This window comes from Neovison vison, chromosome 8 (assembly GCF_020171115.1).
Source record: "Neovison vison isolate M4711 chromosome 8, ASM_NN_V1, whole genome shotgun sequence".
Classification (NCBI taxonomy): Eukaryota; Metazoa; Chordata; class Mammalia; order Carnivora; family Mustelidae; genus Neogale; species Neogale vison.
In genome coordinates this window covers 47,580,159-47,724,337 of record NC_058098.1, presented here as the reverse complement: position 1 = coordinate 47,724,337, position 144,179 = coordinate 47,580,159, and positions in this window count along the sequence as shown.

Below are 144,179 nucleotides of genomic sequence, written 5' to 3'. Positions count from 1 at the left end.
GATAGGTGGGGCTGAATAAAGGTGGTCCAAAAGGAAAGGGCAGACATGTTTATTTCTACTCAATACTATTGTCTTAGTATAAAAGAAATTTACCACTCTTCTTTATTCTTGGTTTTTCTATAATCAGGTCTGTAGCTTTTCTTCTAAAATGAAAATTCCAACTCAAATTCAGGAATACTCATAAGACTTGTCCATGAGACAGTAGCTGGACTCAATCATGGGAACACCTGTTTGTGCAATAGAGTGAAGTTGCCTTTAAGACATGAAATCTTAGAAAACCATTCCTCTCAGAGAATTAGGAATAAAATCCCATGGCTTCTTGTCTAACAAAGTGAGATTTTATCACAGGAGGGGAATTGGGGCACAAATTCAATCTAGCCTCACCCAAGTTGCTTCAGCTGGGGTCTGATAGATGGGGTGTGCACTGCTAAGTCTTACAGATACAGGTGTCTCTCCTGCAAGAGATTTTTGGAAAAGAAGCTACTTTGAAAAGGCTTGTATTAAAAGTGCCAAATACATTAGGTCTCCAAGTCACTGTCTCTTGCTTGACTTCTCATTGGAACTTCATGTTCATATTCTGTGTGGTAAATATTGGCATCTCCTTATGGATCCCTCTCAACATCTCAAGGGACACCTTTTTACTGCCCCTTGTCCCACAAGAGTCCTCTTGGCACTTGCCTTCCCATTCATAGACCCAAAGCACCAGACCTTCCTCTGGGGAAGGGAGCACCTTCCTTTCTGCCTCAAGGCTTTCTCAGCCTCTGGCAACACACAGAAGTAAGGAATCAAGGTTTCTCTGAGAATTGGTGAATAAATACACCAGCTCCTTCTTCTCAAGGTGGATTCTGATGCATGTCCTTTGTTTCTCCCCAAGGGCCCAGTAGGACAAGTGCCCCACAGACACAGCTGGAACCGCCACAACTTTGTATTGGTGCTATTCCTTTCCTGGCTTGCTTCCCCAACTGTCGCACAATTTTTCACAACGTTACCTTCCAAATATGCTGCCTACAAATGACTCCTTCTTTCAGGTCAGAGGCTGGGGGAACCCAAACTAAGACATACTTTGAGCCTGGCATGCTTGAAACATGTTTCTCTTCCTTGTGTTTTCCCCATCCCAGTTAATAATAACACCTCAAGAGCTCATTTGTATTCTCAGTCTTCCATATTGGAAAGCCCACCTTTTAATTGGGTCACTGATATCTGTGAATTAAACCTCCAAAAATCTCCCCAGTCAGTCCCTCCTGTACTTCTAATTCTTTCCAGCTAAAACCTTTCACAAAACCTTGGGCAATTTTAATAGTTTCTTAACTGTTCTGTGTATCTTCATAGACTTACATGACCCATTCTTAGAAAACACAAATTTGACTATATACTATGCTATGTTGAAAATTATGATCTCTCATCCCTGCCTGTGATAGGTCCAAGCTCCCAAGCTCTGCAGACCCTGTTGTAGCTTTCTCTCCTCTAGTTGGTCCACTTCCCATGGCTAACCCACCATCAACATTGTACTTGCAAGTCCCCAAGTAAACCACCTTCTCTGTCAACATTGGGCTTTGCATGTGCTATTTCCTGACCTTAGAATGCCTGTTGATATCTTTTCTTGGTTTGATGAATTTTTTATACAACCTCAGATAACCAAGTTGAAACCTCACTTGCCTGCCCCGACAGCCACATTAAGATGGTCATCTCTCTTTCCTTTCACAGGTATACCAACACTTTAGACAAGTTTGTCTTGCTACTCTGCCTTGGGTTCCTTTGGTGCAAGGAACATTTGGATTCTCGTATTCCTTGCATTAATTGCTACCTGGCACAAAAAGTGGATATTCAGTAGTTGTGCCCTTTCAGGTGCTTAGGGCGAATCTGGGATTCATCCTTGATTCTTCTCTCCTTTTGTATACCCCACAGATTCAATCCATCAAGACATCCTGTTAGTCCCACCTCAAAAGAGCAGGACTATATATTGAGAAACCTGCCACTTCCTACCACTTGCAATGTTACCAATGTGACCATCCACAACCCTGCCCCTGGGTTATTGCCGGAACTTCCTCAGTGATACAGTGTAGTGCCCATCTACATTCTATTTTCAACAAAGCAAGAAGAATCATCCTCTAAAAATGGAAGGTGATTTAAACTACATGCCACCTCAACAGTTGCCAGTGACATGCTCTTCTCCCTGAGATTAAAGTAAAAGTTCTGACATGCTCAGCCCACTACCTCAATGAGACATCTACTACTCTCCCCATTGGTCACCTGCTCCTGTTCCAAAGGCCTCCAGTCCATCTGGAATGTTCTTCCCGAATGGTTGACAGCCTCAACCCCCTTCATGTCTCTGCTCCAATAGGACTTGCTTACTGAAAACACCACATTTACAATCATAATCCATTTGCCTACACCTTCCTCCTTCTTTCCCTCACTCTTTTTTTTCCCCCTGTAGTACTCATTAGCTTTGAGCAAGTTCTAAAATTCACTTACTTCTTACTTTTATTACTTACTCACTGTCTTTGCTCATGAGAAGATAAAACTCAAAGTGGCAGAGAACTGAGGGCCAGAAGCAGTGTCTGGCATGCAGAAGGAGGTCAGTAGCTTTTACCAAATGAATAAATCAATAAATGGGTACAATCTCTTTGAAATAACTTGAATGTCACCCCAGATTTCTAAGAAGTGATTGTAAATGACATGTTTCAGAAACAGGGTACCTTGTTAAATTCCTGGTTAAAATGGTCTTTCCATTGAACAAATAAATGTAAATATTTGATACTTATTTGATAATTATAAAGAGATTTATACAACCAGTTAAATTCTAAAAATATAATTAATCTTTAGAAAATTTTAAAAAACAGGTAAAATTCACTTTAATAATATTTTATTTGACCTAATATAACCAAGCATTATGTCAGCGGTTAATCAATATAAACATATTAATGAGATATTTTACATTATTTTTTGCATACTAAATCACCAAAATCTAGTGTGTATTTTACACTCAGAGCGCATCTCAATTTGGACCAGAATGTTTCAAGTGCTCAATAGCCACATGTGGGCCACAGCTACCGTACTGAACACTGTAGGCCCAAACATTTCCCAATTAGGTAAAGGTCTTGTCTGAAAGATTGACTTTGTTTGCTTGCCTTTGTACTGAATGAATGACTGGAAATATACCCTAAATTCTAGTGCCATAAATGAGTTGGTTTTTAGAGCAGCCCATTAACTCTTGTTAATGACTCATACATCATTTCAAAGTTGAGAAGCAATGTAAGAGGAGAAGGGTTTTTCTCCACGACTCTTTCGTCCTACCCATTTGTAAGTGTGGATAGTTCATTGATTAAGGACTGCTGGTATTAACCTGGAAGATTTCCTGATAGCCTTGGACAAATAATTGTACCACTTTTCCATATTTACTCTTCATTGTCAAATTGTGAGCCACATACCTGAACTATGAGAGGTCATGTGTTATCATGGCTTTAAGAACTTGATATATTAATTATCTGAGGTTTTTTTTTGTTTGTTTTTTGTTTGTTTGTTTGTTTTTCAGGGAAATGTTACTAAACTGACCATGGTGCTAGGCGTTTAATCCTTAATCCTTTCAACAAGTCAATGGGTTAAAGGAGTATGAGGCCCGGACAGTTGTGACCCTTTTTCCTTACTTAATGAGGACTTACTGTATGCATTATTTTATTGACTCTTTCAAGCCCAAAGAAGGAGATTCCCTTATTGTCCCTATTTTGCTGATGAGATTTGGGAAGGTTAAAGAACTTAGCAAGATCTCTCTGATTCTCACTTCAACTCTCAGAATTTGTTGAAAATCATAGTGAAAGGAAATACAGCAAAATGATAACAATAATATTGTTAATATTTAATGATTAATAATTAATTATTCTTGATTCTTGCCAACACTTTTATGTGTCTTTTTAAGCATCATTTTCTGACATTCTGGCCAGATGAGAAGTAATGAAATGGAGATCGATCTTAAACATGGTGAACCACAGATGGAATGCTGAAGGTTGTTGGTTCTCTCAGTGAATCAGGGAAGCAGCAACTTAGTGGGCAGTGGCCAGGGATCAAAGAAAAGTTGGCTGGGGTTTCTCTATTATCTGGTTTTCTTTCCCCACACTTCCCTGGGGAGGATAACTGCTTACTCCATCATCTTGGCGAGGAACAAGTCCCACCAGCCTGTTAGCCCAGCACCAGCTGGGGTGCAGAAGGCATAACAGAAGGCAGCACATCATTGGTCCCTGAGCACACTCTCCACTCCAGCTCCCTCCTGGGCCATGTGGGTGATAATTTCAAAGGAGGTAGCTGTGGAAAAAGCATCTGGTCTCAGGAGCTCTCTTAGGAGCTCTCTAGAGCTCTCTAGAGCATCTCAGTTCCCTGGTGGGTCAATCTGGGTGTGCTCTAGCTGACTATAAGCATCAAAGTCGTCCATTTTGACACCATTTCTGACTTGTGTTCTCACCAGAAAGCAGGGAAAGTCCTGGCCTGGGCCTTATTCCATCTTTAAGGGACATCTGACCCACAAAGGAAGCTGGTGCTCCCAAGTGTAGGTAGGCTCACAAGAAAATAAAAAGATTTACTGGGAGCATTGTTAAAAACTAAGTGACTTCCTCTGGATAACACAACACTGGTAGGTCAGAAGCTTAATAAATATCCTCAAAGAGATCAGGAAGCACAAAACAGGAACACACAGACATAAACTTCAATTGTTGAAATAAAGAGCTCAGTGGAGGGACTGAATAGCAGGGTGGATACAGGGGCAGTACAAATTAAGGAGCAGAAGATCAGATTAAGAGCTTCTACAGAGGGGCGCCTGGGTGGCTCAGTGGGTTAAACCTCTGCCTTCAGCTCAAGTCATGATCTCAGGGTCCTGGGATTGAGCCCCGCATCAGGCTCTCTGCTCACCAGGGAGCCTGCTTCCCCTCCAACCTTGCCTGCCTCTCTGCCTACTTGTGATTTCTGTCTGTCAAATAAAATAAATTAAAAAAAAAAACTTCTGCAGAGCTCAGGGAGTTAAAGAGATGACAAATACAAAAGAAAAGGTAAGAACATAGAGAATGGAAGTGTCACTATCCATAAAACAAGAGCACCTAAAAGAGACAAAATAAACAGGGGTGGAAATACATATAACTTCAGATACCAAGGTCTCATAGATAGTTTGGCAGGAGTTGCCAATATATCTTTCAAATAAAAACTATCTGGGGGTACCTGGGTAGCTCAGTTTTTACACATCTGCCTTTGGCTCAGGTCATGATCTCAGGATCCTGGGATGGAGCCCCACATCAGGCTCCCTGCTCAGCAGGGAGACTGTTTCTCCCTTTCCCTCTTTCTGCTCTTGCTTTCTCTCCCTCTTTCAAATAAAAAATAAAATCTTTAAAAAAATAATAAAAACTATCTGATCAAGAGACAAAAAATAGCAAAGATTTGAAATGTGTGAAAAGCAGTTATAAGGATAATTTAATGCACGTTGTCCAATATGATAGCAGAGAACAACAGATAGCTCTTCAGTATTTGAAAAGTGGGTAATGGGTAATGTGAGTGAGTCAGTGAATTTTAATTCTATTTAATTTTAGCTATTTCTTAAAACTTTTTAATTGAAGCATAATTGACATACAATGTTATATTAGTTTCAGATGTACAACACATAGATTCAACCGTTCTATACATTATTTAGGGCTCACCATTGTAAGTGTAGTCACCATCTGTCACCATACACCATTATTACGATATTATTGACAATGTTCTTTATGCTGTACTTTCCATCTCTGTCCCTTATTTATTTTATAACTGGAAGTTTGTACCTCTTAATCCCCTTTACCTATTTCTCCCAACTGCCCATCCCCCCACTGGCAACCACCAGTTTGTTCTCTATATTTGAGTCTGGTTTTTGTTTGTTTGTTCTTTTGTTTTCTTTTCAGATTCCACATATAAGTGAAATCATATGGTATTTGTCTTTCTCTGTTTGACTTACTTCACTTAGCATAATACCCTCTAGGTCCATCCATGTCTCAAATGGCAAAATTTCATTCTTTTTTATGACTGAAATCATTCCATTCTCTATATATACCATATCTTTTTTATCCATATGTCTGCCAATGGATGCTTAGGTTGCTTCCACATCTTGGTTACTGTAAATAATGCTGCAATAAACATAGGGATCCATATATCTTTTTGAATAAGTGTTTCATTTTCTTTGAGTAAATATCCAGTAATGGAATTATTGGACCATATGGCATTTCCATCTTTAATTTTTTGAGGAACCTCAATACTGTTTTCCTCAGTGGCTGCACCACAGTACCCACCAATTGTGCTGCACACAAAGGTTCCTTTTTCTCTACATCCTCACCAGTACCTGTTGTTTCTTTTCTTTTTGATACTAGCCATTCTGACAGGTATCAGGTTGTGGTTTTGATGTGCATTTCCCTGATGATGAGTGATGTTGAGCGCCTTTTTGTGTGTCCATTGACCATCTGTATGTCTTCTTTGGAAAAAAAACATCTATTCAGTTTCTCTACCCATCTTTAAATCAGATTGTTTATTTTGGTTTTGAATTGTAAGAGTTATTGAGGTATTTTTTTTTCAATTTATTTATTTTCAGAAAAACAGTATTCATTATTTTTTCACCATACCCAGTGCTCCATGCAATCCGTGCCCTCTATAATACCCACCACCTGATACCCCAACCTCCCACCCCCTTGCCACTTCAAACCCCTCAGATTGTTTTTCAGAGTCCATAGTCTCTCATGGTTTACCTCCCCTTCCAGTTTACCCAAAAGCACATACCCTCCCCAAAGTCCATAACCCTACCCCCCTTCTCCCAAGAGTTATTGATGTATTTTTGATATTAACCTTTTATCAGGTATATCATTTACAAATATCTTCTCCCATTCACTCCCTTTGCCTTTTTATTTTGTTGATGGTTTTCTTCACCATACAAAAGGTGCTTTATTTTGGTATAGTCCTGATAGTTTATTTTTGCTTTTGTTTCCCTTGTCTTAGGAGATATGTCCATAAATGTGTTGTAAAGGTCAGTGTTCAAGAGATTACTGCCTATGTTTTCTCTTAGGAGCTTTGTGATTTCAGGTCTCACATAATTTTAAGTAATTTCAATTTAAATTAAAAAAAATATTTGATTCAAGTATTACAAAACTTTAAAGTATGTTTGGAAAAACTTGGGTATGTGAGCCCACTCTTCCAATTATAAACTGAAATCTAAATATAAATCAAGTGTATCTGGTGTGAATTTAGTATTCATATTGAGATATACCTTAAGCGTAAAATTCACTCTAGATTTCTAACACTTAATACAGAAAAAAGAATGTAAAATATTTCATTAATACTTTTATATTGATTATATGCTTAAATTATCCTATTTTGGATCTATTGGGTTAAATAAAATATATAATTAAAATTAATTTTACCTATATACATTTACTTTGTTAATATGGCTGCTAGAAAATAAATACAATTATATATGTGGCTTGCATTTTATTTCTTTTTTTAATTTTTTAAATTAAAAAAAATTATTTTTTTAATTTCTTTTCAGTGTTCCAGAATTCATTGTTTATGTACCACACCCAGTGCTCCATGCAATACATGCCCTCCATAATACCCACAACCAGGCTCACCCAACCTCCCAACCCCTACCCCTCCAAAACCCTCAGATTGTTTTTCAGAGTCCATAGTCTCTCATGGTTCGTCTCCCCCTCCAATTTCCCCCAGCTGCCTTCTCCTCTCCATCTCCCCATGTCCTCTGTGTCATTTCTTATTGCATTTATTTCTATTGGGAAGCACCAATCTAATAGATAAACATCAAACATATATCCATAGAGTATTCATTTTAAGTTCTCACAGAAAAAAGGAAGCTTCAATAAGTATCACGTAATCAGTATATACAGGTTACGCTGCCTGATTATAATGATGTAAATAAGAAATTAGTAACAACAAAAAAACTTCAAACATTTCCTTGGACTATAAAACAACTATACTAGGGTGTCTGGGTGGTTCAGTGGGTTAAGCCTCTGCCTTTGGCTCAGGTCATGATCTCAGGGTACTGGCATTGAGCCCCCCACATTAGGTTCTCTTCTCAGCAGGGAGCCTGATTCCCCCTCTCTCTGCCTTTCTGCCTACTTGTGATCTCTCTCTTTGTCAAATAAATAAATTAAATCTTAAAAAAAAAAAAACAACTACACTACACAGTGATTGGTTAAGAGGAAATTTTAAAAGGTGTTACAACATATCTAGAAAGGAACAATAATGACAGTGTCAAATGTCAAATGCTGTGGCCCACAGCTAAAGTAGCACTTAGTTTTGTATAATTTTGAATACATTAACAGTAAACAAGATATATTAAAAACCAAAGACCTAAGGACATCACTGAACATATTAGAAAAATCGAGAAAATAATAAATACAATAAAGCCAAAGCGATAGGAAGAACATAAGAAAGATAAGAAATCAACAAGACAGCCCCAAATCCCTATTACAATCTGATTTTTTAAAAAAAGATTTAATTTGTTTATTTGAGAGAGAAAGAACACGAGCAGGAGGGAGGAACAGACGGAGAGTGAGAAGCAGGGAGTCTGATATAGGGCCCCATTGTAGGACCCTGAGATCATTACCAGAGCCCTTAACCCAATGAGTCACCCAGGTGCCCCTAAAATCTGATTCTTTCAAAAGTGAGATGACAGGGCCACCTGGATGGCTCAGTAAATTGATCGTCTGACTCTTGATTTCAGCTAAGGTCATGATCTCTGGGTTGTGGGATCAGCCCTACCTTGGGCTCTGCACTTAGCAGAGTCTGCTTCTCTCCATCTCCTTCTGTCCCTCCCTGTGCTCTCTCTTGCTCTTCTCTCTCTCTCTGAAACAAACAAAAACAAACTAGTAAATGTAGCTTTTTAAAAAATGAGATGACAAAAAGATGGGTATGACTCTCTATCCACCAATGCATACTGAAACCAGGTTGAATGGACATAGCATGGGGAAAAATAGCAATCCTTTATTGGGATCCTAGCAGAAAAGTTGACCATCAGCAGTTGTCCTTCCACTCTCAAACAAGCAGAGTTGAAATCAGCAGAAGTCCTTCCACTCTCAAACAAGCATTGTCAGGACAAACAGCCCCATACAACCTTCATGGGTCTGCCCAGATCCCAACCTATGGATGAAATACATTTGGGTGGTGCCTTTGTGACCAAGCGGTTTGAGTCCCAGAATACAGAGGGAGGGTCAAGGGGAAATAACAAAGTAAAAGAAATCAACAGAGGGGCCTTGTGTGAACATGATGTGCCATGACTTAAGTTTATTATTATTTCAATTCTTTGCACTTGAGTACAAAGTACATTTAAATGTTGTAAAGAATTTTGGGGTGCCCTTCTCAGCCCATGTTTTTCTCCTCTTTTGAATTCCAAAAATATGGTAACACAAAATTTAGCACATTGTTTCCCAGTGGAATCTCCTGTCCTGCAGTGGGTACCTGATCACCCTGATCATAAAAGCAGTAGTGCTTTGCTGCTGGTGGTTGACTCTTCACGACTACACCTGATACTAAGTGCAGACACTGAGGCCTAGCTGAGTGTACGTGTGTGTGTGTGTGTGAGAAGATAGAGAGGGAGGATATATATATACACATACATATATATGTATGTATATGTATACAGACATACTTGTGTGTATGTATGTACATACACACACATGTATATATGTATATACACACATGTATATACATGTGTATATATGCATACAGACATGTATATACATGTATGTATATGTGTATATATGTATATACACATGTTTGTGTGTATGTGTGTGTATATATATATATATATATATATATTTTTTTTTTTTTGCTTTTTCTTTGATTCTGTAGATGTAGTAAAAAAGGATAATTTTAGGGTCTATCCCCTGGGCACAGTATCTCAATTTTATAACTGGAATTGATCTAATTTAGTCTGAGGAGGTTGCCTAAAGTAAATACAGCACTTGTTCAGTAAGGTTGGGTTCCTACACACCACCTATAAAAGAAGATAAAGTCATCTGAGCTGTCAGAAATACCCCATTGATCAAGGCATCACTTTTTCCTAACATGCCCAGATAATGACTGTAACCCCTTGGGTATGGGGCTGTAGGCACAGCCACTCGGCCAGCCCCTTTGCATTACATCCTCTCTCTCTGTCTGCAAACAACACAGAGGAGCAGCAGGTTGGAGGCCCAGCCTCGCCAGCTGACCAGGCCAGGTGCGTTTCCATTGGCTGTAGGGGCCAGAGTGAGCTCTATTTTCTTCTGTACATAAAGATAAGAAGCCAAGGGCTCCCTTCCGAAAGCAAACACGTTTAATTTGAACCACCGCCTCCCTATGATTCACCGGATGGAATTTACGATGGTGTTTACCCTTTTCCACAAAAGTAGCAAATGAATCAGTCCTAAATAAATCCAGTCCTAATAAATCCATTGCAGATGCATTTTGAAGCAGACGGGGGAGATTTCGCTGAAGAGATTTCACCATGATTCCAGAGTTACCCCCCCTCCTCCAGCACCACAGAAGTATAAAGACTGAGCTGGGTCTTTGGAGGGAAAGCAACTCCAATGACGAGCAGAACAAGTCTTTGCATGTGCCAAGTTTTACTTGGCCCCTCTTAGCAGCCGGAATCCAGACAAAACTTCAGGAATTCTTTGCTGGGCAGCTGTGGTGCATTCAAAGGGGAGAAACAGCCTTAATCTTTGCAAAACCAACAAAGATAAGCAATAGCTTTCTCGGGGTTGAAATTAGCCAATGCGCTGCTACACAATGTCCTTGTGACCATTATCCAGGCTCTGACCGCCGAATGGCACTGCTCAAGTATGCTGGCAATGTTTAACCAACCATCTGTCTTATACCTGTTCCCACCGAACAGGAGCCTTTGTCTGAACCCTGGTCCCATCCAGCATGTCTGCTATCTGCTTCCCGACAAGTGACATTGCACCTTCCTTCTCATTGCATTCTATCAATTTCTGAACGCTCTTGATGATGGTCTGTCCTTCTACAGAGTGGCTGCTACCAGAGAACAGTTTTGAAATGAATATGGATTTTTTTGTCTGTCCATCCCTTACTTTCCATATATTATATATTTGCCTGTTGATATTTCCCTGTTTTTTTCTTCTTTTAGGAGGCATTCCTGTATTCATTCAATGTAATTGTTGCTGATTTAATTTTCTCTCTTGGATAATTGTTCTTAAATTAGATCCTCCCCAATATACTCAATATACATTTTTTTTAAAAGATTATTTATTTATTTATTTGACAGAGAGAGAGAGAGAATGAGAGAGGGAACAGAAGCAGAGGGAGTGGGAGAGGGAGAAGCAGGCTTCCCACTGAGCAGGGAGCCAGATGCAGGGCTCCATCCCAGGATCCTGGGATCATGACCAAGCCGAGGACAGACGTTCAACGACTGAGCCACCCAGGCATCCCCCCAATATACTTTTATACCCAGTAAAGGATTTTCTGATGAAATGTCACACTTTACTGATTATGTTACCTAAGGGTTAGGTTGAACTATTTGAACTTTATGCTTCCGTAGGTCTGAAGTGGTCAGGTACTAGCACTGCATATGGTTCAAAATATTTAGATTTCCTTGTCAACTTGCCCATTACGCTTTAGAATAGATTAAAGCAGTTCATGGATTTTATTTTGAAAACAAAATGTTTTAATCAAACAAACTTATCTTTTCAGAATTGATTTCTCCTGCTTTGCCTTGCCCTGCTTAGAAGTAATGAGTCCCCATGTTCGTTTTCCACGTGTCACATGGTAGATACACAGTTGACCCCTGGACAGCATGATTTGAACTGTACAGATAACCTTATATGCAGATTTAAAAAATACAAACAGTATAGGACTGTAAATGTATTTCTCTTCCTTACGATTTCCTTAATAACATATTTTTGTCTCTAGTTTATTTTAAGAAGACAATGCGAAATACCCATAATGTGCGCAGTATGTGTTAATCAATAGTTTATGTTATCGGTAAGGCTTGCAGTCACAGGAGGCTATAAGTAGTTTAGTTTCGGGGGAGTCAAGAGTTATCATGGGAAACTGGCATCCTTAACCCCCATGTAGTTCAAGGGTCAACTCTTAGCTACAACTATCTAAGGAGTGTTTTCACATCTTCACAATGGCAACCACAGAAGTCAGCTTCAGGGTGATGGCGTCCTTGAAATCCACCCTTCAAGCCCTCACACCAGCCAGTGTGACCTCAGACTTGGATGCCAGTCACCACCTAGCTGCCTTATCTCCAGCCCTCACTTGGATTCTCAGGACGCATGCTTCTTTCCTATCAAGGGGACTGGGTATGAGTAGAGTATGAAGTTGAAAATAGCTCTGTGTTTGGAGATCTTCAAACCTACATGTCTGCATTCATGTTCTAGCACCAGAGCTCCCCACCTGTCATTGTGTTCATGGGCACATCTAAACACAGTTTTGTCTTTCAAGCAGACGGATCGAATTGAAAGAATCCAAATACCCATGCTGTCTATCCAGAGGGAATTTGGAAAACAAAACAATTACCTTAAAAACAGCAACGCAACAAATCTTGTCCTTAAATCTAAATCGTCAGTGAAGCCAGAAAAGAAAGCAAATATAGAGGGTGGGAAATCTCTTCAGATTTTAACTTTTGGAATATGGTGGCAAAGGGAAACAATTGTGGGAGTAGTCTAGCACATTGGTGGTTCCACTGGGGGCTCGAAGAAAGAGAAATTCCTTTATATTTTTAACTTCATCCTTCAGTTTCAATTTTGGTGTGTGTTCTGTATTTTGTAAGGAAATCTAACAGTAAATACATGTTGAATCAATATACTTTATTATAATATAGATTATTCACTAAACAATTATATTTTTCAATATATAATAATTTACATATGTATAATTTTATTCATATATAATATATATCTAATATGTATATCTTATATATATAATTTCATCTAAAAATATATATGTAGTTTCATTCATGAATGTATCCATTTGTCTGACATGTGACATCTTTTGGTTGTGAGGAATAATGCTACTATGGACATGATGATGTACATATATTTGAGCAGCTGTTTTCAGTTTTGTGGGGTATATGCCTTGGAGTGAAATTGCTGAGTCTTAGGGGAATTCTATGCTAAAATTTTTTGAGGAGCCACAAAAAAAGCAGGAGCTGCTTCCAGAGCAGCTATACTGTTTTATTTTCTCATCAGCCGTGTATAAGAACTGAAATTTCTCCACCTCCTTGACAAAATTTATATTTTTTTCTAAAAATGATTCATTGTGGTTTTGATTTGCACATTCCTGGAGTCATCTTTTTCCACGTGACCTTTTGAAGGACTTCAAGGACAAGGTTATGCACCCTCTGGTATTTGTCATCTGGAATGATCTTTGGAGCCCTCCACAGGTCCACCTGGCATCTCCCAAAACCACCAAAAGGCTGCATGTGCACATACCTCAACAAGGATCTCCTTCCCAAAGGACATCAGTGCCACCATGGCGGGGGCGGGGTGGCATGTACCTGACAACGAGGGGGATAGAAAAGAGATTTTCACTCCAAGCTGAGAAGAAGTGGGGTCCTGGTGTCCACAGAGAGGAGTCCTGGTGTGCATAGAATGGAGGTGAGCAGGCTTTTTAAAGTCAGAAGACAGAGCATATTGTAAGGCAGATGACTTCATGTTGGGTCAGAATCCTGGAGACTTAGCTGAACCAGAGAGCGCGGAAGCATGTGTGTTCTGAGTCCCCAGGCAAAGGGGGTGGAGGGACACATCCTGATGCAAGAGCAGGCAGGAAAACATGGAGCACAGTAAGATTTTAGGTACAGAGGGGCAGGTGAGTGATATGGGATCAGGACAGGAAGATTCAGGATCTTGGGGTCCAAAATGCATGGCAGGTTCACAGAGAAATCTAAGAGCAACCCCTGCTTATGAGCTTGCAGGTTTCTTCCCCCTCTCTGGGTTTTGCGTGGCGGTTCTCAATTTGGCTGCACATTAGAATCACCTAGAGGTACTTTGAAAACTCCCAATGCCCAAGCCAAGAAATCAGACTCACTGTGTGGGGGACCCACCACCTGGATTTCAATGTTCCTCAGGTGATTCAAATGGGTAGCCAGGATGAGAAAAGTAGAATTTTAGGTTTAAAATAGTAGTAGGTTTAAAAAGTAGACTTTATTAGATTGCTGTTTTTACTACAAAAGAAATATGGGCATATTATAGAAGTTTGGATGGAGCAAAGATGTTGGGGGAGGATACCACCCATTGCCCCATGGCCTTGAGGCTGCTATAGATGGTGCAGCCTGTGCCTTATTTGGGTCTCCGTTCCCAGAATGGTGAACGACAGTTCACAGCCAGGGCAGGGCTATGCTGCTGAGGAACACACAGGATGTGATGTATTTTCTGTGTCCGTGGCCCTGTGTGGGCACAGTGAGGGCTGCACTCAATAAATGTTTGTAGGATGAGTGAATGGAAGCAGGAAGGCATAAACTCATGAAAAGCAGCCTAAGACATGGTCCCTGCCCTCTAGGAACTTACAAAGGGGCAACTGAATAGGCATTATAATGACAATAATCAGATAGCGATAATAGTCCCTGCATCAGTGGCTCTGTGTGTCTGTGCATGCAGCCCTGCAGCCAGGGAAACCAGAGGAAGGTTTTTGAAAACTCTGTTTGGTAGCTAGGGCCTCTCTTATCTTTATTAATTCCCTGCAAGGCACTGACACACTGTCCCTTTCTTGATAAAACAGGTAAACAGGAGCAGACCAAAAGCCAGTGAGGCAGGTTGCCAGTGGTACCCTGAGCCCACCTGAGTGGTCACAGCAAGGTCAGTGGAAGTGGAGAAAAGTCTGCCTCTCACATGTGGAGTTAGTTATTCTGTTGATTGTTTGCTTTTTGCTTGTTTGATAAAATTTCCCAAAGCACTCTGGCCTACCGATAAATTAAGTAAGTTGATAAGCCTCAAGCTCCTTGTCAGTTAAAGCTTCCTCCTCAGAAATGGTGGTTGTGGTGGAAAGAACACTAATAGGACACAGGAAAGCTGGGGGCTTCCCTTGTTTTATTGTCAACCATTCAGAGGGCCTTAGCAAAGTTCCACACCTCTGACTTACAAAGCGCAACAGTTTCTTTTCTGTTTTCCTTACCTGGCAACTGTACCCATTCAGCAAGATGGAATTACTGCACTAAAGGCACTTTTTAATCCTTAGGTGTCCTCAGCCTCCTGTTACTTACTGGGCTGGGGGTCCACAGGTCCCTCTATCCCTGAGCCAGCCCACCGGCTGGGTGTTACTGACTTTGTCAGGGCTGTGGTCACAGCCCCCACCCCCCAGCCACCTTTCAGACACAATGGGGAATAGGCAGTGCCAGGAACCAGTAGGTACTAAATTTCCACAATGATGCTAAAAAACCACTTACACACATAGCTTTATTAGTCCCTGCTGGTATTTTAATTTCTCCTCCTATTTCCCTCCGTTACTCCCAGGCACCCCCTCTCCTATTCAGAGACAAAATGACCTTTCCCCTCATGGCCTATTCTGCTTTTTGTTGCTGTTGTTAATAAATCTAGATCAAAATATGTTTGGGTGGCCTTAGGTGACTGGTGAGGGTCAGGAAGGGTCAGGTGACAGGTGAGTTGCTGAGGAAACTGGGGACACTGACCGCAGCCTGCCAGCCTAGATTTTTTCTATCAGAGGGCACTGACAAATGTGTACTCTGAGCCTGCCGGGTGGCTGTCCCCAAGGCAGTTTACCTGCACTGGTCATCTAGTGTCAGGCTGGTAGGAGTCCAAGCACAGCCAGCTTGCCTACCTGCTGTTTGAAGAGCTGAAATCTCAGTTAGCTTTCAGTTTCTTAAAAAAAAATGATTTTAATATAGTTAAGATTTTATTTGCTGGTGGCTAGCCATACCACAGAGCTACTCTGTGTACCTTCACTTCAGAAATGAATTGGGAATTCCAACTTATTCCTGAGCTTATTGAGGGGAGAAAATCAGTAGAGTAAAATAAAAAACTTAGTGGACCTAGAAGAAAAGATACGACACTTTTCTCCTCTGCTGATGAACTGGTCTATGACTTACTAATTACCCTTTCTGGGTCTCATTTTTCTCTTCTGTACAATGGGGAGTTTGGACTATTCTTATGCTTCTCAGGCTTTCTTCAGGAAAATAACTGGCCTTTTTTCCAAATAAATTTGTATGCCATGGACCTCAATCCATAAAATTCAAAAAGGAGTAATTTTATTAGTTTAACAACTAGCTGGCATACTAATTCTTAGTTTAAATTGGTAACATTTACTTATCCTAAAGTCAATGATTTTATAGTTAACATATAACTTTTATCAAATAAAAAGTTAAATCATATCAAGTGAAGCATGCTATTTTTAAGAACAATTTTATTGGTTTCATGGCCTGCATAAATTTTAAGTAACAGCACCGAGTAATTCTAAGTGCTTCCTTCCTTTCCTTTCCTTCTCTTCTCTTCTCTTTTTTTTTCTTTTCTTCTTTTCCTTTCTTCTCCTTTCTTTTCTTTTTTCTTTTTAGTTTTTTAAAAACATTTTCTTTCTTTCTTTCTTTCTTTTTTTTTTAGACAGAGAGATAGTGAGAGAGAGTACAAGCTGGGGGCAGGGAGGAGAAGCAGGCTTGATCTCATGACTTGAGCTGAATGCAGACACTTAACCAACCGAGCCATCCAGGTGCCCCTAAGTGCTACCTTTCCAGGCACAATCTATCTGCAATCTCCATGTCTTTCCCTGTGACAGGAAAGGGCAGGTGAACCTATATTCTAAGGCTGGTGCAATATGTCTTCAGTAGGTGAGGACTCCAGTGATCTCCAACTCAGTAGAGTGTGTGTGGCATTCATAAATCCAATTTCAAAACCACTTCCAAAATATAAAGCAATAAAAAAACAAAAAACAAAACAACAACAAAAAAAACACAAGCAAATGTTTCCTGGCCCCTAAAACACATGTTAGGCAAGTGTGATAAACAGAAAATTTTTAAGCCCCCTAAGCTGCCCTCAATAGCTGGTCCAGACCGCAACCATCTGGGTGGAAATATGAAAATAATTTGACATTGGTACTTTCTCTTTACATTACATAGGAAGCATTAAGACAGTAATTTTTTTTTAAATTCCACATTTTTTAGGATCATATAATATAGCCCTGTTGACCCACTTCTGATAAAAGACCCCAGAGCCTGTAACAAATCAGTACAGAAATGATTTTCTTTTCTGTCATCTTGCTCTTGGAAGTTCAGTCTCCTCCCTCACATTATCAGGAAAAGAAAGCTCTAGTGAAATAGCTTGGTTGGGTACTCACAGCCATGAATGTTCAGAAGCATGTGCCTGGCCCCCAGAACACTCAGCTGTTGCCACTTTTCTTGCTCCCTGTCACACCTACTTGCTAACACTTCTATTTGGTGTTATTTGAAATCAGGGGCATCATCTTGTTTTGAGGCCATGAGGGGCACTATCTGTTTTGTCACAGAGAGAACCTCTCTCCACCTGGCAAGGGGTGGGACTTAAGTCAGAAAGGAATTAGCTGGCAGAGCTACCTCTGCATTGCAAATGTTGCCTATGTGGACAACCAAGCCATCCAGACTATGGAAATCTGGCCCAGTGGCCTGGCAAGAGTTTGGTCTGGGAGGCAGCGGTGTGCAGTGTGGGGGTGATTATGTTTATACATAGATAGTTGCCATGGCAACACGCTGGTGTCACATCATAGGTGCACTTAATGCCCATGGGTCCTGCTCTGTACGTTGAGAGAGAGCCAGCTGGTTTTCCCTGCACTTAGCTGCCATCCCACTGGTTGAGAAGGACTGCCTATGAACTCTGCTGTTCCTTGGTTTGGATCCCATCTGTTTCTCCTAGCATGAGCAACTGGTAAGATTCTTGTGTTCTCACAAATGAATACTGGAACTCCAACCAACACTTCACCAGTTGTTTGTGTAAGGAAATAGCCAATTTTTTTCTGTTGCTGGAGGAGAAACTGATGCTGGAAGTTTGCCCATACCAACATGCAGTACAGCATCATCTTTCTGGGTAATTTCAGAGATTTTTCAGGGTTTACTTTCAACTATACTTGTGTCCTACATAGTTACATTAGAATTTGTAAGCTTTGACTCTCCTGTGCTCAGACCAGATGCAAGGCAATGCCCAAGAGGCACTAGGAGGCACTAGGAGAGTCACCAGCATATTCAACACCTTGTGCTGCCTGCAGGTGCTTTCTTTCTCCTCATGGAGATTGTGAGAACTTTTTTAGCTGGTTTAATAGAGATAGTTTAGTTTTGCCTGGGATGCAGCATGAAATAGAGCCCCACTTTATTGCATGTATGCACAAACACAAGTGTGCACATGCCCATGTAAGACACCTATAAGCCATCAACACACATACATGAACCAGGTAAGAGAAAGGGATGAAACTAGCTAATTACGAGAATTTTTCTAGAATTCTCTATCCCTAAATTTCTACTTAGTGAAAAATAATAGGCAATGTGGAATGTGGGAGGGTGATTCCAAACACTTGTGTGTTTAGTATCACTTATGATAATGTAAAATGTCAGTGTTCAGAGCAGGTCAATAGAATGGTCTGTGATGATGGGAATGTTCTATGTTTGCCCTGTCCAGTATGATAGCCTCTAGTCATGTGTGGCCACTGAGCATCTGACACATAGCTTGTGTCACAGAATTGACTCATGGGCCTGAACTCCAGTGTATTCTGCAGTGGGGTTTTATAATCACCTTTATCTGAAATTTCCTACCTCTTCACCAACGCGGAGTTCTCAGGCAATCTCTAACTCACACTAGGACTCTGACTTACGCCAGCATTCCCATGTTTCTTTGAATCTGGAAGCTCACCTTCCAGTGTTGGCCCAGTGCTCCCAGCATCTGCTCTGCAGGACCCTGCAGGGAGAACCATCCCCTACCTTTGTGAGGATGGAACCCTGAACCTCTGCTCTCAAGTAAATTCTAAAGAGGAAAGACAACTTTTGAGTTTCAAGATGTTCAGGTACAATTTAGTGTTTTTTTGTTCTGTTTTGTTTTAGATTTCATTTATTTGAGAGAGAGCGAGGGTGAGAGAGATCACAGAGGGAGAGGGAGGAGCAGACACCCTGCTGAGCACAGAACCCAAAGTGGGGCTCCATCCCAAGACCCTGAGATCATGACCTAAGCTGAAGGCAGATGCATAACTGAGCCACATAGGTGCCCCTAATTTAGTGCTTTTTAAAACTTGGGGATGAGATAATTATGGACAGAGCGCAGTGCCCTGAGGACCAAGTCTGGCTTCCTTAACAAGACCTGTAAGTCCTTTACCATGTGGCCCTGCCTTCTAGATTCATGTCATCTCTGATCACTTTTCTGTGTGCACTGGGCAAGCCAAACTGTTGTTTCTCCAAACATGCTCACCTCTCCTGTGTCATTCCCCAGCTGGGCAGGGCTCCCTTCCCTGCCTTGGTGCCTCCTCTGGCTTTAGAGCCTTGTTCCATCCCCACTCAGCATCTGCTGTCAGTCTCCCCGCTACAGACAGGTGACTGGTGGCTCCATCCTATACCCACAGACGCCTCCTTTTGGGTTCTTCTGTCTCCCTGCTGGCACACCAAGCAGGTACTGGATGTTGGTTGTGAAATAAAAAATGGGAATTTCAAAGGCTGCCTTAGTTTCCTGAAAGGCTTTGAGTAGAAGTTTCCTCACTCTGCCCCCACCCCCACTTCCACCCCACTGCATAACAAAGGAAAAGAAGGACTTCTTTGTTCCTCTGGAGCAAACTTTTTTTTTTTTTAATCTTACTCAGCCTGCCCCCTATAAAAGGCTTATCTTCACTGCTGGTAGGAGACATTTTAATTCCTTCCTGTTTGCTGATCCTTGCTCCTCAAGTCCCCTCAGCACAAGTCCCTCCCCAGGCACCAGGTAACATCACCAAGGAGTGTGGAGCCCATCTGTCACCTGACACCCTATCTTTATGGCCATGACAGCTTGGGCGCTGGCCACCCAGACTCTTGGTGTAGCTTCTAGCAACATTTCCAGAGAGCAGCCCCCACTCCTCTTTAAACCCACCTCTTAACCTTGCAGGAAAGGTATCTTCTTGATCATTTGACTTTGCAATTTGCTTCATTTCCCATTGGCCATCTATTTTTCTGACCTTTTATGTTTAGAGTGGATTTATGGTAATTATCATTTTAGAATTTTGCAACATGGCTTGACATTTATGGAGACCCACATGAGTGTCAGAAATCATGTACCCCTTATCAGAGTCACTGATTTAGGTTTTAGCCCTTAGTTCTGTTTTGCATGGTTGATCACCCCTAAGGTTTCAGAAAATAAGGTGCCAAGAAATGTCTCTGCCAGCTTGGGGAAAGGATTCCTCCATTTTGGAAAAAAAAAAAAAAATCAATGACAAATAACTTAAGACAATCTATTTTCCTGTTTCCTCTGTAGCTACCACTATTGTTGTCTAATTCAGTTCTTGGTCTGCAGGGCTGAGGGTCTGGAAAATGATCTAAACACAGAGCAGAGAAGAACCAGGACAAATTGACCCTAACCAGGTACTTCTGCCCCTGTCCATCATTGTATCCAACCCCCTGGCAATCTCTTGAGGGTAATGGCCACTGCCTTGCTTCTACAGCCCCAAACTTGTACTAATTCCTCTGTTGGTCAGCACTAATGCAAAATAATATAGGAAAGGGGACTCTGGAGAAAATTTTTCCCAGGTTAAACAGGTTGACACAGCATAAACCACCACAGGTGTATATTGAACCAACCACTGGTTCAAAACCCCAAACAGCATAGCTGGAGTGGAAAACAGCCACTGCTGAGAGGAGCCACTGGGAAAGGTGAGAATGTGGCACAGAGCACCAGCTGAGATTACAGGGAAGCCAGATGGAAACGGGAGGGAGATTGAGTCTGAGATAGCAGTGCAAAGCCAAGGCCATGAGTATATGTCTTTATGTTTCAGAATGGAACATGCTGAGCTCTCTGATGAAGGTGACAGTTTGAAGACATGTGCCTTGAGCTGACGAGAGGTAGTTTCAATAGTGAGCAAATCCTTGATTTCTTGAGGGTGTGGCTATGGAAAGATACCCTTAGGAATAAGCAGATCCTAATGATGATCCCATTCCTCTGCTCCCCAACTTTGCACCCTCAGTTTCCACATCTGAACCACAAGCACATAACTCCCAAATAAAATGCATAGGTGGTATTGGTGGTGGTTATTATGATTATGTCTATCATTTTTGAGGTGGTTAAAGAGGAAAGGTATGTGACTTTCCCAAGACATTGGCCACTAGCAAAACTGGAACTTAAAGTCACATGTCCTGATTCTAAGTCTAGTGCTCTGTTCATTTCACCACCAAGTAACAAGGAGATAGCAATTGTGTTCTGTCTGTTGTATCCCAAAGCCACAAAATATATTCAAGATATGTTCAACAGTCTATAGACATTCCATATAGAGAGCATGATTTTGGAGTTGGTTTTCCAGTGCTGAGGACGAAATATTTTGATCTCACTCATATTTTTCTCATAATGCCTATTACAGACTGGCCAATGATAGCATACACAAGTAACAGAAGGCTTTTCAGGGATGAGTTGTCTTCAGAAAGCTGTCAGTCTCAACCTCCTGGGTTCCCTGACCCTAAGTGGAAAGCCCAGGGGTCCTTGGGTCAGTGTAAGATAGAGAGTGATGAAAAGAAGCAACAAGAGGGAATAGAGGGGAAGGCTTGTTCCAAGCACAAGAGGAAAATGGCGGCCATTTCAAAGGATAAGTAAGAGGAGTTATTGTTTTGGGCTCCTCACCTACACACATTTTCACTCTCTTTACATTCCTCCTCTTCCAAAATATGTCTCATCTGGTTCTCCTGTGTCCCCTTATTTTGCAGACCTCTCTGATCACAGAGGAAAGACCTTCCACATCAAAACCATAGAGGCAGCAGGGTTTACATGGTAATATAAACAACTGTAAATATAGGGCAAAAATGTTAAATTGAAGTAATTGAAGTTTTCTGGAAGTTCATTAATTTCCTTCCATGGCAAGGATGACCCTTGAAGGCACCAGGACCAGGACCATAATGTGAAGGGGAAGGAAGAGGTTCCCCATGCTGGGTGAGCTGGGCTTCCCGAAGGTTACTGCCGAGCTGTAGGAGGCTGCAGAACTTGGTCACTGTCAAAAACACATTTTCAGCTTTATTTTCTCTCTTGTTCTGAGAGAAACTTTTGGCAAGCAAAAAAATGGATGGATCACCAAGGGAGGGTTATCAGGTCTGAAGGCTGTTCCAGATTCAAGCTGTTGTTTGAAGAAGAAATGTGTTCTTAGAAGCAAGCAGCCCATTGGACAGCTGTTTCAAGTCCTTGATCAAAAAAAAAAAAAAAAAAAAAAAAAAGAGAGAGAGAAGAAAAAGAAAAAGACAAAGAAAGAAAAACACCATGCTTGTGAAAACAGCATTGGTAAAGCATCTGCTGAGCACACGGAGGGCTCCTGGTCCCTGGTAGAGGTGGGGGATGAGGACATCTATAAACAAGATCTGAAGCAGGTGTGTCCCCAGCAGCCCATGTTGTCTCTTGTCCCTACTCATACCAACCCACGTTCTAGATGAGGACAAGGAGGCCATGTGGGAGAGGCAGCTGCTGCTGTCAAGAGGGTGAGGTGCCCATCAGATTACCCAAGCACAGCACCTGTGGTTATTAAGCATCATGGCTGGGAGCTTCCTGTAGCTGAGGGAACAAATAGGGCAAGTGGATCAGCAGGGCTGGTGGTGGTGGGGGCCGGGGGGAGTGGTCTATTTGCAGGCAGGTGTTTCTCATAGATCCTCTCAGCATTTCATTGCCAGGGCCATCTGCTTGTGGAATCATTACTCATGCCAGCAAGAGATCTCAAGCTTTAACTCCATGGTGTGACTGACAGCCACCTATTACCCGATAGTATAGAGGAACTTCCATGGTGTCCTGCCAGGGATATTCTTGGCTGTTGAAAAACACCTTCTCTTCTCCAGAACAGATGAGAAATATAACTACAATAATTTCTGTTGTTTGTAGAGAGATTTTCATTTTCGAAAACATGTTCAAGTCCATTATTCACTGAATCTTCCCATCACCCCTATTCAGTAGCCCCCATTTGCACTCCAGAATGGACCAAAACTGAGGTTGGCACATGGGTGGCATGGCCAAGAGGGCTGGGGCTCTACTCAGTTCATAGGGCAGCTCTGTGACACTTGGTAGTCCTCACTTCTGGGAGTCTCAGTTTCTTTTTCTCAAATGGAGCTGATCATTGCACCTACGTCATAGAGTTTTTGGTACATTTTCGCAATTGAGAGGGAAGTTTGTGGAGTAGTGCTTGACACCGAGTAAGAGCTCAAGAAATACTGGCAGTCTTTACTCTTAGCATCTCCTTCTCTCTTCTAAGGACACCGTCCCCAACACGCTGCCTCCATCCCTTCTCACATATATCAACTTGTGTCTAAGGCACCTTGGGAAGTTACTGCTATGGTATCTCTAGCTATCAATCCAACCAATATCACCTCCATGTTACTGGATCTAGATCTTTTGTCCTCCCCCTCTCTTTGCTCCTGGGCCCTGCCCTGTCCATGATGGATGCCACCTCAGGGCATGTGTTCACACCACCACCTTACAGAAACAGAGAATGGAGATGTTGAATGACTTATCAATGGGGCTAAATAGAGACTTTAAAGCCACTTAAAGCTGGTGTTTAGAGTGAGTGTGAATCTTGGAAGTTTTTTTCAGAACAATGATGTATTAGTCTACTTGGGCTGTTATAAGAAAATATCAGACATCTGTTTCTCACAGTTCTTAAGGCTATAAAGTCCAAGGTCAAGGTGCTGGCAGATTCTGTGTCTGATGAAGGCAGTGTTCTTGGCTTGGCTCCTGACATGGCAAAGAGAGACAGAGAGAGCAAGTAAGCTCTCTGGTCCCTTCTTGTAAGGATACTAATTCCATCATGAGAGCTCCATCCTCGGAACCTTGCCTAAACCTAATTATCCCAAAGCTCCCACCTGCAAATACCATCCCTTTGAGAATTAGGCTGAATTTGGGAGCAACACAGATATTCAGTCCATAATAAATGAGAACTATTTTATTTTAATAATAGTCCATGAGCTTGCTTCACTAAGCATTCTCATCACTAGAGGCAGAGTGATGCATACTTTGTACATGCCCACAGATTATGAGGAACCTCCCTATTTGCACCTGGGTTCAAAATGATTGAGCTTGAAGAGTAACCCAGTATGTTCTAAATAGATGCAAAACTTGGTTCTGGGGGCACCTGGGTGTCTCAGTAAATTAAGCATCTGCCTTCAGCTCAGGTCATGATCTCAGAGTCTGAGATCAAGCCCTGCAATGGGCTTCCTGCTCAGTGGGGAGTCTGCTTCTCCTCCTCTGCCCCCAAACCCCCTCCTCCGCTTGGTGAGCTCATTCTCTCTCTCTTAAATAAATAAGTAAAGTCTTAAAAAAAAGGAAAAAACAAACTTAGCTCTTGGTATAAATCAAGGTCTTCAAAGAGACTTGCGTACAAGAAAATAATTGTTCAAGTTTATTTATTTATTTTTTAGTAATCTATACACCTAATATGAGACACCAACTCATGATCCCAAGATCAAGAGCCACACATTTCTCTGACTAAGCCAGCCAAGTACCCACAAGAAATTAATTTTTGCCATCATAGTTTAGGGGTTGGGGTCACCAAGTAGAGAGGGTAAATTCAGGAATGGGAAAGGGTAAGTGTGTCTTTAATGGTTTTCCCTCAGAATCACATAATGAAGAATTTCAAACACATAAAAAAATGGATGCACTGTTCACTTAACAACACCCACAGGCACCTGGGTGGCTCAGTTAAGCCTCCGATTCTTGGTTTCGGCTCAGGTTATGATCTCATGGTTCATGAGATCAAGTTCTGCACTGGGCTCTGAGCTCAGTGGAGAGTCACCTTGGAATTCTTTCTCTTTCTGACCTTTCCTACCCCTTCCTCTCTCTTGCTCAAATAAATAAATAAATAAATCTTAAAAACAAACAACCACCTAGATTCTATAACCCTTAACATTTCTAATTACTCATGTTCTCCCGCACCATCCTCCTCATCCCTCATTGTTTCTGGTGCATTTCAAAGTGAGTTGTACACATCCATGTATTTCACCCCTGAACACAACAGCGCGCATCTTATTATTAACTAGGGTTCGATGTTTGTTTGCAATATTTCAAGGTAAAAATTTAAGTATAATAAAATACACTCACATTTTATTTAGCGTTCACTGCATTTTGATAAATGTAGACACCTGTGAAATCCAAGTTCCTGTCAAAATAATACATTTCTATTAACCCAGTAAATTCTTTCCTGTCCCTTCTTAGTTGGTTTTGTTGTGCCTTCCCTTTTTACCATAGTTTAACTTTAATTGTTTTGAAACTTAATGTAAATTTAATCACACAGCACATAGTCTTTTGAGACTGATTTTTTTCACCCAGCGTAACATTTTTGAGATTCACCAACATTACTAGATGTATCAAAAGCTCACCCTTTTTCGTTACTAAGTAGCATTCCATTGTTCAGATATCTCAGTGTTTCCCGTCACCTGCTGTTGGACACTTGGACTGTTTTCAGTTTGGTGTTTGAATGAGTTAAACTTTTTCAGGTTTATCATAAGACTCCTAAATGATTGACAGTCACCCCTCCATTGGATTTGAGTAAACCTTGAATAAACTTGAGGTAAACTTTCAAATCTGGATGTAGCATGAAATTATCTGTAATGTATGTTTTGTGTTTGAAACATTACTCTATGGATGGAGTGGGATAGGGACTGAGAAATTATCCTCTACTTGATTATTGAGGGAAAAAATTAAGTGTCTTAAGAAATAAATCCTTTTGTGGGGAAGGTAATTATAATAACAAAAGGCACAAAAGCATATTTTACTTTGTGCTTTTTATAAAACTAGGGAAAATGGAGTCTTACTTTTTGGCTGATTTTTTTTTTTTTTTTTTTTTTTTTGCTATGAATATAGAAAATCAGATGATTTTCCATTAGCTCATCCAAACTAGTAAGTGGAGGTCAGAATAGTACAGGGTCCATCTTCTGTGAGGGTCAGGCCCAAAGTTGATAGAGAAGGCAAACTCTACTGCAGTAGACATCGAGATATGTCTCAGGACTACCTTTCAGGGCTGAAGTCCTTACTCTCCAGATGGCTGAAGAATACTGAATGGTCCAAGGCCATGCCCTCTTCCATGGGCATCTCCTACCTAGAGCCTGATCAACATTGAGGTCAAGGCCCATCCTCCTTGTCTCAAACAGGAAACACCCTAAAGTCTAGCCCAGCTCCAGAACTCCCCATGGGGACAACCTAGGCATTTTCTTTTTTTTCCTTTTTTTTTTTTTTTTTTTTTGTTGGTGGGGAGACTACTTCTGCCTAATCTGCTCCCTTCCCTTTCCTCTCCCAGCTGGAGATCTCATTCCCTGCTAGTTTCCATTTCAGTGTCTGCTTGCCATGAAACCCACCCGCAACATCTGTTATGTAGATTTTATTCTTAAAAATCCTATCAAAAGGGACCACACTAGAGACTTGCATTACTCCTTTCAGTGGGTGCCAGGAGCCAGCATTCCTTTTGGCCAGGATAGAAAATGGGGCATTCGGTTGAACTGGAATAGCAAAAGAAGCATGGAGTTTGCATTTTGGGGCCACTGTGTAGACAAAGACACCAAGGGGAGGATACCAGTGTCCTAATGCAAGCATCAGACATGCAGGCATCAGGCATGCAGACATGGAAGGGTGAACAGGAAAAGGTAGGGCCATTCCCACCCTCATCTGGAGTGTGGTCAGTGGATTGCAGTCAGTGGGGGAAGGACAGCAGGGTCTGTGCCCTGCAACTCTGTCGTCACCAGCTCCTGCCTTGCTGTGCTGAGCATGTTGCTGAAGACCATCAGATTCCATGCCACTCCATGTGGGGAATGATTTTTCTCAACTATTCTCCCGAGGTCAAGATTGGTCAAGAGAAGGAAGAAAATACCATTCTTCCAGAAACAGACCTAGAGAGGAAGGCAGTTTCTAAAGCCTTAGCTGTTGTTACTTTCAGAGGTGGGCATCCCAAGTGCCTGTGTTTCTGTGCTTCCCATGCATGCATTTCCTATTTGCATGCTTTGTAAAAAATTGAGATGCATCAATGCAATCAAGAGATCTCTCCTTCGGGAAAGGCATTATTAACTTGATATTGTATCTTGAAATGAATTCTATTTAAAACTGAGGAGTAAGGAGGAGCACCTGCGTGGCTCCATTGGTTAAGTGTCCAGCTCTTGATTTCAGCTCAGCTCATGATCTCAGGGGCAGAAGATTGAGCCCCATGAGTGGCTCTGTGCTCAGCAGAGAGTCGTCTGCTTGAAATTCTCTCTCTCCCTCTTCCCCTGTAGCTCTCTCTAAAATAAATAAATCTTAAAAGAAATCCCTGAGGAATAAGGGAAATAAGGTAGCCAACCCACCAAGCTCCCCAGGCTATTGGGAAGATGAACTCCCATGAGGAATTGCATGGCATACATGGGGGTATTTGTAAAGCTTTTGTAGTGGAACCTCCCCAAACTCATGACGGCTTTCTTATGCTTTTACAATAAAACCACTGGACACCTGCAGTCTCTGGCCCTGATGGAGACTGTTTCTCCAGGCTGGAATATGGTCATATTACAAATGAAGGACTCCAGAAAGAACTGTGGTTGTCCAAGAAGCAGCATCTTGCTATCGTATGTTTAGAGGTTTCTATGACTATGGGTGTCATTATGAGCTCTGTAAACAAGCATTAGCCTTCTTGCTCTTCTCTCCATGTCTGCTTCAGTCAAGTCTGTTGTGGTTGATGCTGCTGATGCTACTGATGCCCTTCCCATATCTCCTTGGTCCATCTGAGGTCATCTGCAGATAGTTTCCCTATATACCAAATGCTTCATCTGTGAGAGGGTGTTTTCTGAACAGAGGAATGCATTCCCCAGTGAGTGAAGAGGTCAGAGTACTGCAGAGTTTACAACCCTAGAAGAAACCTTCAATCCATGAAGGACAGGAGCTGCTAGGAAAGTAGCCCAGGTTCCCTTCCCCTAATGGGACAGTCCTGGAGGAGGTTCTGCATGGTTTCCTCATTGGGTGCCTTGCAGGTTAGGCTCCAGTCATACACACTGGTAACCTGATAAATAACCCACCCTTTGGTGGTCTTCCTCCCTTCTTTGTCTCTTCTCTCCCTCACTCTGTTTCCTGGGATCATGTTCCAAATAAGCAATCTGTACTCAAATTCTTGACTTAGTACACTAGGGGTATCCCAAACTAAGACTTCTGTCTTTGCTCCCAGGAAATGAGACTATGCACAGCACAACTCCGTTTCTCTCTTGATTCAGTCTACTTTAGCAATTTCAAAAGAATGTCAATATCAGTATCAATGCATCAATTTGACCTCCATTATCTGCCCCAAATTGTCATTTTAATTGCTGGTTTAATCTTAAGAAGGTGTGATTCAGATAATTTTTCCTCCAAAAATCACAGAATAGTTTTCTCTTCTGTTCCTTGGATGTAGGGAAATATATTTATCTGAATGCATGCTTAGTCAACAGCTTTGCCCCCTTTCAAAGCTGCAGCTTGTATTCTAGACCAGCTAGAATTTGTTTCTCTGTGGCAGAGAAACAAAGATGGATATTTTACAGTTGAGTCAACTTTAACTTTTAACACAAATCTGTGCTGGATGAGCCCGAGATGAAATGAACTATTCAGGGTATAGACTTTGGTCATGCTTCCTGTATGAAAAGCACTTTGAAAAGTAGAGGCTGATTTACCACAAACCGTACTCATTATGTTAAAACTGATAACATTATTTGAACTGGATGCTTTCCACATTCTAACATCTAAGCATTCTGAAATCATCCGCTTTTCCTCCCTCTGGAGAGTTTTTAGATCTGGGACAAAGCTCTACCAGGTTGTAAATACTACAGTGTTTCTTCATGTGACAGTTAAATGTGGAATACATTTCCTTTGGATGCTATATTTATTTGTGGTACTTTTCTTATCTCCTGAGCTACTGCTCGGGGATAGGAACCATATTGTTTCCATCTTTATTCCCTCCTGAGCCGAGTGCTCTCTAGTACATAGTAGATGACCAATAAACTCAGGATGACAAGTATTTTCCTTAAGAATAAAATCAAGCTTGGAGGCACAGGATGCCACCTGCAACAATGAGCAGTCCATCTATCCTAAAACACGGGATCTAATCCTTCTGGGATTCTAATCATCTGTCTATTAACGGTTCCAAGATGATGAAGCAAGTCAGCCAAATTTTACTTCCTCATCTATTAAAAAAAAAAAAGGCAATACAATTTGTCATCATCCAGTATGCTTTTGTGTGGTAAAGATCAACTGGATTAAATCTTTAGTATATGTACTTCCGAAGCAAACTGGATTAAATCTTTAAAGGTATTTTTGACTCTACCCAACGGGAGATCTATGAACATACAACCATGTTTTGAATGTAGTATCTTTACTGACAATGTCTTCCTACACGATCAGCAGCCATCAGCCAAATGTTCATGTGCTCAATGCCTAGGAAAAACCTTTCTCTTTAAATAGCTCAAGAGTTTAGAGCACCCGGGTGGCTCAGTTGATCTCGGGGTCCTGAGATGAAGCCCTGCATCAGGCTCTCTGCTCAGCAAGGAGCCTACTTCCTCCTCTCTCTCGGCCTGCCTCTCTGCCTACTTGTTATCTCTCTCTCTCTCAAATAAACAAATAAAATCTTTAAAAAAATAAAGTAAAAATAAATAAATATCTCAAAAATTTAAAATGTTTGCCTTTTATAAGCCAGGCTTCAAAGATGTACTTTTAATTTGCTTGTTTCCAACCACTCTTAAAGGACAATGGGGTCCTCAGGGTTTGTATCCTGACAGCCAGTTTGTGTATTCAAGCAGACTGACAGTGCCGTGGCAGCACAGATGAAAAGAACATTTTCAGCAAGCTGGAGGCCAAAGCATAAATGCGGAGGTCTTGGTTATCTTGTTCGTGGGAGTGGAGCAGCTTCATAGAGTCAGATAAAAGAATAGGTAGCAAGGGGGTTTTAATTTGGTTTTCATTTACCCTGAATGCACTCTGTTGACACACAAGTGATAGGTGGGTTTTTTCCATCAAAAAAAAAAGTCAGGGAAACCTACATTTTAGTTGCTGATATTTTAGTTGGGTGAAACTCAAAACTAAATTTTGGGAAGAGACTAACCCATTGCTGTTAGAGCAAAATGGTCCATCATTGTTACACATTTAAGAGAACAAAAACCATTTAGTTTAGGTTTTGTTTTGTTTTGTTTTGTTTTGTTTTTGTCTGGTTTGTTTTGTTTTTACTTTATCTTTAATTTTTCTGGTTATGGAAAGATAAAACCTGGGGAAGGTTTACCAGTCTCACTAATGACACGTCTAGCCTTGCTATTCAGGGCTCAGGCAGATGATGTGCAAATTATACAGGACCCAGCTGAGGGGACGCTCAGTACCAAGCCCCAAAAGGGTGGGAGCACACCCAGAGGCCAGGCGGTGTGTTTGGGGCCAGGATTCAGGCGGAGGGCGGTGTCCAGGTCCAGATCTGACTCTGCGGGCACTTGGAGCAAAGCGTGGAGCCAATGGGCTCATTAGTACCTGGCTAGGGCTGCAGCCGCCCCATGGCAAATACGGGCTATCAAAGCCCTGTCAGCACTCCTGAATGGGACAAAGAAAAGGCGCATTAATGATTAACTCTGCTAAAAGCTCCGGCTTTTGTATTCCCATGGTGCCTGGCCTATCTGGCTGCCATGTGACCGGCCCGGGCCATTTTCTCGCAGATTGGGGAAAGCTAGTGAGCAAACACAGGTGGTTCAGAGCCGGCCCCGCTGTCAGGGACAACCACGGACAGCACCAGCTATGCCTGGCCAAATTAGCTGCTCTGTTTGCCTCCAGTTTTGCTTCCTGGTGCTCTCACTTTCTAAGTCGAATGTCATTTTGCACTCATTTTCGACTATTCACAAGAGGTGCGGAAGAGGGGGGTGGAAGCCCCCCAGAAAACGGGAGAGGGAGATACACAGCGTCATGTTCTTTGAACCCCGCAAAAACGTCTGGTGACCAAATGCAAAGGTCGGGTAAACTAATTAAAACCTCTCCGGTCTTTAACCTCTGGCCAGAGCAAATTTATTCTTCTCAGGGGGAGTTATTTTAGTGATCCATGATAATGACGTCATAAGCCCACCAGAGTGCTGACCCTGGGCGGGGTGCCCTAAGGTGGGATCGGGAATGCCCTGACTCTTTGAAATCGGCCCTGGCCACTTGGGGCCACCTACAGTAGCGCAAGGGTAGGGTGACCTTGCCTGGTCCTGGTTGAGAGTCAAGGTCCCTCTAGTGGCATTATTTGTTTAAATGCATTTCTTCCATGGCCTACATCAGACAGACTTTCTTTCCTGTTCAAATATTTATATGTGTGTATTATTGCTCTCTGCTGCTTCAACTGCTCCCAATCACACCAGCAGCCATAAAGCACAGATTATCAGGGTCAGGTGATAAAGGCCCTTTGAGTCAATACCAGAAATGAACAGAAAATGAAATAAAGTTATAAAAAGAGGACAGCATAAATGTCTACAAAGAGTATATCAGTTTGCAGATATTCAAGCAATTAGCCACAACAGGAAAGACATTTTATTCAAACTAACAGTAACGCCGAACTGATTACCAGACCTTGATATTTAAATATAGCGCTCTGCCAGACTCCCTGTTAAAGAAAGGAAACAAGACAAGCCAAACACACCCCTTGCGAGAGGTCTTTCTACTCAGATGCTGTTCCCAGTTGGTTAAAGTTGGGTCGAACACAGCTGAGGTGTGTGGATTCCAGCTGATGCTGACCAAAGAATGGACAAAACCAGCCTCTGGCCCTCGCAGCCATTCAAGGCTACTGTCCTCTATGGGCTTGCGGTGGGGAGTTGTGGAAGTGTTCATTCTGCGCATTTCCCCATCATTCCTGAACTTTGATTTTTTTTTTTTTTTTTTCTGATGAAGACGATATGATTGTAGGTCCCAGCTCCAGGGGACTTGGTCACCAGTCAGTATAGGCACCCAACGTCAGCAAACAACGTTAGCAGATAATTTTTTTTTTTTTTTCCAGCTGACCCATAATTGACTTTCCCTTGCAAAGGCTTGCAGTCAGGTGATATCCCTGTTCCCTAAGTAGAACACAAAATCATAGTTAAATAAGCATCCTCTAGTAGCCAACCCAGAAATAAGTGATTATGAGGAGCATAATTATGAAACTGGCATAGAACATTCTTTTGGAGTTGAACTGAAATACTGATATATCCCCAGACTCATCTTCTCTTTTGTGTTATTTTATATTCTAAACAGATCTCATTGCATTCCTTAAATTCTTTCAAGTTACAGGTACAGAAAAGTTTCCTACTGTACCCTCTGACAAAACGCAATTATGGCTTAAATGATAATTCCTGATTGATTTTTGTCAGAAAACTACTCTTTCACATGTCTATAGATGTTTTCAAGTTATTATTTTTCAAGAAAATTGATACAAAAATATGGAACAAAATTATACAAAGAAACAAAATACATGGTAATAATAATGATGTTGATGATGACACTTAACTTTTATGTGATACTTATCTGTGCTGACAATGTTCTAAGCACACTTCATATATTTATTCCTATGATCCTTGCAATGAACTGTAAGATTTGTGCAATCATTTATCCCCAGAGGTTAAGCAACTTGCCTAGGGACACACAGCCAGTTATGTTGTTGGGATTGAAATCTAGGCAGACTAGTTCCCAAAAAAGGTAAGTTAGTCTTCTTCCCACCTCTGCCTCTCAATTCCCAAGTGTTCCCTAGGACATTTTACTAGTTAATATATGCATGTAAAAATATCCACAGATACATACATATGTGTATTATTTTAAAACAGAAACTCTGGGCAATTAGGGTTCAAATCAGCTGGGGAGTTTCAGAGAGACTAGGACATACCTCAGACTCATCCTACCAAGGGTATTGACCTACTAATTCCCTGCCTTGTTTGATTAGTGGTTGGAATCTCAGAGCTTCCAGCCTGCCTCAAATACATCCCCACACATTCTGGTGGCCAGAGAATTCCTTCAGGCTGAAAGAAGGTGAAAGCCTCCAGTCATGTTTGGATCCTTTGTAATGTGACCCCTAGGGTGAACTAATAAGGTACGAGAGGATGGCTGACAGGGGGGCCAAATTTTCCAGTTTCTCTGATCATCAACAGAAGAAGAGTTTACCCTTCTTAACGGACTGCTCTAAAGAATTCTCTGCTCACTCAAATAGTTGTGTTCTGATTAGTTTTTTTTTTTTAATAGAAGACTCTTATTTTCATTCCTTGTGGTCCAGACAACCTTAAGCATATAGCATATGGATGAAGAGTAATAACATATCAAAGGCCAGATGCCTGTGCTCTTGGGTTTGGTTCCTGACAGGTAGCATATGGGACAGTCTTGGGCAAAGAGTTTCTCAAGGTCAAAATTCAGTTCATTCAGGTTATTTCATGCATCTTCACATACTAGGTTCTGCTTGTAATAGGCCCTTTACAGGTTTGGTTCAGTGAATGAGTTAGTGAATTTATGAATGAATGAATGGACATTTGGATGAACAAATAATTTTGAAAAAGAAAAGAAAGTGAAAGGAAACAGTTGATTGGATCTTAAGACTTAACTATAACTACAGTAATCGATACTGGGATAGACACATGGATCAATGGAACAGAATTGAGAATCTGAGACAAACCCATCATAAATTTGCCCAAAAGGGTTTTGACAAAGTTGCAAAAGTCCCTCAGTGGAGCAAAGATAGTCTTTTCAATAAGGTAATTGGATGTCTATAGGCAAAATATGAACTTTGACCTAAGTCTCAAACCTTAGACAAAAATTAACTCAAAATGGATTATGGACTAAATGCAAATGTAAAACTGTAAAATTTTTGGAAGAAAACATTTATGACAAAATAAAGTTTCTTAGATTTAACATCAAACACATGATGCATAAAAGAAAAATTTTTAGAAATTGGACTTTGTCAAAATTTAAAATTTTGCCTTGTGGAAGACCCTGTTAAGAGGATCAGTCAAGCCACAGGCTGGGAGGAAGTACTTGTAAAACACTTATCCAAAGAAAACTAGTATATAGAATATGTTAAAAATTCTCAAAATTCAAGGGCAAAAGCCATACAATCCTACTTAAAAGCAAGCACGAAGAAACATTTCATGGAAGAGGATATACAGATTGCAAATAATCACATGGAAATTAATTAGGGATTAGGGAAATCATTACCCATTAGAGAAATGAAATTTGAAATCACAATAAGGAATAGTGACAATACCAAAAACTGGATAGGATGCAAAGAAACTGAATCCCTCTTGTATTTCTGGTGGCAAGGTAAAATGCCACAGCCAGTGTGGGAAACAATTCACTAGTGTCTTTCAGAACAAAAGATGTTACTACTGTATGACTCAGCAGTTGCACTCCTGAACATAATCCCGGAGCAGAAAAGACTTACGCTCACACAAAAATCTGTGCACAAATAGTTATAGCAATTGTATTCATAGCAGCCCCAAACTGAAACAACTTTGATGTCCTTCAGTGAGTGAATTGTTAAATATAATGTGGTATATCCAGGTCATGGAATACCACTCAGCAATAAAAAGAAGCAAAATATTGATAACCTGGATGAATGCCAGAGAATAATATCGAAGGGAAAAAAGTTAAATCTCCAAAAATTGCATAATGTGTCATTCTAGTTATAAAACATTCTTGAAATGACAAAATATAGATCATAGAAGCAGAGGACAAATTAGCGGTTGCCAGGAGTGAAGGAAAGGGTAAGATGAGAAAGATAAAATCTTACCTATAAAAGGACAACATGAGGGAGGCTTGTGGTGATGCAGATGTTTTAATCTTATTGCTCTCAATAATAATATCAGTTGTGATATTATCCAATAATTTCACAAGGTGCTACCATTGGCTAAGGAATACACAGAATCTCCTTGTATTAATTCTTATAACACATATGAATCTATAATTATTGCAAAATTAAAGGTAGAAAACAAAATGAAAGAAAACAAAACTTGCACCCAGTTTTTAACGAGGGTGACTTTAAGTTTATAAACCAGAATATATCTGCAGAAAAACATGAAGAAGCAATTGTAGCCAGTGATCCTAATCATTGGCTCTCTAGGGACTCAGGTACAGCTCCAAAGCCTTCCTTCTACATTAGTTCCCTTAAAGGATAGATGGACTACCAAGGTTCTCTCCAGAACCAAAAGAGCAAAATAAGAAACTGTTAAATTTAATGTCACAATAATTTGTCTGGAAAACAGAAGGTCAGGTCAGGTTAGTCACAGTATGTAACTAGTCATGAATTAAACATTTTAGACTATGTTTAAAATATCCTTCTTGGGGCGCTTGGGTGGCTCAGTGGGTTAAAGCCTCTGCCTTCGGCTCAGGTCATGATCTCAGGGTCCTGAGATCGAGCCCCATATCAGGCTCTCCGCTCAGCAAGGAGTCTGCTTCCACCCCCCCGCCCCACCTGCCTCTCTGCCTACTTGTGATCTTTCTCTGTCAATAAATAAATAAATAAAATCTTTAAAAAAATAAATAAAGTATCCTTCTCAGGATGAATAATGATGGTTTTAAAATTGAGATAATTTAATTCACCTCTTATATAGGCTCAAAAACCACATTATTAGTTACAGGAATTGGATATAAACATAAAAACAAAAGATCAGAAAGTTGGTGGCAAATCAATACATATTTGTCCATCTATTTATAATTTATACTGCACAGACTTCTAGGTAGGAACTGAGGCAGCCTCAAATATTAAGACACTCTCACACCGTAGCTACTCATTAATATGTCTTTTGTAAATTGGAAGTCAAGTTGATATTGTTGGTTTCTCTCTAGCCCTGCCTTTCCATCACTGGCAAAAATAGAAAAACAAACAAACAAAAAAATACAAAAACAAAGCAGAACTTCAAAAAATGAAAGGTTTATTTGTAGCCTATTTTCCAGGTCATGAAAAATGCAGACATTTTCAGTACGGATTCTGCACTTGGGAAATGCTATTTCCTGCAGCCTTTATTCATCCTACGATGAATTCCACATATCACTCTTTAGCAACCATTTTGCTCCCTGATTGGCTCCCCCAAGAACATCTCAGATACTCAAACCAGCTCTGGAATATGGTGACTGTCTTCTCCTTGGCAGAGGGGGTCCCACACTTTCTTGTAGCCCACAGTGCTTCCTAGCCACAGGAACAAGTGGGAGCCCCTCAAAGGTCTGTGTTCCCAAGGGGAGCTTGCTCCCTTTGTGAAAGTGTAAGGAGGGAAGTGATATGGTGTTAATCAATACACCCAGTGATAAATGTTTATCTTGAGCAGAAAGCAAATAAAGGCAGGTTAGCCAACCCTTTATTACCTTCGGAGTGGTCAGATCCACCGTCAGCAGCTGGAGCTGCTTTTCCAGGTCATGTGGCTTAAAAGTTATCAACCATTTTTTTTTTTTTTAAACTGGAGAACAAGTAGGGAAAGATTAGCCAAATCTAGTACTTAAGCACTCAAAAATGTTCACAAGTGTTTAGTTGTTTTGATTTTCCAAAGGCACAGGACCAACACTAGAAAACCTGCCTGCGTTAAGTAAGCCTCCAAATGCTGACTGTATGTGGGATAGGTTGGGGGGAGGATTTAAGACCAGTGCAAGATTCTCAAGGAAGGCTTTCCTATCAATGTCCTTTGGGTTCCTCTTGAACAGCGATTCTCAAATTTTACAGGACTCCTGTTGACAGCTGGTTAATAACAGATCGTTGAATTCTGTTTTCAGAGTTTATGATTCAGTATGTTTGTATTGGGGCCCAAGAATTTACATTTCTGACAAGTTTCCTGCTGATGCTGATGCTCCTGGTCCATGAACCTCACTTTGAGAACCACTGCTCTAACCTGCTAGCCTTAGATTTTGCATCAGTGATTTAACTGATGTTCTGAGAATAAGTACATTAAGTTTCTAGTTTTCTTTTCTTTCTTTCTTTCTTTCTTTCTTTTTTTTTTTTTTTCCCTGACCGGAGCAGAATTTCTGGGCCTAGAGGAAAAGGTGGGAAAATGATCCACTACTTGGAAGCAATTGGAGTAAGCCACCCAAGGTCACTACAGTGTTAGTTAGTGTGACTATTAACTGCAGAAAAAAGTTGGCCACTACAAGAAAAACCAGAGCCCTCAGTGTAGTGGGGCTGTTTTGAATATTCCTGAGAATATTTAAGAATTCCCTGAACTTTGCGAAGTTCAGAAAGAAAGCCAAAGCCATGTCCTTGACTATTTATTTGGGAGTAAATTCTACCCTAGCCTGGGGCATACATGAAGTAGGCAGAGGGGCGTTGAAAAGCTGGCAGTTTAACCCATATTAGTTTATTTAATTCAACAACCTTTAAAGCAGAGATGTGTTTTTTTTTTTTTAAATTTCTTTTCAGTGTTCCAGAATTCATCGTTTATGTACCACACCAGTGCTGCATGCAATACATACCCTCCACAATACCCACGGCCAGGCTCACCCAACCCCCTCACCCCCCACCCCTCCAAAACCCTCAGATTGTTTTTCAGAGTCCACAATCTCTCATGGTTCGTCTCCCGCTCCAGTTTCTTCCAATTCCCTTCTCCTCTCCATCTCCCCATGGATGGGACTGGAAGAGAAGATGCTGAGTGAAGCAGGGGTTTTCATTTTGATGTTAGCAAGGGGGAAGTCGACTGGCCAGCATCTCACTGCCTGAATATGGCAGAGCCAAGATGGAGCTCATTCTCCTCCACACAACACATTCTCCTTAAAGTTTATAATCACCAAATGGGCATCAGCCTCTCGTGGATAAGTTGATGCATGTGGGGTTCCTGGAAGAAAAGGCATGGCCTTGGATGAGGAGGCCCTCTGTCTCTGAAGCAAGAAAATGATCCATTACAGAACTGGGTCCTGCCAAAAGGACCTGGTGTTGCCACAGATTGATTTCACATGTTCCGAAAGGACTTCATTCAACATGGCAATTAAGACTTAGTCTTAGATTTGATTCTAACTCTGGAATAAGTGAGCTGAGGGATAAAAGCAATTCCTTCTGACTTAAAGAGGAAACAGAAATAGCCCTTATTGAAATTAGCTATATTCATGTCTTTGAAATTACCGTAAATGCTTAAGGCAGAAACTGTTTTTATTCCCTGAGATCCATTCACCCCTTGTCTACAGTAATATACCCCCAGTTTTTAGCAGGGCCCTTGGCTACTATGTAAAAGACTACATTCCCCAGCCTCCTGTGTGCCATGGGCCAGGCCAGGACAATAAGAAACAAGTAGAAGTGTGGGACCCACTTTTTGGATCCTTCCTTCAAGGACAACTGACCCATCCTCTTGACTGAAAAGGGAGTATGGTTTGACATCTTGGATCATGAAGACCAGGGCCAGAGCTTAGAGGTGGCTGATTAGTGAGCCATAAGGAATTTATGGAGCAGATTTGTATTTTATGTCTGAGAAAAATGAATTTCTTTCTTGTTTCAGTCACCATTGTGAATCCCTATTACCTGTGGTCAAACCTAGTCCTAAGTAATACAAGCACATATATATTTGATGGGTTTGAACTATGATTTTTGTGTTTGTTTACTTTTGGGCATGAAAACATCTTGTTCCAAACACAGTAACAGTGCACGCATTGTGCACACACACACACACACACACACTAGAGGTTGTTGATTTTTGATCATCATCACCATTTGGATGATCCATTCCTTCTTTAAGACTTTTGATGCCTATATTAAATAGTTTTGTTGTTGTTGTTGTTTTTTGCTATGTCTAGCACAAATTTTGGAAAAAACAATCTATCATCATTTATATGTTAATTTCATTTAAATAAATGACACTATGAACAAAGTACATCTCTGCAGTACATGGAAAACATATGGGTGTTAGTCTACAAGGGGGTATTAACTTTACACTTCCCATCTGGAACCCATAAAGGATCTGTTCTCCGAGATAGTAAAGAGCCAAGGTCACACTGTAACATCACATTTGCAGTAAATAAGAAGGCCTTCTGATGTTTGAAATTAGGAGTTACCACTTCGATAATAATTCTGAAAAGACACAATACTGCCTTCCCATTTACACAAAGGCACTGGCGTAATTACAACCTGTGTGTATGAGGAAATTCTAACGTGGGTTCTGACGCCTAAAAGCCATTTGACAAATCACTGAGATCCAGAGACTGGTATTTAATCTTTATAATCTTATCAGTGATATGCTAATTAGTTCTCTGTTATTAGCAAGTCAAGTGTCAGAAGGAAACTGTGGTAAATTACCTACATGCCATGCTGCTCCGACAGTCCACGTTAAATGGCAGCACACTTGGAGTTTTAATATTTATGACAGCAATCCTGGTGAATAGAAGTATTCCTGCAAAAGACAAAAAATCAGAAAAAACACCCATAAATTTTAGGTTTTAAGGAAATTTGTAAGAATGTGAAAGCAGATGGATTGGAAGAGAAGATTAACAACTTTGCTTTGGAACTTCACCTTCTGGCTGAAGAGATGGGGAGGCTGCTGATACTCCATGCAGAACACCTTGGCTACCTTCTCTGTTTGTGTGTCCTCTCTCCCAGCCTTGGTATACTTCCATTTTCAACAGCCCCAAATATGTGACTCTTGTTTGGTGGCCAGTTCCTGAGCAGAAGCCACTTTGCTCATATGGCAGAAAGAGCCGGAAATGCCTGGTAGTTTTACATGCTCCCAGAATGGTCCATAACCAGCCAACTCAAGGTGTGGGAGAATGAACCCCATTTCTTTTTGGAAGAAATTGAGGGGTAACTTACACCTTGGAATTCCCAGGCCAGACCAAGAAAAAGCACACTCTCTGGAGCTAAGTCTTGCTAGGTTCTCATTTCTCCTGGGAGCATTTCCTTCATAAACTGCTTGCTCATGATTCCTTGTGTCAGGGTCTGCTTCTGGGGAACCTGACGTCAGTAAGACAGTAGTTTTGTGATGTTTGGACAAGTTATTTCTCTTGGTTTCTATCACCTGAAAACTGTAGGCAATAAATATCCTCCATTCATGGGGCTTTTGTGAACTTTAAAGATCACATGTGTATCGCTTAGCCTGCCTCCGGAATGTGTTTGGATTCAATCAATGTTATCCAAAGGGGGTACTCACAGAGAAAGGCATGCCACCGTTTTGCTCATCTCTACCTCACCCTTCCTTTTCCCCTTTAAAGTGCATATGGCCACTGAGGAAGTATGCTCAATGGCATTTTGTTCATGTCCTGTGCTGGGTTATACAATCTTCAGGGCAGAGATGGTACCTAGTGTGCCATTATCCCAGTTTGCCCTGGACTATCTCAGTTTTAGCATTGGCGATCCTGTGTCCCTGAAACCTTTGTTTTGGATAAATCAGGATAGTTGTCACCCTAGATCTCATTTGTTTCTAATTGTGTCTTACCACCTAAGCATGCTGATAGGCATAGCGTAAATGCTTGACCAGTGGAGGATCAATCAAGTGTTGATATACGAATGCCCATTACATTTCATGACATGCCTTTTGGTCTGTTTTCTCTAGGAAGATTTCTGCGGGTGTTCAATATAATCACAAGAGTCCTTAAAAATGGAAGAGGAAGGGATGCCTGGGTGGCTCAGCGGGTTAAGCCGCTGCCTTCAGCTCAGGTCATGATCCCAGGGTCCTGGGATCGAGTCCCGCATCGGGCTCCTTGCTCAGCAGGGAGCCTGCCTCTCTCTCCGCCTCTGCCTGCTTGTGTGCTTTCTCTCTCTCTCTCTTTCTGACAAATAAATAAATAAAATCTTTTAAAAAAAAAATGGAAGAGGAAGGTAGAAATAGGGAGTTCCAAAGATGCGACTAGAGAAGACAGGCACAGGGGAAGGACTCAAAACCCCACTCCTGCTTTGCTGGCTTTGAAGATGGGCAAGGAGGCTGCCTCTCAAAGCTTACGGGCAAACAGTTCTGAAAAGACAAGAGTCTGAGGTGAATGCCATGTGCCCCATCTTGAGGTGCCATGCTCCAGCAGCAGAGCGCTGGCAGGGGAAAGGGGCCAACTGTATAAGCTTCGGTTTCTCTCCTGTGATACGGGGGCAGGATATTCTAGTTTAGAATTCCCAAGTTTCAGCTCTGAGGAGAATGCTGTGCCGGACACAGTAGGGCTAATAAAGATGGGACAGGTAGGGTTTCCTCCTGGTCTGGCACTCTGATAGGGACCAGCGCCACAGGGGCTCTGCATTCTGTCCAGAATGGGTAGATTCAGACTAGAGGGGTCTGAGAAGCCTTGACAGGGGTATGGGCTAGTCCAAGCATAGGCCAGAGTTGGAGCAGAGGCCCGGAGTAGAAAGGAAACAAAAATTGAAATCATATCCTGTGATTATATTCAGGAAGTAATGGGACCACTATTAAAAAAAAAAAAAAAAGAATGCGACAAAATAGAAATCTAAATCTCAGTAGATGATATCCCTTCCATTCTTCTGTGTGTGGAATGCTCACTCATCCTATGTGTGGTCCTTCCACGAGACATGGATCTCCTCCCTGTACAGCTTCTGAGCATCCAACTCAGTAGTCTTCTTGCCACGTTTTAACTTTAACTACAGAAACTTTAAAAAAAAATATTTTTATTAACATATAATGTATTGTTTGCCCCAGGGTACAGGTCTGTGAATTGTCAGGCTTACATATTTCACAGCACTCACAATAGCCCATAACCTCTCCAATGTCAGTAACCCAGCCACCCTATCCCTACTCTGCACCCTTCCAGCAACCCTCAGTTTGTTTCCTGAGATTAAGAGTCTCTTATGGTTTGTCTCCCTCCTGATCCCATCTTGTTTCATTCTTTTCTTCCATACCACCCCCCACCTTGACTCTCTGCTCTGCCTCTCAAATCCTTCATACCACAGAGATCAAATGATAATTGTCTTTCTCTAATTGACTTATTGTGCTCAGCATAATACCCTCTAGTTCCATCCATGTTGTTGCAAATGACAAGATTTCATTTCTTTTGATGGCTGCATAGTGTTCCATTATAGATATATACCACATTTTCTTTATCCATTCATCTATTGATGGACATCTAGTTCTTTCCATAGTTGGCTATCGGTGGACATTGCTGCTATAAACATTCAGGTGCATGTGCCCCTTCGTATTGCTACATTAGTATCTTTAGGGTAAATACCTAGTAGTGTGATTGCTGGGTTGTAGCATAGCTCTATTTTCAACCTTTTGAGGAACCTCCATGATGTTTTCCAAGTGGCTGCACCAGTTTGCATTCCCACCAACAGTGTAGGAGGGTTCCCCTTTCTCTGCCTCCTCACCAACATCAAACTAGAGAAACTTTTAACTATTTCTTCTCTGCTTTATCAAACAATCAGCTCTGATTGATTTTAAACATTTAAACATATGAAGAGTCCTGTCATTTTGGTGAAAAGAAGTATCATAGGCTCTAGCGTAAATTTTACAAACAAGGATTTTTTTTTTCAAGATTTATTTATTTATTCGAGAGAGAGAGTGCACAAGTAAGGGGTGGGTTGGGGGGGAGGGCAGAGGGAAAGGGAGAGAGAATCTCAAGCAGACTCTGCACTGAATGTGGGGCTCAATGTGGGGCTCTATCTCATCACCTTGACATCATGACCTGAGCCTGAAGCTACAAGTCAGATGCTTAACTGACTGAACCACCCAGGCGCTCCTCCCCTCGACAAAGATTGTTTTGAATAACACTGGCCTAATTTAAATAGAGAATAGTCCTCTAAAGTCATTGCTTTTCAGAAACTAACAACCCTTTGACTGCAAAAGTTTCCCTGTTTATTTAAAATCAGAACAAATCATTGTACCTGTGAAATACAATAAATAAAATGAGTAAAACTATTCTGAAATTACTTAATAGCCTCACAAAGGCTCCCTCTGTGGTTAGCATTTATGATGAAATGAAAGCAGATCATAAAAAAAAGTCTACTCTAATTTTAAAGTTAAATTTGCATATGTGTATATAAAAGTCTAAAAATGTATGCCAAAATGTGAATAGCAGTCATTCCTGTGTGTTGGTATGATTTTTATTTTGTTATTTTTCCTTACAATTTCTCAGTTTCTTCAGTAAATATTTTTATACACCTGAATTTTTTTTTCTAAAAAATCTCTGTCAGAGATTGGTGTCCTGTGTAGTTTCTTCTTATGTTTTCTTCTGGGAAGATTTTGGATGATCTTTAGTGGTCTTGTGTTACCTGATGTGGTGACATTTTTCCAGGGCTGTCTGGCATGCAGTCCCTTGCATAGTTCCTGGCATGTTGGGCAAATGACAGGCATTCTCATCACCAAAGGAAACTTAGACCCTGTTCTCTAGTACAGAGCCCTGGCCAGGCACACCCTGTGGGATGATGTCACTTGGGGTCCCAGGAGCAGGTCTGGCCTACCTTAGAGTGACAAAACTCAGGGAAGGTATGCAGTGTCCAAGAGTGCAGTTCATGTGCAAGTTATAATGTATTAAACAAGTATTCCCAGGGACAGTGAGCAAGTGGAAAAAGTAGGGCAGGAGGGGAGGAAACCAAACAGGTGTGTGATCTCAAAACTGTGCAGAAGACAGCCTTCGCCTGAGCCCATGGGGAATCTGGTGCATAATGTATGCCTCAGAATTTTCCTACCCCAAGGCATGGTGGCTACTTTAATACTGCCAGTTTCTGGCCTGCCCCTGGTGGGGGGAGGATGTAAACTTCAAGACATTTCTGTGTGCATGAGGGGAGCAGGCAAAGGGTTTCTGGTAGCTGAAGGTGGATCCCCAAAGAGAGCCTTGATGCTGCCATTCCTTCTTGGAAATGAAGACACCAATCCTTCTTAATTCCCTGTACCATCTATTCTAGACATAATCTAGAGCCTGTGCACTTATATCAGCTCTGGGGGATTAAAGTCAATGCAGACTTTTAGCCTCATATCTCCTTAGCTTGATTGTAAACAACAATGCAGAATAATAACACATTAGTGTTGTTTTATGATGTTCAAAAAGACAATGCACTCATCTCATCTTGGCCAATAATTCTCCTTGTTCTAATGGAGTGCCATAGACTTAAAATAGGGACAAACTGAACCCCTTGCAAACAGAAGCATCAGAAGTTCAAGCTTGTTTAAACTTCCTGATAACTTAAAGGAAGTTTAAGTTCAAGCTCAGACTGCTTGATTGGATTGTTTTCTTGCCAAGAATTCTGAGGCCAGATGTGAATTTGGAGGGCAAGAAGGGTGTGATGGATTAGCGATGTCTGCCAGGTGTGAGTTCAGAGAAAATGGGTGTGATCAATTAGTAATGTCTGCCAAGAGCTTGAGAAAAGGAAGAGTGGGCTCTTGCACCCCTTGGATTCCATTCTTGCTTTCATCAGGTCAAACCATCCCAGGGCAAACACACCTTATAGTCTGTACCTTTAGCTTAATATCTTGGTCAAGAAGACATCTCCTTTTCCTTTAAAAAAAAAAAAAATAACTCTCTTTCCCTCTTACTCTCTCCCCTCCCTGTTTTATCTCATTTTGGTGCTTATAGGTTTTTATTCTATAAACACTTTGCAGTCTTTGTGACATGGACTCATTCAGGACATGTTTACAGTACTTAATGACATCTCCCTGAGAAATAATGAGAATGCCTTTAAAGGTTGTCTCCTCCCGTGCGTGCAGAGGGAAGGCTCGCCAGGCCTGCAAGATGAGAGCTGAGGGTCTGGCAGGGGGAAAATTGACTTAATTTCTTTTCACCACATGAAATGGAGTGTCTGGGTGATCTGACCTAAATGCATGGCCTAAAAACCAATTAATTCTGAATTGTGAATTTGTGAGAGCATCAAGCTGTGTGTGGAATTCCCGATGAGGCAGACAACGCATACCTGGCTTATTTGCAAAATGTGAAGATTTTTCCACATAAATATACCTAATGGTTGGTTATTATAGTGAAGCCTCAGTCACATTTTACTTCAACTCCAAGCCCTAAAGCAGATCCCTGCCATCTTCTGATAGAAATCCAAATCCTGGCCTGGCTTGGCCAGCCCTCAGTAGTCCCAGCCTCCTTTCCGTTTGGTTGAACATCCCCTCTGGGTCCTTCACTGGTGTCAACAGAGGGGACCTTGGAGTCACCAGACCCCAGGCACAGAGTTTCCTTTCCTGTTGTCATGCTTCTCAGGTCGGGATGTGCCTCATGGTGGTTATACAGTCGGGAAGGCGATGAGTCCTTGCCATTGGGGACTTAAGTAAATACCCACCTCAGCTTTCTTCCAGAGCCTGTGGAGTCCCCACCACTGTGTATTTACTTGTTCTACATCCTCCACCTGTTAAATTAACTCCAATTTTATCATATTCAGTTTATTTCATCCAATGTTCACTGAGATCACTGTGCCTGTGATGCTGGTTTGTTTTGGGGAACAAAAATTAACCATAGAATCTGCTTCTATGGGCCAAATAAGGTAAAGGTGGGAGGGGATATAAATAACCATAGCATGAATTCAAGTGTGGTGACCAGTAATGCCGCTTTAACCAAAACAGTACAAGAACATACAGGAGGGAGCTGGTGGTGGTGTCTCTGTAAGTGTGCACGTGCATGTGTAGTATGGTGTATACAGGCATAGGTTGTGGTGGTATATGTGATGCGTGTGTGGGTTTGGTGTCTATTGTGTGTGAGGTATGTTGTGTGGGGGAGGGGAGATGTGTAGGTGTGTATAGTGGGTGGTGTGTGTGGGGAGGGTATATGTGGTATGTGTGTGTATGCAGTATGTGTGTGACATGAGTTTTTGTGTGTTTTGGGGAGATGGGAGGTCATCTTAGAAGCCTTCATGGGAGAGGTGGAACCTGAAAAACAGGTAGGATTTCTCAGTGACAGAGGTGGTGGGGAAAGGCTGAACCAGTGAGGGGGACTGTTTGCTGGAGGCCTCAAACTTGGAAGGCACCCACAGGGTGCCAGGGAAAGAGCTGGAGAGTCAGCAAGAAGAGCTAGTTCCACGTGGTGAAGGGTTCCAGCTGACAGGCAGGAGTTGGGGGTCATCCTAGGAGAAGCATGGCACCTGGGAATCTGAGCAGAGGCGGCTGCTCAGACACAGGCAAGGAAAGGAGCTGGAGGGTCTGGAGGGGATTGTGGAGGAATGGGGGAGGCAGTCCACAGCCATCTCCCAGAGGTGTCCAATCTTGAATCAGGGCTATGGGAGTGCAGTAACCACGCAGTAGGGCACTCTGTCCTACTTTTCCTCCTTTTCTGGCTCTGGCTTCCTGGGATCACCTCTCCAGTAACTGTAGGCAACAAGTCCTTGTCTCTGGCTGAGCTTTGGAGAAGTGTCCAGTTGTTCATGAATGCAGAGCCTGGAAGAGGGAGAGGTGACCTTAACACAGGTATGGAGCAGCTCTTGGCCAACAGAGGGGAGGGCCAGTGGGTGAACACCCCCCTTCTGTCCCTATACAGCACACTGAGGGGCCCTGAGGGTCCTCAGGGTCCTGAGGGAACTGAGCCTCATTTGGCCTCAGTGGAGAGTTTGAACCCAAGTTTTCTAACTTCAGAGTTCAAGTTGTTCAATCCAGGTAAATTAGACTTTGGTGTTTTGAACAAGCCTGTGGATGCACACACTCATTTGTTCATTCCTCCACTTACTCAGTTATTCAATCTGCGACAACCCATGTGAATATGGAGTCAGGGATAGCAGTGATGTCTCTACAAGTTCCTCTACAAAGAATGCCAAAGGTTGCCAGCAAACTACCAGAAGCTAAGAGGGAGACATGGAGCAGATCCTTTCCCCATGGCCCTCAGAGGGAACTAACCTTTCCCACACCTTGATTTTAGACTTCTAGCTTCCAAATTATGAGACATTAAATTTATATTCTTTAAACCACACAGTTTGTGTCACTTGTCACAACAGCCCCAACAGATGGATATACCCAATTTCTAAAAGTCCTTTGATTTACATCTTATAGAGTTATCCTTTGTAAATTCTCAGAAAAAAAATACAAATTCCAAGACACCTGGGAGTTGAGATTAAGACCTCTTTCATATATTTCAAGCATTAAAATATCACTTTCTTGTTAAAACAATCAAGCAAAACTGTCATCCAGCTGTCTTTTGTAGACATTATTCTGTGCAAAATCTTTTCATGGAGCTGGAAATGCAGAGGTGGGGACAGAGACTGGGAGCAGGGATAGTAGGAGAGGGAACAGAAGTGAAACCAGAAGCATCAGCCTTTGCTTCTTCTGATATACTCTCCTTGTCTCCCATCCAACTCATGAAGCACTTCTTGCTTGTTCTCAACAGCCCATGAAGGAGAGGAGAGTTGGTTGAATCCCAGCTCATGAGCTGCCCTTGAGGGGGATGCCAGGTTGTGATGTGGCCTTGACCAAGCATTCTAGAATGGGCAAAAAGAGTGAAGAACCAGAGCAAGAGGCCAGAGCACAACTATGAGCCTCAAACTACGGTGTGGGTTTATTTTGTTTGTAGCTGCTGATGAAATCCCAAGCACCTTCCTTTGTAATAGCTAAGCTCAATGGCAGCCCCTTTGCCCCCACCTGATCTACACCCGAGAGTCAAGCTGGCTATAGGTCAGCTAGACTTTCACCTATTCTCTTGTGTCAGGAAAACACTTTTCTTCCTGGAATGAGGTTTGGGGATTGGTTTTCTGGTTTGAGCCTCACTTACTCTTCTCTGCCTCCTCCCTGCTGTTTCTTTTTGGAGGAAAAACCATTTTAGAGCTTTGCTGAATTTACCCATGAAGACTCAACCAATAAATTCCTAACTCAAAAGATTAAAGACATTTATGTACAACATACAAAAAGAAAAGTCTTCCTTACATCAGAGTCCTGGTGTTTGTATAGCTTATCCAAACAGAGAATAATGTTTGAAAGACAAGGACTGACACAGACATTTCTTGTTTTCTAAAACTAGGCTCAATTACTCAAAAAAATGTCACCTGCTTTGTTGTTTTTAAATGCTTTTATCTCTTTCTGATTTATGGTTGTTCTCGCTATAGAAATAGATCTCTCTTTAACCACCTTAGGCAGGTGTATCCCTTGAAGCACAATCCCTAAGAGCTAGGATTCATCCATCAACTGTGTTCACTCAGAGCCAGAAGTGTTCATGTTCTTTTTCCCCCATGAACAAGTCAGTGGGTCTATTTCATCACATTCAATTCAAGGTGATGACCAAGGACAAAAAACGAGGGGGCGGGGGGAGGGATTTGGTGGAAAATGACTGGGATTGGAATTCAGAGAAAAGGAAAAGAAGCTAATATTTTTAAAATATCTATTTGGGGACCAGCAGTGAACCAGAAATCTAATGTTTTCTTGATTTATGAGAAAACTAAGTATGACTTTGGGCAAATTACTGAATATCTTTTTTAAAAAAATCATCTGTGAGAGGTGGATGCACTTTAAAAAAAAGTTCCCCAAAACTAGTTATCTCACATAGCATTTTTTTATTTCTAAAATTTGTTTATTTTTACATTATTTCATATTTATTAGGTGATTATGACTTTTTTTGGGTCATATTTCCCATGATTTGCATTTTGAAATATTTATTTAGCAATCCTAAAATTTGTATGGACCCAGAGGAGACCTTGAATTGCTAAGGAAATGTTGAAAAAGAAAAACAAACTGGGAGCATCACATTGTCTGATTTCAAACTTTACTACAATGCTGTGATCACCAAGACAGCATGGTACTGGCACAAAAACAGACACATAGACCAGTGGAACAGAGTAGAGAGTCCAGATATGGACACGCAACTTTGTGGTCAAATAATCTTTGACAAAGCAGGAAAGAATATACAGTGGAAAAAAGACAGTCTCTTCAATAAATGGTGCTGGGAAAATTGGACAGCAATGTATAGAAGAATGAAACTTGACCATTTTCTTACACCATACACAAAGATAAACTCAAAATGTATAAAAGACCTCAATGTGAGGCAGGAATCTATCAAAATCCTAGAGGAGAACATAGGCAGTAACCTCTTCGACATTGACCACAGCATCTTCTTTCAAGACATATCTCCAAAGGCAAAGGAAACAAAAGTGAACATGAACTTTTGGGACTTCATCAAGATCAAAAGCTTCTGCACAGCAAAGGAAATAGTCAACAAAACAAAGAGGCAACCCATGGAATGGGAGAAGATATTCACAAATGACACTATAGACAAGGGGCTGATATCCAAAATCTATAAAGGACTCCTCAAATTCAACACTCACAAAACAGATAATCACGTCAAAAAAAAAAAAAAAAAGGTCAGAAGACATGAACAGACACTTCTCCAAAAAAGACATACAAATGGCTAGCAGACACATGAAAAAATATTCATTATCATCATTAGCCATCAGGGAGATTCAAATCAAAACCACATTGATATACCAACTTACACCAGTTAAAATGGCCAAAATTAACAAGACAGTAAACAAGTGTTGGAGAGGATGTGGAGAAAGGGGAACCCTCTTACACTGTTGGTGGGAATGCAAGTTGGTGCCACTACTTTGGAAAACAGTTTGGAGATTCCTTTAGAAATTAAAAATAGAGCTACCCTATGGCCCTGCAATTGCATGGCTGGGTATTTACCCCAAAGATACAGATGTAATGAAAAGAAGGGCCACCTACACCCCAGTGTTCACAATAGCAATGGCCACGTTCTCCAAACTGTAGAAAGAGCCAAGATGCCCTTCAGCAGATGAATGGATAAAAAAGATATGGTCCATATATACAATGGAGTTTTATGCCTCCATCAGAAAGGATTAATACCCAACTTTTGTATCAACATGGATGGTACTGGAGAAGACTATGCTGAGTGAAGTAAATCAAGCACAGAGAATCAATTATCATATGGTTTCACTTACTTTTGGAGCATAAGGAATAACATGGAGGACACTGGGAGAAGGAAAGGAGAAGTGAGTTGGGGAAATCAGAGGGGGAGACAAGCCATGAGAGACTGTGGACTCTGAGAAACAAATTGAGGGTTCTGGAGGGGAAAGGGTGGGAGGTTGGGTGAGCCTGGTGGTGTGTATTAAGGAAGGCATGTTTTGCATGGAGCACTGAGTGTGGTGCATAAACAATGAATCTTTGAACACTGAAAAATTAAAATACAATTAAAAAAAAAGAGAAATATTTGTTTGAAATTCTTCAACCACATTACTTAGAATATACTTGGAATTTTGTTGAACAAATAAATAAATACTTGAATTAATTATAAAAATTTAAATTATGATGCATGAGGCATTATGGTAACCCCAAGATATGAAACTGAACACATAGGCTCCTATCTTCTCATGAGGAATAGAAATAGCTTTTTTAAAAAACCTGCTATTTTTTAAATCAACAAATCATGTACATCTTTTTACATATAATTTAAGTGCTTTATAAACCTGCAATAAAAAGACACCACAAGCTGAAAATAAAAGTAACAAAATGCTCTAAACATTTTTTTAATCATCTTATGCCAAAGAGATAACAGGGTATTCTTCAGGAATTATAAGAGAAGATGGGTGTCCTCTTGTACTCTGTGTAACCTGTGTTAACTATTCTTCTGGTAAGTGTTCTGAAGCAAGACTGCCTAAGGGAAGCAGCTTCTTGGCATTTTTAAGTTTGAGAATTTGATTGACAGTTGACCAACAACAATGACCACCATAAACAACATTGTGTTTTCAGATCATGATCATTAACTGCTCTGAAATTTCGAAGTTTGAGGTTCTCTTCCACAATTTGGGACTTCTCAAGAACCTTTGAATCTTAGTCACATTATTCCTAGAAACCGATATATAGGAGCAAACAGGTGGGGTGCTCCTACTTGCAGGGCCCAAGAGCAGGGTATCGGCAGCATCTTGCCAGCCCATCCTTCATCTCCAACTCATCCACCTTAAGGTATCTGAGCAGATGCCATATGTGTCTAAGAGGTATCTCCTGGCATGGTTTTGTTTATTCATAATTTCCTGCAAAGCAGTTCTGGGGACTTTCACTTACTTTGTATCTGTTCTCTTTGGAAGCTCCAAGATGTGTGTGGTGACCAAGAAATACTGTGTGAGGAGACGGACCCCAAATGAAGCATGTCCTTGGGACCTGCCATGTGTCTGCCCCTCCCTGATGCAATCACCTAATCTTAGAAGTCCCTTCCTTGAAAGAGTAAGGAGTTCTTAGGAGAGGAGTTAGTAAGACTAAGTCACTGTCCTGCTATATAGACTTGGTGGAGTCCATGGAAGAGCTTTTGATCAAGTGTTTAAGCTTAGAGCTTGACTGACACATTGGTATTGAATTCCTTACAGAATTCCTGAAAGATTCCTTCAATATCTTGACTTTCTTGTGACTGAAATTGATGAATAGATCTAGGTAGATCAAAGGTTCCACCTTTCACTATAAAACTAAGTTGATGAGAACTTAGGTAGCACTTCACAAACTTTTTGGTCCTGGAGCCTCATCATATTCTTAAACATTACCAAAGACCCCAAAGAGTCTTAATTTATGCGGGCTATTTCTACTGATGTTGATATACACCATATTAGAATAGAAGCAGAAAAATAAAAACATTCATTAGTTTATCTTGAAAGACCATACTGTAAAGCCATTGAATGTTAACATAGCTAATATATTTTTAATAAAAATAATTATATTTTCCTAATCAAAAAGAGAGCAAAAAGTGGGTTTTTTTAAAACATTTTTGTGGATTTCCTTAATGACTGGGTTTATAAAGACAACTGGATTCTCAGATCTGCTTCTGCATTTGATCTATGTTATGTTACTTGGGTTGAAGTATATGAAGAAAAGCTAACTTTATACAAATGGTTGTTGAGAAAGGAAGAGGTATTTTAATAGCCTTTTCAGATAACTGTGGATATTTGTGCTTTTTTGTTGCCACAGCAAAGCCCAGTAAAAGGTAGTTTCTGAGAAGTTAGTTGCAATGTAATTTCCAAAATACTTGTCCTATTTTGACACTTACAAAATGTCCTAATTAAATAAAGGAGGGGAGATTATTCTATTGTGATTTATTTTAAGGGGTGGGAGTTTGTTGGATTGGTACTCTGTAGCATGAAGACCCTGTCTACCACCTCTTGGCTCAGTCTCTCCCTCTTCCTCACCAACCTTGAATTATATTAAGTGCTTCATTGACTAAAACTTAATGTGGAGTCAGATGGGAAAGAACCCAAGCCTTGCCAGCCTTCTCACCTCATTTATACAACAGTTTATAAAATGTCAGGGCAAAGTCTTTCAGAGTCAACCAGGTGACTGCACTGGCTTCCCTAATTCTCAAAGAGGTTATTGATGTTTGGTTGGGACAAAATGAAGAACCAACCCCTTGTTACATCAAATAAAATGTTCACTGGGTAAAAATGGAGCATGTGAATAATGGTCAGAAGACATTAAAGGTACATGTAATTGTACAGTAAACATAGTGGTTTTAATATGAGCTGTCTTTGTGTGGGGGACAGCTGTCCCTTGAGCACCTGCCCAGGACTCTCATTTACAACAGTCTCCAGCTTCTGCCTGGAAACTGCTTCACACAATGGGGACTGGCACTGTATTCCCACTCCCTTCCTTTACATTTCCTCTCCCTCTTATGTTTGGACTATTGTTTCCCAACCTTTGTTACTGTGTGTGTAGATCTACGTACTCACCAGGGCTGTGAGCTCAATTACTGGCCACACTATTGAGATTTGTCTGAAGCAATATCATGAAGCTGAAAAGAAAAGAAATCTGTGAGTGGTCCATCTATCCTTCCTCAGAACACCAGTGTCTCATTTCACATGTCCACATGTCCTAGGAAACAAGCAAACCTCGGCACACTCAGGCTCCCATTGGCTTGATCTCACATTTTCATCTGGGTGAGAAGTCTCATACAGAGCCACTGCTCATTGAAAAGATTTGGCAAATGACTTTTCCAGCTCTTTTTCCACCTACAGTGCCTGAACCCCCTTCAACACTTAGAACTCTTACAGTGCTTTTTCCTGTGGTTTTGACCAATACAGGTGATCAGGACATCTTTCTTTTTCCAAGGACTCCAGAAACTATACTTTTTGATTTTTCGTTGCAGGGTATTTTTTCTTAATTTGGTTTGTTTCTAGGAAATACATGTCTGTTTATATGGTTTTAGTTCCTGGGGAACATGTTTGCACTGCCCAGTAGGTGGACCTCCTGGTAGAGAGGCTTTCTGAAAATGACTAATGAACCCCTGAAGGGCTTATCAGCTCTTTGCTACCACCAAACTAGTGCAGATTTGTAAGAGACACACTTACCTTAAAATGCAATGAACACAAGCCCATTTATTTTGGGTTCGGGCCAAGAAATTAATCAGACTTATTTGCAGGTGAAGTAACTTCAAGTTCAGACAAATGAAGACCTATTTTAAGTACTTTTGTTCTTTGAACTGTAGAGATGTGACTTAGTGCTGCTTTGCTGGGATACTTTAAACTTGAGGAAGCCACTTGGCCAATGGAAGTCCCTGAGGGAAAGGAAATAAATAGCTCCCTGGTGGACAGGGCCAAATGGCAAAACGCAAGGCTTGACTCTTAAAGGTTAAAGTTCACTGTCCATTTTATGCTGGGGTCCACCTGTCCTCTGTTGTTTGAGAAATCATCCCTGTTGGTAATTAGTATCCTCTCCCGAACAGATATTTACAAGAAAAACAGGTAATATTGAGCAATGGAGGCTGGCCTAAATCTGAAAGGTTGTTTTTTGCTGCACTTTTCTGAAAAGAGCAAATGGTCAATAGAACTGTCCCCAGAGAACACTACTCAATATGTCCTTCAAAGAACGGACACTCCTGATCAGAAGGTGAGCCCAGGGCTGATGGGAGCTGTAGAGATGCTTCCACAGGGGTCTCCACGGAAACACAGGGAGTCTAAGATTTCCGTCCTTGCATTTGTTTGTTATCTAGAGATACATCATTTCAGTTTCTTAATGAGCAACCCTGAGCATCTCCTATGTGTTAAGAGAGGGTGGGAAAATACTCCTGTCCCAAACTCTTGTGTTGTGGGGAAGAGACAGGGGCGAGGAGGTCAAGGAAAGATTCAGGAAGAGGTAACTTCCAAGTTGAGTTCTAAAGAATGAATGTTGGCTAGTACTTTCAGAGGTGCCTGGGGTTTGTTTTCCCCAAGGGCAGACTTTGAAACAAGGAAATGAGGACACAGTGTTTTTACTTGGGAGGTGATCCTGGGAAGGACCATGGGTGTGGTAGGGGTGGGAAAATGAGACAGTGAAAGGAAGGGAAAGCAGCCAACAGTGCATCAGGTTTGGATCGCACCATCCTGCTGAAGGCCTTCAGGAGACCTTCGGGAGCATCCCTCAGTGTCCTGAGTAGAGAGGCTCCTCCACCTGGGGAGATGGAGGTGGGTGCCTATCCTCCAGCACCCATCAGCCATCCTTGAGATGATTTTCTAGGCACTAATTTCCAGGGACCCAGACTGGTCCCGTGGGTGGTCCTGAACTCTGAGCACCTGGGCCTCGCAGGTCGGTGCTGTTGGAAGATGTGACATAAGCACATGCAGGAGTGGCCTCTTGCTGTCCCAGGACAGATGCGCATCTCCAGAAGGGAGTCTGGGGACACAGGCCACAGACTGTTCCTTGAAGAAAAAGCTGCTCAGGGATGGTGGGCTTAAGGAACTCAGATGGCTAGTTGAGCTAGCAACAACCACACTGGATGGATCCCCCTTGGAGACCTGAGTGCCACCTGGCAGTCTTCCTGAATGCAGGTTTCCTGCGGCAGCTCGCAGAATCCCGGGAAATCTCTATAACCAGTCCCAGGTAAGAACTTAGCCCAGGATTTCTTCAGCACCTCCCATCAGTGTATTTGTCTCTGCCTTGGAGTTTATATATCTATGTCAGATACCTGGAAAAAGTGATGGGATTTTAGGAGCAACAGGAACTTGGCTTTAAAACCAGCTGTCCTTTCTTCTAGAGCATCTGAAGCCAGATGAAGGGTTGGCATTTCTGACCACTGGACACGCCTGGTCACTAGACTTTCATGGATACAATTCCATAGGCAGGTCAGCCCCCGGCCTCCTACCTCCCTTTTGAATTTGCCAAGTGGTGATCCACCCCAGGTTTGTCCTTTCCTCCAGAACATCCAGCCCCAGATCCTTCAGTGATGGCTCCTGCTTTCTGCCCATTGTAAAGGCCACCACAAAAAAAGGGCCACTTCTTGCCTAATTTTGGTTTTTGTCTTCCTATCGATAATGGCATCCCTTCATTTAATTTCCTTCCTGAGCTTGCAAGGTAAGGATTTCCTTTTCTCTTGCAGCTTTCCTTTCTTTCTCCCCCTGCCTTTGTTCCAGAGCACTCAGGGCTCCCTCCCTCCAGTAAGCTGTCAAGATGAGACACACACACACTGGGCAGTGTTGATTGATGCCAAATGAACAACTCCCAGTGATTTTGTGTGCCTGTGTTTATTTAGCAGGCTGAAGTTTCACCTAATCCCGAGGAAAGGTCCTGGATTCGGACTGGAGATTCACAGACCCGAAAAGGGCCTGGAGGCTTGGTTTGCTTTTGATAAGCACTGAGTTGTTGGATTCTTATTTAAACGGGTTGGGCCCACCCACCTGGCCTGTTCCTTTCTCTTCTAAGAGATGTGGTAAAGCTCACTTACTGTCACTTCACCTCTCACTGGCCTGGCCAGCTCCCCTCTGAAGACTGTCCCCTGCCCACTAGAAAATACATCACCTGGCAGGTCCACTGTGAGCCTCTCCCCTCGCTTCCCATCTGGGGTGTCCTGTCGGGGGCAGCATGGTCCTCTGCCCTAAGGAAGTAGAAAATCAGATGGACCCAACCCCCCAGCCTTTGTTAAGTAACTGAAATGCCCCCATGCCAGGTGACAGTTGAGGCAGGGTACCTGGGTGTGGTGACAGACCTCACAGGAGTTTTCATGAGAAACAGGCATGTCAGCTTCATGGGCAGACTATCTTGATTGCTAAATGTAACAATAAATTCAAATTTTAAAACTCTTCTACAGGCTCACAGACACATCCGCAGGCCTCCAGCCCCTGACCTTGTAAAGCCTGCTGTGTGACCTCTCAGTAGAGTCTTGCTTCTAGTATAACTTACTGTTTCACTTTCTTTTTGATCAAGAAAAGTAATGTTTTCATAGAAAGTTTTCATAGAAGACGCAGACAAAAATAGAATACAACAAATCTCCCGTAGATCTCACACTTAAAGGAAAATGACCTTCAGTCAGTGGTACCAGTCTCACATGGAAACACTACCATGAGTCCCCTTGTTGTGGATTCTTATTTGATTGCTGCAGAAGGTGTCAGAAGGGGGCAGGGATAGTCATCAGTTTTTTACTTTTACAGAACAAATCACCCCAAGCTGTGTCAAGGGTGGATGGCAAAGTGAAGGAGGGTATAGAAGGACCAGCTAGCTTCAGTGGAAAAGAGGAAGGGGCAAATGAGGGGTAAAGGGAAGGGAGGACAGGACACACCTGAGCGGAGATGGGTCCCTGGACTTCATCCCTCTCTACCTGCTCATGGGCATTCTGTGGCCACAGGTTCCATCAAGCTTCCTTTGGCCTGGGAATGTGGGAGTGGGTATTTGGCAACTCAAAGAGCCCTTGTGTGACAGCACAAAGATGTGCAACTCCAATCTCCAGGTCTAGGAAATCATCCAAGGGTACTTTCAAACACTGTCAAATATCAAATTATCTTCTTAAATGTTGGTACTCTACTATCACTGGCACCTAAACACATGCTGAATTTGCATATTAGCTAACTCCGCCTGAGAGTGATGGGTGGGGCATATTTTAGGTCAAGAAGAGCATTCAAGTCAGATTGTATAGTTATCTATGTTATATACTCATGTTACAGGAAAGATGGTCATTTATCCCACAACTACCTACTATAAAATCCATTGGATCATTGGGAAATTATACTGGTTCTGCTCTACCAAACTGGATGGATGGTGGTATGCGGGTTCAGAGCTGGAAACCATTGGATTTCCTTATTCAACAGAATGGAGAGAATGTGGATTTCTGGGACAAGATACAAGGAAGAAAAAATGAACTAAGATGGCAGAAAGTTGGCTGCCATATGGGGGACAAGACCATGAGAATCAGTTATACTATGAGAGGAGCAGTAAAAATATTTTCACCTTCTTACTTTTGGGGCATAATATGGCACCCCCCAGTTTAGTGTCCAAATATTCACAGAAGTGTAAAGCATTATGAAGTGCTTTATGCAGTGGTTTTTAAAAAATGGACATGGACAAAGGGTATGTGTCACAATATCAGGGTGAATTTTGAAAACACACATGAGGAGTCGGAGCTGGAGCCTGGGGACAGAGTTGCCCTTGGGAAGAGAAGTACTTCAGGAATGTACAGAAATATCAGGAAGTCTTTGGATTTCCCTGGGGTCTGAGATAAAGACTTAGGGTGATTTGACTTGTGTTCCAGAGATACTACCTGACATTAACCTGTGCAGTAACTGTAGGTAGCAGGTAATTGATGAAGAGTGAAATGTGCTGCTCCTCGGTATTGAAATCAATATCCATGCCTCAGCCAAACTGGTGTTATTTGTGTAGGGAAAGCAGAGATGGGGAGAAACTCAAATGCACACAGAGTGAAGCGAAAGTCAGCTTTGATTATATCAAGCTAGTGATTTAAGACTAGCTTTGCACTTTGCAAAGCAGCAGCGCTATTTGCCTCTTTTCAAAGTTCAAATCTAAGAACCACTGTGTTTGGGCATAAGTGAATGATGAGAATTTGTGTTTGGAGGAAGTCTTTGGTATGGTGGCTGTCCCAAACATTTTTTGGCCAAATCCCCATAAGTTACAGAAAAGGCATGTACCCTAACACATGCACATGTATTTGTTTACCTGTTGTATATTATTATATCATAAATAGTAGATCTGTTGCTTATTCCTAGGGAGAGGGCATCACTTAGAATATCCCAAGGAACCACAGGATCTGTCATTGGAGCCTGTGTGGGGTTTGAGCATCATTATGATCAATACTGATCTTCCTAGCACTGCCAGATGCCATGCAACATATAAGAACAGTGATAGAAAGCTCATGTTACAGGAAAGATGGTCATTTTTCGAGGAGTCCAGATAGAGAAAACAGCCCATACCTGTGGGCCTGATCTCTTTAGGAACATTCTGTAGATTTTGATTAAGTGCTTTCTTTTGTAATGTGGCCGTAATTACTATGGAGACCCTGAGAATGGGAAATGAGGCCTCTAGGGTCTCCTGGGCACAGGGTACTCTGCACATCTTGGGCTGTCTTATTTCACTCTCTGAACCACACTGAGAGGAGGGTATACTCAGGCTTATTTCACAGAAGAGAAATGGAGGCTCAGAGCAGTTCCATGACATCCCTGAGGACCAGCTCATAAGCAGTGATATGCCAGGAAGGGGTTGTGTTTCTTTGGGTGTCGGTACTTCCAAGATTGAGCTAAATTTAGTATAGCAGTTGGTGTATCGTGATGGTAAGGATGCGGACATCATGAGTGACTGCCTGGAAAATGTTGGGTAAGAGGGGAAAAGCAAAACAAAAGGCAGACCTGACTGGACTAGAAAATATATTCAAATAAAAACAGGATTACTGTGAAGAAGATTTTATTTCAATAGAGTCCCAATATTTTATTTTTATTTTTGTTTCACTTGCCCTAGGAGACATATCTAGAAAGATGTGATTACAGCCAGTGTCAGAAAAATGACTGTCTGTCCTCTCTTCCTGGATTTTTATGGTTTCAGGTCTCACATTTAGGTCAGAATGACTAAAATAAAAAACACAAGTAACAACAGGTGTTGGTGAGGATGTGGAGATAAAGGGATCCTTGTGCAGTACTGGAGGGAATGCAGATTGGGGCAGCCATTGTGAAAGACAGTACGGAGGTTCCTCAAAGAATTAAAACTAGGTCTACCAGATGGTCTAGTAATCACACTCCTGAGACTTTACTCCTAGAATAGGAAAACACCAACTCAAAAGGCTCTAGGTACCTCAAGTTTATGCAGCAGCCTAATTTACAATAGCCAAGTTATGGAAGCAAGTCCAAGTATCTATGGACTAATGAATGGATGAAGAAGATGTGGTGTATACACATACACACACACACAGTGGAATATTACTCAGCTATAAGAAGAATGAAATCTTGGCATTTGCAATGACATGGATAGAGCTAGAGAGTATTATGCTAAGCAAAGTAAGTTAGTCAGAGAAAGACAAATACCATATGATTTCACTCCTATGTGGAATTTAAGAAACAAAACAGTGAACAAAGAAAAAAAGAGAGAGAGATAGAGAAGGAGAAACAAACAGGCAAAAAAAAAAAAAAAAGAAAAGGACTCAACTATAGAGAACAAACACATAGTTACGAGAAGGGAGGAGGATGCGGGGATGAGTGAAACATGTGAAGGGGATTAAGAGTGCACATGACTTGATGAGTGCTGAGTAATATATAGAATAACTGTATTGCACACTTAAAGCTAATATAACACTGTCTATTAACTACACTGGAAATATAAAATAAAATAAAACCATCTTATCACAATCAAAAACACCACAAAACCCTGAATTATAAGGATGATTCCCTGAAATGATAGATACCTATAACCATATCTGTATCAGTGTTTGTATTTCCATACTCTCAAAAGAACAGTGATGGAAGTTAAATGTAAGATATAAGGAATAAAACAGTTAAACACAAGTTAAAATATGCAGAATAAAGATGTCATGGACACTCTTTATCAATAACTAAGCTAAACTTGGAAACAATTTTGACTTCAGCAATCCCTAGATACACACCTCCAATATTAAAAGCGTAAACTTTGGGAAAAAAACAAAGTAGGCTAAAATTCCCTATAGTTCCCTGACTCCTGGCAGCCTGGCAGCCACTGTGAAGGGAGAAACTGTACAATGTATTCCATACTTCTTAAGTGGTGAAAAGGAATCATGACAGTTTTTCAAGAGTTCATCAGTTTTATCTGACCTAGTTCTTTAAAAATGTTTTATTGTGCACATCTCTAAACATAGGACAGTGAAAACATCATAATGAATCAAGTTCACAGCAGAAGTTCTTTTTAGCAGACTCTGGGCATCTTATGGGGGGATGAAGGGGCAGGGGTCATGGGTCAGTGCACCAGGTACTGGGATGCAGGGCTCACCTTCCCCTTCTAGTGAGGGTCCTCTGTCCAGCTAAGATGACTGGGGTTAATTCACAGCTGCATACATGTGGCTCACTTCTGAGCCCTTTGAGGGTGGCCCAGTGGTATGAAGGCCTGACAACTTCCACTCACTGTGCTGTTCTTCAAATAGGCATAGACTTGGCCAGGTCTTGCTATGGTTGGCTGGCCCCCAACTTGCTGCCTCCCATTTCCTTTATTCATGGTTCTCCCCTGATAAACGTTTTGCACCCCCAACTTCCACTGCATGTCTGCTTCCCAGAGAGCCCAACCTGAAAGAGTGACACTAATTCTCAATATCATTTACGAGGAATGGGTGGGAGGTGGTCCCTCTGACCCTAAGTTTTAGGGACTTGCCTATTTATAAACTGTAGTAAGTGCCAGCAGTTCCATCAGGTCGCAGGATGACACTTGTTACTTACAGACTCCCTAACAAGACTCAATAAAACCTTGTGGGAAAATGACTTACACCCTTTTTACCTTGTTCCTTCTCTTGACCGAGCATTTTCCTTTGAACTCTTTCCAGTTGCACATATTTTCATATCCTGTCTTCTTTCCTAAATATCCCATTTTTATGTGTTTTCCCAGTCTTGGCAAGTTATCATTTGCTTTCCCACTCGTGAGTTCACTGAACCCTCGGAAGTTCACAGGAGGAGAGTCTCAGAGCTCAAGAGACTCACCCAAGTTCTTGCTCATTAAATGTTTGAAGATGGAGATCTGGACGTGGTTCTTTCAATGCCAAACCCTGTGCCCCCAAGTCTTTGTCTACATGAGTCCTTTGGATCTTGCATGGAATACTGTAAGGTTGAGCAGAGGCCGGAGACGAGTGAGCCTTCAGCAGCTTCTGGGCAAAATAGAGCTGCTCTACCTCTGGAAAACGTGCTTTAGCCCCTTCATTATTAGGAAGGAAAGGATACCTAGTGATGGCCTTGGGTTTCCTTCTTCCTGGAGGCCGCTGTTGGATGCCACTCAGACTGACTCACACATCTCACACATGTGCTCTAATTGTCCTCACGTCAGGGCATAAGGACCCTTCTCCATTTACCAGTAGGGGCTGCCTCTCTCCAGCCTCCACAGAGCAGTCGTTGCTTTGTCACACACACTTCTGCATGGAGACCGCGTAAATTCAGTACCGTCTTGTTTCAAACGGGACCGCCGTACTCCCACTCTGAGAGATGCACGATCTCACACACAAAACCAAGGCGGACATGCACTGGACCTTGTTCCAGAATAGGAAGAGGTGCGGGAATAGGCTGACTTGCCTGGCCTTTTAACTGAGACAGTAAGGGGCTTGTGGGAGTCTCTGCAGGAGCCCTGAGAGAGAGGACGCTCCTTGAGCTGACGGGCCAGCACGAGGGCATGGCGTTTAATTTGATCTGACAATATAGTCATTACAAAACTTCTCTAACTTGTTGGCCTGCAGGAACAAACGGAAATTCTCCCACCAAGAATGTCAAGGAGGCAGATGGAAAGATCTCCCTGTCCCTGTGCTTTCCCCAACCCTGTCGTAAGCAAAAGAGATAGAGATGTGTGTTCATATTTTTATGCACCAAGACTGGGAATGAGGTGGCTGGGATAAAATGATTTTCCTTTTCCCCTGAGAAGAATATGGCTAATGTGTCACTGCGGTTCAAATGAAAACAAAATGCAGTGTGTTTTTTAGGAGTTTTGTTCAAGTTACAGAAAATATGTGTACACAGGCACATTCATGCAAATGCAGAGAGGTTCTGTTTTTCATACTTATTTTTTTCTTTGCCACAATTTACCAATCCAAAACCCAGAGCCCTGTGTTAATTATATTACTAGAAATGCATTTTTACAAACACCTCTCGTACTCTGTTTTTCTTCAAGTATCTGATTTGGCTTTAAAGAAGAATTGGAAGGGCTGCACAATGTGTGGGAATAATGGCCCCAAAGCTCCAAGTATTTATTACTAGGGCACGCTGCAAGCCACAGCCTCTGATGCGCCCTTGGCGGTCCAGTCCCCATTCTTCTTGACAATGGGAGGACAGAGAGAGAACTGCTGGATTGTTTACTACTTCAAGACATTTTAAAAGGTAATGAATGTACAAACAGCAAGGAAAAAAGAGCCCTCTGTAAGGTGGCTTAGAGTCGGGATAGAAAATTCAAACAATTTTAGCCTCAAAAAGTCAACATTAGACACCCTTCTACTAAGGACCTACAAACAAACAGAGTTACTCTGTACACACATTAACACACACAACTCTGTGCCGCCGTGACTTTCACCTTGCAGAGCCTCGGGTTCATGCAGAAATTTGCAAAGGACTCCTCCACAGGTTTCAGAACCCAGTGCTTCATCTCCTGAGAGCTTTCAGTGTCAGAAATTTCTCGCTGGGGCAGACGAGAGCAAGGCGGGGAGAAACTCCCATCTCGGCTGGGGCCGCATTTGGCCCTGAGACCTAACCGTTTGGGGGTGTGGAGCATTCTTGCCATCTCCTTGCATTTTAGGGGGACAGATGCCTCTTGTGCCCCGATGTCCCACATCCCGCATTATTAAAAGTCAGGGGGTTACCCTTTTAAAAAGTAAATAATTAATAATGGGAAAGGACTCTACCATCTTATCCTTGCACTCACACAGACCTAGAATTGTCCGCTATTTGCTTTCCTTCCAAGTATTGACTATTATGATTGAGAAAATAAATTCTCATAATTTCATTCTCCGTTTTGTGATTTAGTCTGATGCTACTTAAAGATCGCCCTGTGTAATCAGCCAAGTCTTTGTTTATGATAAACAAGGCTGTCTGGTTACTCAGATGTTTAGCTGGAAACAGGATTCTCTGAGTGATTTCAGAGAATATTCTATTTACCACACTGACATTAGGAGTCACCCACATACTAATGTGTCTGGTGCTCACTGTGCCTTCCAATTCTTTCCAAATAGAACCAAACAAGGACCACACACAAGAAAGATGTGCTCAAAAACACTGTGTGCTGCCTACCTTTTCCCATGTGTTCATCCTACTCACCTTATCATTCTGAAACAGCGTTAACTCTGTTTCCCCATTTTTGTAAAATGAAGTCATTTATTGGATCACATATCAAGAGGAGGTAAAACAAGAAATAGGAAGAACATTCTTCAAAAACACATTGACCACAGGGTTCTTTGTAACCCATCGCCTTAAATGTGATTATGCAAGAAGAGAAAATTTAATATTGCAATCAATAGAGTCCCCCCTTTTATAATACAGGGTCTTAGCACCCATTGATTTTTTTTGGCTAGCTGCACAAACTTAGTTATGCATGTAAGAATCTCATGCCACAAAGAAGAGAAAGTGACATCCTTCCTGCAGTGAAAAATAAGAGCATAACTATGAGCTCATGAAATGGAAGGCTCATTCCCCACCTTCAGAAGGCAGTGTACATCGTTGGATTATTTTAGCAGATTCAAAAACAAGACAACTTGTAAAATGTGGAGAGAGAAAACACGGTGCCTTTGTTTTTGCAATAACATCATATGATCAATGTCACTGCAAGGGTGTTTTTCAAAGATGTTTTCTGACACACATTTCTCCAGAAAATTATTTCTGGGGGAAAGAAATGCCTTAAAAAATAAATAAATAAAAGCAAAAAAACAAAAACAAAAACAAAAAACGGAAACAGAAAGCAAGAAAGAAAGAAAAGAAAAAAGAAAGCCTCTTAATTGTGGTTGGCTTAATGCCTCTGCAGAACAAGTCAATAGCACGTTTGCCCAGAGCAGTTGGCCTCGGGCCTCTCCCCTCTGAGGGTCTGATGAAGCCAGCCTCTTCCTGGATCAAGGTATTAAGGTATGGGTTATTTGTATTGATTTTATGTGCCGCTACGCTGTGCTGGTCATGCTCATATCTATGGTTCACAAATTCCCCTTGAAAATGTCACCGCAGCTTCATTTCCTCTGCCATCCATCAATACTGCGGCCAGAGGGGCTGGTCTTTAACCCCAAGGGTGGTCATCTTGTCCAGTGTATCCTGGGCATAGCAGATTCCCAAAGTTTTCAGATACCAGCAACAAAGAGGGCATGGGTGGGGTGTATGGTCAGTAAGCTCTTCACCAAAACCAAAAACAAAATGAAAACAAAACAAAACAAACAAACAAAAACCCCAAAAATTTTCAAAGATTTTTGTCTGATATTTAGAAGGATTTTTCTTCTTGTCTGGAGAAATTTACAAATGGATAGGCCCTCTAGTGGTTTACAAGGGTGCTCAGACGGAAGGGGAGGTCTCTTCAGACATTACTTGACATCATTTGAAAGCACAGCCACTCCCACAAACAGGTGTATGCATAGGAATTTCAGGACCTGATCAAAGCTACTAGAGGCTACACTCATACCTTCAATTCTAATTGACATAAATATTAACAAAACTTTTTCTTAGATACTGATAATTTGGGGACAATACAGATTTTTCCCCCTGGAAATTCTATAGTCTTTCTCAGCAAAATATGTAAACTAAGCTATGGAATAATTGTAAATAGATACTTTCCCTTCTCAGAGTGGAATAAAACTTTCCTTCACTGGGAGCCAAACAGAAATCTACACCCAGCACAGCCACGACTGTATTTATCAGTCTACGGTGATCCTTTAACAAACATGCAATGGGGTAAAAATAAAACACATGTTTTCCCTTATTTCTCTGCAAGCGCTTACTTAAGGTTTTATTATATTTGGCCATGGGACATTCAGTAAACTTACTGATGATATCAAAGAATGATTTTACAAACAGTAAAAGTTACACTATTGACACCTCCAAATTCTGGAGTATTTACATTGTGTTAGGTGCACACTTGCTCAGGGAGATTAACAAACATTACTAGAAAGGCTGTGGCCAAATCCACCCTGGTTGTTTATAAAACCTTTACAACTCATCAGCCTCCACTAACACACTGGCACTGTTCAATTACCATCAGTTTTAGAGAGCCTTAGCAAAACATCCAGTGCCCATGTAAATAGACAAATCTGAAAACTAGCTGCTCTGTTGGCTTACATACTGTAGGTAATGTTTTCTTTTGCTCAAATTTGTTCTGGAAACTAATCATGCTCTGATAAAGCCATCTGCAAATATGAGAAAGATTGACACCCACATGTCAAAGTTTACACAGCCTGACCAAGTGTACATATAGTGCAGATGATGTAAGGGCTCTGCCGTGCAGAGCTTCTCCGGGGCCATGTTGGAATGGAGCTTGCTGGATCAGAATGCAGGCACCACTGTCCATGTTAAAGCAAAACTTGCCTGTTTCCTTGCCAAGCTAAAACTCCTGCAGAAGCAGTGAGCACTTTGCTCCACGTCCATCAGAGAATTTTAACTTCATTTCCTTGATCATATCAGTCTGGGACCATAGGATGATTATCCCTTAGCTAATCCCAAATACAATTGCTTTTCTACAAATCGCTAAAGCTTCACTTTTACCCAGAAAATGAGAGTAACTTAGTGTCCCCCTGCCAGAAAGAAGAGCATTAAAAATTAATAAGAATTATGATATGAAATGACATTGTCCAACAATTCACAGGTGACTAACTCTTCACTGTGCATTATCTATTTTGTAGGAAGGACTTTATATGTAGATTTCTATACCCACACTCAAAGAAAGTCCAGGATGAAAACCTGAATCCAAAGCAGATGGAGTGTCCAGTGAGGAATTCATCTTCATTTTATATCAGCAATGGACCTTTCTGATTTAGAAGTACCTGGCATAATTGTCTTTTTGTCCATGTCCTCCAGAAATAAACCTAAGTAGCTCTATCATGTGGTCCCAATCTCCCACTTTGGCAACACAATGAGAAACAAAATCAACAATCATATGGAAAGATTAGCTTTGTAGTAAACTTACTTTGGTTTCTGATGCTCAGTCTTTATTAAGAGCTCAGAAATCATGTTTAAATTTTCATTTTAGAATTTTTTGGAGGATCAACCACAAATTCTCTTGTTTATCATGCCCAGAATACAGACTAATGAGTCTTTGAAAAATATAGCAACAATTGCTTCTCTCCAGACTTCTAACAATTTTCTTGATTGGTGTTTTTGAATTTTTTTGTTTTGTTTGTTTTGGATTTTTTTTAAAATTTTTATTACCAAGGGTTGCTCTGTGGTTTCATTAACTAGCTCTTTCAGTTCTCATTTTAAAATCTGTCACTTAGCATTTCCTCAATGCCGGAATTTTGATTCTCTCTTTCAGATTTTCATTGTATGATCATTCTTCCTGATGGATTAATAAATCTATACCCAGTAATGGGCTCATCCCTTTCTTGCTCTTCTTGATGTAAATATAGCAAAATAAAGCCTTCTGGAGGTTCTTAGAATTTTTTTGGAAGCATCATTAATATTAATCTTCTGGTTTCCTTATAGCTTTTGATGGTGACACAACTCTGTGTTTGTGTCTGTCCATCTTTTGTGTATTTTAAGGATATGAGATCAACAGAAGTCTTTTCATTTAGTGACATTCAATTGTTTAGATGTCTTTACCTTTGCAAATCTCTATATTCCAGCATTTTCCAAGCTAAAGTCTTATAATCAACAATTTTTATCTCTTACCTAATTACCAAACTTCATGAATAATACTATACTTAATTAACTGCCTTTGTTCTTTCAAATACTTATTCTATTTGCCAAAAATAGATTTAGCTAACTTGCCAAGAACTTTTCAAGGATGCACACCTTCTGTTTATGAAGGCATATCTCTTTCACTCTTACCCAACAATCTGAGCTGTTTTTTTTTTTTTTTACCATATAATGACTTCCAGAATCCCATGACCTCACTTGTGCCTCAATACATGCATTGATATGAAATGTATAACAATTTTATGATGATTCTTGTCCAACAGAAGCCTTTTCTGTGTTAGCTCATAAAACTTAATTCCCAATTTCCTCCTCTCAAAGAATAAATGATCTTTGCCCCCATGTGGATAATGGGATCATGGAGGCTGGCGACAGCTTAACAGTTACCAGGTAATACTGCCTTAGAAGAGGTAGTTAAGGGCAGGCTGATAACTCTTGCTTCTGAGGGGAAGGAGGCAGAGCAGAATGGCAAGAATTTCCATTTCTCAATTGCCTTTGTTGTACCAGACCCCGATCTAGGTGACTCCTACTATAATTTCTTACCTCATTCATTCTTTTCTTGCCCTCTCTCTTATTTCCATGCCGCTTATCCCCTTGCTTAATGCCCTTTAATGGTTTTCCATGGCTCTTTTTACAAACTTCTCATAGCAGCCTTTGAGATCTGGCATGATTTGTCTCATACTAACATTCCCAGCCTCATTTTTTGTCTCTCCGTTTTTGCTGCTCAATTGCCACTGACCTTCCTTCCATTGGCCCACCTATGTATCCCCAAGCCTGGCCCAACTCTGGCACAAAGTAAACTCTCAGTAATGTTTCTTGGTTGAAGGAGCAGACAAGTGAATGCACTTCATCCTTTCAGTAATCCTAAAATGTAGAAATAGAGGGTTAGATGGATACAGTCCCATGCTCAAGCCTTAGTTGGTAGCAAGTAGACGTTAACAATGTCTTACAATGGTATTTAGGTTCCTCTTATATTCTGTATAATAAGTAGAGGAAGATGCACACACCAATGAACTGTGTTGCCCAAATGCAATATAGCGATAAGTGGAAATATGCCCGACAACTGCATCCTGAAGCAATTTTCTTTCTGCTCAGATGGATTTGCCGCCATGGTGTTCCTTTGGAGGTTTTATTTATCTGTGGATTTTCTTTGAAAGAAGGCAGCCAGAGGATGTTTTTTAGAAGCCAAGGTGAGAATTAGTAAGATGCTTTGACATGGCACCTTTTATAACATTGAAAAATGGTCATTAGACTCGCTCTCAAGGATAACGGATTTGCATTTGGCTTGTGTTGTGCAAACAGGGCTTTTGTTGATTTATCAACAGGACTTCGCTTGGGGTTTTGGATTAGATTCCAGAGGTTGGCACCTACACTCTAAAAAATCTAAACAAGAAGGAGAAAATAAATCACCAACTGGCACTTGAAAGGCAAAGATTTATACCAAATTTAATGAACTTCCTGTCTTGCTGAGCATGGGGAAAATGTCATGTTTACCCCAACGCTTTCTGCTCCTGGCATCTGTTGTGCCGAGTTGGAAGGGATGCAGAAGTGGGTTGCATTCACCCAACTGGAACTTGGAAAACTCATTAGCCAGAGAGCAATCAGCAAGATGTTGGCCTTCATGGTACACCCCCACCCCTTGCTACTAACCCTTGCCAAACTAATCTAAGGAGGAATGTGAGTCAAGTCTTACTGTCATGAGTTGTGCACCCTTAGAAGCAGACCAAAATCAAGGATTCAAGTGCAAGTAGTTTATTTAGGGGGTGGTCCCAGGAAACACTGTTTAGGGAGTAATAAAGTGAGACAGGAAGACAGTTAGTAAAGGGTGTGTCATCAACCCAGTTACCACTGTGAGCAACTGGAGCTCAGTCCTCAAGGGGACCTCCAGGAGCCAGTATACAAGACTAGTCTCTGTCATCCCAAGCAAGAAGCTGCGGAACTGGGCCATTTCCTACTAACTCGGTGATTGGTCAAGATCTGATCCCAGGGGTATTAATTTTCCAGAAATTTCAACTAGTGGCACCTTCAGGAAGAACAGACTCCAGCAACCAAGGTCCTCAAGCAAAAAGATGCAGGGATCGGCAGTTGGGAGTGGAGGGACATTCACTGAATTGGTAAGGGTTGGACAACAACATGGACTTAGACCAGACACAAAGCAAGCTCTATTATATCCCTATTTTTTTCTGTGATTTCTCGTTTCAACCTTTATGTGGTTCATACATGTTGACTGGAAGTATAAGCACCTTACCATAATTTCTATCACACACAGTCAAAGAATTTTCTTTGAGTCAATCCTCATATTTATCCAGAAATCATTTTGATCCCACAAATGGCATTGCAAACCATTATAAAACTGTAATTATAGCTCTATGTGACAAAGAGTGTACATTTTCTGTCTTCACATAAATAAATGAGGAATACCTAGATGCAAATCTATGTAAATAATCTACCTGCCATTGGACTTTGGAGTCTAAAATGTCCTTGATTTATTTCCAAATCAGAAATAAATCCTTTTGCCAAAATAAGTGTATAGCCAGGTACTGAAGAAGAAATGAGAAATAGGGTGCATGGCTAAATAGTACAATCATTTGAAAAAATGATTAAATGATCTGTAAGCCTGTGGAATTATGGAGATGCATACCTTCTGTTTATAAAGGCATATCCCTCACTTGTGATGCACACCACTGCCTTATAGCTGCTGCTGGGTTCCGCGCAGGTAGCCTCACTCGCACTTCCATTTACTCTTGGCCAAATCTTAGGAGCCTTATAGTTATTCATTCCCTTCTTCTGCCCTGAATACTGCCTTGGAATTCAGATTCACTGCTTTGCCTTGATACTAAAACCTTTATTTTTGAATGAGGGTCACCTTTACTCAAACTGCAAATGAGGAAGATCCTTGTGTAGGAAGAACAGTGAGCTAGACATTAGGACCCTTGGGTTCTAGTTTCGGGAATGCCACTTGCTAGTTTTGTTTGCTCCTACCCTTGGTTCCTTCATCTTTAAAGTGGGAGTTGGATAGGATTGCTAAAAAATTGCATTATTTTGGATAATTTACTTTTTATTTTCTTTTAAAAAATTGAAGTATAATTAACATGCAATGTTATATTAGTTTCAGGTATGCAATACAGTGAATCAACAATTCTATATATAATTCAGTGCTCATCAAGATAAATATACTCTTAATCCCCTTCACCTATATTACGTATCCTCACATCCACCTCCCTTCTGGTAACCACCTGTTTGTTTTCTGTATTTAAGAGTTTGATTTTTTCTCTGTCTTCTTTGTTTGTTCATTCATTTGGTTTATTTCTTAAATTCCACATATTAGTGAAACCACATGTAATTTGTCTTTCCCTGACTGTCTGATTTCACTAAGCATTATACCAAGTAAATCCATCCATTTTGTTGCAACAGGCAAGCTCTCATTTCTTTTTTATAGCTGAGTAATATTCCATTGCATGTATATACCACATCTTCTTTATGCATTCATCTATCAGTGAACATATGTGCTATTTCCATATCTTGGCTATTATTAATAATGCTGCAATAAACATATGGGTGCATATATCTTTTCAAATTAGTGTTTTGTTTTCTTTGAGTATATACTCAACAGTAGAATTACTGGATCCTCTGGGATTTCTATTTTTATTTTTTGAGAAACCTCCTATTGTTTTCTACAGAGGCCACATCAATTTGCAATCCCATCAACTGTGCATGAGGATTCCCTTTTCTCTACATTCTCACCGACAGTTGTTAAGTCTTGAGTTTTTTTTTTTTTTTTAAATTTTAGCCACTTTTACAAATGTAAGGTGATATCTCATTGTGGTTTTGATTTGCATTTCCCTGATGATTTGTTATGTTGAGCATCTTTTCTTATATCTGTTGAGCATCTGGATGTCTTGTTAGGAAAAAATACCTGTTCATATTCTTTACCCATTTTTAGTCAGATAAAAAAGTTGTATTATTTTGGATAATGTATTTTTAAAATGCTTATTCTTATTAACTGTCCTTCCTAATATATATTTTTAATACTGTGATAGGAAGATAGGTTTGACTCTGCTGGAGCGCTCTGTCTACCAAATTTCCTCTCTTCAGAAAATAGTCTTATTCTATCTTTGCCTTGTCTCAAGAGATATAGACATGAGCATCAGTGAACTTCAGGTACATAATTTTAAGAAATTTGTGTCTGTCTATATCTATTGATGTATCTATTGATTAATTATTCATTCTTACATTTTAGAAAGCAAAATGAGTCAAATTATAATCTTTTAAAAAGTCAGTCATGTTAAATACAGACAGGGCTATTCCTTATCTAGATCTCATTCATGTTGGTAAAAGTGTGCTTCCCAGAATGTGTCAGCTATGAGAGAAAAAAATATGTAGTCGTCACATGAAATTTCAGATTAAAACATGCAACACATTTGGGAAATGCTATAACCTGTAATTTTAAATATCAGAGAAGCAAAGAAACAGCAGGTTTTTTGTTTGTTTGTTAGTTTTTTTTTAAGAATTGGAAAGTCCTGCAGAAAACAAATCAGCAATCCAGGTAATTCTGGCATATCTTATCTTTAATAACATGGAGAAACATGATTGTATAAATCCTTTCATACTCACAAGTATTAGAAAATAGGAATGTACCAGGTGGTGGGTATTATAGAGGGCACGGCTTGCATGGAGCACTGGGTGTGGTGAAAAAATAATGAATACTGTTTTTCTGAAAATAAATAAATTGGAAAAAAAAAAGATTTTCTCTCTCCCTCTCCCTCCCCCATGCTCTCTCTCTAAAATAAAATAAAATAAACATTGTTAAAAAAAAAAAAGAAAATAGGAATGTAAGTTCAACAAATAATACAACTCCTTTAAACCTCTCTAAGGATGAAAGAAAGCCACACTAGTAGTGGTTTGGCATCTGGTCAACTGTCTCTCTGGGACTTTCTGACTCTCTGGGTTATGTGGTATATCACTAAGAATTATAATATACAACTTTTCGTGTAACCAGAGTACAAATTAGAGTGGAAACAGAGTATCATATAACTAATGCTTCTTGAGTACAAAGAAGGAAAAAATATTTATTAGTGGTAGATGTTAAAACACATTTCTCCAGCTGAGATGTAAGAGAAACACGAGGTATTATAGACCCGATTAACTAATGCTCACTATTTCCGTGTCCATCTGTACCATCACACAAATCATAATGTGTAATGGTCACATGGCTGGGATTTTAATCCCTGGTTGGTATTTCCTTATCTTGCTATTGAAACACCCAAAAGTTGAAGAACAAAAGTCAATATTTAGACGCATTATGAAATCGCTTTAGTTCTTCTTGATTGGAAGTTTATTTGAAATTGTTGAATTAATTTTTAAAGTTGGTATTCAACATTGTATAAGCATTACTTTTTGAAATATTTACCAGCCATCTGTAATGAATAATTACTAATGATAAATGACCATTAATCTGAGTTGCATCCAACCAGTTATTAGAGTAAAAGGAAATGAAGTAGTTCCCTAGTTTTGGATAAGAACTTAAGAAACAAAATATATTTGTCTATTAAAAATATTCCTTTAGCAATGGTAAAAAAGAGGGAAAATAAATATAAAATTGGATTCAATTCAGTAATTTGTTGAATACTTTTGTGCTTGAATATGTTCAATTCATGCTCTTTGTAAATGATGTTATTTTAATGTTATTGATAAATAACTAGGCTTAATTGACTGGGACTCACCTATGTGTCTTTGAGACAGTGCTGAGGATGGGCTGTTTGTAAAGGAGAACTCTTTTACCTTCTGATCAAGTGACTTGCCCAGTTCTCTATTCATCATCCTACACAGCCCCAAACAGACCTTTGAAAAGTTATCCTTATTTTCAAAATTATTGTTTATGAATAAAAATAGAACAATTTTCCTACTTATTCTCACATCTTATACTTTACCATCAGTGAATCACATTTCTTTGTCACTGTTTCTCAAGGAACAAGTGCCAGTGTTGTAGTAAGTTAATCAAGTTTGTTATCAGGGAATGATCCAGTGATTTCAATGTTCCTGTGGTGACCATTGTTGTTGTATTAATCTGTCCATTTCAACCCACCACTATTTGGGTCTGGGCCTAATCCTTGAAAACATACAGCTTTATCCAGAGAAAGGCATTTGTTCTCCATTATTTTTAACCTCTTTATTTGTTGGCTGATACCCTATTCACACCTTTACTCAGGCCATAAATCTGGGAGTCCTCATGGAGACTGTATTTATCTTCCTGGCTTCCTCCCCAACCATCCAATAGACTTCTATGTTCTGCCTTATTCATTTCTTTGGAAACTGTCCTCTCTTTTCCATTGCTCCCATGACCTTAGTTTTGAGTCTTACTATTTGAGTTTCTTAAACTGTTACAAGAACCCCTATATTCACTTCTAGGTAAACCCTAGAATCACCCTTCCTTAAATCATTCTTCATAAATGGCCAACCTGATTATTTCCTTCTGCCGCCACTGTTTTCAGTAGCTTCTATTAGGCAGCAGTCATGTTGAAATTACTCCAAGGAACTCTGCTTCCTCTCATCTCTATTTATTTTAGTCAGTGGCACCAACATTCACCCAGGTGCCCAAGACAAACCTGGAGCCATCTTTGGTTCCTCCTTTTCTCTTTTTTTATTTGTTCAATCTGCTGGCAAGACCTGAGACTCTACCCACTTATTCTTTCCTCTTCAGCTCCAAACTGTTCTCCCTGCTTTCATTCTCCTAGTCTCAGTATTTTTTCCACCTACTCCTAGGATAAACTTAAAAACAACAACAAAAAAAATGAGATCTCACCTCTGCTCTGTTTCAAACTTTTCAGGGATTCTCACAGCATTTGAAGTCACATCCAACCTTTCTGAAGTGGTCATTTTGATCCCTTCCTAATATTGTCTCATTATACCTTTGGAGTTTCACCTTGCTCTTGACAAATGGATATATTATGTGAATTCTGACATGATGTGATAGGACACATACAGCACCACTCACATTGCTCCAGATATACAGGCCGGTTATGCCTCCAAAATGGTAGGCTCATTCCAGTCTTTGGATATTTGCCCAGCTCTTCATTCTGGAAAGCTCTCTCCACTCGACCTCTACCCCAACACTATCCCCACCTCCAGATACTCACATGGGCAGAAACATCTCAGTCACCCACCTTTCATCTTGGGAGGCCTTCCCTAGATAGCTCATCCAGTTCCTGACTCCAGTCTACAAAGTGATGTTGTTCATTTATTGGCAAAGACGTAATTATATAAACTTATGTTGTCCCTTATGTGCTTATTTATTGCCTATTGACTGTTCAATAATGTAGGTTTCTCAAGGTTAGGGCCCCTACTTCATTTTCAGCTATGCCTAGCATTAGGCTTGACACTGCTTTGGTATGAAAAAATATGTGTTGAAAAAATGAATGAATGCTTATTTTCAAACTATGAAAATTTACCGATAAGATAAGGTAAAGATAGTATCTTAATATTTTAATTTGATCTCTAGTTATTTCTGCGATGGAGCACTTTTTGTGCTTTTATTCATGGTCACCTTCCTTTTCTAGGAATTCCTTGTTGGCATCCTTTGCTTACTTTCCTACTAGCTGCTTTTCTTTCTTTTTAATTGTTAGTCATCAGCTGTGTTTCTTTCTTTGCGATAATTTATGTTTAGAAAATTATTTTCATTTATATTTTGAAAATACTGTCTCCTTATATGTCATCTGCCTTACTTTTATTCAGGGAGATATGTGTTGCTACAAAATTTCAAATTTTGATGTGGTAAAATTCATCTTTCTTAGAATTTAAGAATTTTCAGTCTTAAAAATACATAAAATCGAAAGCAACAAAAAACCCCCATCCCTCTAAACATAAACTCTCATGTGAATACACTGATCAATATTAAGACGTACGAAAGGGTCAGAGCTCTGCATGCTGTCGTAAGAAACACACAGCACAATGTATGAAATACTCTTGCAAAAAAAAAAAAAAGTAACATACATTTAATGAACTGTTTGCATTCAGTCTTAAGTCTATGAGCTGAATAAGTGAATGAGGGATAGGGGGATAGGGGAATAGGTTGAAGGACATCACGTGGGCAAAGTCAGGTGAACCCAGAACGGGACACTTTATAGGGCCAGTGATTTTTAACAAGACAATAACATGGGAGAAAAGGAGACAATTTCATATGAAAAGAAACTTAAGAGATATAGCAAATACTTAACAATTAATAGACTTTTAAAAATCCTGCTGTGAAATGACATATATGGATAATTAAGGAAACTTGGAAACATTTAGATATTAGATATTATCAGGACTTTTTTTGTTTTGTTCTTTAAAAAATTAATTTTTATTAGATTAAGGATCATATGGTGTGGTGATTATATAAAAAGAATTCTGCCCCCATCTTTTTTTTCAGATTTGAGGTGTCTCTTAAGTAATTAGGAGTGAATGAAATATGTGGGATTTTCTTTAAAACAGTCCCTCTCCCCAAATAAAAGCTTATGTGCATCGGTGTTGGAGGCAGTTGAATCAAGAATGGCAAAATACTGATGACGTTAGTCAAGGTTGCTCAAGAGATGGCAACATCCCTAGGCTTGGAGGGGATAAGAGAGAGCAGTTTTCTGGCCCCAGAGGCAGAGTGCTCTGTGAGAAGGCAAGTTGACAGGAGCTGGGAGAGGGTGTGGGAGAAGAACATTGACCTCACTCTCCTCCCCACCCCCTGGAGTCCCCTGCCAGGTCTCTCCAAGGGCAGATCCATCCAGGAGCCAGAGAGCAAGGAAGCCATGGTCCATGAGGACCCACCTCACAGAGAGGAGAATCCCTGTGGAGGGACAAACAGCTGGAGGTAGGGGTGGACCGAGCAGGTTGGTACATTACTGATTTGTGTTTCATAATTAATAGTTTGATTAAGAAAAAGGGATGCTCATTTTCTACTTTTAGATATGAAAGGTTAATACATAGTTTTTAGATCAAGCATATTAATGGTGTAATTTAAATCTCCTTTATTTTTATTTATTTCTGCATAATTGATATGTTGAATTCTAAGAAAATGTGTTAAAATCTCTTACCTATATTTTTAGAATTATAAATTTCTTTTATTCTTCATAGTTTATGTTTTATACTGTCAGGATCAGTAAAGTTTTGTAAATAATATATCCTCGATGCATTTTTTAAATCGATATGTAATATCATTTGCACTTTAGAGGCTTTTTGCTTCAATTTTGTCTGGCATTAGCTACATGCGCCTTTTTTTTCCTTGTTAGTGTTTGTTTTGCTCATTTTTCTGTTTCTTTATTTTCAGCATTTCTCTTCATTTTGTTTCAAGTGTGTTTGTCATAGAACATAGTTTTTTTGTTTCTTTGGAGCATCTCTTGTCTTTTAACAGGTGAATCTCATTGCTTCATCTTGGTTGTGATTATAGGTTTATTTGGACATGTTCATGCCATCTCACTTTTAAATTTTCTTTTCGAGGGCTTACTGTGTGCATTCACACTTTTATGGGATTTATCAACTTTTCTTTGTTTTATTTTTTTTTTTTGCAATGTTTTGGAAACTATATGTTTTATTTCTATTCTATCATGATTATTTTTATAATCAATTATACTGTGTTTAAGTGTATTACAATTTTATTTTTACCAATATTGAGCATTAGTTTTCTCTGTCAACTCTACTTGGGATTTAAGTTTTATTTGGACTTCATTTTCTACCCGCTCTTTCTCCTGCCTCCTAGCATGGTAAGATCATCTAGGACTGCTACCCAGTACAGTAGCCACCAGCCGCATGTGGCTGACTGAGCTTTGGAAATATGCCTGCTCTGAATGAAGAAGTGCTAAAATCCATGCTGTATTCGAAGACTTAAACAAAAAGAATGTAAAATATCTCATTAACATCTTTGAATATCAATTCCATGCTGAAATGGTAAGACTTTCAATATATTGGTTTAAATAAGTTATATTGTGAAATTTCACTTTACTTTTTCTTTTACTCTTTTTGATATGTGGCTTCACAAGGAAATTTGGAATTCCAGATGTGGCCCACAGTATATTGCCCTTATATTTCTATTGGACAGAACTGTTACAGGATTTTAGTTCTGGGCTACTATTTTTAAACAGTAAAGAGATTTTTCTCTTTATTTCTTCTGTCTTCCCCCACCACTTTCCCTCTTATTCCTTGTTTCACTGTCCAGCTCTTAGATTACAGTGGACAGAATTCTAGACCAGTATGGAATTCTGTACCCAGGTGCAGCTGCTACATTGTTTCTTGCTGCCTCTGTAGGCCCTTCATTTTTCTTTCTAGATCTTAGGAATTACTCTCCCCTCTTGGTGTTCCCCAATGTCACTCAAAGTGTAGGTGTTTCTCTTTATCCATCCTTATGTTTCATGCTCATGAAACTCTTGAAGTGTTATTTATTTATTTATTTATTTATTTATTTTTGGTCTTCTCAACTTCAGGGGAAACTTCTTGTGCTATTTTTTTGCATGTCTTATGCCTTCTGCAATGTCTCTTCTTTTGTTTGCATCTCCCCTTTCGAGGAATTTGCATCTTTTAGATCCATTAACTGCATGTAAACTTTATTTTATTCATTCCACTTGTGCATCTTTTTCCCCCTCATTCTGGCTTCTGACTCATTAATTTGTGGGGTTGCTTGCATCTATCCTCTATTCAGCACATTATCTGTAGGGGAAGAACTGGATTATGATTTCAAACATCTCGATTTACTTTCTTCCCCATAATAGCTCACTCTTGTGTTGCAGGAGTGATCTCCTTACTAGTCCTGGGAGGATTTTAAATTTCCTTCTTGTAAACAAGCCAGATTTTACTTACAGATTCTCTCAGCTAAATTTTGTGTCTCTCTTGTGAGAAATGAGACCAGAACCACAGGACTCTTAAAATGATAAACTGTGCCAGGCCATGTTCCACAACACAGATTCTCAAATTGTTTGACCCCAGCTCATGAGGCACATACGCTCATAGGATCACAGGCCAGTTATTGTTACTTATATGCACAACTGGGATTTGTGTGCTCCAGAAACAAAACTACTTATTCTTTGAAAATCACTTAGTCCACATATTCTGATCAGTCTTGCCTAGACCACAGCAGGGTTAATGTTAATTCTTAAATTCTCATACCCTTCTTTCCTTACCTCCACTCTTTTAGATAATACTGAGTTCTTTCTTTCTTTCCTTCCTTTCTTCCTTCCTTTCTTTTTTTTTTTTTTTTTTTTTTTTTTGTTAAGTTTCAGGAGTAGAGTTTAGTGATTCATCAGTTGCATATAACACCCAGTGCTCATTAAATCATGTGCCCTCTTTAATGCCCATCATCCAGTTACCCCATGCCCTCACCCACCTCCCCTCCAGCAACCCTCAGTTTGTTTCTTACAGTTAAGAGTCTCTTATGGTTTGCCTCCCTCTCTGTTTTCATCTTATTTTATTTTTCCTTCTTTCCCCTATATTCACGTTTTGTTTCGTAAATTCCACATAGGAGTGAAATCATATGGTGTTTATTTTTCTGCAACTGATTTATTTCACTTTGCATGATACCCTCCAGTTCTAGCCATGTCATTGCAAATGGCAAGATTTCATTCTTTTTGATGGCTGAGTAATGGTCCAGTGTGTGTGTGTGTGTGTGTGTGTGTGTGTGTGTGAGAGAGAGAGAGAGAGAGAGAGACATCTTCTTTATCAACTCATCTATCAATGAACATCTGGACTCTTCATATTTTGGCTATTATGGACACATGGCTGCTATAAATAATGGATATGTGTGGCCCTTCAAATCACTATGTTTGCATCCTTCAGATAAATACCTTAAGTAGTACAATTTCTGGGTCATAGGGTAGTTCTATTTTTAACTTTTTGAGGAAACTTCATACTGTTTTCACACTGACTGCACCAGTTTGCATTCCCACCAACAGTGTAAGAGAGTTCCCCTTTCTCCTCATCCTCATTAATATCTATCATCATCTGAGTTGTTAATATAAGCCATTCTGACTGGTGTGAGGTAGTATCTCATTGTGGTTTTGATTTGTATTTCCCTGATGCCAGGAGATTTCAGCATTTTTTCCACGTGTGTGCTGGCCATAACAATACTGAGTTATTTAGGCAGTGTGTAAGTGTTGTAGGGTTAATATATTTCCAAGCAAGTTTTTTTTTTTTTTTTTAATAGGGGCTTCACGTTTACTCTATTATTTCCCTTTACATATTGGTTAATTCTTGATTAGATATTTTTCTCATACTTGATTTCCCTATTAACCTATATTTTAAGGAGTCACCTGCCTGGTGACTTTTCCCATTCTTTTTCAGTGCTGAGTGTGGGGAACATCCTACTGGCCAGACTGGGATGGAGCTATCCTCAGGCAGGAGGACGGGCTCCCACTGTGTATCAGCATGTCCCCACTACTTACCCATATCTTGAACAGGACTCTGTCCTCATTCCTCCCACCTTTGAGGGGCCATTTTGCTAGATATTGTGCATTACAACTGAACCATGAGTGATGGGGCCACTCTTACCCAGTTTTCCTAACTACTATCCTTGGGTGGACTTGGTACTACTTCAATCTTCTCTGTCAGCAGCCTCAGAGCTTGGAATCTTAAAAAGAGCTTCTTTCTGCCTTCACTTGGGGTAGGGCATCCCCCTTTCATCCATCTTTATTGGTCATCCATCTTATGAAGATTCTTCAAAGTTTTAGGTCACTGAGCATTGCATCTTGTTTCCCAGCACCGTTAATGGATTTTCCAAAGCACTGTGTATCCTGTCATTTTTAGATTTGGGGCAGAACTTGGCTACTGGACCATGTTCTTTGTCAGCCATCCTGATATGGTTCCCACATTGCAGCACTCTTTTGTACATGCTGTTCCCTCAGCCTGAAATGCCCTTCCTCACTTTCTTCTCTCTTCTCATCCTCCAAGAGTCATCTCAGGAGAGGCTGTCTAGAAAACCTTTCCTAATTTCTCCAGGCTTATTCAACCTCTTGACTCTCCTACTTTGATATATAACATACGTATTTCTTTATTTTTATGTATGTGTTTATGTTCACTCCATCCTATTCTAATACGTTTATTTGCAATGTTTGATATTTTTGGGGGTACTAGATCATGTATTTCTTGAATAAGAATATAACACCCTAATTATCTTTGTTTTCTTTATACTACCACAGAGGGCATATTCAATATGTATCTATTAAATCTAAATCTGAGGGGGTTGACACTCTCTCCTCCTATCACCCAGGCTAGGGGCAAGCGGGCATTTACTTGATCTCATGAATGGCCCCATGCAGAGACTGTTTAGCAGTCTGACATCATGGGAATTTGCCAGTCTATTTTAAGTATACAGTCCAGCCTTATATCCTTTCCCTCTTATTCCATTCAATTTCCATTATCTAAAATAAAGGACAGGAATGCTTTATTGTCTTTTAAGAAAAGAAACCAAATTGCTCTTCTTATATAACAGCTTCCTTTTAAGGGAAAAAATATCTGCTGAAAATTTAAATAAGATATTCCTCCCACCTTTGTTTCTCTGCTATGCTTCCCTCCCAGCCATGAAAATATTAAGAACAAGAAACGATCTAAAGAGAAAGCATTCTGAGTAGTATCCTGATTTGTCCTTATCTGTAATATATATGCAAGCCAGACCAAGTTGATAAACACAGACAGCCCACCTGACTTCAAAAAACAAACAAATAAATATACAGGCAGACGTTGATTTCCCTGTGGAAATTTTACAGGGGAGTTAAGTTATGGAGTGTACACAGACCTGAAATTGTCATGCAAACTGGGTTGTCAGGGATTTCAGTGTCTATACGTGGGTTGAGTAAACCAGTTCACATAAGGAGACCCTGAGACTTTGGCTAGATATTTGAATGGAAACAGCTGGAAAGTTAGAGGTGAGATGTTCCCTTCACTTTGTATGCAGCCATCATGTTTGGTTGCTTTTGCTTTAAACAAGAGACATTTACAAGCCACTAATGAAAGTGATCATTAAGGGTATCTGAGTCTGAGGAGAAAATATCCTGAGATGAGAATTCCAGGCAAGTAGTTCATTCGGCAGGTAATTCCAGGAAGCAGAGCTGAGTGGGAAAAGGAAGGCAGCCAATTCAGGAAATGTTAGGATACAAATTGCCACAGTGGCCCACCTGGCCTCATTCCATGGGGGACATCTGGGGACAGCATGGAACACATACTTCTGGGCTATTCCACCTGAGGAGTGAGGGAGTAGGGGTATTTATTCACCAAATCCTGTCAGTCATTGGCTCAGGACTGCTCCAAGTTGGTGTCAAATTCCAGGAATTTGGTTGGCTGTGCCATTCTGGAAGCAGGCTGCAGAGCCCAGGGACAGACCTCAGGCAAAGAAACATGGGGGGGTCTCCTGAAGTAAGGCCGGTAAAAAAAACCCCAGGATTATGGGAATGATGTAACAACATATAGGTTTTTTGTTTTGTTTTGTTTTTCCTCCATTCAGACTAATTTTTACCATTATTTGCAAAATGGTAGGAAAAACAAAACAAAACAATCATCCATTGCTTATGGATTTGTTCTCTGAAATGTTGAGGCCCAACCAAGGAAAGGCAGAGTCACATGTTTTAACTGTTCAACTTAAATCATCATTCAATAAATTTTGTAACTGTTTAAAAATTCTGTTTTAAAAGTAAACTTTAGGAACAGAGGAAAATGAGGGTGTTTTATCTGTGGAGAGGTGTGAGAAAGTGGGTAAAGTAGCAGAAACTGTATGGGACGGGAAGTGAGGTGTCCGACGTGGTGCTCCCTGGGTTACTGTGAGAATGGCTCGGCCCGGCCTCTGCCTTCTCACAGTTAAAGCTAATGTACTGCATGGCTTCCACGTTCTCTTAGATGTCTTTCGGCTCTGACCTGTAGTACGGTCTCCACTAAAGAGGGTGGCCCAGGGGAAGAGAGTCATTTAGGCTGAAACAGAGGGGAAAAGGGCTTATTGATACGTATCCAAGAATGGGCTTTGAGTAGCCCTCCTCATTCCAAAAATATTCCCCGCTGTGGTTATTGGAATGATTAACACTGCTGTTGCATGTTTATTGTTCCATTCACATTTATGTTTTGCCCTCCCAATGGTAGTCTTATCCTCTGGGTTCGGCATGCAGTGGTACTTAGTAAATGCTTGTTTTTTTTTTGTTTGTTTGTTTGTTTGTTTTGTTTGTTTTTTGTTTTTTGGGGGGGTTGGTGTTGGCTTTCTTTCATTTTTTTTTTAATCTTTAGGAAAAAAAGGTAAGTATAAATATACATGAAAGTATTTTTATTTCTCTTTAATCTAACTCTACCTTAGGGCCTCTCCATTTTCTTAATAACAACTTGGGTGTATTCCTTAACTTTCTGTCACTTAGAAAAATTTAATTGTGGGTCAATTACAAATAACAACATAAAATTTACCATCTAAATTGTTTTTAAGTGCATAGTCCAGTAGTGTTAAGTACGTTCACCTCATCGTATACCAACTTCCAGAACATCTTTGTCTTGCAAAACTGAAACTGTGCCCATTAGACACAAACTCCTCTTCCACCCAGCCCCCAGCCCCTGGCAGGCATGACTCCACTTTCTGTCCCTGTGACTTTGACTACTCCAAGTACCTCATGTAAGTAGAATCATGTAGTATTTTTTCTTTTGTGTCTGGCTTCTTTCACTCAGCATAATGTCCTCAGGTTTCACTCACATTGCAGCATATGTCAGAATTCCCTTCTTTTTTATGGGTGAATGATATTCCATTATGTGTATGTTCTGTGTTTTGTCTATCCATTCATCCATTGATGGACACATGGATTGCAAATTCGAGGGTTTTTATTTTTATCTTTATTTTTTAAAAGATCTTATTCATTTATTTGAGGGAGAGAGAGAGAGAACACCAGCGGCAGTAGCAGCAGGCAGAGGGAGAAGCAGATTGCCCACTGAGTAGAGACCCTGACATAAGGCTCCATCCCAGGACCCTGGGATCATGACCTGAGCTGAAGGCAGAGGCTTAACCCACTGAGCAACCTAGGGGCCCTGCAAGTGTTTGTAAATGAATGAAAAGATGAATGAAAATCAGATCTTGCCCATTAGTGGATGGCTTTAAACCTACATATTAGGATATGTCAAACAAGTACTGTTCCATATATAAGACACTCTTTTTTTAAACTTTTGCTATTTTCCAACTTTAGAAAAGGGTTTTCCCCTTCCAGATGAAAAGTGAAAAGAAGAGACTAACCCTTACTGAGTGTAGTCTTACAACTGCTGCCACATTTCACAAGTGAGAAAAGAGCACTGTCTTAATCTGATCAGTGACATTGTCAGTGCCCTCAAGGGCTGCCGCATGTGACATCATGTGACACTGGATCCAAAAAAAAAAAATCCATCCATCGGACACCACTTTACTTCAATGACATATTTTCTTTCTTCCTTTTTTTTTTCCCCCTAGTTTTATCATACCGTTGTTAGACTCCCCAGACAGGTGAATGATATATTTGTTGCGAGAATTTTCCAGCAGATGGCAATAAGATGTCATGATCTAATGAAGTTTGACTATCACAACTCTTTGACAATGGAAGTAAAGTAACTCTTCTTTTTCACCTAAGGCATTAGGATAATAACCAAATGATTGTGTTAATCTAACACCTGAAATGATTAATGTTTCTAAGTAAAGATTCTGTAAGTAATGAACTCATTAGTGAGGATCTTTAAATGTAAAACTATTTAAAAACCTTATCATCAGTGGCTTAGTGCCAACATTTCTTATTTGTATGATGTCCAGAGCATCCATTGTTTTTGAAGTTACCAAGACAAGATTGCCGAGTCTCTAGTTTAAATCGACAATTACCCTCATTACAACATGAATCATTGTGTGATAACTAATGCCTGCTTATCATTAATAATCCATAATGTAATTAGGACATGAATGTTTGATCAAAATTCTGTATGCTGTAATGGAAAATTCACACAGTAGAAAAATAACTGATGCTTAAATTTAGTAAAATATAAACTTAGAAATTATTTCAAAATGTCAAAAATTCCAGGGTGAAATGTTTCACTGTTGCAAAATGTATCCCAAGAGATGAAAAAAATCATTTAAAAAATATTGGAGTCAGAAAAATAAAATCAATCTATTAGATATTAGAAGAAAAAGTGAAAGAAAAGTATTCAATAACTGAACCAAGTTTTGAGGAAGATAAAATGGCAGGCAGGCAGGAAGGAAAAAGCATCAGAACTTCAGTTCTGGGCCAAGTCTAGCCCAGGTTTTTCACCTGCAGAACAGGGTGTACATTTCTCTTCAATTTCTATGTCAGCCAGGCCGAAGGAAAAAACCCAAGGACTACATTAAGCCAAATGTACATTTTGCCAAATCAGGTGGTGGCCATGTGACACAGACATCCAACAGAGGGGCATGCCACTCTTGTTGGAAATATCCCACCTCTGAAGGACTTCGCTGCTTCCCCAAAGACAGTACAGGGAAGAGAACGCCATCAGAAATTCATTGCATATGACTTGTTCCAAGAGGCATGCAAAAAATCACCACAACTTGGGTTCTTCATCATGCACAAATGACTTAAATATTCGTCTCTTTTGTAAATAATGGGGAATAGAAGAAATAACTGAAGAATATGAACATGGACAAAGTCTGACAAAAGCCGGATGTCGTCCTGAAACCTGATCATCCTGAGTCTCGGAGATGGTTAGTCATGGGATGTGGGCAGGGCATGGCTTGAGGTCAGGGGCTCTGGGCAGCTGTGGTATCCCTGGAGGGGCCCTCCCAGCAGCCAGAGCTAGATGTCCTACTTTGAAGGGGGACGAGGACAGAGTATCACGGCATCCGCCATTGACTGTCTCCACATTAAAACCTGATCTGATGGACCCTAAAATGGAGCCAGAGCAGAAGCTAAGTGATGACATTTTATGTAAAAAGAGGCTGGATTTTCCTTAGAGGTAAGAGAGAGGAGAGAGGAAAGTTGCTGAACTCTTACAGATCTCCTGAGAAGTTAGATATGGTGAAGGTTAGCTGCCAAGTTATCCTGAGAATGAGTCTCAGAGCAAATTCTCTAGTGTAGGCATTTGCTACCATTTGTTTTTTCCTGATTAGTGAGCAGCCACAAGACAATTCCCGCTGCCTCCCCTGCAGGTGCTCTATGACATCACAGCTCACTGCCCTCATGGATGCCTCTACCTCCATGTTTCATAGGAAGGGGCTCAAGGCCGACATCATAGTGCTCCCAGAGGCTTCCAAGAGCCAGCCCAGCTCCCTGGAAAATCTTCCCCTTGATGACTGGACACCACCCCAGCTAGAGGGCGACCCTGAGAGCAGAGGGATGGGCTTGGCTGGACTTGGTTCCTGCCCATGGTGGGAGGGATGGGGAGGCATCTCCAAACTCATTTTACCCAGCCCATGTATCTTCAGAGGCCCTGTGTATGACTACACTGTCCAAACTGAAATAGAGTCAACTCCTGTCATTTGTGGTAGTTATGTTCTAGGGTTGTAGCAAATACTGAATGAGTGAAAATTGAACCCTTGCTCCTGGAGACACTCAGAGACAGGTTACTGACAGGATTTGGTCATAATTCCAATAACTGATCAACACATAGTTTCATTTTATGAGCGTTTTTGTTTAATTAAGTAAGAAGACACCTTCTTTATATATATTGTTGACTCATTAACATTGCATTCATGGTCAAAAACACTATATATAATTCATACCTGAACAAAGCTTAGCTAACCTACATATTTTCTCCATGAGGCATATCACAGTCTTCTTGTGTGTAGGGACAGTAAGTCAGCACTCTGGCTTTATGCTTGGGGGTCATTTAAAAAGGAAAATCACCAGGGCGCCTGGGTGGCTCAGTGGGTTAAGCCGCTGCCTTCGGCTCAGGTCATGATCTCAGGGTGCTGGGATCGAGTCCCGCATCGGGCTCTCTGCTCATCAGGGAGCCTGCTTCCTCCTCTCTCTCTCTCTCTGCCTGCCTCTCTGCCTACTTGTGATCTCTCTCTGTCAAATAAATAAAAAATAATAATAATAATCTTTTTTTTAAAAAAAATAAATAAATAAAAAGGGAAATCACCAAAAAAAGCACAAAATGCCAACAACAGAACAAACTAAGCAGACTCAGGAAAAGATGCTTGTTTGTAGCTTAGAGCTGGGACAAGAAAGCAAAGCATTGCCTCATTCGACCTTAGCGGAGATGTGCACATGGGGCAACTTAAAATTGTGCCCACTATGCATGTCTTCAAATGGCCCCAAAGCTCTGGGAGTACTGATTTGGAGATAAAAAATAAATTTGGCTTGTAGGTCAATTCACAAACACGGAATCTGTGAATAATGAGAATTGACTTTATTAATGTAATTACAGACTTCAGAGCAGTAGGGAAAAGGGGCTGAGAAACAGCATCAGAATACATAGTAACAGATATAACTACCCACTGAGTAATGAAATATTCTATTTCTTTTTAAGATTTTATTTATTTATTTGACAGACACAGATCACAAGTAGGCAGAGAGGCAGGCAGAGAGAGAGAGGGAGAAGCAGGAGCCCTGCTGAGCAGAGAGCCCGATGCGGGGCTTGATCCCAGGACCCTGGGATCATGACCTGAGCCAAAAGCAGAGGTTTAACCCACTGAGCCACCCAGGCACCCCTGAAATATTCTATTTTTTTTTTTTTTAAGAGAGAAAAAGGACATGTGAGTTGGGGGAGGGGGGAGGGACAGAGGAAGAGAGAGAATCCCAAGCAGGCTCCATGGCCAGTGTGGAGCCAATGTGGGGCTCCATCTCACGACCCTGAGATCATGACCTGAGCCAAAAATCAGGAGTTGGACACTTAACCAACTGAGTCACCCAGATGCCCCTGAAATATTCTAATTTTTAAGAAGAATTAGCTTAGAGGACTTCACAGTGCATATGTTTCAAAATCGGATTGCTGGATGATGGTGGTGGTCACTGAGTATTTTCTGAAAAACACAGTAATGTTTGATCTCTTCATTTCCTGTTAAAATATATGCGCTCATTAAAAAATAAAGATTTAAAGAATGCAGGTCAACATAGTGTAGACAGTGGACATCCTTTCGGATCTCAACCTCAAAGGTAACTAACTCTTCACTGATTGGAGAATTTGATTCCAGATCATTTTTCATGTGTGTTTATATTTTCATAAAACAATTATTTCATAAAATGTGGGTGTTTCTGTTTATGTACTTCTTTATTCACTTATTAAAATATCTAGGATAATTTTCCATTGAAGGTTATACAGCTGCAACTTACTGCTTTAGCAGAGGTGTACTATATAAAATGTAGTTTACCTCAATAGTCTTCACTGGAAGGACATTTCTGGTGTTTGGAACTCAGTTATTTCAGAAAAAGTCACAGTGACCATGCTTGGATGGATCTTTGCAAAACTCTGTTTTTCTATTGAACAAATATACAGAAGCAGAATTACTAAGTAAAAAGGATATGTCCATTTACATTTTAATAAAGTCTGAAAAAGGCTTTAGCAATTTGTATCATGATAGCTAACTGATTGAGGCAGCTTGAAAAGCTGTCACATTAGCAGCCAGAAATGTCCTCACTCTCATGGAATATAGAAAGGTGACTTGTCATTTGCAAGCCTGAATCTTGTCTTTGTTACACATTGCCTCATACTCCAAGAAAGCAAAGGGCCTTCTGGACCTCCCAGCATGACTTGTAATCTGCTGCATTCAAATTCTGCTAGTCATTAAATGATCCCTCTCTTGTTCAAGTCTGAGAGCTAAATGCTGCTCAGAAACTCCACTTATCCCAGGGATGAAGGTGCAGAATGCCTCTGTTAGGAATAAGTCCAGGGGATGCTGTGGGTGGGCAGTTAGAAGACAGATCTGGGTCAGACTACCTGGCGTTGACTTGGCCTGTCTACACTTCCGTTGCCTCATCTGCAAAGTGGGAAGAATGACATCTACCTCCTAAATTAGCAGGAGGATTCGAATGAACTTGGAAGGCAGGAAGTACTCAGCACACAGCCCACTGAAACCATAACAAAGCACCATTACTTCCCTATAGTTTCAAATAATTGATGCAACTGTTTTTCACAGAAAATGAATCTTCCAATTTTTAATGAGGTTTCACCTGCCAGACCGGTAAGAGTTGGCAGGAGAAACCCTGCCTGTGGTCCCAACCTAGGAGGTGTAGCAAAGCCAGTTGTCCCAGGCGCAGGACCCAGTGATAGGAATGTCCTTCTGATTTCCATTCTGCCTTTTCTTTCACTTACTCTCTTGTTTCCTTTTGGAAACCTTCTCTGTCCTATCTGTAGCTCTCCTCTAGACCCTGACCATCTCCTCCTTAAATAACCATTCAAGCCATAATTTATCAGGATGGAAGAGTGTTGGTATGTGGCTGACACCTAGATCCGAAATGTGAAGTGTCATAGGGTCATGTTGGGGTGATAAAGGAACTGCAAGGTGGTCCCAATAGAAGCTCCTCAAGCATCAGAAGCCGCTTGCCTCTGAGCAACTGAACCAAAGGGAGTGCATTTACCAGGGTTTGGACACGGTCTTGGGCCCAGGCAGGCTGTCTTCGGCAGTCTTTCTAGAAATTATATCGGTTTTTGCCATCCTTCGTGATAAATCCTGCTGCTTCATAACAAAGGGAGGAACCTGGCTTCCTGGCCAGGGTTTGGAATATTTATTTTCTAAATACAATTTGCAGGGGTAAATGCTCCTCCTTACCCATCCCTTCCCTTCACTTGTGCAGCCCTTAAGCCAGCTCTGTCTCTTTTGTTTGGTATTCAAGGCACAAGAATAGCGGCCATGAATATCAGCTAAGAAAGAGTGAAGGGATTCTAGGTGGAATATTTTAACCCCAGGAGTGTGGCCTAACGCCAGGGTGGTCATACTGTTTGTTTACTAGGCCAGGCTGGGGATGGGCAGCCAGAGACTGAAACAGTCTGGATTTGAGGGATTGACAATATTGCATGTTCGGTACAAGCCCCGGGACATCAACATTTTCCTCGACTGTCTTCTTGCCTGTTTGGCCAAGTGGGGTTAGGATGTACCGGAAAGATTTTTCTTTTTTTTTTTTCCTGCATAGATTCAGAATTACCTGAAGCCGACTGGCTGTGTGAAACAGTCTGCACCCGAGCTAGAAGCTTCTCCCTGAGCTCTCAGAAATTCCTCTCCTGGTCTTATATTGTTTGCCAAGATAAGTAAATGTAGATAGATAGATAGATAGATGATAGATAGATAGATGATAAATAGATAAAACAGAATAGTTTAGAAGTTATTTCTGTGAAGTCAGAGTGGGCAGAGGGTCTCATTCTTTTGTTTGTTTGTTTTTGTTTTTAGAGATTTTATTTATTTTACAGAAAGAGACACATCCAGAGAGGGAACATAAGCAGAGGAGGAGAAAGAGGGAGAAGCAGGCTTTCGGCTGAGCAAAGAGTCCAATGTGGGCCTCGATCCCAGGACCCTGGGATCATGATCTGAGCAGAAGGCAGACACTTAATAACTGAGCCACCCAGACACCCTAAGGTTCTCATCCTTTATTTATTTATTTATTTATTTATTTTTTAAGTTCTCCAAGATTCACTGTTTATGCCTCATTCTTAAATAGGAAAATAGGGCTAGGAAGCTCCTGCACAATAAAATAATTATTGATAGTGATGCATATGGCTAATTTTTTTTTTAAATGAGCAACTTTGTGGTGCCTGGGTGGCTCAGTGGGTTAAAGCCTCTGCCTTCGGCTCAGGTCATGCCCACATAGGGCTCTCTGCTCAGCAGGGAGCCTGCTTCCTCCTCTCTCTCTGCCTGCTTCTCTGCCTAGTTGTGATCTCTGTCTGTCAAATAAATAAATAAAATCTTTAAAAAAATAAATAAAGTTCTATTTTAAAAATAAATAAATAAATAAATGAGCAACTTTATTCCTACCCAGACAATTTGGGTCCAGGTCTTTTGTTGCAGAGGGTGCATGAACATAGAAAAGAGTTTGGTTACATTACAAAAAAAAAAGTGATAATTCATCTCAATAGATCACCTAGATTTCTTTTGTTTTCATAATCCTGTGTCAGCCCAATATTCACAACAATTTTAGAAAATCAACCATATGATTCATTTTTAAAGTACAGTAAGCTGATGAAAAAATAAGGAAATGTTTTTTGGAGAGGTTAAAATGTTGAGATTTTGACTATCAAAAAGCAATGATCCCCGGCAGATCCAATGGGCTGGAGGAAGGAAGCAGGGAAAGGCCAGCCCCCTGCCCGCTAGCCTCTACCACTGAGAACAGCCAGGGCGGCGTGCACAGCTCTCACACAAAGTGCCAGTCTGGGGTCTGGCCCGGCTAAATCCAACGGACATGGAAACCAGTGACCCTGTAATTGCAGGACTTCCACTGTGTCTAGACCACCAGAGAGACTGGTGGGCAGCGTAAGCTTCCCTATTGCAGTTCACCAGGGGTCAGCTTCTTGCTGTGAGAACAAAGTCCGACTGAGCCAAGGGTCCCAGCTGCACGGTTCTGCTGTGTAAACACAGCGCAGACAACCAGGATGGCCAAATGTTAGGGTCCGCGTGTGATCCATTGTTAGAATATAGACACAGCCATAGACTCGGTCTTCCACTGGTCCCTTTCTCTCTTGTCTTCTGCGTCCCCTCTATCTTACTTGTGAGCATCAAAACGTCCTCTTAAGGAACAAATCTTTGGTTGTTTAACCCATTTTGTTTTCCCGGTGGGGACTGCCACTGCACTCCAACAGAGCCAAATACTTTCAGTGGGCCTGGCTTCAGCAGAGGAGGCCCAACCACAGCCTGCTTGGTCACCGGGCTCATTCACCCCCATAACTACAACTCACCTAAAATCAGGTGAGAAATAAGAGATTGGGGACCTGTCTGTCTCCCTGTCCCTTGTAATTGTCAAACCCGTCTTTGACTCCTGACATTACTTCCTCCCCGGGAGGCCCGGTTTAATAGAAACTCAGAATGCAGGTTCATACCCCTGCTCTTAGGTGTTCAAGGATGCTCTCTGCGAAGCTTGCAGCTCTGTGGCATCAATCACTGTCCGCGGCTACTTGAGAAGCGGCCCTGATGGACTGGCGGCGGTGGGGTGGGGGGAGCCCCCTCGCCGTGCCAGCATGCTGCAATTCAATTAGTCTTGGTCACAGGGAGGCATTATTATTCATACATCAGCAATTGTTCCCAAAGTAAACAGAGCTGGGATGAGGTCTCTGATCCTCCCAGTGCCTTTAGCTGGGACACAAAAGAAAAAAAAAAAAAAACAAAAAAAAACCCCGAGACACCAGGGTGGGACATTTGGTCTGAATTCTGATCCCCCTTTGCAAGCTTCCCATCGGAGCTTGTTGATTTCTTTCTTTCTTTCCTTCTCTCTCTCTCCCTCTCTCTCTCTCTTTTACTCCATGACCCTTACAGATAAGTACGCTGCATGTGCATATGCAAACCCAGCAGGGCGATTATATTCCTTTATTGCCAACAATGCCAGAAAGCCCCTTTAATCTGCATACTTCCCCCCCAACTTTAGTACCTCCCCCAAATTGGAAAGTAGACCCTTTAAATGGTGTGAATGATCCTGTTAGAACATAACAGACCAATAACTTCCCAGTTAGCCATAAATAATCCCCGTAGAAATAAAGGGTGACATTTGTATTCTGTAAAGTACTAACCAAATTAACCGTGGCCTGGCGAGCCCCCATCTGTTTATCAGTTTTGCCCGTGCAAGTGAACCCAAGATAAATGCCAGTTTTCCTTGGATAAATTTTACAGCCGCGCTGAAACTGCCAAAGCACACAGGAGAAGTAAAAGCAGAGCTGTGTTCTCACTGACAGAAAAGTCAATTTTGCAGGATGGATTTAGGCAAGAGGCTGTAACTCCTCCTCCCGCTCCAACTCAAGTTTTGTGTGTTTATAATAGGGCTGTTTTCTCCTGCTGGGGAATGAGCCAATTCAGTGAGCTGAAAGTTCAATTCAGTGGACTCTCCTGCCGTCGGGAATGATAAGGCTGGCGGGAACGTGCCAGTGGTAGAAGGAAGAAGCAGGACCCTCTATCAATTCTCGGTTTTGTGGGAGTGGCACACATCCTGACTCAGACGATTCACTGGTGGACTTGGGGGCATCTGGATATCTGAGGGCTGATTTTCACCTTTGCTGCATGTGACTTCCTGATGCCCACTGCATTCTAAACCAGGGAACATTTAAACCAGGGAACACCTTCAGACTCGTCATCCTGGTACCTCTGTTGGCCTCAGGAAAGCCTCGGCATTGTTGTGGGGTGGGATGGGGGGGCGGTGGAGAGGGGGCAGTGCATGGGGAAACCCAGCTGTGAGTTACAGTGTGGAGATTCCTCAAGAAATTAAAAATAGAGCTTCCCTACGACCCTGCAATTGCACTCCTGGGTATTTACCCCAAAGATACAGATGTCGTGAAAAGAAGGGCCATCTGTACCCCAATGTTTATAGCAGCAATGGCCACAGTCGCCAAACTATGGAAAGAACCAAGATGCCCTTCAACAGATGAATGGATAAGGAATATACACTATGGAGTATTATGTCTCCATCAGAAAGGACGAATATCCAACTTTTGTAGCAACATGGACGGGACTGGAAGAGATTATGCTGAGTGAAATAAGTCAAGCAGAGAGAGTCAATTATCATATGGTTTCACTTATTTGTGGAGCATAACAAATAGCATGGAGGACAAGGGGTGTTAGAGAGGAGTAGGGAATTTGGGTAAATTGGAAGGGGACGTGAACCATGAGAGACTATGGACTCTGAAAAACAGTCTGAGGGGTTTGAAGTGGCGGGGGGGTGGGAGGTTGGGGTACCAGGTGGTGGGTATTATAGAGGGCACAGCTTGCATGGAGCACTGGGTGTGGTTAAAAAATAATGAATACTGTTTTTCTGAAAATAAATAAATTGGGAAAAAAAAAAAAAAGCAGCCTCAGGAATGTTAGAAATGTGGATTCCCAGGCCCCACCCCAGACCTACTGAATCAGAATCTAAAAGGGCCAGGACCCCGTCATTTGTGATTCACAATAAATCAGTATGATAAGCTGCACCCCTTTAAGGAAGGAATCCCAGCTGCTGGAAGTGTCACCGACAGACTGCCTTAGCCGAATGACCCATCGAGAGCCCAACTCATGCCCCTTTCAGGCCAGCATACGCATGTCTGCAAAGACCTTTTCAGGACCACTCTGAACACCCTGTAGATTCCGCTAAGGGCCCCTCCCGCAGGTCCTGGTCCCAAAGCTTCTCTTTAGTAAATATCCTGTACATGAATCTCCATCACAGAGGGAAAACGCTACCTACAATAGTAGTTTGGGGAATGCTGGATGGTCTGGAAACCACCATTCTTCTCCAACACTCAACCCACCAACTCTCCATAACATCGCTACTCTCACAGACAAGTGGGCCTTGGCCTCACATGGCTGTGCCAGAGGCAGATAACCCGTCAGTGTTGGACCCTGCCCCCCCGAGCCACCATGGCACTGGTAGTGTGGATCACTTAATTCTTCTGTTTTCCATAAGAAATCAAAGAATTCTGGGCTCCTACTGCTGGCTGCCCTGTAAAGAAGGACTGGATGATCTAGACTCTGCTGCCTCAGTGTTTCCTCTGTAAAAATGCAGCAGTGGTGGGAGGTATTTCAAAGATTGAATGGGACTACAATGCTCTCCTACCTTTTTTCTTGGTTCTACTTTCTGTGACCCATGGTAAGAAAAGGGAGGATGAGAAGGAAGGAACGTGTCAGAGACTGAGCCAGGGGTCCAATTTTGACTTGTGGGATGGTTGACACCTGTTGCCACATTCTTTGAAACCTCCTGTCAAGAGGTGGCATGAAAATTCCCTCCCCGTGAACAGGACTGGCCTTAGTGACTCACTTCTAATGAAAAGGATGGGGCAGAGAGATGTGTGTGTGCCATCTATGGCTAGTGGAAAAGGTGGAACAGCTTCCACTTGGTGCTCTTTTTTTTAAAGATTTTGTTTATTGTGTGTGTGAGAGAGAGTGAGCATGAACGGGAGCAGAGAGGGAGAAGCAGACTCCCCAGGGAGCAGGGAGTTTGACGTAAGACTCCCACCCAGGATGCTGGGATCTGAGCTAAAGGTCCTTCAGACCTAAGCTGAAGGCAGACGCTTCAGCAACTTAGCCCCCGATGTGCCCCATACCTGGTGCTCTTTCTCAGGATACCCACCTCAGAAGCCCCGAGCCCCCAGGTCAAAATCATAAGGGGAGGCCACATAGGGACAGAGATAGAGGCCGAAGGATCCCCAGATGTTTGAGTCTGATTCCAGCCCTAGCTGCTGCCTGAAGGCACTTCACAAAGATCCCAAGTGAGACCTCTGGGTAGTGCTCAGTCATTTCCAGAACCATGCAAGATCACCACAAACAATTTCTATGGTTTTATACTAACTTTGGGGTGTTTGCTACACGACAATGGATGAATTTGGATGGTTAAATCAGAGACTCATCCTTATTCATGACAGATTTTAACCTGATACATAGAAATCATTTAGAAGAAGACAAAATAATTCTAAAACCAGCCAGACAGAGCAAAGCCCAATAGTATCCATGAGATTTCTCTGACAGCCCCCACTGCAGACAAGCAAGCATCTAGGAAGCCAGGACCAGGCCTCTGACCATGTACGCTGCAGTTCCCTGAAGACTTGTATTATCTGCCAGAGAATATTCAAGAACTGCAACACCAGCTAACCAGTAGCTAAAAAGATGGTCCATCCAGGCGCACCTGGGGGGCACAGTCCATTAAGCATCTGACTCTTGGTTTCACTTCAGTCCACCATCTCAGAGTCATGGGATGCAGCTGCAGGTCAGCCTCTGCACTCAGGGGAGACTCAGCATGAATTTCTCTCTCCCTGTCCCTCTGCCATTCCCAGCCCGTGTGCTCACTCTCTCAATCAAATAAATAAATCTTTACAAAAAAAAAAAAAAGGTGGCTCATCCACAGACTCAGCACATGTACTCAGTTCAGTGAGGATGCTGATGGGCACTTGCTAGAGCCTACTTTTTCTATTTTACACAAAGTTGTCCTAATTCAGGTTGCTGAGGTCCTGGGCCCTGTTGGAAATACCGTATTTCCAAATGTAGGCAGAGGCTGCTGCACGTGACCACTGGAAAATATTTACTAACACTCTCATCTTGGTCTGTTTGGGCTGCTATGACAGAATGCCATTGATTGGCTGGCTTTACTGACAGACATCTGTGACTCATAGTTCTGGAGGGTAAATGTCCAAGATCAATGTACCAGCATGGTCGGGCTCTGAGGACGGCAGCCTTCCCACTGCATCCCTCGTCTGGTGGAGGGAAGAAGCACTAATCCCATCCCATCGTGGGGGCCCCACCCTTATGACCCCACCTCACTGTGGCTTAGGGGCTTCAACATATGGATTTTAAGTGGACAGAAACATTCTGAGCATAACATGCCTCACTATAATTACACATTTTTCATGGAAATGGTCTAAAGGTGCCATTAAAAATCAATCCAGATTTGAAGTACTCTGTTTAAAAAGGCAGAGTGGAGATTAAGCCTTCAGAATGATTTCCACCCAAAATTGTAACTTCCTACAGTCTAAAAGGGGAAATTTCAGTTTCTTGAACTAAAGTGGTCTTGAAATGAGTTCTCCAGGCTGTTACCTCCAGAGACTAGTAAGGAAGAGCCACTGGAGTTCTTGTTACCAAGTGAATTGTTCTCCAATATCTGTCAGGACTTTCTGTTTGGTGATGCATCTCTTGGGCTCAAAATGAGAAGACATCCAAACCCAAGAGCCCAAGAAACATTAGGTTTCCTTTCTGGATGGTACAACTGAGGGAAGAGGTTGGTAGAAGGCCATAGGGTAAAGCTTTCAAAGCAGATGGGGCTTAGGTATTCTTCAGCCATTTAGTCCATCCCATACCAGTAAGGAAACCCAAGATACATAGAAATTCATGGTATGGAACAAAATCACAAAGCTAGCTCCTCTCAGGACAGATCTGGAGCTGTGGGTGCAAGGCTCCCCGTCCAGTGCTCTTTCTTTTTTGTGAGTCTCAGGGCCAGTGACAGAAATAAAATATTTTTTCTGCATACTTATGGCACATTGAGCTAAGAACAGAAGCTAGAAGTTATGGAGATAAAGGGAATGCATGAAATGGCTCTTCCTTTTTTGAAGAGTATGCTTGTTATCTGCCTTATGCTATCTACCCGTTTTTCACCTGAGTAGACTATGCATCCTCAACCTGCTCTTTTATCACTGGTAGTAGACATTCAGAGCAGGCTGCAGGGGCTGTACTCCCAGTCAGTGAGGGAGGGATTTGAAGGCAATTCACAGAAGCTTTGTGAGTATCTCAAGCTCTGTCAGTGATTAACTTACCAATGCACATTTTAGATCAACAGTCAACTTAAATACATTTCCTAAATTCTTCAAATAGCATGATGTTCCCAGATCTCAAAGTTGACTTGGATTTACCTCTAGGGCTCTTAATTTTGTTTTTGGTTTTGCTTTGCTTTGCATTATTTATTTCTTTTAGAAAATGAAGAAATGCATTCTAAAATTTTGTTTTTTCTTCTCATTGTTGCAGGAGGTTGTTGGGTCCCTCACTAGATGTATGGGCAGATTAGTAACCACAGCAAAATTTAGATGTCCTTTGGTATAATAGAGTGAGTTGGTAGAACAGTGAAGTTGCTTTGTGCTTCTGATTTGTTTTAGTTGAAAACAGTGTGATCTGCAGAGAAGCAACTAGTATTTGATCTATGAAAGAAGTTCATTATTAGGTTTATCAGCATTATTAGGTTTATTAGCAAATAGGTTCATTATTAGGTTTATTATCAAATTGGACTTATTGTGGCGATCATTTTTCAATATATAAAAATATTGACTCATTATGTTGTACACTTGAAACTAATATAATGTTATATGTGATTATACCTCAATTTAAAAAAGTGATAACAAAGTAGGACTTTTTTCTGTAAAATGTAATTTAGAGATGAATGTGTGAATATAAGGGGAAGCGTGTGTAGGGAGGTGGGAGTGGGTGCGTGTTCTTGTACATCTACAGATGTAGGTGTTTTTGTTTTTTGTACAAAATATATAAAATTTATATACATATGTATATGAAATATAAAAACGTGAAAGAAATGCATGTTGATTTTTCAGCAAGTTCTGGAGTTTATCTGCAAGGGAATTTCAGGTCTGTTAATTGTTAACACTCACCTTGCCTGATGCTCAAGCATCATCCTGGCATTTCATGTAACAATAAACTGCTGTCAGCTCCTGATAACCCCAATCATGGCGCACATTTATGTTCTCCTGATAGAGTTTGGCCTTAGCCTCTGCCCCAAAGGCCACAATTCTGTTTACCTGATTGTCCTCATTTCCCCTAGCTACTTTTCACCAAATAGTAAACCTGCTGTGGGAGACACAAACCCACTTAGAAACCAACTTGTATCAGTTGCCTGGAGAGTTAGAAAAAGATGTGTACAGGGGGTGGAATGCATTAGAGGGAAGCATCTAGGGGGAGAACGAATGGATTTCTACCTCACCATCTTGGGAAACTCAGTGCAGCCCTGTAATGGCCCTTAGCCAACCATTTTAGATCTCACTGTATTTATAGAACACACCCACATGCTACATAATGTCTATCTTCAAGGTTGTGATGATATTAAATCTGAGGATATATGGGAAATAGTTTAGCATCTAGAGTAAACCGAACACTCCATAAGTGTGTTTATGCAGAGGTTCCTCTAGCTGCTTCTGTAAGCAGGCGTATGCATGCATGGAAGCCCACCTGGGTGTAAGCGTGCATTCATATGTGCACACACATGCATACACAAGTGTGCTTGCATGTGCACACGTTTGTCCATATATGTGTGCACGCAGGTATGCTTGCCTAGATATATGTGCATAGGACGTAGGCAACACTGAAACTGTCAACGATTTGAGTTTTAGGAAAGCCTTAGAGATAGAATAGAATAGAACTTCATCACCTCTTTATTTGTATCTGATCAGAACAAGAAATCCATAACCTAATTCACAGAAATATTAGAAATGTATAAAAGATATTCAATAAGATTACTTGGCACGTTGTCTCAATGTGAATACTAGGGTAATAAATGAGATAGTACTTCTGAAGAAGGGGTGTAGAAATTCATTCCTTTATTCAATCAATCAGTAAATTTGGGGTGACTAAATATTCTGGGCATCAGAAAAACATAGATGAATTAGTTGAATATCTGGCTCCACATCCAGGAGCAGACCTTATCTTGGGGACACAGAGAGGTGTAGACAAACACCACCCCACCTTTAACTGGTGCTATCATAGGATCCAGGTTTGACCCAGTAGCAGGAAGGAGAGGGATTAGTTGGCCTGGCCTGGTCAATGAGGGCCACTGAAGACATGGCATCTAGGCAGACATTTAAGAGATGAGAAGGCCCTATAGAAGTCAGATGGAAGTCAAAGCATAGGGTAGAAAGACATGGAGGTTTGAAAAAGCCATGCAGCATTGAGAAAGGACAGTGACTTGGTGTATAAACAAGGAGCAGGCAGGGGAAATGGGGTTGTTGTTGGTTATAAATCCAGAAGTGACAGGCTTCCTGACATCCTGGGAGATGAAAAGCTTAGACATTCTTACTAGTAGAGATAAAGAAAGGACCTTTCCATTGTTCTAGCAAGGAGTAGCCAATGTCCAGCTCAGCTGTGCATTTCAGTAAGATAAACAACAGTGTGGGGATGAAATGAAGTGGGGAAATAGAATCACTTCATGCTATGCATGAGGGGCTGAATAATGAATGACCTGGAAGGGGGAGGAAAGAAGAACACATTTGAGATGGCTTTGAGACATAATTGTTAGGATTTGTGGATAAGGGAGACAAATCATCAAAACTACTTATGTTTCCAGTGCAGGCAACCTGTCGATGATTGCCCAAAAGCTGAGAAAGGTTATCCTAGGTTGAGATGGGATGAACATCAGAAAAGGGTGAATATTATTATTTTAATTCCAATATTAGCATTTAAGAGGCACATGGTACATTCTGGTGGAAACACTCTTGTTTCCTGACATCATCTCGGTGAACTGAGTAAGCATTAGAACAAGCCAAGAGTCTGTTAGAAACTAGGACTGAGTGTTACTAGCTATAAATCTGTGTAATAAAAACAGATTTTCTGGAAATATTTACTTAAAAATCACATGTGGATGTGTTGAATGTACACACACACACACACACACACACACACGTGCCTATATCAATGTGTATTTGGTGTCTTGTTTCCTGGACTCACATTCAGGGTTCTGTTATTGAATTGTGGGTATTGTGTGTGCCTGCATGTGTGTACAGCTGTGCTGTGTGTGCCAGTGTCTACACTAGTTTGTTGCCCAAGAACCCAGTCCTGTAGCATTGTGCTCTTTTCTTACCTGCCTGTGGTTCAAAATTTCATAATTTGAAGATCAAAAACTATAGGATACAAGCTTGTCCAACTTTCTCTGAAACCGTAGCCATTATTATCTAAGTATGATCATGTTCCTATGGTGGCTGAGGAGAAAGTTCAAAGCTTTCTTAACTTCGCAAAGGAGAAGTTGAACAACAAAGAAACATGAAAAAAATATAAAGAAATACAAAATTTTAGAAACACTGTCCTAAATGAGTTTCTTCAATTCACCCTGCAATGTATGGGAGAAACCAGAGTCCCACTTGGGGTGGAGACACTTGCTCAAAGACAGAAAGCAATTGTATTAACCAGAAAGATCCCATTTAAAAAAAAAAATTTTTTTTTTCAGTATTCCCAGATTCATTGTTTATGCACCACACCCAGTGCTTCATGCAATACGTGCCCTCCATAATACCCACCACCAGGATCACCCATACCCCCACCTTCCTCCTTTCCAAAACCCTCAATTTGTTTCTCAGAGTTCACAGTCTCTCATGATTCATCTCCCTCTCCGATTCCCCCCAACTCACCTCTCTTCTCCAACTCCCAATGTCCTCCATGTTATTCCTTATGCTCCACAAGTAAGTGAAACCATATGATAATTGACTCTCTCTGCTTGGTTAAAAGACTTCAATGTGAGGCAGGAATCTATCAAAATCCTAGAGGAGAACATAGGCAGTAACCTCTTTGACATAGGCCACAGCAACTTCTTTCAACAAATGTCTCCAAAGGCAAAGGAAACAAAAGTGAACATGAACTTTCGGGACTTCATCAAGATCAAAAGCTTCTGCACAGCAAAGGAAAGAGTCAGCAAAGCAAAAAGGCAATCCATGGAATGGAAGAAGATATTTGCAAATGACACTATAGACAAAGGGCTGATATCCAAGACCTATAAAGAACTCCTCAAACTCAATACTCACAAAACAGATAATCACGTCAAAAAATGGGCAGAAGACATGAACAGACCCTTCTCCAAAGAAGACATACAAATGGCTAACAGACATATGAAAAAATGTTCATCATCATTAGCCATCAGGGAGATTCAAATCAAAACCACATTGACATACCACCATATGCCAGTTAAAATGGCCAAAATTAACAGTAAACAACAAGTGTTGGAGAGGATGTGGAGAAAGGGGATCCCTCTTACACTGTTGGTGGGAATGCAAGTTGGTGCAGCCACTTTGGAAAACAGTTTGGAGATTCCTTAAGAAATTAAAAATAGAGCTACCCTATGACCTTGCAGTTGCACGACTGGGTATTTACCCCAAAGATACAGATGTAGTGAAAAGAAGGGCCATCTCTACCCCAGTGTGTATAGTAGCAATGGCCACGATTGCCAAACCATGGAAAGAGCCAAGATGCCCTTCAGCAGATGAATGGATAAAAAAGATATGGTCCAATATACAATGGAATATTATGGCTCCATCAGAAAGGATGAATACCCAACTTTGTGTCAACATGGATGGGACTGGAGGAGAGTATGCTGAGTGAAAGATCCCATTTTTTTTAATCCTGAGAGATTTTGATCCAGATGGGACTTTTTATTTCATGTAGTATGCTGAATTTTAATAAGCTCATATTCTAATATGACCATTTATTACCTCTGACAGCTACTATGTTACTTACTATGGTAAATGGAATAACCATAATAAGGTTCAGATAGGTTTTATTTCAATAGTTATTTCAACACATTCACTGAACAGAATGTGAATCTGCTTTTATTCATGTTTCTCCTTCTTACTATTTGAGAAATAGTAGGATCTCCAAACCTAAAAATTCAGAATTTTCTTGACAAAATAAATGAACTTGTGCCAAATGAATCTGGATAATTCAATAAAACTGTGTTTGGCCTCTGCTTTAGTCAGTCTGGGTTCTGGCAGTAGTACCCAATAGTGAAAGGTGTTGGGAAACCACAGGGAGGGTGCAGTTCCCCTGGCCCACCAGAGCTGTTAGGGCCCCCGGCCTGATGGGACAAGGGGAGGTACAAGCCCCTGGCAGGTGCTCAGACCTTCAGCAGTGGCACACAGCCAAGGCATGGTCACTCATTGGGGAGAGAGCTGGGGAGATTACCTCCAGTCTCCTCCTGGTGGTTCCCATTGACTGAGCCCAACCAGAAGCCAAAAGGGAATCAGGCTCCCTATAGGGGTAGGGTGGGGAAAAGTGGATATTGCATCTGGAAGGCAAAAGGAAAATATCCAGCATAGCTTTTTTTTTTTTTTTTCCTTAGGAGAGCTATTTGTATATCCCTGGGTGTGAACATAGTGTGAAAACAGGAGACTTTTCATCCACGTCTTCCTAAATTGCATTCACCCTCATCCATTTACCGTCGTGTTCCTGCTGACTGGGAACATGGTTATTGGGTCCTCCAGGAAGATGTCAAAAAGAAGTTATAAGACCAAGCAGTTTACCATGGTTTATGTCTGTGAAGGAAAAAGTGGAGAGGAAGCAGACATTGTCTGTGAGAGCCTGCAGACCATGATGCAGGTCTGTCACCAGTGAAATGAGTGGGGAAGAAAGGAGACCTGAGAAAGAAGAGCCCCAGATAGCAGCATGGCTCTGAGAAGTTTCCTCTCAGACCAACAAGAAGCTCTGACACAAAGACTGATCACAGAGTGGTCTCTTGTTGGGAGGAAATGTCCAAGGCCTGGTACAACTGTGTAGTCTCTGTTTGGGACCATCCTTTAAAGAAGTGTCACAGCTGGAGGACAATGGCAGACTTAAGGGAGTAAACAGCTGGAGGCTGTCAGTTCACCTCATTCCTGAGGCTGGGCAAACAGTTCTTTCTTGAAGGGGCATCTGAGTGGTACCTCTTGGCGTCTGGCACAGATGCCACGAATGACACTGTGCCATCTTAGCAGAGGAGGCTGTGATACAGAGAAGTTCCAGATAGACAGGAAAGAGAAACAGTTTTCTCTCTGAGAGGCAGGGTCCGTGTGGAGGGAAGAGAGTCAAAGCAAAAGGAAGTGAGTGGTAAGTGACCTATGACACCATCTCCCTGTGGGGCTGGAAATTTTTGTGGAGGAGGGGTTAAGTTGAGAAAACCAAAAACTGGAAACTCTGGCTGGAGAGCACTCAGAGGGAGGCCCTGTATTCATGAGGCCTGTCCACAGTTGGGAGACAATCTCACGTCAGCCTGATTAGGTGGAAGTAAGGCCGTAATTAGCCCCCTGAGCCTACCTGAGTTGCTGTGTAGTATAAGAAGGATACAGAGGTCCTTACCTGCTTCACACAAGTGTGGGGGCAGCTGGCATGCTGGCTGTCAGGTCTATGGGGCAGCACCACTGTGGTGGTGACAAAACGCTCTCCAGCTTAGACTAATACCTTGACTGTAGACCTAATTGGCAGATAAAGCTGGAATGTGATGAGTCTGTGGGGCTAGGGAGGGAGAACCACTCAGCCAGCTCAACAGGAGGATAGACACATATCCACAAGCTGCAGATTTGGCTAGCACAAGCCCACAAGGATCTGGAGGATCAGCTTCCCCCTCTTCTGCCACACATCCAAAGCCAAAACCACCCACAGTCGCCATCTTGGGTCAGGAGAAGTGAAAGGATTAGGGGCTACCCCTAGAGGAGCTGAACTTTGATGCAACTGAGTATTTATCTGAAAGACGATTGTGTTAAAGTGGAGGATATTAAACATCCTTAAAGATAAAGTTCTTTTGTCCCCATCTTATTATTTGCATCTTGTTACTGTGGACTGCCAACTTCCAGAAGACCCAAGGAAAACCTGTTGATGAGACAAACCCCAGTTTTCCAATTTGCAACAGTATGGGGCCTGGCCATCCCAGTAGTCTTAGCAGTGCCTCATAAGGTGGAAGTCAGGGTCTGTACAGGATAATCTTATGGAAGTTTCATGGGGTGAGGGGGCAGTTTGGGATGAGGCTGACTTTATGACTTAGCAGCTTTGGATTGGTGAGCCTCTTGAAGCAAATCTCTTATGAGTAAGCTGCTGGTTAAGTGAACTGTTTGAGTTGACTCAACATCTTAATTCTGAGGATCAGATATTCCTGCAACAAGCAGGTAAGTTATTTCTGCTTGGCCCTAACAAAGCTTCATGCAGAGCCACAAAAGAGTAGCTGATGCTGTTTTAAGACCATGACTGGGAGCTATGCTAGCTTCAGTTTTCAGGTGAAGCACTGTGGGAAGGATCATATAAATTGGAAAATTTAAAATGAATTTTTTTGTCCTTCTGATAAACTTGAAGCATTGACACACTATTATTTAAAAAGCTCGTAGTTTATTCAGGCCTCATTCGTCTACACCTAATGGCATTTCCCCATCCATGATGCTACATTATGTTAGTCGCCATGTCTCCTGAGGCTCCTCTTGGCTGGGACAGCTTCTCTGACTTTCCTTGCTTTTGATGACCTTGACATATCAGAGGAGTACTGGTCACACATTTTGTAAAATGTCCCTTACTAGGATTTAGCTAATGTTTTATATAGGATTCAGATGGGGAGTTTTTTGAGTTTTGGGGCAGAAGACCACAGAAGCAAAGTGCTGTTTTCATCACATGATATCAAGGGTGCATGCTATTGAAATGGTATCACTGTTATTGTGAACTGTGAGCACTTGGATGATGTAGTGTCTGTCAGTTTTCCCCACCATCAAGTTACTTATTTTTCTACATGGGGGTTTTGTCTATTTTATTTCATTTATTGATTTATTATTTTATATCAATGTAGACTCATCCATATTTATTTTGTATTTTGGATTATAGTCCAATATTATTTTATATATTTTATTGCTCACTCTGGTCTAGCTTTGGCCATTGGGAGCTCTTTCCATGGGCTCCTGTGTCCCTTTGATAACCTTCCATCATTGTGTGCTTCCTTTTTTTTCAGCACTTCCTTGTTTCCTGGCACTGCAAGATGTTCCAGGCTCATCTTGCATATTCTCTGCTGCTCCAGTGTGAGAATCAGCCATTTCTCCATTTCTCCAAGAGACTCTGGTTTCTTATACTGTAGAATGGTAATTAGAAGTCAAGACCCGGTTGCTAGGTGTGCCTGTTGCTACTAGGGTGTCCTTACTTCTAGTGGCATTTCTTCTTTGCATGTGAGTACTATACTTAACTCTTTTACCTGTGAATGTGCTTCTATCCTTCCCACAAAGGTGTCAGTTCAGAGGTCATGAAATTGAGCTGTGGAGACAGGGACCTAAAACCCACAACGAAGATATCCTGCAGGGCATGAACAGTTTAACCAGAAAGAGCCGTCTGTGTGCTATACCTCCAAAACATTAAAAATGATCTCCATGTGTTATACATGGAAAACAGAGACGTTTTCACTTTTTCAGTGCTAATTCTGAGTTTCAAACGAGGTAAATTGGAAGTCTGGGAGACGAAGGCCCCATCCTGATGTGACGGATGACTGCTCACAACACTGTGATGAATGAGTCCCTAAACCAAACACATCAATACCTGATGGGCGTGAGAAGGACAACGCTCGTTACCTTCAATGAGGTTAAACCCTTTCTCTCAGGCATCCTGTTAAACCAGGCTCTATAGTTACAATTTGATCCCAAAACAAAGAAATAAAGGTCAATGATTGAAGGCAATTCTTTACCTTCAAATTAAGATGTGACGAATTTGTCTATTCTTCACTGACAATATTTTGCTTCTTCTGCAAAACCAAGATTAAAGTGAAAGAAAAATAAAAGAAAGGGAAAGACTAAGCTTTGAAGAAATTCCCATTTCAATTCTCTGTTTTTTTTTCTGTTTGTTCATTGAAATAGTCTCCATAATTGTTATGGATCTAATAAGATACAGTGGCACAGAATAAAACAAAACAAGGCAACAAAATAACATTAGCAAAGAGAACGAAGTTTGACCTCAGTGATGATTTAGATTTCAACTAAAGGAAGTGGGGCTTGAAGAGACATTACCTACAAAGGGAAAAAATGCATGCAGTGGAAATCCCTTCTGTTATTAAGCTCTACATTTTGTAATTCTATTAACTGGCATATAGTCACCCTGGGTCTTTGAGGGCCTTCCAAGTGAGGGGCTTTGAGAGCAAAGACACTCCAAGTGCTTTCCTACACCTTGTCATGTAACCTGTTTCATGAGCAGTTGATTGGCTCAGTCATGATCCCAGTGACCCACAACTGGATCCTGACACTGATCCAGGAACATCATTGTTTGTGAGCTTGTTGATAAGTTGGGTCAGTATGAAAATCTGGGAAAACAGTGGTATTCCATCTTGGATTTTGGCTAATCAACTAATCACTCTTCTCTGAGAAGCGAGATAGGACCTCCCAGAATGGCTGTAGGATCACCAAAGCCCCTATAATAGCCTAAACTGTGGTCAAAAGTGTTTGGGTGTCTAGGGACAACTGATGGCTCAGTCAGTTAAGCATCCAACTCTTGATCTCAGCTTAGGTCATGTCTCAGGGTCAGGAGATCAAGCCCTGCATCGGGCTCTGTGCTGAGCATGGAGACTGCTTAAGCTTCTCTTTCTCCCTTAGGTCACCTGAGTGGCTCAGTCAGTTAGGTATCTGCCTTCAGATCAGGTTATGATCCCAGGGTCCTGGGACTGAGCCTTGCATCTGGCTCCCCACTGAGTTTTCCTTCTCCCACTCCCCCTGCTTATACATGTACTCTATCTCTCTTGCTCTCTCTCTGTCAAATAAATACATAAAACCCTAAAAAAAGTCTTCTCTCTCCCCCCTCCCTCTGCCCCTTTCCCCACCCGCTCGCTCACTCTCTCTCTCTCTCAAAATAATAACAATGACAACAATAACAGTAACAAGAAGAAGAAGAAAAAGAAGACAATGATGATGTTCTGGTCTCCATGAAACCTGCCTTTGGGGCTGCTGAGATAGTTTTCTGGGTTTTCTAATCTCTTGGAGAGCCCTTATGATAAAAATTGCACATGATTGGTTACCTGAAAGGCCTTAGTTTCATCAGCTTAGAAGAGCCTAACAGAATAGAAACCCATGAACAGGGTCCAAGAATATATACTGTGGGTTCCTCAAGGGCAGATCAAGTCTTACTTTTATACCTTAAGCATGTACATTCAGCAAATTCTCAATATGTGATTAGTGAAAGGGTTAATGAATGAGTAAATGAATGGCATAACAAGACCCAAAGAGATTAAGATTCAGAAACTACTGAGAACAGAAACCAATGCCACTTCTTGACCCCATGTTAAAAACTAGTCATTCTTTCCTGTTCTTCTGTTAAATAATCCTGAGATCAAACCAGAGTAGTTTAGCTGCTTGTTCCAGGAATCTGTTTCTGGAAAATAAGACTATAAACCAACTAAACAATTTATTTATCAAGACTGGCAGTTATCTTAGGAAGACTCTCTTCAAGATGCTCTCTTTGCCATGTCCACTAACTCAAAGCTATAATATCATAAACTCTGTCCAATCCAAGAGAGTTCCCCAAATGGGAAGAACCACCTTAAAAATCATTTACCCCTGGTTCTAAAGATGATACTGATTCCCTACCCTAATTTTTATTTTAAGTCACTATGAAGACCCATCAGGGTGATACTCTTCCTTACTACAGATGTGGCAAACTTGACTGTTACTCACTGACAATATTTTCCCCTTTCTACAAGACCATATGGGCCTTACATACATAGTTTTCTTGACAAGTAGGTTTTTCTGGTGGTATTTGAGAATAATTGACAATGCAAAACAATCCATTTTGGGCTATTTTCTCCTTTTTAAAACATGCTTCCACTTTTTTTAATGTACAAAATTTACTAAGCACAGAGAAATACGGATTTTGTTCTTCCTAGAGAATTTGGAACAGGTATCAAATAAGGCATTGTCTGTGTTACTTTGTCCAAGGAATAAGATAATTGGGCTCTAAGTTATTTCCAAAATCTTTGCAACTTTAGGATGGGGGTTTCTGTAAGTCTATCAAAGTGCTCCTTAGATTCTATTTTGAATAAATATCCTAATTGCTTGTGACGGTGTTGAATGTATAAAGAATCTCGCATTGTCTCAACTCTGGCATAGAGATGGCTCATAGTACACAAAAAAAACTATGTTAAGGCCCTATGACCCATTAAACACTGAGTTTAATTTCTCAAATACAGACAAAAATGCACAGCTCTGGACTTGCAGTAAAGTATCTGTCATGAGAGTCATTTTAGCCCAAATGATGCTAAGAAATGGCTGTCAATTCCAGACGTTTCCAACTGGATAGGACAACAGCCACCACATGTCATACAATACACCACACACAATGTAAACATACCATTCACGTCTACAACTGAGATATTTATGGCATTTTCCATGGTTGCCATGTCAACTCATGGAGCAACCGGGCCATTAAATCATGTTGTCAGCAGGCCAAGACAGTAACACTGCAAAAAAATTCCAGTTGCTGACATGAAACATTACATTTATCATTTCAAGACCTTTTTTTTTTTTTTTTTTTTTTTTTTGGTCAGATGCCTCTTGCTTTACGCTCTTCACTGCTTCTGAGCTGGTCTTTCAGGGTACAAAGAGAATATGAATGAGCTGTTTAAAATGCAATAGACATCCCAGCCAACTCTTGATTACTTTTATTTTCCTAGAACTCATTTTCTTAAGGTTATAATCTTGAGGTCACATGCCAAGGGATGAGATGTGTTGGGAGCTGACATATCAAGGATATAACAGGCCAATTTTTAACTTTTTAACTTGGATTCATTGCTTCATTTTTCTTCTCTAAATTTTTTTTTTCCTTTCAGCAAATATCCTAGTTTCAAGGAAATTCACTCTGATTCCTTCTGAACACAGTTTGAGAGCCTCTTGGTGAAATTCTTTTCCAAGCTCATAGAGAAAATCTAATCAATAGATATGAAATGGACTCCACAATCATTAACAATAGGACTAAGAGTACGTTTTTCTGGGTAATCCTGATTTTACATGATCATATTGAGAAAAAGCAATTTATTGAATGTATAAGTACATATAACTTAAACTTTCTAGGATTATGAGACTTTTTGCATAAATTTACAAGTCAGAAAAAGTTCCCTGTCACACATAGTCCCTGTAGTTTATTTTTACTTTGTTTTTCTTGCCTCAGGAGACATATCTAGGGGAAAGAAAAGTTATCTGTAACACAAAGTGCTTGGAGTGTCAGATCAAAAATCAAGTTCCTGTGAAACTGCAGTGTATATGAAGACAAACTTCTTACACCAAGGACTATTATTCATATGTAGAACAATGACGATAGAAAGCTTGTCCTGCTTTGCTTCATACTCTTTCCTTTCCTGTATATATTCTTCCTCACTTTCCTTAGCCATCTCCAAGCGCATTCAACATGCAGGATTTTGATGGCATTTTGGCATTTTAGCTGTTTATGTACGCACTGTTCTGCTCTTCATTCTTCCTGGAGAACAGTCTTGAGAACATATAGTCAGCGGGGTTTTCAGAGAACAAGCCTGGACATGAATCTTCTATAACTGGTCAACAGAATAGCTTTCCATTCCTCTCTCATCTCTCTATGACCCACAGCCCTTGAAAGGCATGCCCTCCCACAAGCATTGTTCTGGAAAAGAGATGGATGGTCACCAGGGAGTGTGGAACGAAGCCAGGGTGATGGAATGAACATCCAGAATATCTAGGCTGTTGCCACTGAGCAGAAACCTCAACAAAACAGAGAACCTGGAAGGAAATCTGAGGATCTTAGCCCCTCAAAATTCACAGTCGAGCAGGAGAGGCAGATCCTTATAGAACCAACTTTAATATAAGGCAACCTGGGGATTAGGGTTGGGAATAGGAGCTGGGTCTTCGAGGATGGGCTGGCAGTTTCTGACAATCGGGTAAATGACATCCAGGCTGAGGAAATCCTTGAGCAAGTCCCCTGAGGCAGGAAAATGCTGCCAGAGTCCCAGAAGGAAAAGTAGATCCTGTGCTTTTAAAGAAAGGCCAAGACGGGGGGGATTCTTGGTGCCTGGGTAAAGAGATTGCAGCAGCAAAGTTTTTGAGGGGAGAGAGATGCGGTCAGATCAGTCCTCTCAGATGACATTTGTAAGGTGAATCTGAGGAGAAGGAGGATGAAGGCACAAAATCAATAGAAGTTCATTGGAATAGGGGCACCTCAGTGGCTCAGCTGGTTAAGCGTCTGCCTTTGGCACAGGTCATGATCTCAGGGTCCTGGGATTGAGTCCCATGTTGGGCTCTCTGCTCAATGACCAGTCTGCTTCTCCCTCTCCTTCTGCCTCTGTGATCTCTCTCTCTCAAATAAATAAATAAAATCTTGAAAAAAGGGTTTATTGGAATAATTAGATTGAGAGAGTGAGAAGATAATAAAAAGAGGATTACAAAAATTGTGATTCAAAGCCTGAATGTGTGGAGGCGTGGTGAAAATGCCTGCCTCAGAAACTCTAAAGGCAAAAAATTATATATTTAGAATGAATAAGTAGCTACATATTCATACAAAGGAATAGTATATAGCAACAAGAAAAAGTAAGATACACATAAGCACAAAAATATGGTTAAATTTTCTAAAGATAAGGTTGAGTAAAAGGAACAAGCCAAGAGAGAGTAAATATGGTATGAGTCCACTTTTTTAGAATTCAAAAACAAATCTATGCTGCTGGGGAGACAGTGGGGGCCCTTGGAGAGGACGAAATGGGTAGAAGGTACATAGCTGGGCCTTCCAAGGAGCTGGTCCTGTGCTGTTTCTTTTTTTTTTTTCCCCCTTTTGTTTTATTTTTTATTTATTTATTTTTTATTTTCAGCATAACAGTATTCATTATTTTTGCACCACACCCCGTGCTCCAATGCAATCCGTGCCCTCTATAATACCCACCACTTGGTACCCCGACCTCCCACCCCCCGCCCCTTCAAAACCCTCAGATTGTGCTGTTTCTTGATCTGGCCACAGTTATGGGATGTGTTTGGTTTGTGAAAATTCACTGGGAAACACATTTGTGACGTAAGCACTTTTCTTTATGTTAAACTTTGATTAAACTACTCACAACATGATATACCTTGTTTTGGAGATCTCACTATAAGGAAGGGGGTTAGACATCTAATAGGTGGTCTTCAAAATTTCATCCCTTAACTCTGAATATAGAGTGGGTTAATCAAGGCCATGTTTCCCAGATTCTGAGAAAATTAAAAACTACCATTCTGTATCATGCAATGAAACCTGGCATCCCCCAGTTCCACTGTGCCACCAACCGCCCCCCACCTCTGCAACCCTATGCCTCAGGTGAAGACTTAGAGTGTCAAATCAAAACCACAGGCCTGGAAACAAGCAATCACAAGCAGTAATACCAAGAGGCAAGCAACCGAGTCATTGTCGGAAGCAAAAGAATAAAATTTGATAAGGCCAAATGCTGCCTGGCAGGGGCTGCCGGGCAGGAAGGGGGGTGCGCTATCTCTTAGCAGCCTCAGAACAAAACCAGCGGAGCTCAGTTCCTGCCAGGGCTTGGGTAGAAATCCATCATTCCTCGCTTTCCCCGGTGGTCAGCTCTGCTGCAGAGATTAGCAGAGAGAAACCTGTAATGATTAACCGGCCTTGTACATACAATAGTGACCCACAGACACAGACTTCTTATCATCAAGGAGCTCAGTACTTTCCTACTGAGTCATGCCTCATGTTCAGACAGGGAAGTTCACAGCATTTAATATGCTTCAAGATCTGGATTCAGTGTGAATTCTTGTAATTGCACTAGAACCCTTCCCGACTTCCCCACCTAGAGGAAAAGGAAGATTTGAATTGGGAAAAAAAAAAAAAGGCCCAAATTGCTTCCAGATGGATTCCTTTTTTTTTTTTTTTTTTTAAAGATTTTATTTATTTATTTGATAGACAGAGATTACAAGTAGTCAGAGAGGCAGGCAGGGAGAAAGGAGGAAGCAGGCTTCCTGCCAAGCAGACAGTCCAATGCCCGGATGCGGGGCTTGATCCCAGAACTCTGAGACCACGACCTGAGCCGAAGGCAGAGGCTTTAACCCACTGAGCCATCTAGGCGCCCCTCCCAGATGGATTCCTAAGAAGAATTTCTTAAATGGGAATTTCCACAATTGTATCTTACAGATATTTTATAGATTATGATCTCCTTGAGAAGGGAGCGGTGACAGAGAATGAAAGTAAGTGCTATAATGACAAATATAAAATATAGTTACCCAGAAAAAAAATGGAACCCAGATTAAAAAAAAAACCCTCTCCACAGCCACCTGACTTCAAGACAATCTTATAAAGACTGATTGCAATCAATACTTGCAACTTCTCATCAGAACTGGTTTGAGCAGACAAGATCTTTGCTTAAATCTTTGATCAAGAATGTATTGCGTTTCCACAGAACTTGATGTTATTGGAAGCTGTTTCACTTGAGATGTCGCCCCCTCACTCCCTGCTCTTCCTTTTAGCTCTTCATTTGTTAGCAAATGTCTTTGCACACCTTCCACACGCCAAACCCTGGTAAGCCAGATCTGATCCAGGTGGACTGGAACAGGAATGACAGCCTGGCAGACTTGTTATTGGGAGACCCGGTGCAGGGTCCCCTCTCCTACCGCTCCGGCTTTGTAAATTCCTCCTAACTCTCTTCCCCTGTGAGCCAGCTCCCAACCCTTCCAGGACCTGCTGCTTAAAGTTCAGATCTGATCATTTTACATGCTCCCCTTTGTTTCCTGCTAGCCTCCGTTCCACAAAATGATACACCAGAACTCCACGTACATGCAAATGATCCCCCACCAAACAAAAACAAAAGAAAACAAAACCTCTATGAGATAAAAGGAAAATCCTTAGGATAAGACAGGCATTCAAAATCCTTCCAAGTCTGACTGGAGATCTCCTTTCCATGTTCCCGCCTGGTCTTAGCATCCTCTCTAGGCCCTTCGATGCCTTTCTAGGTCAAAATGTTTTTTCTATTGTGCTTTTATTTAAGGTGTATCTTTTGCCTGGAGTGCCCTTTACTCTACTTCTGTTTATAAAATTGTACCCATTTTTCAAACTTCAGGTTCCACTGTCACCTCCTCTGTGCAGCCTGTAGCTAAGAGTGGACTGTTGGTGCCTCTTCCTGAATCCCTGTTCAGTGACATTATGTCAGCAGCTTGCAGTCTGCGCTGATGAGAGTATTTAACAATGGCAACTGATGAATGCTACAAATCAGAGCTGGATTTATTGTTTTGTTGACAAGATTTAAGAAAGCAGTGGAGAGGATGTTAATACAGTCGATTAAACTTCAAAGTGTGCTGTGTTTGTAGATGTTCTATTACGAAAACTCATACATTTGAGACAATATTCCCCCAGGATTTGAAAATAATTCTCCAGTTCAGTAAAGAAGCCAAACCGGCCATTGAGGGATAACTTGAAGTTCCAACACATGGTTTCATCGTTTCTCTTTCATTTTAGTAGTTACTGTCAACAAAAATACATCAACGACATTCATGTTGGAACCACATGTGTTCATAAAGGTGATGAGCAACTTCTTTACTAAATCTAATAGTAATCAAGAATTGATTTGTAGTCTGATTTTTAAAAATCATAGTTGAATCACAACCATAAGTTGACTGTAAATACAAGAGTTCAGCAAAAATCAGCAAAAGCATTCTGTTAGAATCCACTGGCTACAGTACAAGAGTATTTTATATTTTATTATTGTTTGTAAATTGTGTATTACCCATTCAGTAGAATCTACAACAAGCAAATAAAGACACACAACGTGCACACACACGCACACACACGCGTTTTTCTTTTCTTTCTTTCTTTCTTTTTTTTTTTTTTTTTTTTTCAGAAAGCCTTTGTTACACATTTACCAGAACACAGCTACCTGTGGGCAAATGTCCTGTAGAGGGATGAGGAGAAGGAAGGAAGAACTGATTAGCTTAGCTGTTCACCTGCTCACCTGCCCATAATGTGGTTTCTCTTCAGGCTGTTGTAAGGAAAAAGGGGAAAAAGCATGTGCAGCTTTTGGCATACCAGCCCCAGACACAGCAATGATAATAGCAATAAGCACCACAGCAGTAAATACGGTAAATATCTGTTGAGAGCCTGCTACACACCGGATGTGTGTGTTCTGAACTCTCTTGGTTTACTCCTCATGGGAATCCTGCTTAGTGGGCTCTGTGTTATTCCCGTATTACGATGAAGAAATGGTGGGATCCACAGGTTAAGAGGTGAATACTTAATCAGCTACTACTAAAGTGTTAGATGACATGAAAACATGTTCCTTGGATGTGATTCTCTTTTCTCCTTTTCCCCTCATCCGTTTGTCCTTCTGTGTCCTTCCATTCTCCCTTATTTTCTTTCTTGTAGTGCGTCTTCTGTGTCCTCCCTCTAGCTCAGGGAGAGGAAACATCAAACAAGAGCCTTCTTTTTTTCTCTTTCTTTGCTGTTCCGTTTGAGGTTTTATTTACTTAAAAAAATTATTTAACTTCAAACTTATATAAGTGTTGCAATAATCGTACAAAAAATACCTCACACCTTGTATTTAGTTTATACATTTGTTTCAATTTTGTCTGATTTGCTTTATTAACCCTTCTCTCTCCCTTCCACCTACCTACTGTGCGCCAGACATGAAGCTGACGCTCTCCGCTGCCCAGGCCAAGATGAGGCTGGAACAGCAACTTCTTTCCTCCATTCTTCCCTACATTCTTGTAGATGAACTGGATAACACCTTCCTTTTCTAATTATGGTGTCCCTCTTTGTCTGTTCACAGCAAAGCCCCATTAACCACAGGGTTTAATGGTTTATATGAGCATTGCCTTGCTTTCCATGGAGTTCTGTGGACCCCACCTTGGACAGGCATGCACTATGCTGTCCAAAACCCATGGATCCAAATGTGTTTCAACATCCAGCAATTCAAGAATTGTACAAGGTAAGATGGGAAATGTTGCATGTATTTAAAGGCATTCCCAGTGAAGTCTAGGCAAGCAATACCATAACCAAACACAAATATTTCTGCAGCAAATGCATTCAGAATAAACAAAGACTTTACATCTTCTCAGTTCAGTTCATGTCAGTCTGAGTCACCAATTGAGTTTTGGTGTTGAAATTTCAGTATTCAGAGCTCTTTGCTTTCTGGGTTTCATGTAAAGGGTGTAGAACTGTATTTTTTATATGATAAAGGATAGGTGGTAGATATATATTTCAGTAATTGTTCGGCTCTGCTGCATCTACCTTGCATGGAAAATTTAGTAAATAGGTCAGCTTTACTTTAATTAACAATAAAAATTGTAATAATCTCAGTGGTACTTTAAATAGCAGGACGTTGGGGCACCTGGGTGACTGCATCGGTGAAGCGTCTGCCCTTGACTCAGGTGATGATCCTGGAGTCCTGAGATCGAGTCCTGTGTTGGGAGGGTCCCTGCTCAGCAGGAGTCTGCTTCTCCTACTGACCCTTCCCCCCCTCCATGCTCTCTCTCTCAAGTAAATAAATAAATTAAATCTTAAAAAAAAATAAATAGCAGATCACTGACAACATATTGCCAAATACCCCCTACACACACACACACCCCAGAGTAAAATTTAAGTCTTGACGGTGATAAGGAAAGACGAATGCTTTTTTACCGAGGATGGGTCTTTTGAAGTCCTAGGTAACTGAGAACTCAGTTGCAAGGAAGATAGTGGCCTTCTAAGATGGCAAGGACCCATCATAACCTAGGGGACCATAAACTGGTAATAAAATTTTGTATTAAAGAATGCACACGTCTGTATACAGCATCACAGTCCTTAGTTCACATAATAGGAAATAATACAATATAATTTTATAATTGTAATTATATACATAATTTATTTTATGATAGCACACTGACTATCAGTTTAAATAACCAGCTTTTCAAATGTATTATATGCCTCTCGTAAAATAGATGCCTCTTACTATACAGGATGAATAGTCCTCAGTTAGCAGCCTCCACTGAGAGCTTTTTTCTCTGAAATTTTAATTCTGTTGTATTTCATCCAACATGGGACTGGAAACTATCTCAAACTCTTCTCAAATGACTTCATACATCTTCCTCATCCACTAGAATTTTTGTTTCTGAAGCGAAGTGTTGGTACTAAACAAGTATTTGAGGTTGGTTTCAGTGAACTCAAAGGAAAAATTGCAGATTTGAGGTGGGCTGGCCTTGAACACTCTTTCTGGATGTGCAAAAGTTTTTGTGATTCATTTCTGGATACATACAGTTTATTCTCAGTATTCATTTATTGAGGTCACCTAACATTATGCCCATTTTAAAAACAAAGAAAATGAGAGGTTAAGCACATTGCCACAGTCATAAGTCAAATCAGAGTGCATCTATGTTTTGTTTTGTTTTATAGCTTCCAAACTTAAGTAGTGGACCACACAGTACATGGCCATGGCGCTTGGGATCCGACTCCCTAGGTAAAGAGACCAGAAATCACAGGTTTTCTGAAATATCACTCTTTTCCCAAAGAAGGCAGCAAACCACCTCTTTCAGAAAAGTCCCTCTAGGCTCATGCTGCCCTTAAGAGATGAGCCAGAAACTCAAAGACCTGAGTGCATCCTGGAGGTGGGAGGGCTCAATAGCCAGATTTCCAGCACCAGATGGGGTGAGGTAGACAACCCTACTGCTCCCCTGTTTTTTTCTTTCTTCCTTCCTTCCTCCCTTCCCTCCTTCCTTCCTTCTTTCCTTTCTTTGATGTGCCACACCCGCTGGGCAAAGTGGCCATATCTGCAGCAACTTGCCTGCCGTCAGACAGCTGGTCTGATGTGAATTATTAACGGAAAGTACTAGGAACTCCCTTGACAATAGAGGAGGCTCCAGGTTTGGGGGTGACACCCTGGCAGGCAGGCACCAAAACCAGGAGAAGAGGTGAGACTTTGCAGTGTCAGTGTTGTGACTGGAGGAGGGGTGGTCTGGGGGTGGGGGCGGCAAGAAGGCCAACACCAATACGTGCCCCAAAGGTGGCACATTTCAAGCACTAAATCAGAGGAGGAGAGGAGGGGGGCCCAACTGTTGATGCCTCATAACTGCAGGCTAGCATGATGACATTTTTTAAGCACTTCTTCTCAGCTCAGACATCAAATTATATTTAAATTTCCTGCCTCTGTGCAATCAAAAGAAGCCAACCCAACTGAAAGAAATGTGCACTTCAAGGCTATAAATCTGAAACTTCCTAATCCCCAAAAGTCCACACTAGACTTCTTGCCTCCATGGAAACAACAAAGCATTCAGCCAACTGATTGGCCTCCAATGAATTTTAGATAAGACAGCTTGGAAGGGAATGGATGTGATTTTAATGCAGAAGAAAGCGCTGGAAGGGAGGTCCACTTGGTTCATATTTGAATAAAGCAAACAAGGCAGACGAAAGGCTGACAGCTGTAAATGACATTGTCAGTACAAAAATTATCAGCCAGTTTACAATCTGTTTGCTTATGTTGAACAAACAGACTGTGTGTGGCATCCTTCGGCCTCCTGAATGGCAGAAATACTTGCAAGCTTCAGAAAAGCTATCTGCTCTCCTGCAGCCCAGCCACAATTAGATCGCCATTTGACAGCCACACTGAAAAGGAAACTGTGTCCCCCGCCTTTCCCCGCACCCCCTTGCCTCTTTGCTTTCTCTTTTCCTTTCTTTCTTTTTCTTCGTCTTCTTCTTCATAGGACAAGCACTGGAGTTGGGCAGGGACACTCGTCTTGTTGTATCGATGGCGTGAATTATGTTAGTTCTGTTGCTGGATCAAGCCATTTACGGATGTGTCTGACATTCCAAGTGGGAGATCTTCAGTAGCCTAGCAAGGCTCGGAGCCAAAAGTCTTCATTTTTTATTCCTTACAGGAAGCAGAATCCGGGAGCCCCCGAAAGAATGTCACTTCTTCTTTGTGCAGCCCATCTCTGAGACCCTTTGCTTTGAACTTGCTAACATTGCATTTGGTGCAGAAACAAAATACAGCACGGGAAGGGCGATGCAGCAAACAGCCAGCCCTGTTCCTCACTGAGCAAGGCCCAAAGCACCCAAATTTCAGGAGGGAACAACAGCTCCATGGGCTCTAACTCCTCCGGGGGGCTGGGCTCGAGTCTTTAACCCAGCCCCCAGCCGGAGAGGAATGAGTTGTGTGGTCCCCTTGCTTAATCTCCTCTGTGTTCTGCAAACTCATAACACAGAAATAGTTCCTTTTGTTTAGAAAGAATGGAGAGCAAACACAGGTACTAATTTTATCCCTCACGTTCTCAGAGGCTCACCCTTGTTTAACTGCATCAGAGAGATTTAAGCCCCTGGTAGTGGCTTTTCATGGGGCCAGAGGCTATTTGGATACTCTGGGCTTCTTAACCTATGAGATTCCTGCTCACCTTGGAGTAAGTGAGTAACACAGGCTCCTGCACTGGGGGGTAGGTGGGGTGGGGTAGGGAGGACTGGGGGGCCCATTGGCCTGCCTAGAGCTACATGCTGGGAACAGACTTCATCTCAGAGGAAGACAGCCCTTGCCCACAAAAACCAGGGTTTTGATTTTCATGTTCCACTCTGGGTATTGTCATTATTTACTTTGTCTCTTCTTTGCTAGCGTTAGCCAAGAAGTATTCAGTTTGCAGAGGATCAAGTCTTCCCTTGATAGCCTCCTTCCCCACCCCCCCTTTTTAATAAAAAGAAACTGCTTAAAGGTACTTGGTTTATTTGGCCAGAAAAAAAGAAAAAAAAGCAAAAAAAAAAAAAAAGCACCGATGCTAGGTGAGTGCTGTGTGTTCCTAGCAGATAACAAGGGGCTGAACAGGCACGCACAAAGCCGGAAGACTGTGGTAATTACCGCTAAGCAGTGAAGCATCAAAACACCTCTTGTATGGAAAGTTCATCCAATTACCACTAACCTAGAAAGGAGGGTTATGTTGCGGCTGTGCTTTTCATTTTAATCTAAATTGCTGTTTCTTTTCCTCTGATATGGCCATTGGTCATAAAGAGTTGACCATCATTAAAACTGTTTGATTTGGAACCCTGCAGTGTTTGGCTAAGAGGGGAAATGCAAATTTGATGAAAGAATAGGGATAAATTTACATATCAGCCTCAGCTCACACGGAGAGAGTAAACATTCTGTTTATCTCAAGTGTCACTTTATGATTTCAGTAGAATATAAAACTGACCTTGGCCCAGTCATTGCCAAAGACCTACATGAAATATATGGTTGTCCAAATACGATTCACTCAAGTAGAACTTGTGGGCAAACCCTGTGGTGCTCAGCAAACAGGGCTGCCTGCTGGGAGCTGGGCTGGGGAAGCACTTTGCTCTGATAAACTCCAAAATTAAATTCTGGAACAAGGGTTTGGTGAATAAGAAAGAATCGGGAAAAAAAAAAAAAACCCCGAAACAACAACAACAACAAAAAACCAAAACCACCAAAAAAACCTACTTCACGAATCTTATTCAATTATCGTGAATTAAAATAGCCTCTTTAGCTAGGTGTTTTAGTATTTAGCTACCTAAAAGTTAGTAAGCGTAAAATCTTGAAAACCAGCGTTAACACTTACCTGGGAAGTATGCTTCCACTAAACCTTTGTTTCGTCGTTGGGGCCCAAGAAGATCATCACTTGTTTGGTTTCTAGAAACGATAATTGATTTGAGGAACTTCCACACTCCATAGGTAGTTTACATTACAGAGGGATAATTCCTTTTGGCTGTTTGAATCAACCACGTTTGCATTTTCCACAATATTTTTAATTAGTTTTTTTCTCAAGCTAAGTCAACATTCATCAGCGTGTGAAGGAACATAAGACTTCTGTTCATAATGAGGCTTTTGAGTGTGCAGAAAAATATTTAGAGACAATTACAGGCATCTGTGTTGATATTTTACCTCCACTTGCTCACACCCAAAAATTCACCATTGAAAATCAAGGAGCAGAATGAGATTACGTTCTCTTATGGCATAATATACAGTAAGGTGGTGGGGATTTTGTATATATATATTATATCTGTATATATATCTGTATATATATATTATATTGTTATCTATGATATAGATGATATATTAATACATTTTAAAAGATATTTATTTTTCATTTGAGTTAGTTTGGAAATTTTGCCCATAGTAAAGCAGAAAAATATCTTAAGTCAGAGAAAAGAAAAATGAAAAATATTTGACGTATACAAATACTTTTTAATTAGAAAATCAAAGGACATTCTTACGGGGCACCTTTATACATTCACCTTTATAGCCCACAAAATATAACTATTTTTCAAATAAATAATATATCCACATAGAATAATGCAAATCTTGGGGCACCTAGGTGTCTCAGTGGGTTGAGCATCTGCCTTTGGCTCAGGTCATGATCCCAGGGTCCTAGGATGGAGCCCTGCATCAGGCTCCTTGCTCAGCTGGGAGCCTGCTTCTCTCTCTTCCTCTGCCCTTCCCTGCCACTCATGCTCTCTCTCTCTCTGCTCTCTCTCAAATAAATATATAAAATCTTAAAAAAATGCAAAACTTTATCAGAAGACCCTATAGGAACTTCATATTGAGTATAGTTTGCATCTTAATTACAAATAATTAAGATTTTTAGCAACTTCTTTGGTCAGAGTTAAGCTGAGGTTTTTTGAGTGGGATTTTGAGAAACTTATAAATAAGGAGAAGGCACCCCATTACTGCCAAAACTATGGCCAGGCTTTCCAGTGTTTGAAAGGAAATTGACATGTTGCCTACACTGGAAAAAGAAAAAAATAATACATGTTGGGAGAGGGGAGTATATATTTGAAGAGATATGACAGTTAAGAATCTCTCCTTCGGTGTCCTATACTCATATACATAGAAACCTAGAGTACTGAACCAGCATTGATTCTGGTCTGAAGTGGTTGTAAAACACCAAAAAAATGGAGGCTTATGTTTGAGTAAAGGATCTCACAAACTCAATAGGCCCATTCTTTCCTACACTCTGAGGAGATGTTCAAACCTGAGTTTTACAGAGTTTTCAGAAAGCAAAATGTGTTTGCAACACACAGAATATTGACATTTAGTCTAAAAATAATAACTAAGAAATGAAGGAATAATTACCAAAGGACAGAGATCCAAGTTCCAGATGAGGACACGGGTGTGGCATACAGCTGGGTTACCACCACAAACCATGAACCATCTCTGACCTCAATGTGTATGTGAATGTCATTTACTCAAGTATGACAATCCCCTTCCACTTGTCTTCCTGGGAACCTCCTTAAACTAGATCCATGCAGCACTGAAAGTGATAGCTAGGAAAAGTGGAAATCACGATGAATAAACAAGTGGCATATCCATACAAGGGATTATTACTTGGGGGAAAAAAGGTGAATCTTGAAAACATTATGTTAAGAGAAAGTCAGTCACAAAAGGCCACACAGTATATTATTCCATTTCTGTGAAATGTCCAGAATAAGGAAGTCAAGTGGTGGCCACGATCCTGGGGCGGGGGGCAGAATGAAGAATGACTGCTAATGGGTTGGAAGTTTGGGGAGGGACCAAAATGCTATAAAATTAGATTGTAGTGATAGTTGCATGATTCCTTGAATATACTTAAGTCATTGAACATTACATTTTCCATCAATTTTATAGTATGTGAGTTGTCTTTTTAAAAAAATTATTCAAATTCCAGTCTAATTAACATACAAAGTAATATTAGTTTCAGGTATACAATTTAGTGATTCAGCACTTCTATACAACACCCAGTGTTCATCGCAAGTGAATTATATTTTAATAAAGCTCTTTCTTTAAAAAAAAGAAAAGAAAAGAAAAAAGAAAAAAAAAAAGGAAAGAAGAGAAAAACTAATAACCAAGACTGTCATAGAGCCAAAGACAAGTTTTAGGAAGATTTGCCTAAGACTCCCAGGGACAAATGGAAAACACATGAACATTAATTCAAAGCGGGTCATTCCCCATCTCAGATTATTTCTGCCCATGAGGGGAGTAAATGTTAGAATCAAAGCTGAACTTAAATGTGATAAAGACTTGTGGGTTATCTGTGATGTGCCAGGCATGGTGGGTCACCAGGGGAGAATAAGACACCTTGAGGAACTCAAGGTCTAGAAGAAGAGAGGCAAATACACACAATTAGCTTGGCCACATGCTGGATAACTGTGTATGCTATTAACAGCAGACTTGAAAATCATAGATCCCAGCACAGAGCATGAGAGAGAGAAAGAGAGAGAGAGATTACAAGCAGGGGAAGGAGTAGGGGAGAAGCAGACTCCCTGATGATCAGGACGCTGATGCCAGGTTCAATTCCGGGGCACTGGGAAACCACCTGAACTGAACGCAGGCACTTAACTAACTGAGCCACACAGGTGCCCAGGACCACATTTAGAAGAATGTGTTCAAGACCTGGGAAGAGCTACAAATCACATAAGATACAGGGAAGTTGAAGAAAATGTGAAAAATTGACTACACTTACCATAGTGAGTGTTGAGTAAAGCGTTGAATTATTAAATCAATATGTGGTACACCTGAAACTAATATAGCGTTGTATGTCAATTATACTTCAATAATAACATTAATAAATCCACATGAACAGGAGCAAATGGGTGCCTGACAGTGTCTCACCTTACAACATCCTTGCTATGGGAATTGCCTCATTAATTCTCAGAACCCTAAGAGGAGATAATAAGCAATGATGTTATTATCTCCATTTTACAGATGAATAAACTAAAAAATAGAGAAACTAAGGAATTTGTCTAAGGTCAATTAGTAAATAACAGAACCACTTTGATATAGCTCTGTTGATTATCGAACTTACGCCCTTAACCAGTACACTATTCTACTTTCTTGTTCCAAATGGTCCTAAAGTATGTCTACCTTACCAATAAATACAAGTGTCAAGAGACAGCAAGTTCATTTTTTTGTACTCAATAAGGAAGAATGAAAGATACTTTCAGAAATAGTGTGTTTTCAGTCACTGGAGATGGTCACACAAGGGCCAAAGACTGTTTATTAGAAATGTGGATGGTCTAACTAGGTTCTTTCAACCTAGTTAGTCTCATGTGGTAACTATGGAATGTATGAACAGAACTGGATACCTGCCTACGGTTGTTCAGATTGGGCACTGCACAACTCTGAGGAAGGGCACAAGTTTCACATTCATAGGCATTACAGATTTGAGTATTTCTTAATATCTAAAAAGATATCTTAGTTTTCCTGAAGGTGTTTGTACAGAGTTTTAAGGGACTGGAGCTATTTCTTACATGCCCCAGGTTTCCATCTGGGCCTTTAGGAGCTCTGACAGCACCTGATTTAGAAAGATAACAGTAGAGGAGTATGGAGGAGGGGCATGAAGGCAGAGACAGAAAGACAAGTTAGGATGTTATGGCAATTGCTCAGAGACACATGGTGAGGACAAGTGATGGAGATGAGGAAATGGTGGGGACTGGGGACCTATTTCAAATTTGTATCCATCAGAAGAGACCTAAATTTAGGAGTTACATGTATGAAAAGATAGCTGTAACTAAAAGAACCAGTAAGTTTATGTGAGAGTAACAAGGAACAAGAAAGGATAAGGATTGCGTCATAACCCTGAGCAGTATGCAAATTCAGTAGCTGGTAAGGAAACCAGGGGAGATTTTCTGCAGATGGTGGGTAATCAGCAGGGGGCATGTTTCAGGAGGAAATGCAGGGGGAGGTTGGAGGTGAAGTTGATGAAGCTCACAGTGGTCAATAGTTGCTGATCTTTAGAAGACCACTTCCAGTGGATTATTGGTGGAGAAGGGTAGAAGTCAGATCTATAGGTTATGGAGTAATAGCTGGTCAGAAGCTAGAGGTAATGAGTTCAGATATTTAAACTGGTTCATGGCAATTAGAGAAAAGGAAAGAGAAGAGAAGAGGGGAGGGAAGGGGAGTGAAGAGAGGAGGGGAGGGGAGAGAAGGCACGGAAACTAGACTATCATGCAATAGTATTGTTATTATCAAACCCAGGGGAAGGCCATTTTGCAAAATAAAAAGCGTGGCATGTTATAACTTAGAAAAAAAAGCACGGTGTTAAAGCATGCCATATTAAGAGAGCATAACATGTGGTTTCAAAAAAGCATGACATACTAAAGCACGACACTTTAAATCTTCATTATTACTCTCTGACTTCCAGAGTATCATGTTTATTAAAGTGAACAATGGTAGGATTATGAATGATTTCCATTTTCTCCTTTACGGTTTCAACACTGAAAGTAACCATTGTCATTATCCTTGTCTTTTCTGTATCTTCTTTGTATATAGACATAAATTATTATTATTTATGTAATGAAGCCTAGCATTTAATGTGTTGGATAAATGAAAGAATACATATGCTCTGATAATTTTGCACTTAGAAATACATGATAACCTGTTCCCATAATTAAATACATTTGTTGATTACATGACTTTTACTATCTTCATGTGATTCCAATCCTGTGCACACACACCATGATTTGCTAAGACATTTTTAACTACTGAATACTTGGGTTGTTTCCCTTTTTTTCCAATTATAACTAATGCCACAGTGAACATCTCTTCTTCAACCTGTTTGAATCTTTAGGATAGTTTGATATCCTGACATCATATATCCTACTTAACAGAGAAAGCTATTTTTTTAAAGTGTCTTAAAACAACACAAATTTCTTTTCTTATAATTTTGGAGGTCAGAGTTCTAAAATCAAGATGTCACCAGGGCTGTATCCCTACTGGAAACTTTAGGGAAGGATTTGTGCCAGGCCTTTGCAGTTTCTAGAGTCCATTTGCATTCCTTGGCTTGTGACTGTTTACTCCATTTTCAAACATCTCTTCCATCTTCACATCTCCTTCTCCATTCTAACTCTCATGTCTCCCTCTTGTAAGGACCCTAGTGAGTACATTGGGCCCACCTGGCTACTCTAGGATAATAAAAAATGCATTCTTAAGGCTCTTGTATTTATTGTAAAAGTACCCGAAGAATGGTTATTCCAGTTTACATTTCCATGAGCTGATACAAATGCTCATTTTTTCTTTTTTTGCACTTTTACAAAGGGTTTGGAATATTCATTTAAAAAGTTGATGAATTTTGGGGTGCCTGGGTGGCTCAGTGGGTTAAAGCCTCTGCCTTCGGCTCAGGTCATGATCCCAGCGTCCTGGGATCGAGCCCCCGAATCGAGCTCTTTGCTCAGCGGGGAGCCTGCTTTCTCCCTTTCTCTCTGCCTGCCTCTCTGCCTACTTGTGATCTCTGTCTATCGAATAAATAAATAAAATCTTAAAAAAAAAAGTTGACCAATTTTTATAGGATAAATGTTGAATATCTGCATCTATATGGTAAAGTTTTGAAATTATCGAAATTCAGTTGCAAATGAGATACTTTTTTTCATATATCCATCATTTATCTCTATCTCTTCTTCAGTGAGTTGCCCATCATATCCTTTGCCAAATCTTCTACTAATCTTGAGAGGCACCATGGGGGCTTTGAGGGGTAGGAAAGGAAAAAAATGAAACAAGATGGGATTGGGAGTGTGACAAACCATAAGAGACTCTTAATCTCACAAAACAAACTGAGGGTTGCTGGGGGTGAGGGGGGATAGGGAGAGGGTGATGGGTTTATGGACACAGGGTAGGGTATGTGCTATGGTGAGTGCTGTGAAGTGTATAAGCCTGACAATTCACAAACCTGTACCCCTGAGGCTAATAATACATTATATCTTAATAAAAAATAAAAAAATTAAAAAATAATTAATTAAAAAACCTACTAATCTATTGGCATGCTTATCTATTTACCTACTTATTTTCCATTTTAAAACCAGTATAGTTAACATATAGTGTTATATTGGTTTCAGATGTATGATATAGTGATTCAACAATTTTTTGCATTACTCAGTGCTCATCAAGATAATTGCACTCTTTAATCCCCATCATTATTTCCCTCATCCCCCAACCACTTCCTATCTGATAATCATCAGTTTGTTTCTATAGTTTGAGTCCATTTCTTAATTTGTCTCTTTTTTCCTTTGTTCATTGTTTTATTTCTTAAGTTCCTCAAGCGATCAGAATCATATTTTATCTGTCTTTCTCTGGCTTATTTCACTTAACATTATAAATTTCTAAATCCCTCTATGCTGTTGCAAATGGCAAGATCTCATTATTTTTTATGGATGAACAATATTCCATTATACATATATATAAACACATACACATTTACAGGCACACACACACACACACACACGCACACATATTTATCACATCTCCTTTATCCATTCATTGGTCAGTAGACACTTGGGCTGCCTTCATACCTTGGCTATTGCAAATAATGCTGCAATCAACATAGGTGTGCATGTCTCTTTTCAAATTAGTGTTTTAATACTCTTTGGGTAAATACTCAGCAGTGGAACTACTGGATCATACAGTAGTTCTATTTTTAAATTTTTAAAGAAATTCCATACTGTTTTCCATAGTGACTGTACTAGTTTGGGTTCCCACCAACAGTGCCCTAGGGCTCCCTTTTCTATTTTGAAAAAAATTATTTATAAAATATTTTGTAGAGTGAAGATATTAGTCTTCTGTCTGCTCTATATATTGTGGTATGTGTGTGTATTTTGAAATTTGATATTTTACATAATCAAATACACCACTCATTTATTTGGTGGTTATCTCTGTTTGCTATTATGCTTACCCAACACTTTCTTGTCCTGAAATTATCTACTCCTCTGTCCCCTTGGTTTTTATTCTAATTCTGTTACATGACAATGTTTATCTTTTATTTTTTTTAAGAACTCATAATTCATCTGGAATGTATGTGAGTGTAGCAATATTTGATATTTTAGGGTTTTAATTTTGATTTCCCCCCACCTTTGACTAATTATCTCATTAGCATCTATTTTTCTCTTTCTCTATTATTTTGAAATCTACTGTTACCGTATCTTGAATTTTTATACATGTTGGACTCTCTAGGTTTCTGTCCTGTTCCATTAAACTGTCTATTCTTATATTCATATCATACTATTGTAGTGGTATATCAGCTTTACACAGCGGTATGTTCAGAGGAGACCAATGGCAAGATAATAGCAATACAATTAATGTGGCTTGACAGCGAGGTCTCAACTAAGTATCAAAAGACTCACTTTCTAATGCAGGCATTGCCACCACTTTGCTGGGTGTCCTAAAATTTTAAATATATTTCTCCTAAAATTTTAAATATATTTCTTCTTTTAAAAATGGGTACTGGTACATCTAAAATTGGGGTTATAACACCTCTCTTGCCCATCTCAGACGAGATCGGGTGCGTTCAGGGTGGTATGGCCGTAGACTCTTGCCCATCTCATAACTTCCTTAGAATCAAGAGTGATTGGTGGTTGTGATCAAAATTTTTTTTTTTCTTTAAGATTTATTTATTTATTTATTTGACAGAGAGAGATCGCAAGTAGGCAGAGAGGCAGGCAGAGAGAGAGAGAAGAAAGCAGGCTCCCTGCCGAGCAGAGAGCCTGATACGGGGCTCGATCCCAGGACCCTGAGATCATGACCTGAGCTGAAGGCAGAGGCTTAACCCACTGAGCCACCCAGGCACCCCTCAAATGTTGTTAATGAAATCGTTTTTCCTTCCCATGACAGAATAAGAAAGGCTGCGGATTTTGTAACACTGTTTTTTAAAAATGAGTATCCCTGGTTTGAAAGAGGGGAGAAGGAGTGTTACAGGTTAAGTTTTCAACTGTAACTAGTAATTTAGGAGTATCATCATTAGCATTTGCCATGTCACCATAGGACCTGCTTTTTAAAGAAATAAATGCTTCAGAGGGGAAAAACAAAACAAACAAAAAAAAAAACAAAAAAAACAAAACAAAGAAAAAAAAAACTTGAGGCATATTTATTTCTTGGTCTCAGGAGAAAAGACTATTTCAAGACAAATCCTCATACTGAAAGCATGCGTGGCATTTGGCATCGTCATAAGGGAGATTCAGCTACTACTGAGTTAGTAGATTCGCTAGCTGCTGAGCTATTTCAGGAGAAGGCTGTACCTTCCAAAACTACTTAATGGATAGTAGATGCAGTAAGATGTTTTTGCCTAAATGACTACTTCTCCTGTGTTGGTATTTGGATAAAAACGTCCAGCCACATTGGGCCAGTGGGGAGAAGGCTCCTGGAGATGAAGTGCACCAGGCACAAGGCAGGGAGCACTGGGTCAGGAGTCAGGGAGATGCAGGGTCTGATCTTACTTGCCTTGAATTTCCTGCATGCCTCCGTTTCAGTTTCTCCACTTGAAAACAAGGGCGTTGGCCAGCTTAGCTCCCGGTATCTCCCCTGCTAGTTTCCTATGACTTGGTGATAGTCAACACCTGATTCCCTAGCACCGTATCAGATCAGTACTCATCATCTATCATCTGCTCACCCAAGTTTGGGAATCACATCTCAGGAAAAGAAAACCAGGTGGAGCAGGCACGGTTTATTAAGCTTTGGAGTTGAGTATGAGCTCTGTGCCCTGTGGAGGGCACAGAGCTCAAGCTGTGCTGTCCTTCCCTCCTTGCCTGCCCCCAGCATCTAGCACTGTGCAGCATGCACCCAGTGAATGGTGACAGAACGAATGAATAGATGGGAAAGCCCACAGGTGGTCTACCCTTGGGAAAGAAACTGAAAGGTGTTTACCGTTCCAAGGAGTATGGGAATCTTCTCCCTCTCAAGTAGTCCCCTCAGTTTCAAGTCCTCCATCCCACCCAGGATGAAAGAGAATAGGGCTCTTCCCACACTCAGACCTCCGGCTGGGTTCTATTTGTCCACACAAACAACCCCCTCCTTGTTTATTCTGCCAGCAGGATCTGCCCCTAGGAGGCAGGACTTCAAGGCAACACCACCTCTCCAGGGGCAGTCCCAGAGCTGATGCACAGCCTAGCCCACCCCCAACACCAGTCAGACCTTCCCTTGAACCAGGGTGGGGTTCCCACCTCGGCACCTGGAGGCATTGTCTCTCTACCTCAGGCTGGCGGAAGCATCCATTTAAACAGGTGGTTGAGCTTTCCATGCACAGATGCAAGTTTCCTTCTTCTTTGGCTTCCAGCTCTGTTTTCCCTATAGCTGAGGTCTGGTCAGAATAGGCTGCAGGGTGATCGGAATAGGTGAGGTCTGGTCAGAATAGGTGAGGCAGAGCTGGAGAGGAGCCTAATCATTAGAGGTCGCTTTTGATGGAATAGGATTATTTTGCCTCCACTTGTCAAGAAATGGAAGCTGGAAGATTGCAGGCAGGTGGTCTGATCAAACACTCCCAAGGCTAGCTCAGACCTCCAGTGGTGCCCTGAGGAGCTCCTTAGCCAGGGAAATCCAGAGCCAGTAGGAAAACATGAGATGGCCATGTTTCTGGCTTCCAGCAATGTGCTTAGTTGCTGCTCTGCCTAGTACATCACTTATTAAACAGACCCAAGCTCAACTTGTCCTTAAGGTTTGGTCTTTCAGGTGTTCCTCTGTATGCAGGTGGGGCCAGAAGTCCGGCTTTCCATAGCATCTGATAGTATGATTTCTGCAAAGATTGGTTTAGTTCTGCCTCAATTAGCAGAAGTCTTGCAAATCATCAAAAGAATGGGGCTGCACATTTAAGAGGTGGTTGTTTCCTTCCAGTAAGAATTCTACACAGCTAGCAATTTTGGGGGTAAGGGGGAGAGAAGTACATTTACTTCCTATGCATATCATGGAGTCAGTTGTCATGGGTTCTTTATATCTGAGAGAAATGTGTCCCAAGGTAGTCATGCATCCCTAAATTTGAAAAAATCACCATAGCAAATAATGTTACAATCAAGTACTACATAACTTAAATGAGAAAGTGATTCTCATCAACTCTGTAATCATTCTGTAACCAGCAATTCTGTCTCCCTCTCTAGCCTTGTGAGGTCACCACTGCATTTCTGGAGATTTTTGGAACAAGCACCCAGATTATACTAACAGCCAGGCAGGTGGGTGTGTTTGGTGCACAGCTACCTTGATTCAGTAATTTCAGCGTTTGCTTCTATTCGTCCATCTCTTAATTTGTCCTATCCAAATTTGTTCCCCTGCCAAATGAATGATTAATGCATGGTCCCCTGTAAATGTTAAATCTGCAAGTATAAGCAAACCATATAAAATGTTTCCCTAAGTCATAGGTCTTTTGCCTTGTTATCCCCATTTCTCTTAGGAAGGAGAGAGAATGAGGATGATCACTTTGTATAATGGGGAAGTAAAGGCACAGGACACAGAGGCGTCTGCCTGAGTATGAGCTTATGTGATAGAATCTGTGCAGAAACCCTATCACAAATCCCTGAGAGAGTAAAAGGAGAGAGGAAAACCTCATGGACCTTTTCAGTCATAACTAAATTCTTATGCAAACATATTTCAAAATGTGAGCGAGAGTGTGCACCCATTCGAATGAGGTTTTATTCACCACGGGGAAGGTCGCATTTTCATATGTAGGATTCGGTGGCTGGGGAAGATGAAACCATCTTCCAAAGAAATGAGGTCATGTAGGTTATGGCTCCTGGAAGATTTGTTAAAAAGAAATAATTCCTACTTCTCATTCATAGGAAAACAGGACTACTCTCAAGAAAAAATTTAACTTTCCAACATCGTAGTGTGATTTATTTTATGGATAGACTGCATTTGTGGTTTTATGGAATTGACATTCATTTGATCTCACCAAGCTAACAGGTTTTCTGCAGATTTTTTTTTCCTTGATAAGTCAAACAGTTTTTTTACTTAAAAATTCTTTCTGAAATTTCATATTCTGAATGAAGTTTGAGGAAGGACCACATTATAAAATTTTTTGAGGTGTTTAACATTCTTTTCATTTTATCCTTATATTTTTGTGCAGGTGATCTCCTCTTACACCTGGATGTGTTGAAGCAAATTATTTATGTTCAACACAGGCAGAATTTCTTATGTTTTAGTAAAGCAAATATTCATAATTGAATGTTGTTACACAATGAGCCATTAGGCTTCCTTAATATAAGCAGAGCTTCAGAAAGTTCCATGTCATAATTTTCTTATAGCTCCTTAAAATTAGGGAATGTTGTTTTTCTTCCTTCTTTTCTATTTATACAATTAATACACAGTGATTTGCAAATACGGCTTAGATGTCATCAATGTTAGCACTTTGATACATAAATATAAATGTATGTATATACATTTTTACAGATTCAGGGTCATAGTGTATGTAGATTTTTGCCTTATTTTCTCCTTTTCTCCTTTAAATAGTGTATTGTGAACACCTCCTCATGACTTTAAATATTTCTGAAAACATGCCCTTTGCAACAGTGTCTACTTGGTTTGTTGAAAAAAGGTTAATTTCATGAAACCAGCCAATCTTGTGGGGAAAATAACATATATTTAGTATGGTATTGAACTAACAACTATGTAATTAGCTCAATGGTAGGGGTTTTCAACTGCCATTGAAATATATACTTGCAGTACGTCTGGGGGCCACGAGCATCCTTCTGCAAGAGTCCACTGACCACCATATTTCATTTTAAGTTGAGGTCAAGTGCAAAAAGGCAGAGCACAGACATAAAGGTTGATGGCATTATGCTTTGGAGCATTGTGATAATTGAATTTCTCAGGAGCTTCATGGAGGGTATGAAATTTTAGGACATGAGAAGAAAGACCCAGAATGAAAAGTAAATAGGAAAAAAAAATATAAATATATATATATATATATATACATATATATACATATATATGTATATATGTTTTTTTTTCTGAAGAAACCATTGATTTATAGTTTCTAGTAGTTTTATTTTCCTAAGTAGTTTAGTTCCAACCTAGTTGTTCCAAACCAATCATTATAGTTCTACCAACAATCAGAATTCTAGAAGAGTCCTTTATGTTTTTTTTTTCTCCTTTGAGTTGGCCAATTTGTTACTCCTGCCTTTAAAATATCTCCTACCAAAATGATTCTTGCCTATTCCAGGATGCAGAAATGAATTTCAAATGAAGGCTTAAGCATTATTTCATAGGTGTAACTCCCCAAATCTTTGTTGGTTCTTGCCTTTATAGTTTGTAGGGTATTGAAATGTTAGTGATACCAAACATCACAGAAGATTATCATGATTATTTAAGGGGAGAATGAAGAACAATTGGAAAACAGAATCTGGGTTTATATTTAAGCTTCAATCATAAAACTTTATTCTTGACAATCTCCCATTTTATTTTCTCTGCCATATTGAAAATTTTCCGCATTTCATTGAAACTGGCCCATGATTTACTATTTGTCACGATTGACCTCTAACCTCCTTTTTAAGGTGGAGTGTTATAAAATCCCCCCTCATTTAGAAGATATGGCACTGCACTTATTTTCCACTCATAAGCAGGTCACTATGTCTATGCAGCAAGAATTAAAAGGGAGTTTTAATTAATAGGAGAATGGAAGAACCCCTATTAAAAATGACTGAAGTAAAAAGTTTGACTGGCTCTTTCTGATCTGAGAACACATAATTCTCCTTGAAGAAAACCTATGACAATACATTCTCAGTGAGTCAAGCTGCACATTTCCCTTTTCCGCCTCTCTATCTTAGATTGGGCAGTCAGGTGTGTGCCAGGTATCTGCTCCAGCCCAACCTCCCACGTCTTGTCAGAGAAGCCTATCATTACCCAACGGAAGCTCATGATTCAGCAGGTACTTGACGTGTGGTCTCCTAGGAAACAGTGAGCAGGTATCTAAACAATTCATTGCTGGTTGACCACATCTCCAGCCACCAAATGCTTCCTCTAAGTGAGCAGTCATTTTATCCCAAAAGTAGCAGGGTTGGCTTGAGTCCTGGAGCTAATGATGGAATGAAATCCTCAACCAGGTTGATTCCCACCACCCAAAGAAATTCTCAGCATTCATTTTAGAATTCTAGGTTGGTTTCTGGGCATTCTCTTCAAACTAGATTATTAGAAACTAGCCAAAAGTGCCTGCAACAGCCACAATGATATCTTTCTGACTTTTTGCCATTGGTGATTTCTTTGTAACCACTCAACTATAAAAAACTAACCAAAAAGCAAGACCTTTCCAGCATCCATGTATATATTCATAATCTGTTAGCTGATATCCAGCTATGTTATCTAGTCTTATGTAAGGTTTGTGCCAAGGACAAAGATGAGTAAATTCTCATCTTGATGAACTCAGTCTAACAGGAAGAATGGCTTTCTAATCTAGTAAGTGTTCTTCAGGAGTACAGTTCAGGGCAGAAGAAGTATAAATAAAAAGATGCAGAAGGAAGATTTGGGTATAAGAGGAGAATTGAATATGTTCTCACCAAAAGAGTGAGATATGTAGAGTTGGGTCCTGAGACAGATGAATGGGAGTTTGACAAAGAAAGGGTCAAGTCCATTTCTGGACTACAAGCTTTTTTGTTACTGCTATTTGAGATCACTTCTCCACTGTGCTGTTGGGCATAATTCATTTTGTTTTATCCTCAAGAAAGTTAATGCTACAGGCAAAATGTAGTAACAGACATTGTTTGGTTGTAAAATCACCTTTTGGGGATGCCTGAGTGGCTCAGTTCATTGAGCACCTGACTCTTGATTTCAGCTCAGGTCATGATCTCAGGGTCATGGGATCTAGCCCCAGGTCAAGCTACCTGCTCAGCTGGATATCTGCTTGAGATTCTGTCTCTCCCTCTCCCTCTGCCCCTTCCCCAGCCTGCATGCACCCTCTCTCTCCAAAATAAATGAATAAAATCTTTAAAAAAGAAGTCACCTTTTACAGTTTGCAACAATGGTTACACTTTTTTCACATTGATGTTTCCTGGTGAGAATTACCTTAAACTCTGAAATGTCAGTAAGTTTCCCAGTTTCTATTTCAGTTTGTTCCATGCAATAACAGTTTCTCCCAAAAACCCTTTTAGCAATTCATTTTTCCCCCCTCTGGCAAGACTCTGCCATGCTCTTTCTAGCCATTCACTGCAGGACAACAATCTGGACTCAACCAGCCTTTTTACATACCAACCCCCAATTTCTCTAGACATCTCTGTCACTACAATAATACTCCTTCTTTGTTCCCACCTCCCTTAAAGTGAGTCTTACCCAGTTGAAGATTCCTAGTCATCCATCTTGATTTTCAATAAAGTTAACATTTCAAAATATTTCTTCTTTCTTTCTCTTTCTCCTTTCTTTCTTTCTTTCTCTCTCTCTCTTTCTCTTTCTCTCTCTCTCTCTCTCTCTCTTTCTTTTTCTCATTATCTTATGTTGGGAAATAGGCATGTGGTCTAAAGCCAACACCAGAGGGAGAAGAGGGTTGTTCTCCATATTCTGTATCAGTTACACAAAAGTAATCCTACACTCATTCTTGTGAGTCTGTGAACTTTTTTTTAGAGGCATCAGTGAACTTTTTTTGTGAAATTTTTTTTAGAGGCATCAGTGTAATTACAGAGAGTAGCAGAGACAACAAATTGTCCGTGTATGACTTTCTTCTGGTCCTTCTCCTCTCTTTCATGCACAGGAGCGAAAAGCAATCAATTCACTCTGGCTTGCAGCAGGGATTGATGCTACCAGAAGGTACAAGTTCAAATCTTTTATACTCTGGGGGTTACAGTCATTTATTTATCCTTCTGTCTGATTATCATGGAAAATTCAGAGTCAACCAGACACATTATTGGTCTGAGATAGGGGTTGTAGGAAATAACTATTTCTTGTGGTCACAAAGTTTGTAAAACTTTAGCCTGTCTCTCAAATAAAGGCCACTCAGCCCTAGACAGCCTCCTTGCTCATCTTAAGGAGTCCCTAATGCTCTCTGATTCCCACTGCAAGGTTTTGGGGTCTTCTTGCTACCCAGAGTAGTCACCCCTGCTCCCCACATTGTCAATGTCATTCTCTATGAGTTATCTGCAGTTCAAACCCACGCCAAACTTTGGGACTGAAAAAATCTTAAAAAGCAAATCTGAACTTATTATTTGACAGGAAGTGAAAAGAGAAGAGGTGAGATTGGTTTAGGGACAGCCCATCAGGACACAAAAGACTTTGAGCTCTGCCCACTCACTCTCAGCCTCTCAATGACACTGCATAGTCTCTCTTCTGGTCTTACCTCCAACACAAGGATGCACAACCTCTCTTGGAACCAATCCATTGGGGCTCCTCAGAGACACAAATTATGGAACATTTCTTCTTGTAACTGTGACTGCTTTATTCTAGTTCCAAGTCTGAGTCTCTTCAGTCAAGCAAAACTGTTGTCATTTAACATAGATAACAACTAAAAGCGAACAGGAAGGTTGGTAACAAACATTTAGGTATCACTCTGTGTGAATCAGTTCAAATGTGTACCTGAAACATTCTATTCCTTTTTTAAATGAATTTTATATGTTAATTTTTAAAAAAATTTATTTTAAGTAAACTCTAAGCTTAACATGGGGCTCTTACAACCCCGAGATTAAGAGTCACATGCTCTATCAACTGACCCAGCCAGGTGCCCTGAAACATTTTATTCTCATCACAAAGTGCATATAGAGCAGAGAAACCTTATCAATGTTTAAAACCTGGGATTTTACTGTTTTATGTTAATTCACAATTTCCAATTTTAATGGGGCTCTCTCAAAGAATTAAACAGAATTGTCAATCATATTAAAGGAAGGTAGAAAGCCATCATTGGTCAGAGATTTTATTTTGGGTGTAGAAACAGGGTCTGAAAATGTACAGGTGTTGTTTAAGAGATTGGAAACCCTTCTCCGACCAGATATTTACCTGACCAAATATTTTTGTGACCAAAAGAGAGAATGCATGATTTGCTACCATGCGTGATAAATGGACAGAATATTTGAAATGGGGATTGCTCTGAAATATCCAGGAATCTTGCCTTGGGTGCTTGTGCAGTGTGACTCCCACTCACATCCCCCCCACCCCCAGCCCGCCTTGGAGTGGCCACGATTGTGAAGTCCCCTCTGCGTTAATTCCAGGATCACGTTATTACTGAAAAAGTGGAACAAGGAAATGGAGGGATTATTTAAGTAATTCCCAAAAGAATGTGCTTTGGATGAAGTTCTGACTTCTCAGAAGTTAGGTTTGCCTGTTAGGTTTGCCCAGAGGCAGAAACAGGAAGGTGACAGAAATGACAAAGCACATCCATCTTGGGGAAACCAAATCCCCAAATTCAAAAGGTTATATTGCTCTCAATTTTCAATTGTAATATCTTTCACATTTTGCATTTTATTTTAAGCAAACTGATATCTTGCTGAGATTATAAAAATCCTAGGTAAAGTCTTAATTTCTTTGTGGGCACATGGAGAAAAAAAATTTTTTTGGACAAGACTTGAAATATATAATTAGGATGAAGACAGACACTCTAAAAGCTAAATGCAATGTTTATTTTTAAATGTCCTAAGGTTAGGACCTCGTTAGCAAGTTTTTATTGCTGAGCTACGACCCTATGTGAGAAATGGGGTTTATAATGGAAATGCTGATGCACCACCTTAATTATCAGATGCCACCGGGCACCAGCATAATGAAGGAATTTTCTTATTTTTGCACAAGGAATACTAATTGAAGCGGGGTGGTGGGGGGAGGCCTTTCCTGGCTGCACAGCAGTAAAATGGTGCCATCTAAAGGAGAGGAGAGCAAAGCCACAGGGGTGGCATTTGTCAAAGGAACAGCAGGATAGCCTCATCCAGTCCCTGGACAGGTGGATTTCTTCATCTAGATTTTTAACTCAAAACACCAAACTGAATTCTACTGTGTTCCAAAGATAGCTGGACACTCAATGAAGTCAGGGATGGGGCAGATCCTATCAGTTTTTTCTGAAATCCCCTCCATAATGGACTTCTCATCTGACCGACTACAGAGAAGTGATAGGACTGGGCAGGCCAGAGCCCAGGAAGAAGGGAGGGAGGAAGGAAGGAGGAAGGGGAGAAGGAGGGAAGGGAACAAAGGGGGCTGGTGGAAGGAGGGATGAGAAAGAAAAAGGAGAGAAGAGGTATGGAAAGGTCATTTTTTAGCAGATATTTTGCTTTCAGAGGGACAATATAAAATTTAGCACTCAGTCTTCACAAGCTGTCTCATTTGTGCATATAAGGGAAGTGAAACAGAGGTAAAATAAAGTATGCAATCAGCACGCAACAGAGCAAGTCTACCTGCTTCCAGGACCATGGCATTTCTAGAAGGACAGGGTCATGAATGGAGTAACCTGGTGGCTGGTCTCAGGAAGGGAAGTGCTTATGCATTTGTGTGATGATTCTCTTGTAAAATCCGGATCCACTGGAAGGCTTAATACTGTCCTTCTTCCTCCCCATTAAGCCTACCTGTTAAAGAGACCTGGAGAAACAAAACACACATAGCTTCACATCCTCACATGACCATCCGCCTCATACACAAAGTTCCGGTTTCAATTCTCGCTTCACCTACTTCCCTGACTTGACAGTGGGATTTCTCAGCGCATCAAAAATTCATCTGAGGACAGCAGGATTGAGAAACCCATTGGGTTTTTAACTTTAACTTAGACAAACATTCTCAGTAGAATGAGCCCCTTTTCATAAGCCAGAGAAAACTTGGCCCTTGCTGTTCAGTTTCATGGAAATATGTGGGAAACAAATGCCACTTGGTGACCAAGGGGTATTAATAGATCTGAAAATACCCTTGCTTGAGCTGTCACCTACACCCTGGAGATCTGGTTAACAGCACTGAATGGATGTGGGGTTTGAGGCTAAAGATAGCATATCCAAAGAGGCTCAGAATCCCAAATGTGGAAAACCACACAGTACATTCCTTGAAGGGAGGGCACTTTTATACAACCAGAACAGGGGCAACGGAATAATTTTAGTCATTTTAACAACCAGATTGACGCACCACGAAAGCTCAGGTGGGAGAATGCACTGTTACTTCGCTAAGATGGTCTGCAGCGCTTATTCCCCTGCTGGCTCACTTGTATTGTGCAGGCCCCAGGGTTTTCACCCCCGTCAGTTAGGGACATGGGTGACTGGGGCAGGACTGCTTGCCCTTCCCAGAGGTCAGAGCAAGGGAGCCCAGCTGGAATATCTCCTATTGGTTTAGGAGAAGTTAAAAATAAATAAATAAAAAGAATATCGCTTTTGACTTTTTGCACAGTCAAGATGGAAGTGATTCAAGTCGAAAGTAAAGTGGTTTCTTTTGAAAACGTATATTGACATGTCATAGACTCTTAGCAAGACTTGAGCTTTTCCTTCAAACAGAAGAAAGCTCTTTGGAGCCTTTAGAGGCAACTGAAGTGATTTCTATTTCTTCCACTGATTCCTTTGAGAGGAGGTTTTGGCTTAAAAAATTTGCCTTATGAACACTGGGTATTTTATGTCAGTGACAAATCATTGAATTCTACTCTAGAAACCAATATCACAGTGTATGTTAAGTGAGTAAAATTCAAATTAAAAAATAAAAGTTTGTCTCTATCCGTGTTATTCAAGTACGATCCACCACCTGTACATTATACAAAGTTCACCAGAGTGGAGGAAAGGAAGGGAATAGTTACAGAGCTAGGAATGCATTTCTTATTGCAGAGAAAGCTTGGCACTCCTGGGATTTGAGGGTCTATGGGAGATAAGGAGGCCTGCCCTGTTTCCTTTAAAGACGTTAATAATATTTAGGTCAGAAAATCTCAGAATACTTGCAGGTGTTCTTTGAAAACGAGTTTAGTAGTAAGTGAATTTGGGAGACACTGTTTAAACGAAGCTGAAAAGGTTATTTTACCATAAGACTTTTTAGAGTCTTTAATCTGCAAAGGTGCCTATGACATTCCAGGTGGGTCTATGAGTAAGGGCTGCATTCACATTTTTTTAAAAATTTAATTTCTTTTCAGAGTAACAGAGTTCATTGTTTATGCACCATACCCAGTGCTCCATGCAATATGTAACCTCTATAATATCCACCACCAGGCTCCCCCAACCACCCACCCCCGCCCCTTCAAAACGCTCAGATTGTTTTATCTATATGGTTCATCTCCCCCTCAATTTCCCCCAGCTCCCTTCTCCTCTCCATCTGCTGCCTTCACATTTAACACACAGCACTGCCATGTGTGGGTTCTAAGGAGGTATGATGGTGGGGCAAAGGGCTCATGTGGCCAGCCAGGGGCTTGAAGGCTGCTGATGGGATGATATTTGCCCACAACAATGAGCTACAAAATGCTTTTTGTGGCAATATTAGCATAACAGAGAGCATGTGCACACCATCACAAGGGAAGAAAGAAAGGCATCCATTCTTCCAACATGCGCAGTATGGCATTGAAGGGAGACCAGCTAGCCACCATGCTCAAGGGGAGAAAGGAGGAAACAAATATTCTGAGCTCTTTTAAAATATCTCACTAGCTCTGTTACAAGTATTATAAAGTTTAAACATTAGGGACATTAGCTTGTCTAACAATTGGTTTTATGCAAGTTGTCCAATAATTGGCTTTATGGAAGTTGTCCAGCACTTGGCTTTATGGAAAGAAGAGTGACCCAAGAACATCTGTTGTGCTGGGCATACCAGAGACCACCGTTTCCCAGGAGCAGGACATGGGAAGGAGTCATTACAAGAGGCCCAAGAATCCTTATGCGCTCCAACCATCATCCATAGTAAATTTACCCAGGTAAATAACGTGTCTTGAGCTAATCTTGATTACTCTGTTTCAAACATATATAAATGCTGTTGTGATTGATAAAACACAATTAATATAATCATTTTGTTGCATTCACAGGAAGGGTCTCTTCTTTAGGTATTTTTTCAGTAGATAAGACTAGAGCTAATATTATAAAATTTTTGATTAAGCAATAAAATCATAATTAAAAAAACAAGAAAATGTCACAAAAGATAGAAAAAAAGATTCTTGTCCAACCCTGTCAAGACTGTGACTGGAGTCTTGACCATAGTCCAGACCACACCCCTGACTGGATAATATTTATTCTTAGCTTCTTACACAAACTTTCAGGTTTTTTGTAGGAAACACAAAAGCACATTAAAATGTAAGCTTCTGTTCTGATCAAACAGGATTTTTTAATTTTTATTTTTAAGTCTGGTACAACTGCACTAGTGTATTTTCTATCTGTTGGAAGAGACTTCTTCACCCTCATGTAGACCCTAACGCCGAAAGCTCTCTGAATCTTGCACTATTAACAGAGTGTTTTGTCTTATGTTTCATACCTCACTTGTTTCTTCTTCCCCTTTTCACAGATGCTCATAGAACACTTCTGGTGATGCATGGGACCAAGGCCCCATCATTTATCTGTGACTGTCTGTCCCATCTGCCTTCAAGGGTAGACTACTTCCGTCTATCTCCTGTGCAATGACAAGATACCAGATTATCCTGAATCTCAGAGCCTATAGAGAAGCCCATCTCTAAATTCTCATTTCCACTAGGGCAGATGGTTGCCAATGCATTCCCAGTTACTGTTCTAAACTAGTTCAGGTGAGCTGGACTGAAAGATTACAGTGAGAATACATGATGCAGAATCTTAGACTTCATGCCTGATACTCTGGAAATTACTCTCTGGCTGATTTAAAAAGAACAAGGAACCATTCTACCTGTATGATATTTAGGTGGCCCTTGGTTGAGGGAGAACTTAAGAAGCATTCATTCAAATCCTGTTGATCATCAAAGTTCCAGTGGCTGCAGAGCTTTTGAAAAGTACAGACAGTTGGATTCTAGTCAGACCCAAGGTGACTCTGACCCTTAGAATCCCTCAGGGTGATATGACAAAGCATGATTATGTCTAAGCAACCCAGGTGATTCCAGTGATATACCAAGAAAGAAGATGCTCAGGTAAGTCTCACAGCCTTCAGGGATGTCATGATAAATAGGAAAAACATGGGAAGTAAGCCTTTCTCCAAATATCTGTCCAGCTTGTTTGAATATCCTTTCAGTACAACTTTGAAGAAAATAGTCTTCATTTCTAAACTCATGTGATTTGTAAATATGAATGTGTCTTTGGAAACGTATTACCTAGAAATGGAAGAGAGAGAAATTGAAATAATAGAGGGTCAGAGTGTTTTCCAACCAACAGAAAAACACTCCAATGTTGTTGTGGTTATTTGTATTAGGATCGATGAATATGATAGAGGAAGTGAATGTCTTGAGCTGAAGATTTCTAAGAAATCTTAGAAAGATTTTTTTTTTCTAAGAAGAAATCAGGAAGAAACTCCAGATGTGGGAGAAGCTGAACTCTATGACCAATCATTATGGCTCCGCTGGGTACCAGCAAGGTGTCCTTCTATCTAAATTCACTCCTCATATCATTTGGTAACCTTAGAACCTGATGTGATGCAGAGCCAGCAAAAACAGAAATCCACAGAGGTCAGGGTCAGGGGGAAATTTCCACAGACAGATGTGAGAAAGTCAAGGTCTTTATCAGAAGATACATGAGAGTGAAAAGAGTCAGACAGAGAGGGACAAATACTGTATGATCTTGTATGTGGAATTTAAGAGAACTGAACTCACAGAACTCATAAATTGCCCGAGGCCAGGGCAGGAGGTGGGGGAACAGGGTAAAGGTGATCAAAAGGTAGGAACTTCCAGTTATAAGATAGATAAGTCATTCTCCTGGCAAAAGTGCATCAGTTAAATCTAATTAAGAAGTATCAAACACTTCCCCAAATAGCTAGGTTGCCATCTTCGAAAGTGCCAAGGTTATAAAAAAACAAATATATACTAAAGAAATATTCCAGATTAAATGAGACTAAGAACCATGACAACTAAATGCAACACGTGGTTTGTATCTTGGACCAGATTTTTTTGTTGTTTGTCTCATATGAGGACAATTTTGGGGCAATTTGTAATTGAGACAAATAAGTTCTCTAAAATGGATAATTGTGTCAATTTTAATTTTCTGATTTTAAGAATCATATTGCAGTTCTGTAAAATAATGTGCTTTATCACAGAAAAAGCATTCTCAAGTATTTAGAGTGATGAGGCATTACATCTCTTACTCTTAAAGTACTCAAGGAAAAAATACACATATGGCAGAATTTTAAAATAATCACCAAGATTTTCATATTCTGTTGTACATGCCTATGTAATAACCTTCCCATAAGTCTTGGCAGAGCCTGTGACAATGATGGAATACTACTCTCATGATTAGACTATGCATCGGTTAACTCTGAGTTAATCAAAAAGAAGATTCCCCCTGGGTGGGCCTGACCTAATCAAGGGAACACTTTAACTAAAGGTGAACTGTCAGAGAAACACTCTCTTGTAGGAGGACAGACTGATATACTGTGGGACGGCTAACATTCTAAACATGAGCCCATCTGATATCTGTAAGAAAACAGAAACCTCAGTACTATGAAGATAATGAACTGTATTCTACCAGTGACCAGCAAGCTTGAAAGAGGACCCCAAAAATGAGAGGAGATTATAGCCTCACTCACAGCTTGATTTCAGCATGGCAAGATTCTAAGTAGAGGACCCAGTAGACTAGGATCTGGGCCTGAGGGTTGCTAAATTGATGACAGGTAGTTATACAACACTAGAAAACTAATAATGATATCTAAACAAATATGTCAAAGTATTGACAAATAGAGAAGAATTTATAGAAGCTCTCTGTACATTTTTACAACTTGTCTATAAATTTGAAATTTTTCCAAAATTAAACTTTACCCAAGACATAACTCCTAGAAGGCTTACTATGTGCCAGGTACTATTTAAAATATTTTTTAAGAAAAATTTTTTTATTAATTTTTTTATTTTTTATAAACATATAATATATTTTTATCCCCAGGGGTAAACAGGTTTACACACTTCACAGCACTCACCATAGCACATACCCTCCCCAATGTCCATAACCCCACCCCCCTTTTCCCAACCCCCCTCCCCCCAGCAACCCTCAGTTTGTTTTGTGAGTTTAAGAGTCACTTATAATATTTTAAAATATATCAATGCACTGAATCTTATGAAAGAAAATGAACAACTTCCTCCTACACTTAGGTGTTATTAGGATTCTTGTTTTTTTAGGTAAGAAAACAGGCTCAGAGGATTCAGGTGACATGTCTGAGGTCACACAGCTAATAAAAGGCAGAGCTGGAGTGCACATCTAGTTCCAAAGTTTATACTCCTAAGCCTTGTGCTGTAGGGACTCAGTGTCACTGAAGAAATAAAATACCAATTAAGCCATGGGACAAGGTGAATGTGCTTGAGGATAATCGTGCAAACGATTCCTCTGAATCCATGGGGAATCATTTCTGCCTTACCTTCTGTTTTTATTTATCATGCAAGTGCTTGTAGTCATGGTATGTCTATCACATCTGAAAGACTCACAACATTGGAATTTAACCAACAGTATGTTTGGCTTTTCTTGATGATTTTAAGTATTAGCAATATATTCATATATTATAACTTACCTTACCCCCACAATACCTAAACCCTCTTATAATAAATACATCAAGCTAACAAAATGTCAGTAGATGAGAAATATGACTAGAAAGGAAACCAAATTGGGTCCAGGAATGAAGGATGAACATAAAAACGAAAGCATGAAGTTAGTACCTTTCACATAATTCAGTCCAAAATATACTACAACCCCTTAGTATACCGACATTGTACATTTCCCGTATTTCAAGATTTGGAATAAGATGAAGTCACCCAAACTCATTGTGAAACCCAGCCTCCTCAAAATCCATCTGACCTCAGAGAGGCAAACAGTGAGTAATTCAAAAGATTTTTGAATGAAAGTGTCAGTTTAAGATCCTCAGCATAAAACATACCTACAAAGCCTATTTGCAAAGTAAATTTACTCTGGATTCTTGATACCTATGAAAGTTTTTTCTATTGTATTTATTTAAAATTACAACAGTTTACATTAGAAACAAGCTCAAACAATTAAGGTAAAAGATAAATAACTGCATACAGTTTAATTTTACAAAATGCAAACATACATCTTTCATTGTTCCATTATCTGAGTATTAAGCGCCACATAATTGCACAAGGCATTTTCAAATGTCTTAAAGGTTCTAAAATTACAGAGTTGACTTTGGTGAAATAGTCTTTATTTTCTTCCATTATTATACAAATAATTGACCACACAGATTAAATTTAAATCGGAATTGGATATGTCCCCTACTGAGTTCGTTTCTCCTTTATAGCTAAAGGTTGGTGGCTCATGATGGCTCATAGAGCTTACTCAGGCCCTCATGGAACACACAATAAGAGTCCAAATGTCCATAACTTAGGATGTTTTAGCTGGGAGGGATCTCGGAGACCCCTAGGACAAAGGTGACATCACAACAAATATTTACCGGAGACAATCCAGCTTCTAGAGAACCGAGGGTAATTCTAAGAGTCTCCTTTTTACTCTGAGAAATGCCTCAGCTTGAGAGATATCACAGATGAGGAATGGAGGCCAAGGACTGAAGGTTTTCACCCAGAGACTGGTTGTCTCTGCCCCTGGGAATTCTGAAACCCCACTCACTCTCTGCTGGCTCTAGAGGGGCTACAACCCTATTTTTGTGAGGGCAGAAGGTGAGGAAGTGAAGGAGAGACTCCTTTTCAACTTTGTCCTGGAATGAAAAATTATCCATCCCCATAATTACTCACCAGACCTCAGAGGAGGACAGAAGAGAACGTTCTTACATTATTTCCTCTTAAATTAAAACTCACCACAGGTTTTTGCCAATACATTGGACAATGAAAATGGGGAAAAAAAGGAAAAGAATTTGACTAAAATTCCCTCCCTTAGAAATAGTTAAGTCACAAGTTATAAGTCACAGAGGAGTTGCAGGAAGTGATTATAATTCTTGGTGGTAGGAGAGTATTTTCATGGTATGTTCAACTTTTAGAAATCTGATCCAATGACTCACAATGAGTTCTGAAACACTATCTCTGCCAGCTCAGTTTCTTTGCACCATAACTCTGAGATATTACCTGTTATAATTACAGGGGAAGAAAAGGAGAGGGAGCAGGGACCCAAGAAGGTACAGAGCTCCCTTGTTAATATGCTGAAGGTCAGAGAAGGGACTCAGGCTCTTTCTTGGGCAATATCAGGGCTCCTGGCATACCATAGCGAGACCCGTGCAAAAGGAGAGACCAGGAGCCTTTAGAATGGACAGCCCTGCTCGGCTTGTTAGGCCTAATCTCAGCTGGACAAAAAGTATCTGATTTCCCCATTGTTCCTCCAGGACCTAGCATGATGCCAGGCATGCTGTGGACACTCAGAACCTTTTGACTGAATGAGTTAATGAGGCTGGGTTTTCATAATTTGTTATTGTTGTTCTTGGGTTTGTTCTAGTCCAAGTGAAACTATAGACCAAAGTGCTTCGAGGTGTTTTGAAATGATTCTTTTCCTCTTCCAAATATGTATGAATGTCTAACTTCTCTGCCAGATGCCGGGGATACAGGAAAGGGGAGCTGCTCTTGAAGCTTCCGGCATCACGTAAATAACCAGGTACTGAGAGCAGCATGGAAGACCTGACCAGGTCTGTGAGCCGGACTTGGGTTGAAATTCCAGCTTCCGGGATTGAACTTGGGTTGAAATGTTAAGTTTCGTGATCTTGGGCAGGTTACTAATTATTGATGAGATCTCCTCAGCAGGGCTAATGATA